Below are 144,179 nucleotides of genomic sequence, written 5' to 3' on the forward strand. Positions count from 1 at the left end.
TCCCCTAGAGGCAAAAAGCACCATCTGTGCCAACTGGAAGAAGAGCAGCCTCCTCATGAGCAGACCTCTCCAGAAACAGATCCTGTAGGCACAAGTGCTACCCACACCAGTTGGAAAAACAGACTCCACAGGCACAGGCACAACTCACACCAGTTGTAAGAACAGGCAAAACCCACATTTGTTGTAACAACAGGCACAAGCAAAACTCACACTAGGTGTAAGAACAGACTCCATAGACACAGGCACAACTCACACCAGCTGGAAAAACAGACCCCATAGGCACAAGTAAAGCCCACACCAGCCAGAAGAACTGGGCAATATGCTAGATCTAAGCACCTAAACCCCCACAAACCTCAGCTGAGAAAACCCAACTGGACCTGACAACCAGCCAATCACCAGAACCTTTGGCCATTCAGGGCAAAAGACAATAAACAGACCATAAAAGAACAAAAGACCCATCCAACAAAGGGATCATAAGAATCAACACCTGTTCCTATAATTATCCCAAACCCAGATGGATAGACAGCAGTGTGAGAACACATTCAACAAAATAAAGATCAATATAGCACCACCAGAACCTAGTGATTCTACAGCATCAAGACCTGAACATCCCAATGCATATGAAGCAGAAGAAAATGACCTTAAAAATAACTTTATAAAAATGATAGAGGCCCTTAAAGAGGAAAGGAAAATGAAAAATTCCCTTAAGGAAGTGGAGGAACAGAGAAACAAAAATTGGAAGAATGCTTAGACTTAACTGTGATGGCAAGAATGAAAACACTCCAAAGGTTTCCTTGACTTATTCTTGAATTGTGGAAGTATATGGAAGAAAAGAAGCAAAGAAAAAAGAAGCGGGAAGGGGAGAGGTGAAGGTCTTGGGCAAAAAGTTATAAGTATTTGTGCAATCTTAATTTAATGCCAGGCTTTTTTTTACATTAGGAATCACTATTTCATTACTCAGAGGAGCAGGGATTAGGCTGGCGCTGCAGCTCAGCGGCTGAGTGCTTACCTAACATTCCTTGGGCCCTGGGTTAAATCCCTAGTTCCACAAAAGAAGCCAAGCAAACAGAGTAGGAATGAATATTTATCATTTTGAATTCATTTGAAAAGACTCAGAGAGATAAGTAAGGAAATTCAAAGTTTTGTTTTATTTTGGTACTCAGGATCAAATCTAGGGCCTTGTGCTTGCTAGGCAGGCAAGCCTATCACTGAGCTACATTTCAAGCTAAAAACTATTCAAATGAACAAGTACTGGCTAAGGAAGACAGTAGCATAAAGATTGAATAATGAAGGATACTTCATAACAAACTAAGAAAGGACATCCAGCTGAGAAGCTATAGTTAAGTGATGGCTGGTGGGAGCGGCAGAGTCAACTTTCTTTAAAGATGCAGGCCTTAAGAGGCCAACCATGCTCCAGCAGATGGCCGCACACTTGTACAAATACTGGCAGTACTGAATATACTCATGAAGTCATGAAGTTGTGAAGGAATAGTGATTGTAGGATTAAGAAGGACTTGATGAAAACACATTGTAGGCACATACAGAACTACAGAAACAAAACTAAGAAATCAAACCATATTTCAATGTAAATATGTTTTATAAATAAACTTCATGTTATATTTATATAATAATCTTAGTAATTTGCTATTTAATTTCCATTTAATTTGCTATTTAATTTCAAGAATGACCACTTAATTTTTAAATTGTGGCATATTACTAGCTCTTAAGACATTCACTATTTGGAATTTGGGTATAGCACAGTGGACAGAGTAGTTGCCTTGCATGTGTTAGGACTTGTATTCCATCCCTAGCACTGAAAAATAATTTTTTAAAATTACCATTTAGTCAATAAGAATAGGTATTAGGCTTCATTTATTTCCTCCATAAAATATAGCAAATGAATTTTCAAGTGCCTTTTACATGTAACATTCTATACGTGTGTGTGTGTTTTACAAAATGGCTATAAAAGTCTTCAAGTCCTATAGAATATGTGCCTAAAAATCTAAGACACCGAGTCAGTTTAGGAAGTGCATATAGGAGGAAAAGCAAGGAATTACCAAAAATATATTGAAGAAAGAAATATGGAAGCTGTCCCAGATAGAACAAATATAAAGGTGTTACATACCTACTGAGATGTAGAACTAAACCAGATTGCAAGAATAGTGTCTTGGAACACTAGAAATAATCTGTGATGCTCAGATGCTACACCGTTTGCATGGCATGCATCCTATTAAAGGTCATCTTGATGAAAGGCAGTTGGGGAGAAATAATGATCTCATAAGAAGATACAGCTGCTAAGAACACAAATTTCCTCTCTTCAACTTTGAACATATGTGGCCACACACAGGCACCGAATGATAACACCTGAATGAAGTGTTCATGGTTTTGGAGTTGACATACGTGCTGCCCAATACACTGCAATAAATACGAGTTGAATGTATTCATCCTTGTCGGTCTTGTAAGAATAACCACTCATTTTTGATGATGTCATATTTGTTCCTTTGTTTAATTATGAAAAGATAACAAAAATGGTCTTTTCATATTTTGATGGAAACTTTTTAATCTGCAGATTATTAACACTTTCTTCCAGTATCATTGCGGAACCAAACCTTTCATAATTTCCAGTGGATATACTGTCATAGATTGATAGCAAAACCCCAGTGCTTTGATAACTTTTTCATAAATCACCTTTATTAGTAATTTTACATGCAGTCATGCCAGGGATATAAATTTAATTATTTCTTATCCAGGATCATGAAGTCTGAGTGGGCAACGAAGAACAGAGTAGAAACAAGATTTGGGGAAATGTCATTAAAACCATTACTATTATGTTAATATCAAGCTTCATGGTAGTTGTAATTCTTAATATATATTCAAGCATTTATTCAGGCTGAGCTAAAAATATTTTTGCTCTTCATATGAAAAAAGTCATAATTAGAACTATTTGGTTAGTGTCCAAGAATAATGATAAACTGTGATCCAAACATAAGACTTGTGGGGGCTGGGGAATTGACTCAGTGGGTAAAGTGCTTCCTTTTAAGTATGGGGGCCTGAGTTTGGATCTCCAGGATTTGCATAAAAGCTGAGCACATCAATGTATGCCTATAACCCTAGTTTGGGGGACCAGAGACAAGAGATCCTAGGAGGCTCACTGGTCAGCGAGTCTAGCCAAATGATGATCTTCAGGCTTAGTAAAAGGCCTGGTCTTCAAAACTTAAGGTACAGAAAGAAGTGAGAAAAAGTATCTTCAGATACATCTGTATAGGCAAGCTCACCTGCAAACATGTGCGCACACACATATAATGGTTTTAAAAAGAAATTTTTTTAAATTAAAAATTGAAAAATAAACCTGTGGATTATCTTGAAATAACATCTCCTATATTGATATTACTGAGTATACTTCCTTTAGAAATTTAGCTAGTTTGTAAGAAACTGTCCCCTGGGGTTGGGGATTTAGCTCAGTGGTAGAGCAAGCGCAAGGCCCTGGGTTTGGTTCTCAGCTCTGTTAAAAAAAAAAAAAAAAAAAAGAAAGAAAGAAAGAAAAAAAGAAACTGTCCCCTAATCACTAGCTGTGTGATCTTATACAATTAATACAACTTCTCTATAATTTTAACTTTAAAACAAAACATTGACCCTCGTGTATCTTTTATATCTAGCATTTTAAAATTGAAGAGTAAATTTATTTTATGTGAAATGTCTCTGCAGATATTTTAAACCCATACTCATTTTTTCTGGCATATGCTCTTAAAATTTTACTCAAATAAAATAAGATGAATGTAAACTGTAAGTTTGATAGCTCCTACTGCCATTTATTGCTACTATGATAAATCTTACCTTCATAAGAAATGGAATGTAAAGGTTGGAGAGATGGCTCAGCGGTAGAGAGCACTGGCTACTCTTCCAGAGGACCCAGGTTCAATTCCCAGCACCCACACGGCAGCTCTCAACTGTCTGTAACTCCAGTTCCATGGGCTCCAATGCCCTCACACAGACACACATGCAAGCAAGATACCAATGCACATAAAATAAAAAATAAATCTTAAAAATAATAAATAAACAAAATTTAAAGAAAAAATGTAATGCAAAATTTCAAAACTCAATTCAACTCAGGGAGATATAAAAGATTTCAGAAAACATTTTTTTTAGCATTCTGATCATTCACTATTTTACGTGTATGTGTGTGTTCCTGTGTGAGTGGTGTGTGTGTGTGTGTGTGTGTGTGTGTGTGTGTGTGTGTGTGTGTGTGTGTGTGTGTGTTTGGATGTGTGTATATGCATGGAGAAATCAGAGTTCCTGCTATTCTTCAAAAGTCATTCACCTTGATTATTGGGACAGGGTATCTCACTAAGATGTGTAGGTGAATGGACAATTAGCCCTGGGGATATGCCTGTTTCTGCATCCTCTGCACTGTGATTACAAACACAGACACCACTTTCAGCTTTTATGTGGTTGCTGGAGATTGAACTCAAATCCACATGCATGCATGGTAAGCATTTTTTGACTGTTCTATCTCTCCAGCCCCTCAACAAACTATTTTCTAATGAAAGGGAAATACAAAAACAACAAGAGAAATTGTGTACATTTTTAGACAATTTTATTTCCACTTGGTTTCCCTTCCAACCTTTTCACTAGAAGAAGGGAATGCTCTAATATTCTAGAAGTGTCTCACTTCACCAAAATGATTACCAAGAATTTTCACCAGCCAGTTGCGGTGGCACACATCTTTAATCCTGGTGCTAGGGAAGCAGAGGCAGATTTCTATGAATCTGTGGACAGCCTATGTATGTGAGTTCAGGCCAGCTGGGGTTATGTAGTGAAACTCTGAAAAACAAACACAAAAACAAAAACCCAATCAAACAAATCAAAACAAAGATCAACCAGTTCTCATCATCTATCCAGAGAAAAGATCAAAAGCATGCACTGCAAAGCATTGCCTTGTAATATCATTAAGTTCGTTGCCAAGCTATAGGCAACGTCGAGCTAATTCAGTGCTAACGTAGTGTTGTGCCACACCACTTGGTTACCAGGCCATAACTGTACACAGTGAAAGCCCTTGTTCCTTTAAAGGTCATTATATATAATATCCTATCCAGCATTCCTCTAGCAGCGAGTAGCTAACTTCTGCTAGGAACAAAGAAGGAGTTTGCAGAAGTTCTTACTGTGGCACTTATAGCCAGAAAAGCAGCAGAGAAAACGTCCAAAGTAGTGCCCCCTACTGTTTTTGCTCATGGCTCATTTTTCCTCACACCACAAAGGATTTCCTCGACCGGAAGTTCCCTGATAGTCACGTGCCAGAAGATGCTGAAATCGGGTACCATAACTAGCCAATGAGAATTGTCCCCTGGGAAATTAAGGCCCGCCCCCAAGCAAAGTTCTGAAGGCGGGTAATCGGCATTCTGACGAAAACTGCTGCTTGACCTGAAGTAAAACTGCTCTCCTGGCAACAGTAGTTCAGAACTAACATTTCCTCTAGGCACTGACACCCTGAAACATGGAGCAACTCTACAAGACAGTCCCTAACTTTCTCACAAAACTGTGGGTATTAGTAGACGATGCCGTCTTGGACCATGTGATTCACTGGAGCAAGGTAAAAGATGCGTGGGCGTAAGGAGAAAGATGTAGCTTCAGAAAGAGTCTGTTCTGGGTGCGGGAAAATTTCAGACAGGTTGAAGGACAGAGGCACAGGCTATTATTGCGACCCCCACAGCACTTTGGTGGATATTGAGTTTCATATGAAGATGATTAAGCCTCAGTTCACACAGCGCTGTGATTCCTGGCCAAAAACAAAAACAACAACAACAACAAAAAAACTATGCTCATTTTCTACCTTTGTTTTTCTCTTCAGAATCACTACGCATGTGCTACATGAGTAAAAAGTCACTCAGAATTGGACAGCTTCACCATAAAACTATGAGTAGCACATACTCTAGCTTTCCTACTAAAAGCACAAATTACAGAATTTGTTGGGTTTTATTATGTGGTACTTAGTATGGATGTGAGATCATACATATGTTATATGAATGCTCTATCGAGCTATACAGCTAGCCCTCACTCTTTCTTTCTTTGAAAGATAGGGTCTCAGTATGTAGCCCTGGCTGCCCTAAAACTCACTGTGTAGATCAGGTTGGGAAAAAGGAAGCTTTCCTGCCAAGTGTACCTAATCTGGGTGTTCCAGGCCTAGCTACTGTCACAGTTTCTGAGAGAATTTGTGATACACATCATTTTATCACTGGGGCATTGTTAGCCTCTCATTGCATGAGCTGGGTGAATTATGAATGTACTTTTCTTCACTGGGATTTTGATTTTTATTTAGCTTCTAATCACTCTGAATGAGGACAAAATCTTATAGAATCTGTTTAAGGCTAATTGTGGCTACTTCTCTAATGTGATAGTCACTGTGGCATCATGTCCATTTGTTTTTAAAACAGGGTCTCACTCTGTAGCCTAGGTTGGTCTTGATCCAAGATTATCTTACCTCAGCCTGCCCAGTGCTGGTAATACAGGAATGTACTATCACACTCAACTGAGGTAAAACTTTTTATTAATAAAATGTCAAACATAAATATAAAGTGGTATAATGAATTCCCAAGTACCACAACTAACTTCAAATAATGATGAACTCATAGCCACTCTTATTTCATAAACAGCTTACTCATAATTCACTTGAAGAAAATAGTGGGTGTCATCTTTAATTTTTAACTTCTTCATGAATATAGATTTTGAGAGGACTGACCAGATACCATAACAGGCTGCTCAGTCTTCTTTTAGAAATCAGATCTCAACTTCAGTTTCCTGAGACTGAGAAAGCAGTTTCTGAAGAAACAACAAACAAAGGCCAATCAGTCTCTAACACTCCCAACAGCAAGGATGTACTACATGTACCAGGCCTAAGCCAGCCCCTGCAGTCAGCACATACTAGGCCAGCCAGCCTTCACAGTCAATAAGCTAAAGGTAATAACCAAATAAGAACAAAGCCTGGGACTTGTCCAGGCCTGCCCCCAAATGGAAAACTGTAGCCCTGACCAGCCCCTAACTAGCCCTAGCCAATTAGAACTTATTAATGTGATTGCCACTTATTTAAGCCAATCATATCTGAAATGACCTAACTGCCCTAGGAACTCTCCTTAGTTATTCTTAGTTATTAAAAGGAGCCCACACATCCCTCTCAGAGTTCTCTCCATTTTGCCTTTGTGTAGGATGTATGGCCCCAGCATGCTGTAATCTTAAGATAATAAACACTCTTGCTTATTGCATATGTGAATGTTGGTCTTTTATCCGACTTCTCCAGGACCCTAACAGCTTTAAAACAAAAGAAATATTGAAGTAAATGTTTTATATTTAAAGAAATTAGATGTGGGATGTAGGTCATTGGGAAAGTACTTATCTATCATACGAAAGGCCCTGGACTCATCACCAAAACCACAAAAGTATTGATAATAATTTATTAATTAATTAAATTGGCTCAAAGAGTTTAGAGCCAATCTTTCTATCCCACTGAACCTTACCCTGGGATTTTCATAATTATGAATTTATGCAAAGTTCATGGTTGCTGTTTCCATGTCATATATAGAAGACATACTCTCAAAGCAAATGTCTTAATCCTCTAGCACTTAGACTCTTCCTAACCCATGTTCTGCATTGTTCCCTGAGCCCTGTGTGTAGAGGTTGTGTGGTTGATGTATCAGTTGGGTCTGAGTACTGGACAGACAGTTATTCTATTCATCTTAAAAACTTACGATTTTCTGTAATGCTCTCTGTTTACTGAGAAAAAAAAATTTCTGTTAGGGTCTGCGAGAAGTCCCATAAAATACCACCATTCACAAATGCAATCAACAAGAGCATTTAATGAAAAATTCCAGCATGTAGGGATCAACCATCTGACACAGTGGCCAACGGCAACCCCTAGAGAAGCCTGCAGGCTCCTTTTCAGCAGGATCAGGGGTATTCTAGCTGTGGTTAAGTGTACTTTGAGGTGATTGGGTATAGACCCTTACTGGTACAGGAATCACTTTATGACTGGCTCGTGACATCCGGTCAGCAACTGTAGTTGCAGTGTCAGGGGTCTGTTTGCTGTGTTAGGGGTCTGTTTGACTGAAAATAGCAAGAACAGTTTCTGCTTATGGCCAGGTAGGACTCTGATTGGCTAGACTGGATACTTCCTGTGGGTCTGATTGAAGCTAGATGTGGGTCAACATAGGATGGTGGAATAATATGGCACAGAAGTATTAATAAACTGGCCCCTGGAAACAAACAACTGGCCCTATGTTATAAGAAGGGGACCTTTGCTTCAGTTTCTTTGATGAGAAGTAAGAGTTAAACTTATTTGTAAGGATAAGTATTTAGAATGCAGTTACGAATTATACTGGTTTAGTAAATTGGCAATAGTAGGTTCTTCTCTAGGGTCTGCAACTTCCAACCATGGCTAACTGGTTAAATTTACTGTGCCAGATATGAATTCCTTCCTACTGAGTGGGCCTTATGTTCACTTAGATGGCTGTTGGTTACTCCCAGAATATAAGTGCCAATATTGCACTTTTCAGATGAGGCATGTGGACTACTACTACTACTACTACTACTACTACTACTACTACTACTACTACTACTTCCTTCCCTTGGCCAATTACATAGTACTTCCTGGTACTATGGAAGTTAGACTGCAGGAAGGAGATTTTCAGGTTAGATCCAGCTCAAATATTCTGAGTCGTGTGTCCTAAGTGTGTGATGTTGTCAGCAATAGGGATTTACCTTCAACCTCTGAGAAGCAACCAAGAGCAACAGCAATAACTATATTCTTTTGGTAGTCACTTGGAATTTCCCTTATCAACAACTTGAAAGCAGGTTTCCCATGCCTCACACTGGAGTTTTTGCTAGATCGTCTCTGGTTTGAGGGAATACTATCACCCCAACTGGCATAATTTTAATTAAACTGTACATATATATGTATATAATATACTTATATGAGTATACTATCTAATTTTATGTAACCACAAGATAATTTGGTTCCCCATGGCCTTTTCAAACATACTTCGTGTTATTTATCCTCCCACCATCTTTTTTGTTGTCCTTAATTTTCCCCACCAGAACCAAGTCTTCCCTCCTGTTCTCCCTTTCATAGCACCCATGTCCTACTATTCCTCTCCACAGAGCTTCCCCCTCCCTGTCTGCAAGTCCCTTTTTACTTTCTTGGTATCTGCGAATAACAAAGGTGATACAATACATCTATGGGTTAAGAATTAGGCTCCATAAATAAGTAAAAACATTCAGCATTTGTCTTTCTGGGTCTGGGTTACCTTACTCAGTATACTCCTTCAATTTCATATATAAATCTGAAAATTTCTTGAATCCATTTTTTCTTTATAGCTGAATAATGTATATATGCACCCCATCTCCATCATTCATCCATCAGGTGAAGGACATTTTAGTTGTTTCCATTTCCTAGTTATTGTGAATAAAGAGCTATGAATATGGCTGAGCAAGTATCTGCTGGAGTGAGATGTCTAGTCCTTTGGGCACATGCAGAACAGTGGTATAGCTAGGTCATAAGATAATTTTTTTCTTTAAAAAGATTTTGAAGATTCTCTACACTGATTTGAGAGTTACTGCACCAGTTTGCAGTCTCATCAATAGTAAATGAGGTGTCCCCCTTCTCTACATCCTAATTAGCATTTAATGTCAGTTGTTTTCTTGACCTTAACTGTTCTGACTAGATAAAATAAAATCTCCATTACCAATGTTTTATAAGGAAAAAAGCAAATGAGATACAGAAATCAAAATCATAAACACTCTCAAGTAGAAAATCAAAGAAGTTAAAATGTATAAGAGGTTAATTCAGCAAAAAATAATAGTATAAAAAGAAACAAAGAAAACTGCTACAATACTGTATATATCTTGTTCTTTAAATAAATAAAATGTACTTTTATATACAGTGCTACCAAAACAGAATATTTGCTTGTTTATGTATAGAATGAAAGCTCATTTTTGAATATTGAAGATGGATAAAATTTGCTTTTGATGGTGATTTTACTAAGCCATTGCACAGTGGGCCAGAAAAACATTTATGGATTTTGAAGATGATATATACTGTAAATCTTCAATTAGGATAGTGGACACTCTAGCACTGTTTTTTTTATCTATTGTATTGTATTTTTTAAATTATATGTGTGTGATATGTGAGTGTGTGTGTGTGTGTGTGTGTGTGTGTGTGTGTGTGTGTGTGTGTGTGCCATGTGAATATGAGTTCCCATGGAGGCCAGGAGAAGGTTGCAGTCCCCTAAACAGGAGTTACAGGTGGTCATGAACTGTCTGATGTGGGTGCTGAGAAACAATTTTGGGTCCTCTGCAAGAAAAGTAACTGCCCTTAACTGCTGAGCTAGTTTCTAGCCCCAAATACTGTTTTTTATAATGAATATACAAGTACAAAACAAAAGAGAACGAGAATTTTCCTACATCTTAGCAACATTGAGATTGAATAAACTTTTAATTAACAGTTTTACTGAGAAATATTGTTCATTTTACTCAAAAAATGTAATTTAAAGTTTTGTTAACTAACATGTTTGTAAAGTGGTACATTCATCACCACAATTTTAGACATTTTATCATCTCTGAATTATAAACCTCTGTCCATTCACAGTCATTCTCCAATGTGAAATCATATTTAAATGTAGGCCACCCTGTTTCAGTAACACTTTCATTCAGCTCCAAATCTCAGTAGCTTGCGTAGTGGCCTGTGAGAACATTCAGAAGGTAACTTTTCTAACAACATACCCATTTTAGTGGTGGAACCATTCTTATTAACTGTGCTGTGTGAGACTCAGAAGCAATCACTGCCTTTGGTGGAAGTCTTAACCTTGCCTGTATGCTCTCTATGTGAGATTGTGTGAATGAGAAATGTCCCCCATAGACTTGAGTATTTGAACATTTAGTTCCCAGGTGGTGTCACTGTTGGCAGCGGTTTAGGAGACTGAGCATTCCTGGAAGAAGTATGTCATTAGAGACAGGTTTTGAGGTTTCATAGTCTTACTGACTTCCAGTTCTCTCTCATTCTTTCAGAATCATGCTTGTGCTTGAGAATGGTATCTCTTTTCATCCTGCTCCATCTTCCATGCCTCCCTGCCCTGGTGGTCTCTTAAGCACTAATAAATTCTCCCTTCTGTAAATTATCTTGGCCATAGTGTTTTATCACAGTCACAGAAAAGAAACACACACACACACACACACACACACACACACACACACACACACACACACAGTGTACATACTGATAGATAGATAGATAGATAGATAGATAGATAGATAGATAGATAGATAGATAGATAGATAGATAGATAGATGGATGATAGATAGATTACAACTTGCTGATAAGACAGCACTATGGAGTACTCAATGCATACATATTCATTACATTCAGTACTCCATATTGCTACCTTATCACCTTTAATTCTAACTTTGTTACAACTCACATACAACATGAAAAGATTCCCCCAATAAGGCAAAGCAGTGTCTCTAGCCAATAAGAATCAAGGTCCCTTTGTCTTTAATGTGGGTTCAGTGAAATTAGCTCTTGCAGTTCATTTTTCTTATCTGAAAACATAAGATCAATTCCATCCATCATTTATAAGTGATAAGTCTCAGCTAGTTATTAAATTACTAGGCAAGATAGTAATGAGCCCAAAGTCCTTTAGTGTATCAGACTTAAAGATCAATAGAAGGTTTGTCTGCCAAGTTTCACTTTGATCATTTTTAGAAAACCAGAGTGTCCATCTATTATGTAGAGGATATTTAATATGGTGCTTTATGTTAGCAACCTCCTGATTAGATTCTATTTTCTCCTCTTCTATAGGAAAGAAATTAATATGGGTGTTTGTCTCTTTTGCAGTGTGTGTGTGTGTGTGTGTGTGTGTGTGTGTGTGTGTGTGTGTGTGTGTGTAATACGGGAGTATCACTGGGGCTTTCTGGCTACCTACCTAGTACCAGGTTCAGTAAAAAAGCTTGGCTCAAGGGAATGAGGTAGAGAAATAGAGCAAGGCACTTAATGTCCTCCTCTAGATTCCAGAAGCACATGCATGCATACACAGGCACATACACCTATAAACACACACACACACACACACACACACACACACACACACACACACACACAAAATATCTTGGTGGTTTGGGGGTTTATAATGAGCCATGAAACATCTAAAGAACAAAACTATTTGTAGAATTTAATTGGTAAATAATAGATGAGTAGGGTTTTTTTTCTAATTCTTAGTTGAAGTATGGAATCAAGTTTTTAAAAAAATGACATTGAAGTTAATTCATTATTTTATAATTTCATTTATGTTTAAATTTATAATTTAAGAGAATGAGCAGCATATAATAATATTATCACCTTTGCCTACTTTAAAATATTTTTTGTTGTAGTCTACTTTTTGGAAAGTAAGTAAAGTAGTTAAAGTGCCATCAATTGATAACTACTGTTATCAGTTTGTGGAATATTGTTTTGTATGTCTAAATATCTTTGGGGGGGAGCAGGGATGCTAGGGATCAAATTTAGGTAGTCTGTCATTGATCTGTATTATTATCACATATCTCTATCATTTATGAAATGATGCATTTTACACCTTTTGAAAATTTGCCTTTTTCACTTGAAATATATCATGAGGATTTCCATTCACTAAATATACTTATATAGCTTCATTTTCATCACTGTATAATACTCATTTGTGTAGATTTAGTTATCATATTAGTATTATGGTAGTTTACAATTTTCAATATAATGTACAAATACTTATGTAACTGTTCATTATTAAATCTTATCACTTATCAGTAATTATTCTCTATACAATCTGGAATTAGAATTTCTAAGCCAAAGCCTGAGTGTCTGGGGACTTTGAATCCTTACTTTTAGCAATATTAAGACAATTTAAATTCTGACAGTATGAGAACCTGTTTATCTGTACTCTTGCTAATTTGCAAACACTGAAGATTAATATTTTCTTTAGTCTTTGTCAATTTGATAGGCAAAAGATTATATCTCATTGTTGTAATTTAAATTTTAAAAACTTTTCTTGAAAACTTAATTGGTCTCTTAGTTTTCTGTTGCCGTGATAAAATATCTTGACCCAGGCAGCTTAAGGGGGGAAGTGTTTATTTCAATGCATAGTGAAAAGTCACAGTCCATTGTGGTGGAGGAAGTCACAGTGGCCAGAGCTTGAAGAAGCTAGTTTTATTGCATCCACAATGAAGAAGCAGAGAGTAAGGAGTGAATGTAACATGCTTCTCAGCACCTTCTCTCCACTTGTATAGTCCAGACTCCCTGGCTCAGGAATTGGTCCTACCTGCAGATAAGAGGGGTCTTCCCACATCAATTAGAACAGTCAATTTAATCTCCTATAGGCATGCTTAGAAGTCCATCTCCCAGGTGATTCTATATTTTGTCTAGTTGACAACTAACACTAAACATTACAATTGGCTAATTTTTTTTGTTGTTGTTTTGTTTTGTTTTTCCAGACAGGGTTTCCCTGTGTAACAGTCCTGGCTGTCCTGGAACTCGCTTTGTAGATTAGGCTGGCCTCAAACTCACAGAGATCTGCCTGCCTCTGCCTCCCAATTTCTGAGATTAAAGGCATGGATCACCATGCCCATCTAGGCTAATTCTTTGTATTACTATTTCATGCATTTTTTTGCCCAAGTCTGTGAAAATACAGTTTCCTTGTATGATCCAGACTGACTTTAACCCTCAGTCTTCCTGCTTTTTGCTTTCCAAGTGCTGGAATAACAGATATGCTCTACCATGCCTGGTTTTGCCTGTTTACATTTAATTTGTGAGATTTGGGGACACATGCTTTCATGGTCAGCCCATTACATTTTCCTTCATGGTATTTCTTTTGCTCATATTCTATATCTTTATGCTATATTATCCTCTATGATAAAGTATTGAAACCATATCCTTATTATTGCTATGAATGTACTCAACTAGTGAGCTATACTTCCAGTGTGAAGAATTTTTTAATTTGGACATTAAATTTTCACAGGTTTGGAGTTCATGAGGCATTATTTTGAATTGTTACTTGAGTGAAACCTAACTTTTTATCTTTAATGACTGTTTTGATCTTTCTTTATTACAAGGATGGTCACAGCTTTGAGATTGTGAATGAAGAAGACTTTTGCAAAGAAATACTGCCAAAATACTTCAAGCATAACAAAATATCCAGCTTTATACGACAGCTCAATATGTGTAAGTATGATTTAATTGTACAAGTACTAACATTTGTCATGCATAAATATAAGTCCAAATTGAGTGAGAGTTCTTAATATAGTGTATTTAATGTCTGCATAGCTTTTTTTATTGACTGAAGTTCTTTCTTACTTTTCTATTGATGTGATAAAACACCGTGACCAAGGCAACTTACAATAGAAAGGTCCATTTAATTTGGACCTTATAGTTCCTGGGGTGTAGAGTGCATGATCATCATGGTGAGATCATGGCAGCAGGCAAGCAAGCATGGCATTGGAGCAGAAGCTGAGAGCACACATACTGAAACACAACCACAAGGCAGAGAGAGCCAACTGGTAATGGTATGGGCCTTCAAATGCCCAAAGCCTACCCCAGTGACACACCTCTTCCAAAAAGGTCACATCTTCTAATCCTCCCCAAAGTGTTTTGCCAACTAGGGACCAAGTATTCAAATATAAGTACCAATTGTGGCCATTCTCCTTTGAACCACTGAAGTTTTCAAACATAAAAATTTCCTTTCTGGAAAGATCTGATTTAAATTTTTGAGTTCAGAATCATACAGCTGAATGGGACTAAAGATTTATCTAGTTTAATCTTACTGTGCTGGTGCTAAAGAATGGGAACTAAAGAAATTAAGTATACTTGATCCAGATTGTACAGCTAGGCAATTCATTACCTTCATTAAATATATTTTAGTTTTCCTATTCTAATCTTTAAAGTTCTGAAAATCTTGCATAGCACAAATGTGAATTATACTGTTCCTAGGCCTGGTATTTTCAACATCATTTTTTGTGTTACTAGTATGGAAAATTATAAGAACAAAAGGTATAGACAAACAATATATAATTATGAAAACAATGGTGCTTAAATTTTGTCTTTAATATTCTTAATCTATTGGTTTTTTTGTAAAAATGCAAAGTTTTATTTATATCTCCACATTTACATTAGTATTTTTAAATGACATTCTAGACAAGATTTAATTGGCTATGTTCTACAAGCAAAGATAAAATCTTGCTGTTTAGATTCTCAGTAAATCTTATGAAGAACAATTGTACATCACACATTAAAATAAAGACAGAATTGAAGCATTTTATTGACTAAAGACAAGCTTCTTTTTAGAAAGGCACGAACTATTGTTTTTTAAACATTTCCCACATTTAAAATGTGCTATCATTTTATGTAATACCATTATTAAGGTTGTTTTCATTTTAGACACTTTTAAAAAGTTATTTGTTTTTATTTCTCTCAAAATTTTCTTAATGTACATTTATTTTATAGTGAAAATTGTGTACTATTGTTATAAATATGTTTAAAATACTACCAAATTTCTTTTTGGTAGTAAAATTTTTCTGAGGGACTGACTTGATGTTTACAATTGTTATTCCCAGTCTCTCCTCACTTCATCACAATTAGGGCAAAAGCTTCCATGGCCATACTGAATCCTCTTTGTAATTAACCAATGACTTCCTCTTTGGTGCATTCACTGACCAATCACTGCCTACTTTCAAGGCCTAACTGTGAGAAGTAGTTTATGATGTGGTACTTTAAATCATCTAGGGTGACTTCATGTTTATTAACAACACACAAAATTTCACTTAAAATATTTTAAATATACCAACCACAGCTGTAGGTACAGTAAGAAATAAATATAAAGATTTCTTTATTAGCTCTCCAGTTAATGTATGTAGTTATTTTGGCCTATTGATTCTCTTTTTCTTTCAGCATTATGGCATTACTATGTAAGCAATCTTTAATTGCTTACATACTTAATACTTTAACTATAGACATGATTTATTTTCACACTTACCAAGGAAAGAAACTATTCTCTTGTCTTTTTACTTCTGTCAATTCTTGCAGCTGCTCTATCTTCATTCCCTCCAATATATAAAAAAAATCAGAAGCCAGGATCACTGATAGTGGGAACATGTAGTATTTTGCTTTCAGAGTCTGAATTACTTCATTAAATAATATTTTCCAGTTCTATTTATTTGTCTGCAAATTTTATTTTTCTTTATGGCTGAATAAAAATTCATTGTGTATGTGTCATATGTCGTGTTTTCTTTTTCCATTCATGTGTTGTTAGAAATCTAGGTTGAATTTATTTCCTTGCTGTTATGACTGGAGCGATAATAAATATAGATATGTATTTGCCCAGGAATGCTGAATTATTCACTAAATATGTTTTACTTACCTTTTAAGAAACATCCACATTAATTTCTATAGTGGCTACACAAGTTTTCATTCTTATAAACAGTGTCAGGGCTCGCCATTCTCCAACAGCGTTTGTTTTCATCTGCTTTATTAATGAGACTCACTTCAACTATGGTAGGATGGAATCTCAAAGTAGTTTTAATTTGCATTTTCCTAAGAATTAAGGATATAGAGCACTTTACAGAACATTTATTGGCCATTTGTATTTCTCCTTTGAGGACTATATCTTCAGTTCATTGGCTCAGCTACTAATTGACAGTTTTTGATTTTTAAGATATTTTTATATTTGTATAGTAACTTCCATGTATAGTTGACAAAGATTTTTATCCCATTGTGTGGGCTGTCCACATTTTAAAGCTTGATACTGTGATTCCTCCAGCTTTGTTTTCTTCAAAGTTGATTTGACTACTTGCTATACAGCTTTATTTTTTGTCTCCTCCTCGCTCTTTTCTCCTTCTTCCCAACCTCCCCTCCTTCCTTCCATTCTCCTCCTTCTTTCTTGAAAAATCAGAAGTGTCACTTTTTATTCTTAGACAATTCCATACCCATATATACTGACTTTTAAGGGGTCATTTTCATACCCATTACCATATTTCATGCTTCTCCCTCACCCATGGAAATACTACTTCTTCTCAATAAATCTTCCTCTGATTGGTTTTTATATGAATGATCCACTCGATGTAATTCAAATTTCTTGCCCAAGTATAGGTCAGAGGTTATTTACTTGAGCAAGGACAACTTACCACCAAGTGACAACACCACCAAAGAGACTGACATTACATCCCCACCCACAGTCCTTCAGTGACATGTTAGGTTTCATGAGCCCCTCTCCTCTGCATGCTGATATGGTGATGCAAGTTTTGTTCTGGTAAGCACAGCTGTAGTGAGTCTATGAGTGGAATTGCCATGTCCATTCCAGAAGATACTGTTTCTCAGCATTCCGCTTCAACCTTTGGCTCTTGCATTCTTTGTGCCTCCTCTTCAGTGATGTTACCTGAGCCATGGATCAGGTAATAATAGATAGCCCACGTACCGTAGATCATTCCGTAATCATTTAGTTTCTGCACTTTGAACAGTTATGAGTCTGTGCACTAAGTGCCTCCCATTACAAAAGAAGCCTCTATTACAAAGGCTGAGAAAAGCATTCATCTCTGGATACAAACATACATTATAAAAGGCAGTTTGATATGATCTCCGTTTAACAAAACAGCAGTAACAACTTCTCTAAGGCATAGGACCTACTCAGCCGAGGGCTCTCGATCAGATTAACAGTACCAAACATGAGGTCCCTTCTGTGGAGTGGGCCACATAGTCATAAAAATAAAAGAAATGTTGCTTACTCCCATAGTTGTCACGACACCTTTGCACTAATGGGCACATCTTGCCATGCAGAACATTACTGTAGCTCTTGTGGTCCCCAGCACCCTACATAGCACCTTCTGACACTGAGAAAACTAGCAAAAGCAGAGGAAGCTGCTATCTCAGTTACAGCTTCATTTTTCTGTGTACTGAAGCTCATATGTATGAACATTTTACTTTCCTTTTTAAAAATGATATTTATTTATTCTTTGAAAATGTCATTCATATGCACAGTGCATATTGATCATAGCCACCTTTACTGCCTATCTCCAACTCCACCCCACAAATTCATTCATGTATTTTTCCCTAGTGTATTGAATCTTATTACTGCTGCCCATATGAACATGGGTGTGGGGCCATCCAGTGGAGCATGATAAACTTACCAATGGCCAAATCCCCAAGGGACTTTCTCTTCTCAGGAGCTATCAACTGCCAGGGGTGGGACACCAAAATCCTTCCTCCATTCATGATGGATTTTTTTTTTTTCGGAGCTGAGGGCCGAACCCAGGGCCTTGCACTTGCTAGGCAAGCACTCTACCACTGAGCTAAATCTCCAACCCCTCATGATGGATTTTTAACGTACTTGATCTTCTGCAAGTCTTGTGCAGGTAACCACAGCTTCTGTGTGTCTTTTGTGCATCATCCATGTCATGTCCTAAACATTTTACAGCACTTCTGTCCATCCTCCAGCTCTTATAGCCTCTTTTCTCCCTCTTTCTTGCTGTCCTCTGAGCTTTGATATAGATGCTGATTTATGGCTCAATCTTTCTTATCACTTTGATGAGTTATGAGTCTCTAGATTAATCAATGCAAATGTGAGAAAAGAAGGAAAAGAAGGTTTTCTGATCAAATTGAGAGCAGTTTTAATCTATAGATATAAACAAAAATATTTATATCATGGCAGTTTGATAACATGACGATAGTTTTCCCATAGGGACAGTGACCTCCCCAGACATGAACTACTGATTAGGTTTATAGTACCAGGCGTGACTTCCCACCTATGGAAATGTTCTCAAATTTCCAAATTGTTTGCCCACATAATAGTCACACATAACTAGGCACATCTTGTTGACATGTCAATATTGTAGGATGCAGAGTTCAAGACTAGATTAAGATGATCCATGCCTTTTCTTTTCCAGCAGCCTGAATAGTACCTCCTGGAACTGTGAAAGTTCTGTCTGATGAGACAGAATCTTAAAGCCATTTTAATCTTCATTTCCCTGATAGCTAAGGATGTCAAATATCTTAAAAGTGTTTATTGGGCACTTTATTTTTCTTTTAAATTTTTTTAAATATTTTGAGATTATAATTCCATCATTTCCCCCTTCCCTTTCCTCCCTCCTAACTTTCCTATATACTCAGCCTTTCTTTCGTTCAAATTCATGGGCTCTTTTTTCACTAATTGTTGATATATACATATATGTATATACATACATATTCCTATATACCTAGATACAACCTGCTCAGTCTATATAATGTTATATTTATAACAGTCACATTCATAATTCACATTTTTATGAAAACATATGTATAAATATATGTGCATTCTTATATATTTCTTCAGGGTTAATGATTTGGTATTGGATAACCAAATAGGTGGTCTTCCCTAGGGATGAGTATCCCTCCTGCTCTCAACATTCCTCAGTTGCCTGTAATTCTTTGTGTAGGCTTGAAGCCTTCTGGGCTTTCTCCCGTCTACCTTAGAATGTCTATTGTTGCTAACCTTGTTTAGCTCATATTTAGGTAGTCCTGTTGCTGAGAATATGGGTGTAGTTTCTGACTTTACTAGGAAGCACAATTTTCTTTTTTTTTTTCATTTTTCTTTAATAAGAAATTTTCTACTCACTCTACATATCACTCACAGATCCCACCTCCTCCCTCCTTCCACCACTCAGCCCTCCCTGCCAAGCCACCCCACATTCCCACATGTCCCAAATTAAGGTCTCCCAGGGGGAGTCAGCCAAGACCAGCACACTGAGCCTAGCTAGGCAGGTCCAAGCCCCTTCCCACTTCACCAAAGCTGCGCAAGGCGTCACACCACAGGCACCGGATTTCCAGAAGCCTGCCCATGCACCAGGGATGGATCCCAATCTCCTTGCCTGGGTGCCCCCCAAACAGTTCGAGCCAAACAACTGTAGGAAGTACAATTTTCACAGAAAACTCTGTGTTCCTCTATCTTTTTTTTTTTAAGACAGGGTTTCTCTATATAGCTTTGCACCTTTCCTGGAACTCATTCTGTAGCCCAGGCTGGCCTCGAACTCACAGAGATCCGCCTGCCTCTGCCTCCCAAATGCTGGAATTAAAGGCGTGCGCTGCTGCCGGCCGCCGCCGCCGCCGCCACCGCCGCCGCCGCTGCCGCCACAACCACCCGGCTTTTCTGTCTTTTACAACTTTCTGCCACTTCTTCTGTAATGTTCCCTGAAACTTGGGTTCAGGAGTGTTTTATGGATATGTCGATTGGGAATGCACCTCCATAATTCTGCATTTTGATTGGTTGTGGTTTTCCATAATGATTTCTATCTGTTGTAAAGAGAAGTTTCCTTGATGAGGCATGAGGACTACACTTATCTGAGGGAATGAGGACAAATATTTAGAATGTAATTAGAGATTGTTTTGGTTTAGTAGAATGGTGGTTATAGATTTTCCTTCAAGATCCATGACTTTACTAGCCCTGGCTAGTTTGCTAGATTTCCAGTGTCAGGCATGACTTTCCTCTTGTTGAGAGGGACTTAAGTCCAATTAGAGAGCTGTTGGTTAGTGCCACGCTGTGCATGCCACTACTGTACCCATAGGGTTAATGTACCATTTTGGTCTTTATAGTTAATAGACCTCATAGCTGGATAAGACGGCTGGTTGCTTTCCTGTTTTGGAAGCTTCTGTTTCACCTTCTGGTACCATGAAAGCAAGTCCTCAGGCCTCCCTAAGGCATTCAGGAAAGTTTCAACTCAAGGGCCTCTGGGTCCAAAATGTATGGGGTTTTCAGCAATAGGGAATTATCTTCCACATATAAGGGGTAGCCAGGCTCAATAGCAATAGCCTGTAACATTTTGGGAGCCTCTTGGATAACCCTGACAAACAACTCAAAAGAAGGATCCTCCCATCTGCTGTTAGGGTTTTTGATAGATGGGTTTTGGCTCTTGGAGGGAACCTTTTCAGCCCAGAGGCTTACATGACTTTCTGAAGGTACAGAGTTGGTAGTATGATTCCTTATTACTTGTATTAAGCCATATATCTTTGCTATTATTTTACTTTCTTATTTATCTCCCTCCAACTCCCTATTTAGAGCCTGTATTTTCCCATTTCCCCAGTCAAAGCACTTGTACCTTGCTATTCCCTTTTCTCTCCCACCTCCACCCTAGCAATGGTTCCTTTTTACTTTCCTGGTCTTGAACTTACTCCAGGATCAGTGCTCTCATCTCAAGATTTGGTGCTAAAAGTCTGAGATGAGAGAGAACCAGCAATACTTAGTTTTCTTGGTCTGGGTTACCACACCCAATATGATGTTTTCTAGTTTAGTCCATTTACCTGAAAATTTTATGATGCCATTTCTTTTACAGCTGAATAATATTCCATAGCATTACAGGTAACACATTTTCATGATCCACTCATTGGTTAAAGGCCATTCAGGCTGCTTCTGTTTCTTAGCTATTGGGAATATAACATCAGCTGAGCAAATGCCTGTGGAATAGGATGTTGAGTCCTTTGGGCATATGGCACAGAGTGGTATAGCTGGATCATATGGCAGAGTAATTTTTAGCGTTGTAAGAATTCCGCACACCCATTTCCAGAGTGTCTGCACCAGTTTGCAATCCCAGCAAGAGTAAACAAGGGTTCCGTCTCCTTGAACCTGCTCCAGCATTTTTTGTTGGTTGTTTCATTGATCTTGACTATTATAACTGGGGTAAGATGAAGTCTCAAAGTTGTTCTGATTTACATTTCCAAAGTTTCTGGGAAAAAAATGAATATTTTAGATATTTCTTAGCCATTTTTCTACTTTGAGAAACAGAAACAGTATCCTTTGCCTTTACCGAAATAGAAATTATAGACTGGGAAAGGATCTCCCAGGCAAGTGATTGGAATATATGTACATATTTCCACTTCACAGGATAATTACTCTTTCTTTTCTAGAATTTTACAAGCTTTATTAGGGAGACAAATGACTCCTATTCAAATATAATTTTTCTCATTGGTATCTATGCCACAGGGTATTGAATGCTCAGGTAGATTTTAGCAGCCCTAGAACTCACTGTCACCTCATACTAGGTCGACAAATGTCTTGGGTTTATGTTGTTCTACTAAATTTCTAGGAAGGTAATATGGTTGTTTGTATAATGGAGGTTTATACTTAATTACTCCCCTGAATATAATTCTTCCAAATTAACATGCATATATTGCATTGTATGTTCTCTTTATTATTATTAAATTTTAAAAATTTATTTTACATACCAACCACAGTTTCTCCCATTTCCTTCCCTCACCTCCTTTGCACAACCCCCATCCACTCCTCAGAAAGGGTAAGGTCTTCCATGGCAGTCAACAGCACATGGCATATCAAGTTGCTGCAGGAATAAGCTCCTCCCCCCCCTGCATCAAGGCTGTGCAAGGCATCCCACTATAGGGAATAGGTTCCAAAAAGCCAGCTCATGCGCCAAGGACAGATTCTGGTTCCTCTATTAGGGGCCCTACAAACAGACCAAGCTGCACAGCTGTCACTCACATGCAGAGGACCTAGGTTGGTCGCATGCAGGCTCACCAGCTATGGGAATAGGGTCTCTGTGCTCGCACGAGCACGGGCCAGCTGTCTCTGTGGGTTTCCCCATCATGATCTTGACACCCCCAGCCCCCCCCCACCCCGTCTTGTACAACTCCTCCTCCCTCTCTTCGACAGGACTCCAGGAGCTCGGCCTGATGCTTGGCTGTGGATCTCTGCATCTGCTTCCATCAGTTACTGGATGAAGGCTCTGTGATGACAGTTAGGGTAGTCACCAATCTGATTACAGGAGAAGGCCAGTTCAGGCACCCTCTTCACTATTGCTAGGAGTCTTAGCTAGGGTCATCCTTGTGGATTCCTGGGATTTTCCCTGGCACAAGGTGCTGTGGATATCTCTCTATATAAATAAAACACTGATGGCCAGTGTCCAGGCAGGAAGTAGGTTGCCAGGCAGGAAGTAGGTGGGACAAGGAGAGAGAAGAATTCTGGGAAGTGGAAGGCTGGAGAGAGAGACTGCAGCCACCGCCAGGACAGGCAGCATGTGAAGACGCTGGTAAGCCACCAGCCATGTGGCAAGGTATAGATTTATAAAAATGGGTTAATTTAAGATATAAGAACAGTTAGCAAGAAGCCTGCCATGGCCATACAGTTTATAAGTGATATAAGCGTCTGAGTGATTATTTTATATGTGGATTGTGGGACTGCAGGGCTTGGGGAACCTGGAGAGAAGCCCTCCAGCAACCAGCAACAACAAGGTTTCACCCTAACTGCATAATGGCCCCCTCCATCAAGATATCTCTTTCATTGCTCTCCCTCTCTGTCCCTCTCCCAATTTGATCATTCTGACCCCTCATGTTTCCATCCTATATCCCCTCCCTCAACCCTCTTTGTCCCCAGTTTACCCAGGAGGTCTCTTCTATTTCCCCTCCCCAGGGCAATCTATGCATTCCTCTTAGGGTCCTCCTTGTTACCTAGCTTCTCTGGGTGTGGATTGTAGCCTGATTATCCTTTGCTTTACATCTAATATCCATTTACAAGTGAGGGCATACCATGTTTGTCTTTCTGGGTCTGTGTTACCTCACTCAGGATGATTTTTTTCTAGTTCCATCCATTTGCCTGCAAATTTCATGATGTCATTTTTTTTTACCACTGAATAATACTCCAGTGTGTAAATGTACCACATTTTCTTTATCCATTCTTCAGTTGAGGGGCATTTAGGTTATTTCTAGGTTCTGGCTACTACAAATAATGCTGCTATGAACACAGTTGAGTAAGTGTCCTTGTGGTATGACTGAGCATCCTTTGGGTATATGCCCAAGAGTGGTATTGCTGGGTATTGAGGTAGATTGATTCACAATTTTCTGACAAACTGCCGTACTGAGTTCCAAAGTGGCTGTACAAGTTTGCACTCCCACCAGCAGTGGAGGGGTATTCCCCTTACTCCACATCCTCTCCAACATAAGCTGTCATCAGTGTTGTTTATCTTAGCCATTCTGACTTGTGTAAGATGGTATCTCAGAGTCATTTTGATTTGCATTTCCTTGATCATTAAGGGTGTTGAGCAATTCCTTAAATGCCCTTTAGCCATTTGGGATTCTTCTGTTGAGAATTCTCTGTTTAGATCTGTATCCCATTTTTAATTGGATTATTTGATATTTTGATGTCTAGTTTTTTCAATTCTTTATATATTTTAGAGATTAGCCCTCTGTCAGATGTGGGGTTGGTGAAGATCTTTTCACATTCTGTAGGCTGATGTTTTGTCTTATTGACAGTGTCCTTTGCCTTACAGAAGCTTTTCTGTTTCAAGAGATCCCATTTATTAATGGTTGATCTCAGTGTCTGTGCTACTGGTGTTCTATTCAGGAATTAGTCTCTGCTGCCAATTTGTTCAAGGCTACTCCCCACTTTCTCTTCTGTCATGTTCAGTGAGACTGGATTTATGTTGAGGTTTTTGATCTACTTGGACTTAAGTTTTGTTCACTGTGATAGATATGGATCTATTTGCATTCTTCTACATGTTGACATCCAGTTATGCCAGCACCATTTGCTGAAGATGCTTTCTTTTTTCCATTTGTATAGTTTTGGTTTCTTTGTCAAAACTCAGGTTTTCATAGTTGTGTGGATTTGTATCAGGGTCTTCGATTCTATTCCATTGATTCACATGTTTGTTTTCATGACAAAACCAAGCTGTTTTTATTGCTATAGCTCTATAGTAGAGCTTGAAGTCAGGGATCGTGATGCCTCTGGAAGTTCCTTTGTTGTACAGGATTGTTTTGGCTATCCTCAGTTTTTTATTTTTCCATATGAAGTTGAGTTTTGTTCTTTCCAGGTCTGTGAAGAATTGTATTGGGATTTTGATGGGGATTGCATTGAATCTGTAGATTGCTTTTAGTTAAGATTGCCATTTTTACTATGTTAATCCTACCTATCCATGATCATAGGAGATCTTTCCATTTTCTGATATTTTCTTCAATTTCTTTCTTCAAAGACTTAAAGTTCTTGTCATACAGGTCTTTCAGTTGTTTGGTTAGAGTTACCCCAAGATACTTTATTTTATTTGTGTCAGTTGTAAAGGGTGATATTTCTCTGATTTCTTTCTCAGCCTATTTATCATTTGTGTATAGAAGGGCTACTGAATTTTTGAGTTAATTTTGTATCCTGCCATGTTACTGAAGGTGTTTATCAGCTATAAGTGTTTCCTGGTAGAGTTTTGGGGTCACTTATGTATACTATCATGTCATCTGCAAATAGTGAAAGTTTGACTTCTTCCTTTCCAATTTGTATCCCCTTGGTCTCCTTTTGTTGTCTTATTGCTCTAGCTAGAACTTTTTGAATACTATAGTGAATAGATATGAAGAGAGTGGACAGCCTTGTCTTGTTCCTGATTTTAGTGGAATCAATTTGAGTTTCTCTCCATTTAGTTTGATGTTGGCTGTTGGCTTGCTGTATGTTGCTTTTATTGTGTTTAGGTATGTTCCTTGTATCCCTGATCTCTCCAAGACCTTTATCATGAAGGGGTATTGGATTTTATGAAAGGGTTTTTCAGCATCTAATGAAAGGATCATGTGTGTTTTTTACTTTCAGTTTCTTTATATGGTGAATTACACTGACAGATTCTCATATGTTGAACCACACCTGCATCACTGATGGATCATTTTTTAAAATATGTTCTTGGAGTCTGTTTGCCAGTATTTTATTGATTATTTTTGCATCAATGTTCATGAGGGAGATTGGTCTGTAATTCTCTTTCTTTGTTGCATCTCTGTGTGGTTTGGGTATCAGGGTAACTGTAGCCTAATAAAAACAGTTTGGCAATGTTCCTTCTGTTTCTACTGTGTGGAACAATTTGAGGAGTATTGGTATTGGCTCTTCTTTTTAATTCTGGTAGAATTCTGCGCTGAAACCATCTGGCCCTGGGCTTTGGGGGGGGGCGAGGTTGGGAGACTTTTAATGACTGCTTCTGTTGTCTTTTGGCTGGTTTGAATAAATATTTGTCCAAATCTTGTTGATTTTCTCAAAGAACAAACTCTTTGTTTCATTGATTCTTTATATTGTTCTCTTTGTTTCTATTTTATTGATTTCGGCCCTCTGATTATTTCCTGTTGTCTACTCCTCCTGAGTGAGTTTGCTTGTTTGCTTCTTTTTGTTCTAGAGTTTCAGGTGTGCTCTTAAGTTGCTAGTGTGTGATTTCTCTAATGCTTTATGTGGACACAGTGCTGTGAACTTTCCTCTTAGTACTGTTACTTTAGTGTCCCATAAATTTGGGTATGTTGTGCATTAATTTTAATTGAATTCTAGGAAATTTTTAATTTCTTTATTTCTTCCTTGACCCAGTGGTAATTCAGTTGAGCATTGTTCAGTTTCCATGAGTTTGTAGGCTTTCTGTAGTTTGTGTTGTTGTTTAATTCTAAATTTAAGCCATGGTGATCCAATAAGATACAGGGGTTATTACAATTTCTTTGTATTTGTTGAGATTTGCTTTGTGGCTGAGTATGTGATCAATTTTAGAGGTTCCATGAGGTGCTGAGAAGAAGGTATATTCTTTTGTGTTTGGGTGAAATGTTCTATAGATGTCTGTTAAGTCCATTTGAGTCATAACATCTGTTAGTTCCCTTATTTCTCTGTTAAGTTTCTGTCTGGCAGACATGTCCATTGGTGAGAGTGGAGTGTTGAAGTCTCCCACCATTATTGTGTGGGGTTTGATGTGTGATTTAAAGCTTTAGTAATGTTTCTTTTACTATCACAGACTGTGGGAGGCCAGCTCCCCAGAACTGCTCCAGGGTTCTGAATAGAAGACCCCAGAGTAGCTATGGATTAAGAAAAAATTATTTTCTGTCTAGAGGCTAGACTTCTTCTATCTGAGCGTATTTATAAATAAGTTTCTATCTATCTGACTGGTAAAATAAGGTAACACATGCTTTCTGATTGTAACTTTCTCTTTTACTTCATCTTGAAAGTGGCTTCTGACTCTGTCTCCACACAACTACATATCTCCACACTGCTGCATGTATCTTTACATACAACTTTTCACATGGCTACACAGCTTTCTTTCACATACATTTCTCTTTTACAACTCTTTTCTATACAGCTTCATCTTCCTTGCCTCCACACAATTACAAATCTCCACACAGCCACAGCTAAACATCTTATTTACATAGCTCTCTCATTATACAGCACTTTACACCGTGCCTAAGCACAGCTCCTCTATGTAGCAGCAGCTTTTTTACACAGCTCTCTTCTTTTACATTATTCATTCACTCGTTACTCACTCACTCACTCACTCACAGTTTTCTCATGTTTCTTCTTTATCTCTCACTCAGTACACACACACACACACACACACACACACACACACACACACACACACACACACACTCTGCAGCACTCTTACATAACTCTACAGCTGTCTCTTTCCACACCACCTCTGCTATCTCACAGCCAAACTCTGGACAATTGTAAGTTACATTTTTAGGGTCCTACCCATACTCATAACATAAGTCATGTAGTTTCTCTTAAGCTAGTAATATCACACTGCCAATGCAAGTAGCTCTACGTTGGTGAGGGATCCCAGACAGTAAACAATTGGCTGAACCTTGAGTGGTCAGGGTATACACAGAAAGAGAACTACTGCAGGGAGCTATATCTCATTGTAAACAGTCTGGCCTTGATCTAGCAGTAAACAACACCTGGAAATTAGTCTTTGTGTATTTTCTGCAAGGGCAGCTAGTCTGTTTCGTATTTGTTCTGAAGTCCACAATTAGATGTCTGTGTAAAAGGCTGCTTTTGTGATTGAGAATCCGATGTTAGTCTGAGTAATGTAAAATATCCTAGTATTATTTCTATAAATCAATATTATACATCCTAAGCAGAAATCATCTTCCAGAACATTCACAGCTATATGTGTGCCCAATAAGTGTAAGACATACTACCAAAGGGCTGTGGAAAGAACACCACAAGTGTTATTAGAGAGGCATAGCACTGGCACCCAAGAAAGTTATGGACAGAAAACAACCAGTCATTCACAGTCAGTAACCCCAAGGATTTGCCAAGTGGGACCCACCAACAGGGAACCATACATCTGGTGGGTCAACTTGTTAAATACTAATTGTCACTACTGTACATTCCCATAGCCCCCTGCATTTTAAAAATGTGGGTGCCCTTGTATTTGGGGCATAAATGTTTAGAACTGAGACTTCATCTTGATGGATTTTTCCTGTGATGAATATGAAATGTCCTTCTCCATCTCTTTTGATTAATTTTAGTTTGAAGTCTATTTTATTAGAGATTAGGATAGCTACACCAGCTTGTTTCTTGGGTCCATTTGATTGGAAAATCTTTTCCCAATCCTTTACTCTGTGGTAATATTTGTCTTTGAAGTTGAAATATATTTCTTGTATTCAGCAGAAAGTTGGATCCTGTTTTTGTATCGATTCTGTTAGTCTGTGTCTTTTTGTAGACAAATTGAGACCATTGATAATAAGAGATATTAATGACCAGTGATTACTAATTCCTGTTTTTTTGTTGTTGTTGCTGGTGGTAGTAGTGTATGTCTGTCTCTCTGTGTGTGTGTGTGTGTGTGTGTGTGTGTGTTTCACTTCTTTGGGATTTGCTGGTATGAGATTATCTATTGACTGTGTTTTCATGGGTGCAGCTAACTTCCTTGGGTTGGAGTTTTCCTTCTAGTACTTTCTGTAGATCTGGATTTGTGAACAGGTATTGTTTAAATATTGTCTTGTCATGGAATATCTTGTTTATTCTGTCTATGGTGACTGAAAGTTTTGCTGAGTATAGTAGTCTGGGATGGCATCTCTAGTCTCTTAGTGTCTGCAAAACATCTGTCCAGGACCTTCTGGCTTTCAGGGTCTCCATTGAGAAGTCAGGTATATATAATTCTGGTACGTCTGCCTTTATATGTTAGTTGGCCTTTTTACTTTGCAGCTCTTAATATTCTTTCTTTATTCTGTATGTTTTGTGTTTTGTTTATTATGTGGCCATGGGCCTTTTTTTGGTCCAGTCTATTTGGTATTCTGTAATCCTCATGTTTTCATAGGCATAGCCTTCTTTAGATTGAGAAAGTTTTCTTCTATGATTTTGTTGAATATATTTTCTGTGCCTTTTAGCTGGAAATCTTCTCCTTCTTCTGTCCCTATTATTCTTAAGTTTTGTTTTTTCATGGTGTCCCAGATTTCCTGGATTTTTTTGTGTTAAGCATTTGTTGGATTTAACATTGCTTTGACCGATGCATCTATTTCCTCTATCATATCTTCAACACCTGAGGTTTGCTTTTCCGTCTCTTGTATTCTGTTGGGTATGCTTGCATCTGTAGTTCCTATTCATTTACCCAGATTTACCATTTTCAGAATTCCCCCAGTTTGTATTTTCTTTATTGTCTCTGTATCAATTTTCAAATCTTAAACTTTTTCTTCGCCTGTTTGATTGTTTTTTCTTGATCTTCTTGGCTTTCTTTCAAGTATTTGTTGATTTTTTCCAATTTTTTGTTTTTCTTTTCCTTCATTTCTTTAAGGGAATTTTTCATTTCCTCTTTAAAGGCTTCTATTATCTTCATAAAGTTATTTTAAGGTCATTTTCTTCTGCTTCATCTGCATTGGGATGTTCAGATCTTGCTGCTGTAGAATCACTAGGTTCTGGTGGTGCCACATTGCTCTTTATGTTGTTTAATGTGTTCTCACACTGCTGTCTATCCATCTGGGTTTGGGATAATTATAGGAACAGGTGTTGATTCTTGTGATCCCTTTGTTGGATGGGTCTTTCGTTCCTTTATTGTCTGTTTCCTTTATTGTCTTTTGCCCTGAATCGCCAAGGGTTCTGGTGATTGACTGGTTGTCAGGTCCAGTAGGGTTCTCTCAGCTGAGGTTTGTGGGGTTTTGGGTGCCTAGACCCAGCATATTGTCCAGTTCTTCTGGCTGGTGTGGGCTTTACTTGTGCCTGCTCTTCTAACTGGTGTGAGTGACACTTGTGCCTGTAGTATCTGCTGATATTGGTGGAGAAGGTTGCTCATGGGGAGGCTGCTCTTACTCCAGTTGGTGCAGGTGGTGTTTGTGCCTCTAGGGGCTCTTCATCCAATTGGTGCAGGTGGTGCTTGTGCCTCTAGGGGCTCTTCATCCAGTTGGTGCAGGTGGTGTTTGTGCCTCTAGGGGCTCTCCATCCAATTGGTGCAGGTGATGTTTGTGCCTCTAGGGGCTCTTCATCCAATTGGTGCAGGTGGTGCTTGTGCCTCTAGGGGCTGCTGACTTTGGGGGCGATGGTTGGCCAGGGGGAGCATGATGGGCTTGGTGGGTTTGGGCCACAGAGTAGGTCTTGGAGATTACAGGATCCAATGGGTGGTGGTGGTGGAGGAGGAGCTGCTTGCCTCTAGGACTGGATAATTACTCTTTATATACCTTATATCTATTTTTCTCAAGTCAACTATTGTGACTTGTATGTTAAATAATTCCAATCCACAACTAGTCAAAATACAAAGATCAACAGTTCATGGGATGTCCAGCCACAATGAATAAATCCACAACACAACATGTCAAAAGGGGGAATGGAAAGATTGTAAGAGCCAGAGGCCCAGGAAGTCTGTACAAGATTGTGTCTCCTAGAAATAATAGGGAAGCTTTACCCATGATACTTCAACCACATGGTAGCCTAAACCAGACCTGAACAGGGACAGCCCCAGTAGACATACTTAGGTGGAAAGGGGAAATCTCACAAGACTCCATCCCTAGAGATAGAAATACAGGCAAATTACAAACTACTGAGAGTAGAAGAAATAGTCTTCCCCATAATTGAGCCCCTTAATAGTTGAGCCCAATACTAAGTGGTCAACCTGGAAATCACATACACACAAGCAATAGTGAGCAGACTCAGCAAGTTTTATTTATGTGTCTGTGCATTTACATACATGTACCAACAACAGTTCAAGAAAACAAAGCAGTGAATTTGGGAGGAAAAGAAGGGGTAAATGTGAAAGGGGCTGGAGGGAGGAAAGGGAAGGGAGAAATGATCTAATTATATTTTAACTAAATTTAAAACATCAAAAAGACACCAAATTTATCTTAAATACTTTGAGAAATATAAAAATAGATTTACACAATATTTGAATATGATAGATAGTCAATTAATAACAACAGGATTACAAACAAACAAAAGGATTAGCAACAGTCCCTGGGCCACACTTTTGTGTACAACTGTCTCTCATGCACTTTCCTATATCAATGACTTTCTTAATCATATTTTCTTTACATCAGATGCTTTCCTTCCTCAAATACTTTTCCATTTCTAGTGTCTGCTCATCAGAGTTGTTTTCCTGCCATTTCCAGCATGGCTCTAGGAATGGACTTGACTGGAACAGCAGGGTAATAAAGACAAGCAGATAGACATGTGGACACAGACAGAAATGCTGGTATCAGGTTATCTGGGCTCTCAGATGGAGAAACCACAGTACCTCAGAAATTCAGCAACAGAAAAAGAAGAAGAATAGAAGGGGAAAATGTAAATAGAAATGAGCAAATAATGGTAGCACATAAGGAAGCACTACCCGAAGATACAATAAAAATAGAAAGGAAAAGAAATGCAGACAACTTAAAACAATTTCAGAACTTGAGAGGCGAAGGCAGAAAGATGCCTCCAGCCTCAAAGGCAACCCTAAAGAAAAACAAGCAAGCAAGCAATAAAGAAATGGCTCAGACATTAAGCACTGACTGCTCTTCTAGACAATTCAAGTTTGGTTCCTAGCACCCACAGGGTGGCTGACAACTGTTTCTAATTCCAGTCCTAGGGGATTCTGACTCCCTCTTCTGGTCTCCTTGGACACTGCTCACACATGGACATTAACCTACACATGGGTAAGATACTCATACACAAAAAAATAAAAATAAATAAACCTTCACAAAAAAGGAAGGAAGAAACAAGAAAAAGGAAAGAAGAGGAGAGAAGGAAAAGAAATGAAGGAAAAGAGAGTGAAAGGAAATAATACAAAGAAAGTGAGGTTGGGGAAAGAGGGAGCAGGACAGAGCAAAGCTAGCTCACACAATTGAAGTTACATTTCAAATAAGTATAAAAGTGAAGGTGGATAAAGGTACTTACCCCCAAGCCTGCTCACCTGAGTTCAACTCCTGGAACCTACATGGTGGAGAGAGAACTCCCACAAGCTGTCTTCTGACCTCCACATATATGATATAGAATGCATGAACATACATGATAAATAAATATGAAAAAATGAAGACAGTGATGAAAAGACAACTGTACAGTATACAACATCTATTTCTAAGTGATCACTTACTTGACTTCAGATGCAAAATCTGCCTATTTGTGGTCTCTAGTCTTGGCTCAAGGCACGAGTTTTCTGTATGTTCTCACTTGCATGGATGCAGACGCAGAGCCTGTCTCTATGTGGTCACCCTCCTGGGCAAACATTCAGATTCTCTCTATACAGATAGTTGCATATTCACAAATGTAGAGTCTGATATATGCAGTCACTCATATACATTCATATTTTTACTTCTATCTATCTGCATTCATTCACAAGTGCATTTATTCTTGCTATGAATTAATTTTCAAGATAGACAACACTGGTTGTCTAAATTTTGTGGGTTTTATTCTAAATAAAAAGATCTATCTGGATCTTCTATTATTTTCCATTGATTTATTGGTCTTTGTCACAGGACTATGTTGGTTTTGTTACTGCTTCTGTGTATTATTACTTAAAATTAGGTATAGCAGTACCTTCATCGTTACGCTTTTGGTAAGTGTTGTTTTCTGTATCTGAGGACTTATGGGCATTAAAATCAGCTTTAAGATCTTTTTCTACTTCCAGGAAGAATGATGTTAGAATCTTGATAGGGATTGCATTCTGTAAATCACATTTGATACAATGGCCATTTTCACAGTATTTATTCTTCTAATCCATTAGTATGAAAGGTATTTACATCTTTTAGTGTCTTCTTTCCTTTTATTTTGAGTATTTTCAAATTTTCATTATACAAGTCTTTCATTACCCTGGTTAGGTCTATTTCAGGATTGAGGTAGGGCTTTGTCACAATTGTGAATGAGATTGTTTCTCTAATTTATTCAGCATTTGTTATAGGTATGTAGCAATGCTTACTACTGATGTGTGGGTTAGTTTTGTATCTTGCCATTTTGATGAAAGTGTTTATCAGTTTAATTTTGAGTGGAATGTTTCCAATGTCTTATGTATAGAATTATAGCATTGGGTTAGTTTTTTATCTTGCCATTTGGCTGAAAGTGTTCATCTGTTCAAGTTCTGGGTGCAATATTTACTGTCTTATGCATAGAATTATATCATCTGTAAATAAGGATTTCATATTTATGTCTTCTTTCATTTGCTTCTTTTGTCTTATTGCTTTGGCTAAGAATTTCAATACTACAATAAGTAAGAGTGGAGAAAGTGTCTTGGGATCCCACACCGTCTCACCTCAAGTTAGGCCCCATTCCTTCTTACCTCCTAGCTCTCTGAGAAAGAGATCTCCTTCTCTGAGCTCTTCACCTTTGTCAATCACTAAAGTTGCCCAGATGACTGCCCCCACCCCAGAACTCTCTGTAATCATTCAAGAAGTCACATTCAAAAGACACATTTCCAACAGATTACTTCACTCAGAAAAATTATCAATCATAATTGATGAGGAATCAAAATTTTTCCATGATAAAAACAGACTCAAAGCATGTATGACCACCATAGAAGCCTCACAAAGATTATTGAAAGGAATATTTTAGAACAAAGAGAAACACTGGTAGATACTAAGCTACAAAGTAACATCAGCATGGTAAGAGTAGATGACTTTGGTACCATACATTCACCAATGGACAGGACATCCAGAAAGAAAAAAAAAAGAAAGGGAAATATAAGAGTTAAATATCAGAGACAAAATGGACCTAGCAGACATCTACAGGTTATTCCCTAACACTGAAGAACATATTCAAATTGACAAATGTGTTAAAGAGAGAAATCTCATGCTTATCTCAATAGAGGCCAAAAGGCCTTTGACAAAAATCCAACATCCTTTTCATGGCAAAAGTGCTAGAGGAAATAGAACTGGAGGGAACATTCCTCAAAATATAACAAATTCACAGCCAACATCACCTTTAAATGGAGAAAAACTTGAATCAACCTTATTAAAATCAGGAACAAAACACTGCTAACTATCTTTATTCCTATTTAAAATAGTGCTCAAAGTTCTACCTAGAGCATAAAACAAGAGAATTGAAACAAAAGGATACAAATAGGAAAAGAAGCAGTCAAATTGTCACTATTTGGAGATGATGAGATACTATAAAAGATGCCAAGGACTCTGCCAGAAAATTCCTAGAACTTACTGCACTTTCCACAAAGTTGCAGGATATAAAATCAACATATAAAGAAGCTTTTTAGTTTCACAGTGTTCCATTTGCCTATTGTTGGCATTAATTCATGGGGATTCTGATTGCAGTTTTATTGAATCTGTAAAATGCTGTTGAAAGAATGGAGTTCCATTTAGAGTACATCTTAACTTTTCTGGCACTTTAAGGAGTTAGATTTCACATTAATGTCTTTGATCTACTTCAAGTTGATTTTTGGGCAGGGTGCTAGAAATGGGTCTAATTTCATTCTGTATGTGGACATTGAGTTTTCCTAGACCATTTGTGGAAGAATCTGTCTTTCCTCCGGTGAGTATTTTTGGCATTTTTGTAGAAAACGAGGCAGTAATAATTACATGGACATGTATCTGGATCTTCAATTCTATTCCATTGGCCCAATTTCCTGCCAGCGCTATGCTGTTTTAACTACTGTACATCTGCAATATCACCTGAGAAGAAATAAGATAGTCACTCCAGCATTATCCTTTTTTTTTCTCAAGATTTCTTTGTCTAGCCAGGGACTTACACACACACACACACACACACACACACACACACACACACACACACACACACACATTATTCTTTTGAGAAATCTTTATTCAGATATTTAATATATATATATATATATATATATATATTCATTTGGTTAATTGTTGTTATTGCTTGGGATTAGATGGCCTAGTTTGTCATATCTCCATATCCTTTAGTTTTTCTTCCTTTTTCTTTTTAAAAATTGTTTATTTGCTTATTTATGTATTTCCCCCTCTTATTAAAGATATATTTTCTCATACAATGTATCTTGACTATAGTTTCCCCTCCTCCAACTCCTCCCGTACAGATGCCCTCTCTTTCTTTCTCTTATTAGAAGAGAGCATGCTTCTAAGAGGCAACAAGCAAACATGACAAAATAAAATATAATAGCATTTAAAAAACTATCATATTGCCGGGCGTTGGTGGCGCACGCCTTTAATCCCAGCACTCGGGAGGCAGAGGCAGGCGGATCTCTGTGAGTTCGAGGCCAGCCTGGGCTACCAAGTGAGCTCCAGGAAAGGCGCAAAGCTACACAGAGAAACCCTGTCTCGAAAAACCAAAAAAAAAAAAAAAAAAAAAAAAAACTATCATATTGAAGTTGGACAATGCACATAAGGAAAAGAGGCCCAAGAGAAGGCACAAGAATCAGAGAACACACATTCACACACTCAGGTGTCCAATAAAAATACTAAACTGAAAGTTATAATATATCCACAGAGGACTTGGCGCAGACCCATGCAGGCCCTGTGCTTACTGTTTCAGTCTTTGTGAGCTAATATATCCTCCATCTCCTCTGGTTCTTAAATTCTTTCAATCTTTTCCCGATGGGTTTTCTGAGCTCTGAGAAGAGGGATTTGATGGAGACATTCAATTTAGAGCTGTATGTTGCAACATAAGCTGTATTTTCTCTCTGCTTAATGCCTGGCATTTGGTCTCGTATTTTTTCCCATCTGCTGCAGGAGGAAGCTTCTCTGATGCTGGCTGAGGAAGGCACTGATCTATGAGTATAGCAGAATATTATTAGTAATCAATTTTTGTTATTTTTTTATATCAGTAGTATTTGGTTTCACCATAGGTCTCTGGGGTATCTAGTCTCTGGTTTTCTGTCACCCAAGCAGTGTAGGGTATGGGTTCCATCTCATGGAGTAGGCCTTAAGTCAAATCAGACATTGGCTTGTGCCACCATTGTCCTAGCATATTTTGCAGGTAGGACAGACTGTAGATCAAAGGTTTTGCAGCTGGGTTGGTGTTTACATTTCTCTCTTGGTACTCGGCAGAGGACCTTCCCACACCAGGCACTATAACATGAGGTGAAGGTACATAGGCACTAGGTCAACATCTCCATGATCAATGAGTTGTATTGTTGTCTTCAGCAATGGGGCCTTGCCATCAGTTTGGAGAGACCAACCTATTATTTTGGCAACAGGCCAGGTTGTTTGGGAATTTCCATGGAACCCCTTTGGCCAACAAATCAATTGGATGCAACCGAGTCTCGGTACTGGAAACTTCATCTGGTGACAAGAGATGACCAGTCAGGACTCCATCTCCCTCATTATTTGGATACTTCTAATGAATCATACTTTAATGAATTATTTAAATACTCATAACAGATCACCTTCATATATTTTAGGAAGCTTCCACCGCACTGGGTTTTCACACCACCCCACAAATGCCCCTCAAATCCAGCTGTCTCTCCCTGTATTCCCTCCCTCAACCCTATCTCCACTCACACTTCCCATATAATCCTCCCATTCCAGCCTCCCAAAGTCAGTCCACGCACAAAATCTGTTCTATTTTTGCCTCGTAGGAAGATCCCTATATTACAGCTAGTCCCTTTCTTTATACCTAACTTCTCTGGGTGTATGGATTTTAGCTCAGTTTTCATTTACTTAATGGCTAATATCCACATATAAGTGAATACATTATTTATCTTTCTGTGTCTGGATTATCTCACTCAGGATTATTTTTTCTAGTTCCATCCATTTGCCTGAAAAATTTATGATATCAATTTTTTTAGCAGCTGAATATACTCCACTGTGTAAGTGTGCCACATTTTCTTTACCCATTCTTCTATTGAGGAGCATCTAGGTTGTTTCCAGTTTCTGGCTATTATGAATAGAGTAACAATGGACATGGTTGAGCAACTGTCCTTGTAGTAAAATCAAGTGTCCTTTAAGTATATGTCCAAGAGTTGTATAACTGGATCTTGAAGTTGATTGATTTTCATCTTTCTGAGAAACTGTCATATTGATTTCCAAAGTGGCTGTACAAGTTTGTAATCCCACTAGCAATGGAGGAGTGCTCTCCTAGTTCCACATCCTCGCCAGCATGAACTGTCAATTTTATTATTGATCTTAGATATTCTGAGAAGTGTAAGATGGAATCTCAAGGTAGGTTAGATTTGCATTTCCGTGCTGGCTAAGGATGTTGAATGTTTCTTTGTTTCTCGGCCATTTGAGACTCCTCTATTGAGAATTTTCCATTTATATCTGTAACTACCTATTAACTGGATTATTTGGATTTTTGATATCTAGTTTCTTGAGTTCTTTATGTATTTTGGAAGTGGAATTGGAAAAAAATCTTTTTCCATTCTGTAGGCTGCTGTTTTGTCCTATTGACAATGTCCTTTGCTTTATGGAAGCTTTTCAGTTCATAAGGTTCCATTTATTATTTGTTAGTCTTAGTGCCTGCACCATTAGCATTCTGTTCAGGAAGTTGTATCCTGTACCAATGAGTTCAAGGCTGTTCCCCACTTTCTCTTCTATCACATTCAATGTGTCTGGTTTTATGTTGAAGTCTTTGATCCACTTGGACTTGAGTTTTGTGGAGGGTGATAGATATGGATCTATTTACCTTTTTCTACATGAAGACATCCAGTTTTACCAGCAACATTTGTTGAAGATGCTGCCTTTTTTTTCCAGTGTCTATTTTTTGTTTATTTATCAAAAAAGTGGGTGCCTGTGTATGGAATTTTGTCTAGGTCTTCAATTGAATTCCATTGATCAACAAGTCTGTTTCTGTGCAACACCATGCTGTTTTTATTACTATAGCTCTGTAGTACAACTTGAAATCTGTGATGGTGATACCTCAAGCAATCCTTTTGTTAGTCGGGATTGTTTTAGCAATCCTGTTTTAGTTTTTTTTGTTTTTGTTTCTCTGTGTGTGTGTGTGTGTGTGTGTGTGTGTGTGTGTGTGTGTGTGTGTGTGTGTAAGAGAGAGAGAGAGAGAGAGAGAGAGAGAGAGAGAGAGAGAGAGAGAGGTTCCATGTATATTTTTCTTCCTTTTTTCATACTGTTTTCTTTTTCAGTATTTTTCCAAATGATTAACATGGCACCAAAAGGAGATAAAACCCAGATCATGTAGTATTACCCCCATTTGGAAATACATGAGATATTGTGGCATCTTGGCATTTAGTCAGTGGTTGGAAAGATTAGAATCTGTTGGTTAAAGTGAGGCTTGAATATTATATATAAATATATATGTAACCCATCCTTATTTATTTAGACTCTAGAGTCACTGCCAAGTTGTGTATAAGCAATTTAAATTAAACCAGTAGATCTCAAATTCTGGAACCAGGAAGACAGCTCAGTTGGTAACGTCCTTGTACAAGTGTGAGGAAATGGGTTCAGACTCTCTTGACCAATATAAAAGCCAGGTAGATTTTGCACATCTTAAATCCCAGAACTGAGGGGTAGAGGAGAGAGAAAGGCAGATCCAAGGAATTCACTTGGCCAGCCAGTTTAGACATAACAGCAAATTCCAAGTTCAATGAGACATGCCTCAAAAAATATGGTAGATAGGAAATTGAAGAAGACATCATGGCATCAACCTCTGGTCTGTACATGCTCCTACACAGGAGACTACACCAGATCAGATGCTTGCACACACACACACACACACACACACACACACACACACACACACACACGCCACAGACACAAAGAACAACAAGAAGAGGTAGTAGTACCCAAGATTGAAGTTAAGCAACTAGAGTATATCAATTTTTCTTTTATGACCATCAAACATTTTGAACATTACTTATCTGTTCTGATCCTTCCAAATTTCTTGTTAGAATCTATTATATAACATTGTTATTGTTTAATTTTAATTTTCATTCTTTGTACTAGATGGTTTCCGAAAAGTGATTGCACTGCAGGGTGAAAAGACTAGCGAGAAGAAGTTATCTCTGGAATTTCAGCATCCACTCTTCAAAAAAGGAGGAGCCTGTCTTCTTGGAAACATTAAGCGAAAGGTAGGAAGGGGACCCCTGTCATATACATTTCTGCAGAATTTAGGGTAGCATTCAGTCCTTACTTTAAACATTTCATGATTTTTCTAAGTCTTAGCATGAAGCTGCTGGAATTGGAAACTGGTTGCTAGGTACTTTTTTGGGTTGCTGTAACCATGACCTTTATGTAATGTTTGGGTAAGCTATTTTTTTGTGCTCTATTTTATTTTTGTGTGTCATTTTAGTATGTAGATATTATAACATTTTAGAAAATAAGCACAGGGGGCTAGGATAGATTATGAAATAGTAACTTGACTGTTGAGTACTGAGCAAAGTAACTACAGATTCTATCAACATACACCCATATCTGATGACAAATCAAAGCTACATATATAGTAGTTAAAGTCTTTCACTTACAAGATGTCTGTGTATGTTATAAATTCATGTGGACTTTTATATACTAGAAGTTCTGGACCAAAAACAAACACAGAAAGAAAATTTAGAATATCAATAAGCATAGTGGTTCTCAATACGTATTTTTTAAGTCTCTAGGAGTCTTAAGACATTTTTTGCAGAACTATGGCAGATCTATATTCATAAAAAATCTATAGAAATAATTTTTCCATCTTTATTCTCTCATGATTACAGATCAATGTTCTTAGGAATGCATGTTTGATTACATAAGTATTCCAATTTTAATGTGTAATGTGCACAGTATTACAGCTTTTAAATAAATTAATAATTATATTTTGTCAATTCAAATGTTATTAATTAGGTAAACATTTCCTTACAAGAATACACACATACTGAGCCTGTTTGCTCTCTACTTATTATTTTTCTTTGTTTCACTAGAAATGTTCACCTCCACATTAATTTTCTACATATTTTTATATGGAGAAAGTATAAATTTTGTGACTATATAAACTCTAGGAACCACAAATGAGAGGATATAGAGAACATTCGTCTTTCTGAAATTAGTTTCTTTCATTTTATTCTTATTTTTTTTTCTGAGACAGGGTCTTACTATGTAGTCCTGGCCGTCCTGGAACTTTCTCTGTAGACCAGGCTGACCTCAGACTCACAGTGATCCACCTGCCTCTGCCTCCCAAGTGCTAGGAATAAAGGCATGCAGCACCACTGCCTGACTTATTTTATTCTTTAAATATGATTGTTTCTAGTTGCATACCTTTTTCTACAAACAACAAAACTCCACTCGTCTTTACAGTTGAAAAGCACTTCCATCATGCATATGTGCAACAGTTTCTTTATCCATATTCTGTGGTTGCACACCTAGGTTGGTTCCATAACTTAGCTATTATGAATAGGGATGAAAATAACATTTGTGAACAGGTATCTCTGTGATATGTTGACTTTAGATAAATCACAATGATTTTTCACTTAATGTTCATTTTTTGGATTTTAAAATTTTATTTTATACATTTTAAATTAAAATGGAAGTACATTTCTTACATATATCCCTTTCCTCCTTCCAGACCCTTCCAAGTTCCCTCTCTCTAATGTCTTCTTCCATGGTCCTCTGCCCTCTGCCCCCTCTCAAATTGATGACCTTTTATTTATTGTTATACACATGTGCATATGTATGCACAAATATATTACTACAACATTCTGAATCCATTTTGTTGTTTCAGTGTATGATTTCAGTACTAACCACTTCGTATGAGATAACCAATTAGGTGCCTCATTGCTGGGAGAAGTAATTTTGTCTCTCACGGTAGTTGCTAGGTACCTATAGTTCTTTGTCTAGGGGTGAGGCCCATGTAGAAGGAGGAACTTTCACAGGGCCTCACCCCTAGACAAAGAACTATAGGTACCTAGCAACTACCGTGAGAGACAAATCCTCCTTCTACATTGGCATGTCTATTACCATTGTTCTTGTCTTTTATATGGAGCTGTTTTGGAGTTTTGTTTTGTTTTGTTGTTGTTTGTTAGTTGTTTATTTGGAGAGACTATTTCACAGAAGACTTCCTAATATTCTGGCCTTTAAAAAAATCTTCCTGCAACCTCTTCTGTGATGTTCCCTGAACTATAGATGCAGTAGCTGTGATGTAAAGGTATACTTTGGGGCTGCTTTTCCCACAACCCATTGATCTCTGCATTGTGTCCATTTTCTGTGATGCTTTCTATTTTCTGTAGAGAAAAGCTCCTTTGATGAGGGGTAATAGTTGTGGATATAAGGATAAGATTTAAAGTGTAATAAGGATTTATGCTGGTCTTGCAAAGTGCAAGTAGTAGATTCTTTTCTAAAGTCCATGTCCTAGAAAGTTGGTTAGATTTCTAGTACCAGGCATGACTTCCCTCTTGTTGAACAGAACTTAAGTCCAATTAGGCAACTGTTGGTTATCACTCATTCAAAAGCCTCCTTCATTTCCATCTAGCTTCTATGGTGCCAAAAATACTATGCATCTGAGTTAGGTCAGGCAAGGGGAACTCGTAAATGAAGAGTTCATGGCCACAGGTCTAGAAAAAGCCCATCAGTTTGCAGATGGCAGATGTTTAGGGGAAGTAGAGGAAGAGAAGATGAGACTTATCCAGGAAATGTAGATTTCACACAAAGAGGGTTGGTTCAACAGAGTCCATGGGTTTGAGCTAGGTACCTTTCTGTCTTTTGGTTATTTGGGCCAGAGGTCTGTAAATCTTTTATTTGTCTTCTCAAAGAATCAGCTCTTGGATTTATTGATTCTTTGTTTTGTTTTCTTTGTATCTATTTCATTAATCTTTCCTCTAATTTTTGTTTTTATTATTTCTTGTCATTGCCTGAATTTGAATTTGGCTGTCCTTGCTTTTCCAAATTTTTGAGTTGCATCATTAGGTCAATTATTTGTGCTTTTTCTAATTTTTTTAATATAGTCACTTAGAGATATAAATTTCCCTCATATGACTTCTTTTAATGTGTCCTGAATGTAGTCTGAGTTGACACCTGTGTTTTTTTGTTTGTTTGTTTTTGTTTTTTCAGAACTTGGATTACATTGTTTCAATATTTGTGGCTTTCAAAGTTTCCATTGAGAAATCAACTGTTACTCTGATGGATTCTCTTTGTGGGTGATGCGTCGCTTTTCTCTTGATGCTTTCTGTGCCTTCTTTTTGTCCTGTATATTCACTGTTTTAGTTATTCTATATAGCCAGGCAGTGGTGGCGCATGCCCTTAATCCCAGCACTCCACTCAGGAGGCAGAGACAGGCAGATCTTTGTGAGTTCGAGGCCAGCCTGGTCTCCAAAGCGAGTTCCAGGAAAGGCACAAAGCTACACAGAGAGAGAAACCCTGTCTTGAAAAAAACAAAGAAATATATATATATATATATATATATATATATATATATATATATATATATATATATATATATATATAAAACCAATGGCAGAAGGTTTTTCTCTGTTCCATTTGCTTAGAAAAAAAATCCCATCCTTTCACCTTAAGAACTGTCATTTATAGCCGGGCAGTGGTGGCGCACGCCCTTAATCCCAGCACTTGGGAGGCAGAGGCAGGCGGATCTCTGTGAGTTTGAGGCCAGCCTGGTCTCCAAAGCGAGTTCCAGGAAAGGCGCAAAGCTACACAGAGAAACCTTGTCTCAAAAAAAAAAAAGAAGAAGAACTGTCATTTGTTTGGAGGCAGGCAACAAATGAATAAATCTTGCTTTTAACCTAATCTTTTTGTCTTTATTTTTTGCCTAGGGAATTAATATCCTTCATAATCAGAGTTATTGTTGAAAGATGTATGTTAATTCCTGATGTTTTATTGTTTTGTGGTTTGGGGCTTGTCTTATTCCCCTACCTAACTGTTACACAAGTGTAGTTTATTTTTCCTCTGGCCCTTATGGATGTCTTCCTTTTTATTCCAAAGGACTCCTTCAGTTATCCTCCATAGAGCTGGCTTAGTGGTCATGAATGCCTTTAGCCTGTTGTTGTCATGAAAATATTTTCTTTCCCTTAAATTCTTAAAAATAGTTTTATTGCATTAATATTTTGGGGATGGTAGATGTCTTTCAGAACTTGAAAAATCATCACCTGGTTTTTAGATTTTTTTCCCTTTGTTACTGCTACTCTCACAAGCCTGCTTTTGTAGGTGATGTCTCTTGTGTTCCTTTCAATATACTTTTTTTGGTCTCTCTAGTTAGTGATTTAGCTGAAGGGAAGTTCTTTCATGTTTATTTTCTATTTGTGTTCTAAATGCTTCCTATATCTAGCTTGGCATCTCTTTTCATAACTCTGGGAATTTTTCAGCAATGATATTACTGAAAACATTTACTATACCAACGATTCTCAGATTTGGTATTATCATAGTATGATGTATATTCTGAATGTATCAGTCATACTTTTGGATGAATTCATCTGAGGCCATTTTGAAACATTCTGATTCCCCCATCTTAACTTCAAGCACAAGTACTATATCCTGCTCTTGAAACATTCTACTGTTGTCGTTCTACAGACATCTTCATTTCATTTGTATTTTTTCTTTTCCAGTATTTCAGTTTGGTTTTTCTTCTTTCATACATTATATTTACTTTATTGTTTCCTTGAACTATTTGAGTTCTTATAATTCCTTCAGTTTATTTGTCTTCCTTAATTTCTTTGAACATATTATAATCATCTTTTTGAGTCACCTAATTAAAATTTCATGTAACTAATTCTTACTAGAGCCTAATAAGCAGGTACAAGTCCCTCCCTCTACCTCAAGGCTATTCGAGGTGTTCCACCATAGGTAGTGGGCTCCAAAATGCCAGCTCTTGCATCAGGGTTTGATCTGATCTCACTGACAGGGGGCCCTCAAACAGATCAAGCTACACAACTGTCTTGCTTATGCAGAGGGTCTAGTCCAGGCCCATGGAAGCCCCCCAGCTATTTGTTCCACTAATTTGGTTTGGTTGTCTCTGTGGGTTTCCCCATCATGATCTTGATGCCCCTTGCCCATAGAATCACTCTTCTCTCTCTTCGACTGGACTCCTGGAGCTTGACCTGAGAATGAGTAATTTTTGGAGGACTAATATTGCTTTGGTTTTTCAAATTATGGCTTTCCATTTTGGGTCTTGTATATCTGAAGTTTAGCTGTTGGTTGAATTTTATTTATTTTTAAATTTCATTATGACTAACTAATTAATTTCAAATCACCCTTACTATTTCAAGGGAACTCTTCAGTCTTTACAAGTGGAACTATGTTGTTATAGGGTTGAGGTATTGTTTTCACCTGCAAGACTGCTAATGAGGACATCAAATTTGATGCTTAGTATTCCCCTGAAGTTACAGTATTGTCTGAAAAAAAACCACTATCAAAGGATAAGTTCTCAATAGCAGTCCAGTATTAGCCCAATAAAAAAGTTATTCGTTCCTATAGGCAACAATCGTTTTAAGAACTAAAGGGGCATAGATATTAGTGTGTATATCAATATATTAGGTGCTTTTGATATGAGTGGAAAGAAAAAAATTAAACAAATAGCAACAGTAACAGCAACAGCAAGAATTCAGGGTAAAAGTAGTAGTGTTTGATATTAGCTTGACTGAGGAAAAAGTGGAGGAGAAAAAAATCTGTACAAAAGGGACAAGAAGTAGGAGAAAGGAGGAGGGAACAGTCTTACTAAAGTTTAATTGAAGAAGGAGAGAACCTTGCCAGCCTATGTTCTTTGGGAAAGGAAAGTATAAAAAAGAAGACTAGGGAAGGAAGGATGAGGAGAGAGAACGAATATGAATGAAGATAAATATGGGATAGAGGGTCTGAATGCATTCTATCTAGCCTGTTTGTTACTTGCCTCCCAGAAGTCTGACTTCACTAGCCATCTTGTTATAGCTTCTATGCTTTCTTCCTGGAGCTCAGGTTATTCTGGTCAGTGGGGAGTGTTTCACAGGTGGAGGCTCAGATACTGGTCACATTTCTGAGCAGTTGCTAGGTATCAGGTTACTAATGTTGGTCTCATCTCTGAGGGGAGGTTGCTTCTATTATCTGGTGAGCTGCTTAGGACCTATACCATTCACCATCAAACTTTGGCTCCAGTTTAGTTTCTGCCTTTCTGATTTCTGACTCAAAGACTTTTCCCTATAGTCTGGCAGAATTCTCTTAGACCAAATTCAGTATGTAGCCATGTGTCATTTACTCTGAGCTTCCTCGGGGGAGGGAGGTTACAATTCACATAAGGTCACAGTGGCCATGGCACTACCTCCACAGAGGTCTTTTTTAAATAGCGTTAAGCAGCTGTTCTGGGCTGAGACTGCTTCTAACACTCCAATAACCATTTGACACTGCACAGACCCATTTGGAGGCACTGGTATGCTTTAGCACCACTACTTACCTCTCAGACCCATGAACCCCGCACACTGTGTGTCCCAGTTCCACAAGACCTGTTTCTCTGTACTGCAAACACAGGTGTTCCTTTGATACTAAATTTTGAGGGGAAAAAATGTACACAAGGAGAATTGTGTTCAGCAAAATTATCCTTCAGAAGTGCAAAAGAAATAAATCTTTCAGAGAGAGAGTGAATAGATTTGTTATCATTGGACCTACCTTATAGAAACAATTAAAGCATGTTCCAGGACCATGGATGACACCCAAAATAGCCACATCATCAAAAAACCTCACCATATTATATCCTCCATAGCCATAGAGATCAATTTTAAGTTTTTATATGGTAGACATTAACATAACCCATATAAAGAAAATATTTTGGTACTCCTCCCCAAAATGAAGTGGTCATAAGAAAAATGGACTGTTAAAGTAGAGCAAATTTTCTTTTTCTTATGCTAAGTTGAAACAGCTTTCATTTCAGTCATGGTGGTTTTGGAATGACAGTTTCTATTCTAAGGGGTAGAAAAAATGAGAAACAATGCTTCACAGAGGTATTTTTCATTCCCACTGAAAAGGGAGTCATGTTCAGACATTGCTGATTCTACTGAACACTTAATCTTCTTGGTCTAATTAAGAATAATTTTAAGACGTATGACCTGAGGAGTATTTAATTTGAGATTAAAACTTCTGCATGGGGAACAGTGATTCTCACATCTCATTAGTTAGTGAAAGTAATAACATATAAAAAGAGAAACCATATTTTTATTTTAATTTGTTTTTCATCACAGAATCAAAAGGGAGAACTGGCTCATTGCTAATATAATTGCTCCTTCTTCTTAGTCCTGATCAAATACATTTTAGCTGCACTACTCCCTCACAGTTTACTACATACTGCTTTCCATGGCCATCGCTTTTAAATCTAAGTATCCACTTCCTCTCCGGTCTGTTAATTATACAGCAGTGTTTCACAGATCAGCATATTCTTCCGACACATTTACAGCAGGTAAAACATGATGGCAGTTTCTAGTCACAATTTTGACGTTTTCCTTTGAGGGACCAGGAGCCTCTAGTTACTATTCGTAGTAGTAGTATGATATAAAGCTTCAATTTATAATAATTGATAATGTTTTATAGGGAACAGGAGCCTCTAGTTCCTATTCATAGTAGTAGTATGATATAAAGCTTCAATTTATAATAATTGATAATGTTTTATTCTGTTAAACTTTTATTTTTAAGGCTTCTCTCATCTGTATTAAAAAGTTTTAATAAGCTTTTATTATGCCCATACTCTGAGATTCTGAATGAATGAAACTTTTAAAAGTTCTGTTGACTATGGTGATAATGCATTTGGACCTTTGGAAACAATACATAGTCAAATCATTAAAGCTGTTCCAAGCACCACCTGCAAAATTAATTTTCACATTATTATAGGCGTTATTATACATTAAGTTGTCTAAGCATAGTATGGTGTTTCATTTAATAAGAAATATATTTTAATATGCTCACAATTCAGCAGGCCAGCAATGAATCTATAGTCTACTGTGGATTATTTCTGAGAGTTAACCATATTATAAATTAAACTGCTCCCTGATTATTCTCATAATCACTCCCAACAGGAAAATGAGATGTATATATGACAGAATGTTTCTAAATTAATATAGTGTGTCAAAGTTACATATAATGATGTATACTGTATTTGGTTATGTTACAGTACTTACTATAAACTGTATTTTGCTGTCCCTGTAAGGTATTGTCATTTCATTAGGGATAGAAATTCTGCCATATTCAACTAGAGTTTTCACTTTTCTTTTCTCTTTTCTTTTTTTTCTTATTGGTGGAGGGGGTGAGGCATTTTCAGCTTCAAACTTATGATCTCCCTTCACCGTTCTTCAGCCTCCAGAGTGCTGGCATTATAGATGTGTGCCAATATAATTATGATATATATATGCATGTGTACATAAATGTATGTAGTGTGTGTGTAATATATAGTACATACATATGTATATATATATATTCTCTGTGTATAATATATAATATATATATATATATATATTCTGGGTTTATTGAAAGTCAGAAACTATAATATTTTCATTTCTTATCTAATTTTTATATGTGTGGGTATTTTGCCTGCATGTCTATCTACCATGAACATGTAGTTCTTGCAGAGGCCAGAAGAGGGTGTCATATCCCCTGAGACTTGGGTCCTCCAGATGAGCAGCTAGCACTATGAACTGCTGAGCCATCTCTCTAGCCTCCTAATCTTCCAGGAGCTTTCAAGTTAGTGGAAGCATAATAATGTATATAATAACTATAATATGAAGTGTGCATGGTGTAGTACTATAATCAAGGTACATTTACAAAATTGGACGTACTTTTTCCCATTAGTCATGCTTTTTTTTCTTTCTCATTAGTGCTCATAATGGATTGTTAATGATTTGCCAAATTTTAACCAGCCTCACGGTACTGTTCCCACTTTAGGTATCAACAATAAAAAATGAAGATACCAGCCTCTACTCTAATGAGTTTCAGAAAATTCTGACTGAGATGCAAGAGATTAGAAACATACAGAGCAACATGGATGCCAGATATGCACAAATGAAACAGTGGGTATTAATCTGTTCTCTAGCACCTGTTTCCAGGGTTTCAAATGTGATTACTGCAGAGTGGTGAAACTCTACTCTTACTTTACGTGAAATATTTTAGTGTGATGTCTTTTAAGTTAAAACATAACACTGAATCAAATTATTTAATTCTTGAATTGCTATTAATGAGTCAGTAGCTCAACTATAACTGAGATTTCCTAGCATAGCACTGCACAAATCAGAAGTAAAATTACCAGGATATAAGACAACAACAGAAATATGAGTACTAAGCTAGATGGAAAATTCCATTTTAACTGAAAAAGAAAACTATAAAAGGTTGGTAAATGCATACACTCTGTATTTAAATACTCTGACATACATGCCTAATGTATTTTTCTGATTCTTGCTTTAGGCTTTTTTTAAAGTTTGGCCTATAAAATAAATTATTTAAAATATTCTTCAGTGTTTTATAAGGAATCAGAGTCCATAAAACACCATGGAATGTCTCTGACAGTAAGACTTTTACCCAGGCAATAATACTACAAGGCACATTTTAACTAGCTAGATATTTGCACAGTAATACCTTTGTGGAAATATTGTAATCCATTATTTACATTAGAGGATATGTGTGGGCATGTTTTAGCAAATATTCATCAGCATTCAAACTAAAATTGAATTTTTCTGAAAATCTTTCTGTGACATGCAAATGAACCTTTAATTTCATGAGTCTATCTTTTGTATTTGTCTTAGTAAATTAAGCTTTTCATATACAGCAACAGAGAAAGGAGAGAAGGAGTGGAGAAGATAGAAGCATTTTTCATCAACATTGAAAAGAAACCAAGATTTTCATTGAAATTGAACATGAGCCAGTCCAAGTTAATTTTGGATGTCAGTCTGTTGTTGAATGTTAACCACTGTATATGTATACATCATATGGGTGATACTGTTCCAGTGAGTTCTGGCTGGTTTTATATGCAAACAAGTGAAAACACTACTCCTAAATAGTGAACAAAGGAGCCTTCTGAGGTTCCTTCTAAGCAAATATTTGTGATACTTTCCCATTGTAAAGTTTTCATTATCTTATATAATATTTAGAACTAATTCCTGGAAGAATTTAGATGCCCACAATAAAAAAATGAAGCTGTCAGAACTATATGCTGAACTCAAGAACAAAAATAACTAGTTCTTAAAAGCTGTCACTGGACCCCTTCATCTGCTCCTCTTACTTGAGATTATAATTTAATTACATGTCTCCTTTCCCTTTCCTCTTTCCAAACTCTCCCATATATTCATCCTCACTCTTTTTATTCTTTTTTATTAATTGTTATTACATGCATATATGTATATGCATCTACATAGATTCCTAAATATAACCTATTTAGTCTGTATAATGCTGATCACATTTGGACAGTCATGTTAGTGAGACTTTATGGGAGTAGTCTCTGATGTTACTAGGAGACACAATCTCACAGAAAGCTCCCAGATCCACTGGCTTTTCCCAGTCAGAATGTCAAAGATCAATAGAACAACCTACAACAAATGCTGGGAGGTGATGTGGGGAAAAGGGAACCCTCATTCACTGTTGATGGGAATACAAACTGCTGATACCACTATGGAAATCAGTGTGGAGAATTCTCAAAAATTTAAAAGTAAATCTACCATATAACCCAACTATACCACTCCATGGCATGTGCCCAAAGGACTTGACATCATATTTTACAGATACTTGCTAGGCCATGTTCATTGCAGCTCTATTCACAATAGCTAAGGAATGGACACAACCTAAATTCCTTAAAACCAACTAATGGAATGAAAATATAATACATATATACTATGGAATACTATTCGCTGTAAAGAAAAAATAAAATTATGAGCTTTTCAGGTAAATGAGTGGAACAAGAAAAGATCCCATTGAATGAGGTAACCCAGACCCAGAAAGACAAACTTCACTTGTTCTCTCATATTGGAGGCTCCTGGCTCTAAATCTTCAGATGTGGGTATGTAGCCTGTAATAACTACAGAAATCAGGAAAGTAAAACAGAACCATATCCAGCATGGGGGTGGGGAGTGGGGAGGAATATAGGGGAAATCGTAGAGTACAAGTGATCTGATCAGGGAAATGGGAAAGGAGGTTGCTCCTTAGTGGGATATGGGGAGGTAAATTCAGAAGAAAGACGGATGTGGCTAAAAAAACAACAAATATATCTGAAAAAAAAACATAAGGAATAATACTATTAACTTTTTACAACAAAAATTACCCCTATAATACACAGAATTCCGTGTGTTGTTTTAATGAACTTTTTTCATCTGTGCTGATGGTGCTCCCTCTGAGAGCTAAAGAGCACCAAACCCCAATACCAGACATGAGAAGCCCCCTTTTGAGATGTTGACCAAAGCTGTGGAAGAGACTCCCAAAATATGCAGCCTGTTGCTGTTGCTCTTGGTTACCCCCTAAAGGTGTGAAGTAAATCCCTGTTGCTGAAGATACCATGCGCTGCAAAAACAGGACCCAGAGACCTCTGAACTGTAGCTGACCTGAATACCCCTTCCCTGAGGACTAGCTTACCTGGTACAAGAAGGTGCCATACAAACTTCCAAAGGAGGGAGGCAATCAACAACCCTACCCAACAGTGGTGCCTATGAACCATATCAATGACCAAAATGGCAGGATAATCTTAAGGATGCAGTGGTGGCATGTATACTTTAGTGGTAACCAACATCTTTCTATTTGGACTTAATGGCCCATTCAACAAGGATATCATGCTGGGTATCAGAAACCTAGCTAACTCCTTAGAGCCAGTGAAATCATGGTTGTTGGAGGAGAACCCACAACAACTAATTTACTAAACCAGTGTATTCCCTACCAATCATCTATAAACATTTGCCCTTTATACACACAGATCAGTGTAGTCTCCACTCCTCATCAAGGAAACTTATCGTTGCAACAGATGGAGGCCACTACAGAAAACTACAATCAATCAAAATGCAGAGTTGTGGTGCCCAGCCCCCATGGATACATCTACAAAACACTACCATACCTAAGGCTCAGGAAACGTAGACGAGAGGACAGAAAGACTGTAAGAATAAGAAGATCAGGGAATGCACTGTGAGATTGTGTCTCCTAGTAACAGCAGACGCTATACTCAGAAAGTCTCACCAACATGACCACTCAAACATGAGCTGAACAAGGATGACACTAGTGGGCATGCCAAAGTTGATGGGGAAAAGCCCAGCAGAACTCAACCCTGCACAAAGAGCTGTAACTAACTGAGAAATCTTAGCAGCAAGAGAGGTAGTTCTCCCCATTAGAAGAACACACCAGTTGGCTATCCAGTGCCAAGTGATCAGCCTTGAAAACATACATACAAGTAACGTTTTGTGGACTCAACAGGTTATATTTGGAAATACATATATATATATATACAACAACAATTAATGAAAAGAAAGAGGCCATGAATTTGAAAAAGCAGGGAGAGATATATGGGAGATTTTGGAGGGAGTAAAGGGAAGAGAGAAAAGTTGTACTTAAATTACAATCTCAAAAATAAACAAAATAGAGTTAACTCTAGAATTTGGGATTGAAGGGAAAAAATCACAAAGCATAGATCTTGTCTGTTTATAGACTTGCCAAAGGCATCTTGATGTTTAACCATGTGGACAGATGATCATAAACTACTTTGTTCTGTCATAAATTGTCCTTAATATATTTTATTCTATTCTAAATATATTTTAGATTCACTACTCTTTCTCAGTATATATACACATATGTTTTCACAAATCACTGATATATAAGGAAAGAGAATAAGGATATTATTGTTTGAATCTCTAATAAGAGTAAGATTTTTAAGTATTAAAATCCAAGTTAACATGAGATTCTGTATGCAGAAAATCAAGACGTGAATTTACCTTAAGATTTTAGGAAGCCAATTTTATTTTACTGCTATAGAAGCAGAACCTAATTCTCTGTCTAAAGCAACAAGGCTTTCTTAAAAATATTGTTCTGCTCTTAGTAACTCCTGAAAAAGAGAATTAGTTAAAAGGATAAGATTTTGTATTTTATCAAGATAATGGATTTTTTTGTCTCTTGATTTTGCCAGTCATTTTGGTTATTTAAAAAATTAAGTCTTAATGAGTCAAGGTTTATTTGAGTGTCTTCATATTAGTCTGTTAAATGCCTACTTTATAAGAAGTTATTTTCTAAGGCAACCTTTGTACTTTTATTGCCCTCTACAAAGAGCTGTGTGTCTGAACGTTATCTAAATGCCATGTACATGTTGACAGAGCTAAAAGCATATAAATATATATATGCAAAGCAACCAACAAGTGCTATCTTTAAAACAATATACATTTATGTCAGAACTTTCAACATATAAATACCAAAAAGTCTTTTTTAAATTTATGCTACCTATAATCACTCATATTGAAATGAACATACTGCCATTTGAGTAGTCCTCCTATTTAAAACCTGACCCTCATCTATTTGATTTGGCTAATAAAGAATGTTTGTTGCCAGTTCCTGGCATTAGAAGGAGCCTTTGTACTCTCTGGGCCACAGGTTCTGTGTGCTGTTCTGAGGAAATGTGCCCAGATTTCACTTCAATAATGCTGATCCCTTCTTAATCACAGCTGATTTCTCAGTCCCAAATTACCAGAATCAATTGTGTCAGCAAAGCAAAGGTTTCACATCCAAAGATTTCTCGTCCAAAAAAAAAAAAAAATCACAGGAATGGCCATGAATGTGTCTTTTCTTCTTTCTGAAACTTCACAGGCCAGACCTCCCTCCCCTGCATTACTGTCAGTGTTATCATTTAAGTAACAACAATAGGTCATTAAGCTCCAAATATTAAATGATGTTTCCAGCCCAGAGCTCCCAAATCTTTCACAATCCTCCCCCAAACAACCCAATCGGGCCTGTTACAGCAGTACTCCACAGCTGCAACAATCTGTATTAATTAGTCAGGGTTCTCTAAAGGTACAGAACTAATATATTAAAAGGAGGTATTTACTAAACTGGTTTACAAGATGCAGTCTGGGTTGTACAACAATGGCTATCTCACATTGGAGAAATGGAAACTTCAGTAGTTGACGAGGCTGAATGCCGAAGCATTTCCAATCTGGTGCTGGAGTCCTGGAGGATTACTGAAGAGCTGCTGATCATCAGTCTATGTTGGAATCCCCACCCTGCAAATGGTACTAAGTATGGTATTCTTTGCTTAACCCAATAGGAGTGAAATGATAGTCTTTACACATGAAAGTAAGGGATCAGAAAGAAGTTAAAGACAATGAATCAATTCTGGTATCCGATTCCACTCACTAATCCTGCTAACACTTTCCAGGTTTTGTGTTCATGTTTCTAATTGTAACATTACTGTTATCTTTGAACAAAGATAATTAGACATGTTCAAACATTGTGCATTTCAAGCAGTGCCTCTCTAATAATTGAAAAGTATCAGAGGGAGCATATCCATAAGCACATATATTCAACATTGTTTAGAATGCGGCTTATTCTTAAAACCCAAAACTCAATGAAAATTTGTGTATAAAAACAAGTTCAGTATTAGAAATGCAAGTTGATGGCATGTGTCTCTTATATTATTTAATAGAAGTCTAAATGTGATAGTTTTGTATAAAGCTAACTTGGAGATTTGTTTGTTCTCATATACTTCTATAAGATCTTTTCCTCCTCCAGTGATAGAAGTTAATTAAGAAGAAATTTATTGTTCTTTTTTTCTGCAGTCTATAGAGGTATTAAGGTAGGATTGTGAGAAATCTGAGTATGACATCTGAAATTCAATTGATCTCTGAAATTCAAAATATCAAGTTAATCTGAGCTTTAAAAAATAAAAAATGTATGGGTTTGGGCATACAACTTAGTGGTAAAATGATTTCTTAGCATGTGCAATGCTCTAGGTTATTATCAACATCAGTGAAAACTCATTGCTCTAAAATCTGTGTGAACTTATTAACTAGTAAAGGCAACGATTTTAAACAAAAAGGCAGTAATATTCCACTAGGATGATAATGGGTATTATTTTGGGAAGAACATAATGGATACTGTTAGTTGAGGTAATTCAATGTATTTTTGAATATTTTATCTTCAAATTTTTAAGGAACACTAATATCTTCATTTAAGTAATCTATTTATGTTTCAGGGACTATTCAGACCTATGTCTTGAAATCACAAACCTAAGGAAAAAGTACTGTGAGCAACAGCAGCTGTTAACACAGGTATAAGTTGTTTTTTTTTTAAAGGAGACTTTGTTTTTATTTTCTTGGAAATATTGTTATTTGATGGCACTTTGTGCATAAATAGAAAGCACAATATAAAGTCATGTGAAAACCAAATGATTTTGCAAAGTTATATTTGTACTTTCTAGAACCTCTCACAACCTTTCTGTTTTACTATTGACTTCACTAAATATTGAGAATGGCGTCATAGTTAAAATAGTCTGTTATTTTCAGATACTCCAGTGTATCTTGGATTTGATAAGTGGAAACCATACAGGCCTAAAAAAGAGGAAAAGGTGAGTATTCTACAGAGGCCCCTTTATTCTCTTGTCTATTTCTGAACAAGTCAGAATGCATGGATTAAGTATTGCCAGCAAAGAAAAAATTACCTGCTAAGAAAAGCAAGACATATCATTACCCGCAGTAAATCCATTGTCCTAGTCAGAGTTTCATTGCTGTGAAGAAACACCATGACCACAGAAACTCTTATAACGGAAAACATTTGACTGGGACTAGCTTACAGTTTCAAAGACAGTCCATTTTCATCATGGTGATACATGACAGCATGCATAGTGCTAGAGAAGGTGTAGCTGAAGGTTTTTCTGTGCTCGCCCGCGACCAAGGACCCCACACTCAGAAGCATATATTAATTAATTAATAAAACTGTTTGGCTATTAGTTTAGGCTTTTTACTGACTAGCTCTTACATTTAACCCATAATTTTTATTTATGTTTAGCTACAAGAAGGAGCTGAGAGTCTTACATCTTGATCTGCAGGCAGCAGAAGGAAAAACTATTTGCCACACTGTACATAACCTGAGCATATAAGACCTCAAAGCCCACCTCAACAGTGACATACTTCCTCCAACAAGACCACACCTACTCCCACAAAGCCACACCTCCTAATAGTGCCACTCCCTATGGCCAAGCACTCAAACACATGAGTCTGTGGGGGCCATTCCTAGTCAAAACACCATTCCCACTATGAAAATAAAATACCTGTTAACTATCAAACATTCACTCAATCCTTCTTCCTTAAGAACCAATTGTTTTAGGAAGTAAATGTGGGAACTAATATATTAGTTATTGTATTGTGAATATGAGTAGAAATAAAAACAAGCAAGAAGTCACACTGGGACTTGTGGTTAGTATTAGGTTGCTGTGCAGGAAATAAAAGAATGGAACATGTACAGAAGGGGGAATGATAGAAGAAAAAAGAGTGAAAATGGAGGATGTGGGAGTTTTGGTTAAAGATGAAGTGAAAAAAAAAAGAATATAAATATGCACTCAAATAATGTCTCATTTCCCAGGAGGTTGAGCCCTTGAGACCATGTGAACCAAGTTAGTCTATATTCTTTGGGAGAGGCAAAAGAAGGATGCAATTGTATAAAGAAATGAGTGGGTGAGAGGAATATAATATATGAAGAGTGGTAGGCCAAGCTGGCCTGCTATATTGCCCTGAATATTATTAAAGAAGGAAAAGTGAGGGCTGAGTAAAGATCTACCTCAAAGATGGAAGTCTCAGCTTACGCTCTCACCTCACTGGAAGGCTGACAGTGGGCCTGAAGTCTCTAATTGAAGATTTATAATTGAATCTTATTATACTGTTGTGGTGTATGGTAACTGTTTTATAGTTACATATAAAGAATATTTCCTTTTTCCTGATTATATTCAGTTAAGGATTTCAGTATAGAATCATATATTCATAATTTATTTGAAGGATTTTAATCCTTACTAAGATGGATCCATTAATAAATATATCCAGACATCGTTATGGTAAATACTTACTTTGAACATAGTAAAATGTCCCAGGATTATCTGTCTTTTGCCTTCCCCAGTTCTAGGATCAGGTATAATTCAAGAAACTTTTACTCTGTACCTTATTTAGTTTCAGATTACAAGATGTACTAAAAGATTTAGACATTTTGGGAGGTGGCTAATAAACAGAGATACAATTCCAAATGACCATTGACTCTTTCAAGTGACTTAAATGTAAAGTGCCCTTTACCTTTGATACTAAGACCTATAGCACTAATTTCTAATGGGAATCATTATGTCAAAGGATGACTAAAACTTAGTTTCTATTCAACACAGCTGGTTGACCACTGCAACATTAATATACCTTAAGACATTAAATTTGTGGATCTCATTGCAGGTCATTATCATTTATACCTGGAGCTTCAGATTCTGAATGGGATCATCAGTATTTGCATATTCCAGATGACAAGAAGAAAGAAGCTGTAAGATTTTGAAGTAAAATGGTGGTGGTGGATGGCTTAAAAACAAACATTTGTTGTCAGTAAATTTTCTAATTCTAGTTCCTGTTATTTTTTATATAATTGTTAAATAATTTGAATGGGAATTGCATCAATTATGATCCAAGAAATAGTAGATACATTCAAGGAGCATAGCCAACTCTCATTTTCTCTAAACTTTTTATTTAGATGGAGATAGTAAAAGATGGTTACGAACTTGTTGAAGACAAATGTAAAAGTCTCCTTGATAGAGTTTTACCAATTTTGAAAAAATCCAAAAACTTAATTTCATCTGTAGACCAGCCAAGTGGAGATGATGGGTAAGCAGATTTGTGGGCAATATATTGGTAATGAAACATTATACTGGTGATACATTAGCAATATATTATTCATTTGTATATATTTATTATATAGTATTACTTGAATTCATTTAAATGCTTACTCCCCTTCATAAACAACAAAAATACAAAGCAGTTTTACCTGGATTTTATTATTGCAGAACAGCACAATCATAACAGAATATATATATACATACATATACATATACATATGCATATAATATACATGTATTTATTTGAAATTCATGTAAAAAATTTTTTCATTTATAAAAAAGAAATGTTAAAAGGCTTAAGACAAAGCTCATTGGTAAAGTAATTCTCACCACATGGAATTCCCTAGGTTAAATGACTTAGCACTACAAAAAATAAATCAAAGCATATTACAAATTTAATAAATGTAATAAGCATTTTTTTAAAAAAGGGGGGGCAACAAAGTTGAGATTTTTCAGGAACTATGGAGATGGTTTAGGACTAGGGAGATGGTTCAGTGGGTAAGTGCAAGTCTAAAGACCTGGGTTTGGATCCCTAGCACCCACATAAAAGCTGGGCATAGAGACCAAATTCTTTTTTTTTTTCTTTTTTTTTTTTGGTTTTTCGAGAAAGGGTTTCCCTGTGTAGCTTTGTGCCTTTTCCTGGAACTAACTCGGTAACCCAGGCTGGCCTTGAACTCACAGAGATCCGCCTGGCTCTGTCTCCCGAGTGCTGGGATTACAGGCGTGCGCCACCACCGCCCGGCAAATTCTTTTGTTTATTATTACTTTTTTTTTTTTCATTTTGAGACAGGGTTTCTCTGTGTAGCTTCTGATTCTGTCCTGGAACTCACTTTGTAACCCAGGCTGGCCTTGAACTCACAGAGATTCACCTGCCTTTGCCTCCCAAGTGCTGGGATTAAAGGCGTGCGCCACCACTGTCTGGCGAGACCAAATTCTATAACCGTAGCATTGAAAGAAAGAAATGGCTAGATCTTGCAAGCTCCCTGACCACTTAGTATTAGTCTAAATAGTGAGCTCCATGTTGAATGGAGAGACTCTACCCCCAAAAAGCAAGGCAGAGGTGTAGCTGGAGATTTTTCTCTTCAGGTCCCGCTAAACCCCGGCAGTCTGACAACCCACTTATAAAATAAACACACAGACACTTATATTATTTAAACTGTTTGGCCTAATGGCTCAGGCTTCTTGTTAACTGTTCTTATCTCTTAACCCATTTCTATAAATCTGTACCTTGCCACGTGGCTCGTGGCTTACTGGCATCTTCACATGCTGCTTGTCTCAGCCTTCCACTTCCCAGAATTCTCTTCTCTGCTTGTTCCGCCTATACTTCCTGACTGACCACTGGCCAATCAGCATTTTATTTATATAGAGTGATATCCACAGCACAGAGGAAAATAAACACATCCTATTTAGACCTCTACCCACTACAATCATATCCTTAGGTAAGCATACATGCGTATACATGCATATACCACATACTCACTGAATTGTTTTTAATTTGTATACATGCTAAAATTTTAAATATAATTACATAATTCCTCCCATCACCATCCCTCCCTTTAGCCCCTCCCACATTCCCACTCTCACTCTCAATTTATAGCCATATATATATATATATATGAAAATGTATATATGAGAAAATGAATATATATATATATATATATATATATATATCCATTAATATATAAATACAACCCTCTGAGTCAGTTTAGTGTTGTTTGTATGGTTTGTATGTATAGGTTTCAAGTCTGACAACTTAGTATTGTATAATCAATTCATGGACTCATCCTGGGGAAAACTAATCTTCCCACTGTCAAAAGCCATTAGGTGGCTGTTGTTCTTGTCAAAGTTGAGCCTGTGAAATTTCCTCCTTCTTTGTTAGCAAATCTATTGCTGATGATCTTATTCAGGTCTTGTTTAGGTAATCATATTGTTGATGTATAATGAGTATAGCTTCACTGTCATTTCTAGGAGACACAGTCTCGCAGAACTTTTCCTGGTCCACTGGCTCCTACTATCTTTCTGCCTTTCTTTCCCAATGTCCTTTGAACAGGTGAAGACTCTGTTTTGTAAATGTACCCATTGGGGCTGGACACCCCACACTCAGTTGTTCTTTGCATGTTGATGCTTTGTGAGTTCTTTGTAATGGTCTTCTTCTGTTGCAAAGGGAAGTTTCTTTGATGAGGGGTGAGCACTATACATATTCTGGATATTACATATTCAGTATATAGTTAGGAATTATGCTGTCTCAGTAAACTGGTGCTTATGAGGCTCTTCTTTATGATTCATGACTTCTCTAGCCTGGTAGTTGGCTAAGTTTCCAGTTCCAGGCAGGATTTCTTTACTGTTGAGCAGGCATTAAGTCCAATCAGACTCCTTTTGGTTACCACCAAAATGTGCATGCCACTATGACTTGGAGCATTTTTTGTTACATGTATACTTTTCTATGAGTTCTTTGTTAAAGTATCAGATTTTTAAACCAACATTTAATTGGATTATTTGTGAGGTTATGTGTATGCAATTCTTAAGACTGTTTTATTGATGGGAAACATTAAATTTTGTTTAAACATTTAAAACATGAAATGCTTAGACATTTGTTTAGACTTTTTGTCTGTTGGTTGATTTTTGAGACAACCATGTAGACTTGACTGTCCTGGAATTCACTATGTATATCAGGCTGTCCTAGAACTCATAGAAATCTACCTGCTTCTTCCTTTCAAGTATTTGGATTAGAGGCATGCTCCACCATACTAGTCTTGTTTAGACATTTAAAGATGCCTATTTAGCCAGGCGGTAGTGGTGCACGCCTTTAATCCCAGCACTCGGGAGGCAGAGGCAGGCAGATCTCTGTGAGTTTGGGGCCAGCCTGGTCTCCAAAGTGAGTTGCAGGAAAGGTGCAAAGCTACACAGAGAAGTCCTGCCAAAAAAAAAACCCAAAAAAATGCCTATTTAGATAAATGGAAGACCAGATGGAGTTTTACAAGTCTGGTACAGGAAGAAAAGAGTTTTATAAAAGAATGTCTAGCAAGGAGACTAGGGAAGGAGAAGCCTTCTAGTGAACATTTGGAGGCAGATATTTATAAACTACCTTAAGGCAATATCAAAAGAAAACCCAAGGGGTAGAATATTTTAGTGAGGGTGAAATATTTGAGGCAAAGGTCATTATAGCTGTGAGCATGGGAATCCTAGACCTAGGAATACAAAGGATATTAGCAAGCTGCTAAGTCACCTGCGTCTAACAAATGTGTTTAAAGGGAAAAATAATGAGAAGGTCATATTTTTATAGGAAGAATTTAGAACAATAGTCCTTGAATTAAATTTTTGTACAGAGATTATTTATTTATAGACATACATAGACACAGATAGATAGATACATAGATAGATACGTAGATACATACATAGGTAGGTAGATAAATCATCTTAAAGCCAACAGTATGAAAGCCTTCTGGATAGTGAATGTCATGTGTGCCAAATAAACAGGGATAAATATTCCTAACAGTAGGCACATCTCAAAATCAAAGTATACTAAAAAGCACTACTAAAGAAAGAAGTAAATGTATCTCAAACTTTATGGCCTCTAGAGGGCAATTAGAAAGTTCTCAAATATCTATAACTGTACAAATCCGCCTGAAAGTTGAATTGATAATTTATCTTCTTTGGTTCAATGTGTGGGTGTTCAAATATTTGAGAACTTTCTACTTGTCAATTCAGAAAAAAAATAAGGAAAATATGGTTACTAATACAATTTGATTATCCCATATGAGAATTTTTATAAAATTTATATGTATGGACATTTACCTGCATGTGTGTCTGCTCACCAGTTGTGTGCCTGGTGCCCGTAGATAACACAAGAAGGCCTTGGATTGCCTAGAAGTGGAGTTACAGACCATTGTGAACCAACATATCAGTGCTGGGAATTGAACCAGCTCTTCTGGAAGAAGAGGTTAACAGCCAGTGCTGTTAAGCAGTGATTCATCCCTCCATCCACTGATTATTACTAGAAAGAAATCACTAATCCTATGATGAAATTAACCTCTGTATAGTGATACACTCATCAGTGGCAATTTTAACTTGTAGTGTAGCTTTTGTATCTTTTCCTTGATATAAGCTTAAATATAATTTATTATATAATCATCAAAGAACTATTTTCACCTTCATATTTCCTCTTTTAAATGACATGAAAATAGTCCCCATATTTTTCCTCAATTAAAATTGAGGTGACACAGTTTAGTACTAGAATTTATTTATAAATAATATTCTATTGTCTGTAATACATTTTACTTATCTACTGACTGGTTAATTGAAACATATTAAATGTAAGTTATATGTGTGTATATGCTATATTATAAAATTTCTACATTTAAATTTTATATTTCAGCTATTTATAGTGCAGTTACTTGGCTGTTCATTGGCCATCATAATTCTTTATGAGAGTATTTTCATTACCCCAATATGATTTTTCATTCCCATTTATAAGACCTACTTTCTGTCTCTAAAATTTAAATTTGATTATTCTGGACACTTCATATCAATAATATCATACAAGTAATCTTTTGTGTTTGGTTTATTTCTCTTAGCATGTTTGTAAGGCTCATTTATGTTTCATTGATGATTAATAGTTTAATTTTTATTGCCAAATAATCATTTGATCTGTCAGTATGTTTGAGCATTGTATCATATGTTACATAAATGAAATTAAAGGAGAGCATATTGGCACTATATAAATTCTTTGATCTGAGTATTGAAAATCTCCTTATACAATGTAAATAGATATACTATAGCCCATGTGATTTGAACTCTTGAAACATGTTGAGTTAATATTTTTCTGCATTATTTTTCAGAAAAGACCCTAACATGCCAGTTCCGGATATACCTATGAATGAAGAGTCACTGACCATTCAGTTGGATTTGACCATACCATTTTTCCAAGAACAAATAACTGAAGAATGCTTTGTACAGGACCCAAAGGATTTTTCTTTGGAATTAGAGCTTTCTCCTCTGGATTCAATTTTGATTGCAGAACAATCAGACACTCTGTGTAACAGTATAATGAACAGGTATTTGGTGTCTTCCATCTTTAATTTAGATGTACATATACATGGTTTTGAAAAATTGTTTAATAGTATGCTGAGAGAAGCAAGATGTGATTAAAGCAACATTTCCCTTGGGTACCTCAATTCCTGACATTATCATTGCTTCTCATGTATTACAGATACACTCTGACGATGCATTTAGTGTTTCTCCTCTAGAATGAAAATGAGAACCCAACACTGTTATTGTAAAATACTCAATTCTATACCCAATATTAGCTCTGAAATCAGAGTGAAACTTCCTGCATGGAACAGAACTGTAAGAAAAAAGGAGAAATGTCTTCATTTCCTGAAACTTGAAGGTTGTGTATGCTTCAGCAAAAATACTACTCGATTGGAGCCACAAAGGCACTATTGTCAGCACATCTCTGTCCTGAGGATGTCTGCCTGAGTTTCACCTTCATCAGCAGTGCTTACAATTGTCTGTTTGCATGTGTTATCATTTTACTTTTGCATTATTCCTCATTACTGGCTCACATTTATTGCCCAAACTTCAGTGCAGACTCTTAGACATGTGCATAAAATAACAACTCTAGACAATAAAATAATCTATCTTTTAGGACACTGAGTCTCAACAGAACCATAGCTAACCATGACAACAACAGTATCTATTGGGATGATTATTTTGAGTTGTTTTAACATTGATGGACTTGGCCATCAGAGCTGCGTCCAAGATCTACTAGATTAAGAAAGATATAGGGCACCGAGTGGTGGTGGCACACATCTTTAATCCCAGCACTCGGGAGGCAGAGCCAGGCAGATCTCTGTGAGTTTGAGGCCAGCCTGGGCTACCAAGTGAGTTCCAGGAAAGGCGCAAAGCTACACAGAGAAACCCTGTCTCGAAAAAAAAAGAAAGAAAGAAAGAAAGAAAGAAAGAAAGAAAGAAAGAAAGAAAGAAAGAAAGAAAGAAAGAAAGAAAGAAAGAAAGAAAGGAGGGAGGGAGGGAGGGAGGGAGGGAGGGAGGGAGGGAGGGAGGGAGGGAGGGAGGGAGGGAGGGAGAAAGAGAGAGAGAGAGAAAGAAAGAAAGAAAGAAAGAAAGAAAGAAAGAAAGAAAGAAAGAAAGAAAGAAAGAAAGAAAGAAAGAAAGAAAGAAAGAAAGAAAGAAAGAAAGAAAGAAAGAAAGAAAGAAAGAAAGAGAAAAAGAAAGAAAGAAAGATATAGGGCAATCCATGCATGTCGGTAATCAGATTGGTGAATACCCTAATTGTTGTCATAGAGCCTTCATCTTGTAACTGAGGGAAGCAGATACAGAGATCCATAGCTAAGCACTGGGACAAGCTCCTGGAGTCCAGTTGAAGAGAGGGAGGAGGGATTATATCAGGGGTGGGGGGTGTCAAAATCGTGATGGGAGAAACCCACAGAGACAGCTGACCCAAGCTGACTAAAGCTAGAGTAAGCTCATGGACTCTGGATCGACAGCTAGGGAGACCTTCTGGATGTGGGTGACAGTTGTGTGGCTTGGGCAGTTTGTGGGGCCCCTGACAGTGGGACCAGATTTATCCCTAGAGCATGAACTAGCCTTTTTGGACCCTACTCCTTATGGAGGGATACCTTACTCAGCCTTGATGCAGGGAGGAGAGGCTTGGTCCTGCCTAAACTTGATATGCCAGGCTTTGTTGATTCTCCATGGGAGGCCTTACCCTCTCTGAGGAGTGGATGTGGGTTGGGGGAGGGAGAGATGAAGAGGACTGGGAGGTGGGGAGTGAGGAGAAACTGTGATTGGTATGTAGAGTGGAAAAAAAACTTTTAAATAAAGAAAGAAAGATATAGGGAGAACCAAAGGATTCCTATGATATCAGCCTACAAGAATTTAATAGCTTCTTGAAATCAAGTTGAGTAGAAATACTGGTGATAATACTTGATAGTAATGCAAATGTTTCTCAGAACTCTTAGTTTTCCTAATTAATGACAAAATGAAGTCAAAAGCCTCAGAGCTCCTGACAGAAAGTTAAAAAAAAATGTGTAATACTTCTGCTTCCCAGCTGATGTGCATGTCCCACTCACTCAAGTCCGTGATTCTTTTTTGTTGTTTTGTTTTTGTTTTTGTTTTTGTTTTTGTGAGACAGGGTTTCTCTGTGTAACAGCTCTGGCTGGTCTCGAACTCACTCTGTAGACCAGGCTGTCCTCAAACTCAGAGATCACTTGCCAGTACCTACTGAGTGCTGGGATTAAAGGTGTGTGCCACCACCACCCGGCAGGTGACTCATCTTTTGATGAGATTTAGACTAGGTGTTCTTCATTGAGAGGAATCAAGTCATTTCTAAACCGAAATTTGAATATATACAATCTCATAAGTGTAAAGATCTCTTGGTCATTTTTCGTCAGCTAGTTACATTGTTGTGGTCCCTCAGATCTTACTCTTCTGAGACAGCAATTTGTCATCTTTATTTTGTACCAGACATGTAAAAACTATTGTCCTGTGGCTATTGACATCTTTCTCAGGTTGAAAAGTACTTCCTATTTACGAAGAGACTAATGTGGTCTTTTTCTCCCATCCTTTTCTGGAGTTCATCGGGTTGAAAACTCTGGAACTTTACTGAGAAGTGGGCTGAAATCTTACAGCAATAGGCTTTATACTCTGCAAGTGAGATATCTGTAACTGAAAAGTGCAATATTAGTTTATGGTTTCTTAGCTGAGAACCCAGCATAATCTTTTCAACTTACTGTCCTCTGGATTTCTCAAAGATTATTTCTTAGAAGTAAGAATATCATGGTTCGCATCCACCTTTACTCCCTATCTCTATGTTTCTCGTTGAAGGAATAAAATGCATCATACTGAAGGAAACTTGGTAGAGCTAAATTCATTATTATCTAGGAAGGCAGTGAATTATGACTTTGATCATTTCAGTGAGGTAAGCTCATCAACTCAAATTTGTGACTTTCTTGCATTTATATTTATTGCTCAAAAAGTAGAATGATATATGAGAATTAGCACCAATAACATCAGGCCTGGGACTCAAGAATACTTGTGCTTTTACCTTGGTTTTTCTAATTTAGTATATTTCATATTTGCCTAGTTTTTTGAAATCATTATGTCTCTCTTCCTTATAGCAACATCAGAATTTGTCTTTACATGAAGTTTTCCTTTCTCCAGCAACTTAAAACATTAAACATTAAAGTATTCCATGATATGATGTTTTGTTTTTAGTGATTTTATGTATTCAAAGTTCTCCTTCTTTTCACAGTGTAATTCAGTGCTATACAAAGTCCCCCTTTCCATGATAGCTAGATGTTTATATGTTTATTTATAATGTCAGTACATTTAGAGGATTTTCCTTGTAATTTCTTTTCAGTCAGCCTGTTATGAACTTCCTGTTTTGATGGCAAACAAATCTAAAAATTTACTCAATATGGATATTGTGGTAGAAACCAATGTAAGATCCATATCTCATCTCTTTATTCCTTTATATACATCATGTGTTTGTAATTTACTGGTGAATATTGCCATAGTAGATTTAGCAGAAATTTTTTTCAGTTAAGTGAATGATATAAGATGGCTTATATTTATAATCGTTCATTGACCGATTCACATTTTTTCTCAAGTGCCTTAGTACTGATTAATAACAAAGGTTATTCAACATAATGTGTTTTTAAGATTTTAATACTTTGGGGGTACTTATAACATTAAAAACACATTTATTCAAATACAAATTCTTTGTTCACACATTTACAAAGTAAGTACTGATAATAAATAATTGGCAAGCTTTATACAGTATCACAAATACTTATAGTACATACACATATAGTACCAACTAATTGGGATGCTGTTGCAGGAGAATCTCTTGAGTCCAGGAGTTCAAGGCCAGCTTAGACAATAAGAATTTATCTCAAAATTTTTTTGACATATGTTTCTAAATGAATTACTGTTTTCCTTGGCTATTGCTTTCTTTATAAATTACACAAAGAAGACTTATTATATTCCAAACTATAGGGTCATAATTGGAACTATTTGTTCAATTTAATGGGCTTTTATGCTATAGATACCCTGAAATAACATACTTTTCTTGTGAATTTGCCTCAAGTGTCAAAGGGAAGTATAAGAGTAAAGCAATATATTTGCTAATATTCTTTTCACAAGCTATCATAGTAGCAGGCTTCCATAAGGTATTTTCATACACATTTCTCTTTGTTTGAGTCTCCCTGCCACACTCCCCTTCTATTTCTCTCCATCTCTTTTTCTCTGCTGTACCCTATATGCCTCTCGTATTCCTCTTCTACTTTGCTCTGTTGTTTTCTCCATCCTGATCCCTTAAAGCCACTTCTTTGTCATTCTAATGTACCCCTTACTAGTTTCTTCACCTTTACCGTTATTTACTTCTACTGTGATACATATATTTAACAGTTAGAGACTAGTATCCACATATGAGAAAGATCACGTGGTATTTGGTTTTCTGGGCTTTGGTTACTTTGATTAACAGAATGTTTTCCAGTTACGTGTGTTGTCCTATAAATTTAATTATTCTTTATGACAAAGATAAATTGCTAAGAGATATGTCAACCATGGGGGAGGGCAACTGAGTTAGTATGACTGACTTAGCATTAGTATCACCACATTACTCATATTTTACCCATTTTTTTAAAAAGTTGCTATAGAATACCACCCCCTTTCTCTTATGCCATGACTTTATAATTATGTGTGAAAATATTCACAAAGGGAAAATCTGCATTTTAGTCTCTGACATGGCCAAATATCTGAATATTGAATGTACTACTGTATTATTATTGGACAGTTACCCAAATTTTATCAAGGAAATCTTCAATTTTGACTAGAATTAATTGGGTTATGAAATTCCCATAGTTATTACTAGAAATTAAAATAGAAATAGAAAAGAATAAGACAGCCAGTTTTTGAAAATGTCTTTATTAAAATCTTTCTTGGCCAGGGGTGGTGATGCACACCTTTAATCCCAACGCTTGGGAGGTAGAGACAGAAGCATCTCTGTGAGTTCTAGGCCAGCCTGATCTACAGAGTGAGTTCCAGGACAGGCAGGACTACATAGAGAGACCTTTTCTGAAAACAAACAAACAAAAATCTTCCTTGCTGAGTGAGACTGGGTACATGGAAGGAGTTAGAGGGGTGGAAGCTGGGAGGGACTGGAGGGAGGTAAATGATGCCATTATATATTAATTAAAAGGTATAAAATAAAATAAATTTTAAAAATCTTTCTCACTTGCCTACAATTCCTCCTAGACAACTGTCTTTAAAAGTCTATTTACAGGTCATTCTCTTAGCTTAGTAAGATCATATGGTTGTTGCTTTTTTAAGACAAAAACAAATCCCTATTCTCTCAGAATGATTCCTCCAATTAGGGAAGCTGTATAGGGGGAAATCATTATTTTTCCCTGCTGATCAGCAATGGGTCTAGAACTTGAGGGAATTCATTCTTGTTATATTGTTTAGACAGGAATGATTGGAAAGAAGTATTGTTTCCTTTTTGCCAGGCATAGCAGGCATATTTGGTGATCTCATTATTCACATTCAAACATGCATGTTTGAAAACAGTGCCTACTGTGTTCGTTTCTGTCTGGTCCAATAAATATCGGTAGATATTAGTTCAAGTTAAATGGAAAATAGACTTCCATGGTACAGTTGGCTCTGGATGTACTGTGAATTAGTTTTGTTCTTCTGTCTAAACAGCAGTTAAAACTATACTTTTAGAAAACAAGATAAATGGAAATGTACCTTTCTTAACTTTGTTAATCTCTCAAGAAATATGCTTCTTTCGGTACAGAGAATTGAAATTGTGGCCTCATATTTGCAAAACACACTATATAGTTACAGCCTCAAGGGAAAGATTTGATCTCAGTTATTTAACTTTATCACTGAAAATGACGTATTGATAAGGACTTTAGTATTTTCTCTTTGTACCCAGAGTGTAAGTCTAATGGAAAACAAAGGAGAAAGAAGTCTGCTTGAAGCCAGTGGGGAAAAAGGTATAAAAGAAAATTTGTAGAATGATCAGAAAATGTATACCCAAGACCCAAGCTCACAACTATCCATATGACTTTCAGCAAATGATTTAACATTTGAAAGTCCTAGTCAATGCTTGTGTGAACTATTTTTCTTATTTCATAAGCTATTTTAAATAAGATTATACATATGAAAGAGCCCTGGTAATGACTCTATAAACTTCAGGGACCATATATATGTGACTGATTTTAAGACAAAAACCATGACCAACTATTAAAAGGTTGTGGTATAATTTTGTGTTCCTCACATGACATTGAAAGTTCTTTTTCAGAAAATAAATCCTTTATTGTTCAGTAAGCTTAGTCATTCACAGTCAGCCTTCTATTTTATGATTAGTGTAGTCTGCCAAGTTTATGTCTAGTGGTACCTCCTTAATTCCAAACACATATTTGGATATAACTAGATCTCTTTTCCAATAAAAAATGAATCACCTATAAGTATAGTAGGAAAAGCTGATAGTAACTTTTAAGAATAAATTTTTTCTTGGCTAATATAACCAATTTGAAGAGTGTAACTCAGGAGAGTAGACAGATAAGACTTAATATCTACCACGAAGCATTTAACAGTGTTAAAACTTTGAATTATACTTTGTTTTCCTCCTACATCACATGTAACAAAACACTGTCTTTCCACAGACAAACATGTGAAACAACGCATGGAAAAACCCCAGCTTTTACTATTAGATGGTACACCAATATGTGATTTTGGAGAAAATCTTCAAGATTCTAATGACCTCCTTTTGGATAATCTAAAGAAGCCATCAAATGTCCTATCAGCCTTATGTGATCATGATTATGTAGCCTTCAATATTTCTACTACACAAGAAGATACTGCAAATACTACTGAAAATATTGTTCCCCAGTTATCTGCAAAAGCCAGTGAGGAAGCCAGTGCATTCTCATTTCGCTTTCTCAATCCTGTTACTAATAGTTTTTGAAGAGCATGTTAAACTTAATCTTCTATTAGAATTTATTTTGAGTTTCAGTGAATCTCACTTTCTGCTGGGAGATAGATATTCCATGGGTGTTGGGTAGTGTATCGGTTTTCATCTTGTAGCTTCTGTAACTTAAAAATATGTTAAAATTACTATCTCCCAGTATCAAGACAAGCTTTGACAACTAAGATAAAATTCAAACCACAGAAAGATAAGGAATATATTTAAATTTTGAAATAACAAAAATTTAGTTTTTTATTTTAAACAAATAATATTCTAACACCTTATTTGTGACTACAACAGATATTAGTATTATTACATTTTTCTAATTAGCAAATTAATGTAGCTAACTTTTGCTTATAGTAAAGAAACAGTTATTCCAAAGTTTACTGAAACAAATCTCATGTTTAAAAGCAAGATTTTGAGTTAATTAAAATGATACAGTTAATGTTACTCCTAGATTTTACAGGTAAAGTTATTCTATAGCTATCCACTTTGTAATAGTCTTACACAATGTTTAATTCCTAAAGAAAGTTAAAATTTAAGCAGAAAATGGTATTTTTCTATATAATGGCCATCGACATAGACAGTTGAAGTCACCTAAAACCTTGGACAAGAAATCCGAGAATCAAACTTTAGCAAAGTTTTTACTTAAAGCATACAGAAACCCCAAAACAAATGACTTATTAGAAATTGAAGTAAAAAAAATTCATAGCCAGCCATTTCTCAATTCTATCTCTCATTTCCAAATGCATCTTTAGCTTTATCAGTATTCTTTGACTCATATGTAATTATTTGATAGAATGTCATGTTTCAAAAATAGTATGGTTTTCCATAACCCTGGAGTAGTTTTCATACAAACTATTCCAACAGTGGCATTCACACATGCCTAAGCATTGAACATCATAGCACTTAGAGTCCAGGATTATGTTTACTTGAGGAAGCACCGAAGAACGTGTTGAAGACTTTCTGTTAGTACACTGAATATAAAACATCAAGTTTTTAAGGGCTTCAGTCTGTGACACTTTCCTACCAGTTGAGTCCACCTGCTAAACTCACAACAATGAAGTCAGCTTTACAAGGAAGGGAAAAGAGCTCATTGTTTTCAGTCTCTAATTTTAAAAAGTGTGTGTTTGTTTAAATAAACCAGTTTGTTTAATTTTGAAAAGTCTTAAGGAAAGTCCCGATCTCATGTAGCTATGGCTGAGCTTTTGATATGCAGGGGTGAAACAACATATTTCAAAAATTGAAAAATATCTTGTCACTGTAATGTTCTGTAAGTCAATAAAGAGCCAAGCATACTTTCACAGTATCGTTTTCTTTGGTGTACACCAGCACCAGTGACAAAAGGATTGAAACTCCTAGGATGCATGTATGTGTAGTTAGGAGAATGTATCACACACATACATAAATTTGTGTTATTTTCACTTTAAAGAAACTCGTGATTTTGACTTAATAATTCTTATCTTCTGGAGCAACTTTATCAGCACCATCCCCACCATGCACAATATATCCATTCCAACTCCATTTTTATCATATTTTGAAATTAGCTTATAAACAAATGAAATTCCATAAGGCTTTTTTAAGTTTTATTTTATTTTATTTTATAATTTGATTTAATTTTACATATCAGCCCCAGATTCTCCTGTCTTCCTTCCTCCCGCCTCCCCCCCCCCCGGCCCTCCTCCGCAGCCCACCCACCATTCCCATCTCCTCCAGGGCAAGGACTCCCCTGGGGATTCAGCTCAACCTGGTAGGCTCAGTTCAGGCAGGTCCAGTCCCCTCCTCCCAGGCTGAACAAAGTGTCCCTACATAGGCCCCGGGTTCCATAAGGCTTTTTAGTGCATCCTGAGTATTGGTTTAGCTACTCACTACTCCTTTCCCCCATAATAACTGGGACCCCATCTCTGTTTAATTCTTTAACCCCTAATATTTCTCCCTCTTCCTATATTTTACATATTGGATATCCTACAGTTCCTTCAATTAATTGTCTTTAGCTATATCATGATATAGTAAGCTTCCAAATGAATTTTCATACCCCCTCCTTTTGATATTAGTTTTTCCCCCTTTGTTCTTCCTAATTCCCTTCATGCTCCAGCGCCCCTGCTGGGTTAAGCCTTTCCACATAGAGAAATCTACCTCTCTGTTTTTCTTACCTACAGTCTACTGTCACCTCTCCCTTAACACACCTCCCCATAATTGCCTCATTCTAGTTTCTTGCTGTCCACTTATTCACCAAGTTAAATATATAACACAAAAGGTTGGAAGCTAGGATCCACATATGAAAGGGACTATATGGTGTTTTTTTCTGGTCCTGCATTTAGTCTCTCAGTGTAGTTTTCCAGTTTCATCCATTAACCTGAAAATTTCATGATTTTATCTTTGTTTTATCACTACATTGTGTATATGTGCCACATTTTTCTTATTCATTAGTTAAATGATAGACATCTGAACTAATTCCATTTTTGAGTTTTTGTAAAAAAGCTGCAATGAACATGGATGTACATATATATCTGTAGTGGAGGGGATATAAAATACATTGGCTACATGCCCAGGAGTGGCGTCACTTGGTCATATGGTGGTACTATTTCTAGTTTTTTGAGAAACCTACATACTGGTTTTCAAAGTGGCTTCACTAGTTGGCACTCTCACTAACCATGTGTAAGGGTTTGCCTTCCCACATGCATGCCAGTACTTGCTGCCATTTGTATTCCTAACAATGGCAATTCTGACCAGGGTAAAATGGAATCTCAAAGTAGTTTTTCTTTGTTTACATTTATTCATTTAATCAATTAAGTTTTAGCATTTTAGACCCAAGTTCTGTATTTACATAATTTCTACCAACTTCTCTACTCTCCAAATCCTCCCATGCCCACTCTACTCCCTCTCAAATATATGACCTTGTTTTCTTTAATTATTATATATATTATTATTTCACATATATTATTTCAGATATATGTGTGTATGTACGTATATATGTACGTACGTACATATGTACATATGTACATATGTATGTATGTATGTATATCCTACTGAGTTTATTTAGTATTTACAATATGTGTTTAAGAATGACCACTTGGTGACTTGGTGTTGCCTAACCTATCAAGGAACCCAAGAAAATTAATTCTCCCTCTCTCAGCGGTCATTAGTTACATATAGATCTTCATCTATGGGTCTTGTGAAATTTCCCCCATCCACATTGGAGTGTCAAACTAGTGTCATTGTGCAGGCCTCATTTAGGAAGCCATATTGTTAAGATTCCTTGGGTTCTGCTTCCCTTTCATAAAAACAAAACAAAACACTGACAGTAGATATCCTTGTCCTCTGGTTCTTACAATCTTCCCACTCCCTTCTCTGTAACCTAGATGTGAGAACTAAATTGTTGGTGCATCAATGGGGGATGAATAGCCCACAGTCAGTTATTCTATGCTCTGTACCATTATGGATTTCAATAATGGTCTCTGTCTGCCTAAAAAAGGAGCGTATCTTTTTCTCTAAAAAATGAGGGGTAAGAATTACATTTATCTGTGAGTATAAGGATAGGTATTTAGAAACGGTTAGAAATTAGACTGGTTTAGGAAGCTGACAGCAGTCGATTCACCTCTGGGGACCATGAACACACCAGCCATGGTTAGTTGGCTAGGTTGGCAATAGCATGGCTACCCACTACAAGCCATGAATTCCCAACTGTTGGGAATCCTAGGAGCTATAAATGCCACTATTGTACCCTTGGGTATAACTTGCACTGTGGGTCATTGGTTTATAGGCTTTATAGTTGGGTAGGACTATTTACTACTTTTCTAACATGGCAACTTGCATAGCCCTTTCTGGTACTGTACCTAGTGCTAATGGAGGAGTTTCCAGATCAGTTCTAGCTCCATTCTTACAAGTCCTCTATCTGAAGTGCGTGGTGTTTTTAACAATAGGGACTTAATTTCAAGTTTTAGAAGGCAACCAAGGGTAAGAGCAATAGCCTATAGTATTTGGGGAGGCTCTTGAACTCCTCTAATGACTACTCTCTCTGAGGTTTTTGTTTGGATAGTCTGTGGAACTTGGGGGGAGCAGTATCACTTCCAGTGGTATGATGTCATTAAGTACATTTGTGTATGTGTACATACACCTATATCACACACACATACACACACACACATATTTTAAGAAAACAAAATAATGCTTCCCTATGGCTTTTTCAAATGTCTTTAGTGCTCTTTGTCCATCCTTATTCCTTCTTTCCTGTATTCCCCTCCTCAGATACACCTCAGATACACCTCCCCACCACACGCTTTTCTTGTTTCCCAATTCAGAGAACCTATGTCTATGTTCCCCCTGTTTAGAACCCTTTCCACCATCTCCTATGGTTCCTTTTTACTCTGTGTTTTCTGTGGTTACTCCATGTTATATACTCAGATCTATAAATTTAGAACTATAGCTCACAAATAAGAGAGATCATGTGGCAGTTCTTTTTCTGGGTTAACCTCACTCAATATGGTCATTTCTAGTTACACACATTTACCAGCAAATTTCATGAGTTCATTTTTATTTACAGCTTAATACTATTGTATAGTGTATATGTACCACATTTTCATTATCCATTTTTCAGTTGAAGACCATTTAGGTTGTTTCCTTCTCCCTAAATGTGAATAGAGCAGCAATGAACATGCCTGAGCAAGTATCTGTAGAGTAGGATGTCAAATCCTGTAGGCATATGTCAAGGAGTGGTATACCTAGGTCATATGGTAGATTTATTTTTAGCTTTTTTGGGGATTCTCCACACTGATTTCCATAGTGGCTGCACCAGTTAATAGTCGTATTAATGGTGGATGAGAGTTCCCATTTCCTCACATCCTCTCCAAAATTTGTTTTTGGTTACTTTCATGACCTTATATATTCTGACTGTTATGTAGCTAAGGACATTTAGCACCTTTTAAACTGTTCAGTAGTCTTTGCTATCTCTCTTCAGTTAAGTATTACAACTTTTAGTAGGGCTGTTTCCTTGATTCTTAGGTTTTGAGGGTGGAGATATATATATTCTAGACACTACATATATATGTTCTAGACACTAATCCTTTTTCAGATGTGTGGTTAAGGAAGGAAGAAATGTTCTTATGGAAAAGCAATTCAATTACACAAAGAGCCAAAACTTCCTACAAATGAAAAATATATGTATCTTAAACCACATAATTATATATATATATATATATGCATTAACATTGTTTTTATTTTTAATTTTCCAAATAAAATACATTGTTTTACTCTCTTCTTATTCATCTCCCTCACTCACTATTGTCACTTATCACCAAGGCCACTGTCTTCCTGATATTCTCCTCCCTCAAATAGTTCCTCAATCTATTTTTATGTCACATTTTATTCTGATATTCATTTTTCCTCACTGTCTCCTTACTTAAGACATGATAGATAGATAGATAGATAGATAGATAGATAGATAGATAGATAGATAGATACACAGATAGATACACAGATAGACAGATAGATAATCAGAAAAACAGACACAAAGAGAGAGAAAGATTGCATATGTTATAGAAAATGCAGTTTTGTCTTTTCTGAGTCTACATTTAATTAAGGTACTGAACTACAAATACAACTATTTGCTTTCAGATGCTATTATTTATTTTTGTTTATCATTGCATAAAATTTCACTGTACATGATACTTTTTGCATACTTTTATTTGTTCATGGACATCTAGATTCAATCTGTAGCTTAAGTATTATGAATACTGTAGCAATAAATATGAATGTACAAGATTACAATGTTTATCAAGTCTTTAAAAAGTGTTCTTCACTTAAAGAAATGTTCAGCAATCTAAGTCATGAGGGAAGTGCAAATCAAAACTGCTTTGAGATTTCATTTTACACCCATCAGAATGGTTAATGTCAATAAAACAGGTGGCAGGTCATAGTGGCAAGGATGTGGAGTAAGGTTGCTGTTGGAAATGCAAACTTAGACAGCCACTATGGAAATTGGTATGGTGGTTCCTTGGGAAGATGAGAATAAATCTACCTTAAGATCCAGCTATAGCCGGGCAGTAGTGGTGCACGCCTTTAATCCCAGCACTCTGGAGTCAGAGCCAGGTGGATCTCTGTGAGTTTGAGGCCAGCCTGGGTTACCAAGTGAGTTCCAGGAAAGGCGCAAAACTACACAGAGAAACCATGTCTTGAAAAACCAAAAAAAAAAAAAAATCCAGCTACAACACTCTTCACTCTTGGGCATATACACAAAGGATATGTCATCCAATCACAGAGACACTTACTCAAACATGTTCATTGATGCTCTATTTATAATATCCAGAAACTGGAAACAACCCAGATGTCCCTCAACAGAAGGATGGATAAAGAAAGTGTGGTACATTTACAAAGTTAAGTATTACTCAGCTGTGAAAAAAAAATGAAATTCACAGATAATTGAATGAAACATATTATCCTGAGAGAGGTATTACAGATCTAAAAAGACAAATATGTTTTTACTTATATGTGGATATTAGCTTTTAACTCTATGATCTGCAATCTGAAGAACCACAGAGGTTATGTGTAGAGTAAGGGACCAGGGATTACAGATAGATCTCCCTAGGAAAGGGAAATATCATAGAGAGCTATGAATGGTGGGTGGATGGGTGGAGGGGGGAGGGGAAGGGAGAATGGGACCAAAAGAGAACATAAGCTAAGACAGCTAAAACTAAGTGCTATTTGAGGGGTAATAGGGAAACATGATACAGTTGAAGCATCCTAAAATATATACATATGTTAAGGTGATTTAAATAAAATTACCAAATAATGGCAGAATCTGAGCCCCAGCTGGCCATCTCTTGTCACCAAATGAAGCTTCCAGTACCAGGATTGGGTTACATCTAATTAGGTTCTTGGCCAAAGGGGTCCCATAAGAATCCTTAAACGACCCAGGCTGTTGCCAAGACTGTGTGTTGCCCTCTACAAACTGATGACAAGACCCTGTTGCTGAAGATAACACCTACAAAACTCATTAAACATGGAAAAGTTAGCCGGGCGGTGGTGGTGCACGCCTTTAATCCCATCACTCAGGAGGCAGAGGCAGGCGGATCTCTGTGAGTTTGAGGCCAGCCTGGTCTCCAAAGCGAGTTCCAAGAAAGGTGCAAAGCTACACAGAGAAACCCTGTCTCGAAAAACCAAAAAAAAAAAAACATGGAAAAGTTAAATTGGTACCTACATAGAGCCTTCACCCATACATTCTAGACTTTAGTAAGGAAGACACTCTGTACACTATCAAAAGAGAAACATAAACACTAACCCAGTCACCAAAAAAAAAATGTGTTCTTGAAGATGCATTTATTTATTTACATCTCAAAACTCACACTTGGAAGGATTATAACAACTTAAAAAGTAGTTCAGTGGAAATATTAACTAAAAGACTTTGATAAAATTGTTTCTTTCATTGGCTTCCAAAGCAGAGACAGGCAACAGCTAGATTTTAGTTGTTATATGAGTCATATATATTAGAAAACCATCTGCTATAAGATTTTACCTCCTCACATGGCTCAACAGCCAGCCAGTTTTGCCACAGATGTCTTGGATTTTAGAGTTGTTTGTTCATGCTTCATTCTCATGAGTACCAGCCAAAACACCTCAGCAACAAAGGAGTAGTAATGAGTTTAAGACTACCATTTTTTATCTTGGTAATTATGCAGGCTAGTTTTATGTCAACTTGACAAAAGCCAGAGTTATCTGAAGGGAGGGAACCTCAATTGAGAAAATGCCTCCGTAACATTTAACCCATTGTGGTGGTGTACCATCCCCAGGCTGGTGGTCCTGAGTTCTATAAGAAAGCAGGCTGAGAAAGCCATGGGGTGCAAGTCAGCACCCCTCTGTGGCCTCTGCATCAGCCCCTGCCTCCAGGATCCTGCCCTATTTGAGTTCCTTCCCTGACTTTCCTCAGTGATGGAGTGCTACCTGGAAGTAGAAGCTAAAACAAACCCTTTCCTCCTCATATTGCTCATGGCCATGGTGTTTCATCACAGCAATAGAAACCCTGAGACAGTAACTAAATCATCAGGAACAAAAGTGCTGATGACTTCTAAACCTCAGGCACTCTGATGACCCTATTAAGTCTTTGTTGGTTATTAATTTGCTTTCTTCACTTGCCCTTTCTAAACCCCAGTTTTCTTCCTCTTGGGTTACTTTCCTCTTGGGTTACTTCATTTTTTTCATGCAATTATGGCTTTACTATTTTGTCAACAAGACCATTTTTCCACTTTAGTCAGCATATTATCTGGGTGTGCTTGAATTTCCCAACAATCCTGTCATGAGTTTCACTGCCATATCTTACTAGAATACAATTATTAACAAAAAAAAATGAATTAAATACTCTGAAGTGCAGGAAACCACAAGACCATGATTTGTGAAGTTAAGGCTAATAGAACTAAGGTTTTACATATAAAACAGAAGAAGAGATTGGGGGAAATAGAAAAGTATCTTTTTGTTGTTGTTGTTGTTGTTTTGTTTTGTTTTATTTTATTTTTTTTTTGGTAGAATTGTCAGTCACTTTTTATTGTCCATGAGAGAAAGATGGCAATGGAAAGCGCAGTGGCAGCAACCATCGGTACTCATGTTATGGCAGGTCTGATGGTGTGTGAAAAGTGGAGAGATTACGATATCCTTTGTATGGTATCTGACTTGTTAGGGTGCACATGCTTACCTTGAACACATTCTCTTTATGATTTACTTTTAGTTATCTTCTAGCATTTGTATTTTTAAAGTATAAAACTGTAATGAACAGTCTTGTACACAGGTCTATGCAATTATATATGCAGATCAAATATATTCATTGACTAAATCCCTAGTAGAACTATAAAGTACAGAATATATATGTATTTTTACTTTGATAGGTAATTTTTTTCTTTCATTTTTTTTAATTTTACAATACCATTCAGTTCTACATAACAGCCACAGATTCCCTTGTTCTCCCCCTTCCTGCCCCCCTCCCCTTTCCCCCAGCCCACCCCCCATTCCCACCACCTCCAGATTGGGCTGGAGAGATGGCTCAGCCATTAAAGGCTAGGCTCACAACCAAAAATACTAGAAAAGTATCTTGCCGTCAATATGTAAAGCTTGGAAATTGGGCCAAACACAATTTTCTGTTAAGATTTCTGTGGGCTTAAGCTGCTAAATAAACATATATTTTACCTGAATTCCTTTTCATTTTTCCTTCCTCCTCTTACTCCCACCCTATCTCCCTTCTTCCTTTCCTCTATTCTTTTTGTCATTTTATTTGTTTCTGATGGGATCTTGGCTCATTACCCAAATTTAATTAACTTTCCTCTATAGCTGAGACCTAAAGCTCATGATCTTCCTGCCTCAGCTTCTCAACTGGCAAGATTACAGGCATGAAGTACTTTGTCAGACCCACATTTCTCTTCTAATAGCAGAATTGATGATCTCCCTCCTTCGTACTTCTGGATTACTTAGTATATATTACATAACAATTAATACTTATGGGCCAAGAAGTCTGGTTCATTTTATATGTTTATTCTGGATTCTGGGTTTCCCCTTAGTAGGGATATGTTGTATTCATATTTGTGTAGAGTACATTTTTTAGTCAGCAGTTTTAGAAAGTTGAAAAGATTTGGATGAAAAACTGTAGGGCCATTTGTATCAGTAAAGTGCATGTGGTACAAGCATGAGGACCCAAGCTTTATCCACAGAATCCATGAAAAAAAAAGCTGGTTGTGACGGTGTAGACTTGTAACTCCAGCCCTAGGCCAGCCCGTCCTTCCTACTACTCAGTGAGTTCCAGGTTAATGAAAGACCCTGTCTCAAAATGACAAGAGTAAAACATGGGGGATAGCATTTGAACAAAGACAGTAGATGTTGACTTTTGGCCTTCACATGCGTGTGCACATGTATATGTATACTCTCATACCTGTGCACCCATACAGGCATGAACCCACTTCCCTACATACACACAGAAAATTTGTGGTGTCTTATTCCTTAGAATGTATATCCTATAAACATTAAAATGACAATTCAAAATCCTAATTAAATACTACAAAAAAGTAAATTAAGTACAAAATATAAAGATGGTCACCCAGTCATTCATTTAATAAATTATTGAGCTGTCAGCAAAGCACCATTCTTAACACTTAGGACATATCAAAACATGTATTAAATCACCCCATCATAGCAAATACAGTCTATCACCCAATAAAAATCAGATGCAAACTATGGGGCTGAGGATGTAGTTTGGTGGTAGAGCATGTTTCAGCATTCTCATGGTCCTGGGTTCAAGCTCTAGCACCAAATATTAAAAGGGAAGTAAATTATATTTCCCACTCCTACCTGATCTTCTACAAGAATTCTGAGATATTTCAGTTGATATTTAAGTTCTTAGACTGCAAATCTGGGTTAGGAGGAGTAATTGTTAGTGAACTTGAGAAAACATAAAACATTATCAAAATATTATTTGGGATAAATTTAAGTCTAAATTTGAGATAGTTAGGACCATGAGAAGAAATTGTCTAGTTATGAGCTGCACATAACCTCAATGAGAAATTTGACTATAAGGCTGAAGAAGAGAGATCAACACAATGAGCCACCTGAAAGATGTGAGCAAAGGTGAGGGAAGACTATATATTTTCAGAACAAAACGTAATACAGCAGAGTGTATTTACATAAAAACTGGAATAAATTTAGAATACTCATATTGGTCACATTCATAAAGACATCTTGTGTCATTTTGACGTCCCTTGGCATTGTCAGCTTTTTCCAATTCCCCTTTTCTCCCAAACAAGTGAGATGTAAGAACTAGATGTTTGCTTAAGAGTTCTCAACATCTGTAGTCAGCCCAGAAGTGTAATTCTATTTGTACTTTCTAGTCTTTAAAGCCAAGAGATAGTCTGGGTATATATGAAAGATAATGACTTTGGAAGTGGCTATGGGATATATTAGGAGATTTTAATTATCTTCCATTTAAATAACTCTGGACAGTGTGTGTGACATGAAAGAACATGAATGTGGAATCACACAGAACCAAGCAAGATTCCTGGTTCTACTTACATGTGATTTTCAGCTGACTGCAGAGTTTCAGTTTGTTTCTTTCCTTTCTTGCCTCCCACTTCCTTTCTTCCTCCCTTACTTTCTTTTTTCTTTCTTTCTTCTTCCTTTCTTGTCATCTACATCTTTCTCCTTCCATTGTGCAACCCATTGACTTTTTAATAGTTGATATTTCCACTTTGAGTTCTTTTAAGACTTTTTATGTGGCTTTTTGCAATTTTTATGCTCTTATTTTTGACATCATAATATCATTCTTTCCTTCTTTCCTTCATTTAACCCTTTCCACATCCTTTGTAATCCCTTTCAAGTTTATTGACTCTTTTACTTTAATTATTATTGTATGTATATAAACACAAAAATACATAAATAAAACCTGCTTAGGTCTTTTGCCTATATGCATATATTTTAGGGCTAACCACTTAGTATTAAAAAGCTACTAGGTGACTCAACCTCTGGAAGACTAATTCTCCCTCTCTCACCACTTGATAATTGCTCTTCCTTTTTGTGTAGGACATCATTAGATTTCTCCTTTCTACATTATCATGTTGGTTGATGCTCTTTTTTCAAATCTTATTTAGGCAGCCATGTCCTTGAGATATCAGGAATATAGCTTTCTTGCCATTTCTAGAAGACACTACCTTCATGCAGATTTCCTTATCCTCTGGCTCTCACAATCTTTCTGCACACTGCCTCCACCCCATTCCATAATAGTCCCTGAACCTTAGGTGCAAAAATTCTATGTAGTTGTATGAATTGGGGCTGAGCACACCAGTACCATATGTTCTCTGCATTTTGACCAGCTGTGGTTTTCTACAATGATCTCTGTCTGTTGCAAAGAGACCCCTGTTAAGTGGGCCTTAAGTCCAATTAGACAGCTCTTTGTTACTGCCAATACATGAGCATCACTATCGCACCTCTAGGGATATATTGTTATGTGGGTCATTATTGCGGTTCATTAACATCACAACTGATTAAGACTATTGATTACATCCCTTCCTTAACCGCTTCCAGTAATATGAAAGCAAATCCTGAAGGAGGAAGTTTTGGGGTCATATCTATCTCCATTCGTTTGAATCCTGTATGCAAAGTACATACTATCTACAATAATAAGAAATTACTATTGGAATAGTGATACCTGCTTGCTTCCTTGTCACTGTTTTTGTCCATTCTTTTACTCTACAGTAATGTTGATCATTAAAGCTAAGAAATGTTTCTTGTAGACAAGAAACAAGTAGATTTTGTTTCTTGATCCATTTATCCAACCATGACTTTTGGTTGAAGAACTGAGGCTCTTAGTATTTATCATTATTGAAAGTTGGACATTGATTCTAGTCATTATATTACTGATTTTTGGTGTTGTTATTTGTGCCTCAGTGGTACTTTGTGGTTTTGTAATTATAGTTTTACATCTCATTTCACAGTCTCCTAGATATGCTCATTACTCTATTCAGCCTGAAATATTGCTTCCTATATTTACTTTATATTTAGTGTGTTGGGTATAAAATATTTAAGGCTGTTTATATTGTGGAAAGTTTTTCTCCTTCAACTATGGTAGATAATTTTTCTGGGTATATTAGTCTGTGTTGGCCCTCATGTTCTTTTAAGGCTTGGAATGTATTGTTCCAGCCTCTTCCAGCTTTTAGATTTTTCCATTGAGAATCAGCTATTTGAACAGATTTTCCTTTATATGTAACTTATTTTTTCCTCTTGCATTTTTCAATACTCTTTTATTCTGTACACTTAATTTTTTAACTATGGCATACTATGCGGATTTTTATTTCTAATCTTATCTACTTGGTGCTCTATGCTTCTTTGTAGCTGTGTGGGTATATTATTCCATAATATGGGGAAGTTGTTTTTACTATGTTGAAGATCTAGTCTATGCCACTGACTTGGAATTATTCTTCCTCATCTATGTGAATAATTCTTGGTAGAGGGAACCATTAGGGGGATAAGGAGAAACCTGGTGCTAGGGAAATCCCCAGGAATCCACAAGGGTGATATCAACTAAGACTCCTAGCAATAATGGAGAGGGTGCCTGAACTTACCTTCTCCTATAATCAGATTAGTGACTGCCCTAGTTGTCATCATAGAACCTACATCCAGTAACTAATGGAAGCAGATACAGTGATCCACAACCAAGCACTCGGCTGAGCTCCTAGACTTCAGTAGAAGAGAGGGAGGAGGGATCACAGGAGCAAGTGAGGTCAAGATCATAATGAGGAAAATCACAGAGATAGCTGAACCAAGCTGATGGGAGCTCATGGACTCTGGCCTGTCAGCTGGGGAACATGCATGGGACCGAACTAGACCCTCTGAATGTGGGCAACAGTTATGTGGCTAGATCTGTTTGGGGAGCCCTGGAAATAAGACCAGGATTTATCATGGGTGCATGAAATGGCTTTTGGAACACATTCTCTAGGATAGGATACCTTGCTCAGCCTTAACACGGGGGAAGGGGGGAGGGCGGTGGAGAGTTGGTCTTGTCTCAACTTAGTATGCCACACTTTGTTGATTCCCCAAGGGAAGCCTTACCCTCTCTGAGGAGTGGATTGAGAGGTGGGATTGGGGGAGGTGGGGAGGGCAGCAGAAGAGGAGGAGGGAGAACTGGAATTAGTATGTAAAATTTATATGAAGTATTTGTGTATATAAGTATTTCTGTATGTAACAATAATAACTAAAGAAGTTATGAACTTGGGAGGGAGTAGAAAGTGAAGCATGATTCTAATTAGTCTTAACAATAAAAACCCCCAGAGTCAGATGGGTAATGATTGAAAGGTCATGAGAGTGAAAGCTGAAAGGACAAAGAAGCAGAGCAGCAACCAGTAGAAGCTTCTTAACTCTACAAATCCTCAGACCAAATAGGGGCCCGAGATCCTGTCTCCACCTCCTAGTGCTGGGATTAGAGGCATACAGACCCATAACAAAGGAAGATATTGAAACAATAAAAAGCTTTCTGACTAAAAACAAGGTCCAGGATTAGATAGATTGTACAAGATTTTCAAAGAAGAACTACAACCAATCCTTTTTTTTTTTTTTTTTTTTTTTTTTTTTTTTTTTTTTTTTGGTTTTTTCGAGACAGGGTTTCTCTGTGTAGTTTTGGAGCCTTTCCTGGAACTCACTTGGTAGCCGAGGCTGGCCTCGAACTCACAGAGATCCGCCTGGCTCTGCCTCCCGAGTGCTGGGATTAAAGGTGTGTGCCACCAATGCCTGGCTAAATGTGTAGCCCAGGCTGGCCTCGAACTCGTGATCCTCCTGCCTCTGCCTCCTTCAGCAAATCCTACCGGCGTGCGCCGCCGCCGCCGCCGCCGCCGCCGCCACCACCACCACCACCACCACCACCGGCCCAATCCTTCTTAAACTATTTTTTTATTTTTTTTTTATTTTTTTAAGATTTATTTATTATGTATACAGTGTTTTGTCTCCATGTAGACTTGCAGGCTAGAAGAAGGCACCAGATCTCATTACAGATGGTTGTGAGCCACCATGTGGATGCTGGGAATTGAACTCAGGACCTTTGGAAGAGCAGCCAGTGCTCTTAACCTCTGAGCCATCTCTCCAGCCCCTTCTTAAACTATTTTTTAAAAAGAAGAAAAGGAAGGATAAAAACTGAAGAATCACTCCCAATCTTGTTCTATGAAGCCAGTAGTGTGCCAATACCCAAACCACACAAAGACAATACAAGAACAACAAAAGCTACAAAATAATATCCCTGAGGAATCTAGAACCAAAATCCATCAACAAACACTAGCAAAACAAATGCAAACACATATCAAGGAGATAATCACCACAATCATGTTGGCCTTATCCTAGAAATGCAGGGTTGGATCAACTTAATAAGTCAACTACTATACCCAGCAAAATTGTCAATCACCATAGATGGAGAAAACAAGGTATTTCATGACAAAGTCAAATTTAAACAATATCTATCTACAAACACAGCCCTACAGAAGGTAATAGAAGGAAAACAACAATTCCAGGAAGATAGCTACAGCCACAAAGACACAGGCAATAGATAATCTCACACCAGCAAAACCCAAAGATGGAAAACACACCCAGACAGGTGCTCACATGCACATGCATGAGCATACACACACACACACACACACATACACAAACACACACACACACACACACACACACACACACACACACACACACACCACTACCAACAACAACAGCAAAATAACAGGAATTAACAATCATTGGTCATTAATACCTCTCAATGGATTCAATTTCCAATAAAATGACACAGGCTAATGAATTGGATAAGAAAACAAGTTCCATCATTCTGCTGCATACAAGAAACACACCTCAACATCAATGAGAGACATTACCTTGGAGCAAAGGGTTGGCAAAGGTTTTTCAATCAAATGTATCTAAGAAACAAGCTGGTCTAGCTATCCTAATAGCTAACAAAATAGACTTCTAACCAAAATTAATCAAAAGAGATGGAGAAGGGCATTTCAAAGGAAAAATGCACCAAGATCAGATATCTCAACTCTGAGCATCTATGCCACAAATGTAAGGGCACACACATTTGTAAAAGTAACATTACTAAAGCTTAAACTACACATTGAACCCCATACAATAGTAGTGGGAAACTTTAACACCACATCCCCACCAATGGACAGGTCATCCAGACACAAACTAAACAGAAATAAAGGAACTATCAGACATGATTCAAATGGACATAACATGTCTACAGAACATTTCACTCAAACACAAAAGAATACACTTTCTTCTCAGCACCTCATGGAACCTTCCCCAAAAGTGATCATATACTCAGCCACAAAGCAAGTCTCAACATATCCAAAGAAATTGAAATAACACCTTGTATGTTATTAGACCACCAAGGATTAAAGCTGGATTTCAACAACAACAGAAACTACAGAAAGCCTAAAAACTCAGAGATACTAAATAACTCTCTGCTGAGTTACCACTGGGTCACGGAAGGAATAAAGAAAGAAGATAAAGACTTCCTAGAATTTAATGAAAATGAATGCAAAACATACTCAAACTTATGGGACATAATGAAAGTGGTGCTAAGAGGAAAGTTCATAGCATGAAGGGCCTTCATGAAGAATTTGGAGAGATCTCATACTAGTGACTTAACAGCACATCTGAAAGTGATAGAATAAAAAGAAGCAGACACACCTAAGAGGAATAAACAGCAGGAAATAATCAAATTAAGGGCTGAAATCAATAAAATAGAAACAAAGAGGATAATACAAAGAATCAATGAAACAAAGTTTGTTCTTTGAGCAAATCAATGAAATAGATAAACCCTTGTCCAAACTAGCCAAGAGGCAGAGAGACAATATCCAAATCAACAAATTAGAAACTAAAAGGGGGGCATAACAACAGACACTGAGGAAATTCAGAGAATCGTTAGGTCAGACTTCAAAAACCTGTACTCCACAAACTTGGAAACGGAAAATTTTCTTGATAGATACTATTTACCTAAGTTAAGTAAAGATCAGATAAACAATGTAAATAGACCAATAACCCTAAGGAAATAGAAGCAGTTATTAAAAGTCTCCCAACCAAAAAAAAGCCAAGGGTCAGACAGATTTAGTGCAGAATTCTATCAGACTTTCAAAGTAGCACTAAGACCAATACTCCTCAAACTATTCCACAAAATAGAAACAGAAGGAACTTGCCAAATTCTTTCTATGAGGCCATAGTCACCCAAATAACCACACAAAGATCCAACAAATAATCACAGACCAATTTCACTCATGAACATTGATGCAAAAGTACTCAATAAAATACTTGGTAAACTGGGAGCGAGCGATCAAGCCAGCCATCAAGCACATCTGTGGGGTGACCGGCAGGGCTGGTGCAGTGCTGGCGGGTAGCGAGCGGCTCGGCCTGCGCGGCGGGCAAGGACAGCGAGCAAACTATATAATGGCAATTGAAAGAAAGACGTCTAACGTTTAGTGGCTGCATCTGTCTTCTATCTTCTCACCCTTAAAAGAAGAGTAAATGGAATGTTTCAGAAGGAAGCTCCATAAAAAGTGTTGCAAATGGCTTCAGAGTCTACCAATGGGAAACAAGTTAGGAGTCACGTGACAAAGGGGCGTCTTCTGTCAGCGCGTGTGATGGCGAAGACTCCTTCATCTTTGAAGCCAACGAAGCATGGAAAGACTTCCACAGTTCTCTCCTCCAGTTCTATGAGAATGGGGAGCTCTGTGATGTCACACTGAAGGTTGGCTCAAAGGTGATCTCTTGTCACAAACTGGTGCTAGCTTGTGTGATTCCCTACTTCAGAGCCATGTTTCTTTCTGAAATGGTTGAAGCCAAGCAGGTGCTGATTGCGATTTGAGACTTTGATGGTGATGCTGTGGAAGACTTGGTGAAATTCGTCTACTCTTCACGGCTCATGTTGACAGTAGACAATGTCCAGCCTCTCCTGTATGCAGCATATATCCTGCAGGTTGAACTGGTGGCCGGGGCTTGCTGTGAATACATGAAGTTACATTTTCATCCCTCCAGTTGCCTGGCAGTAGGAGCCTTTGCGGAGAGTCACAACCGAATAGACCTGATGGACATGGCGGACCAGTATGCCTGCGAGCACTTTACTGAAGCGGTGGAGTGTGAAGACTTCGTAAGTGTGTCACCCCCAGCACCTCCACAAGCTTCTGTCCTCCAGTGATCTCAACATCGACAGTGAAAAGCTGGTCTACAGTACTGCTATCAACTGGCTTCTTGCCAATCCCCAGCATCATTCTAAATGGCTGGATGAGACACGTGCACAAGTCGTCTGCCATTATTGCCGGTTGATTTTCTTATGGGTATTGTGGCAAAAGAACAGATTGTCAAGCAAAACCTAAAAATGTAGAGATCTACTGGATGAAGTAAGCAACTATCACCTTCATTTGAGCAGCAAACTGGTCCCTGACTTTGAGTACACGGTCCGCACTACCCCAAGGAAGCATATGGCTGGTGTGCTGTTCTATGTAGGTGGTCAAGGTGGATCTGGTGACCCCTTTTGTAGTATTGAATGCTATTCTGTCAACAAAAACAGTTGGTTCTTTAGACCAGAAATGACTAGCTGAAGGCAGCATGTGGGTGTGATCTCTGAAAGGTAAAGTGTATGCAGTGGGTGGACATGATGGGAATGAGCATTTAGGTAGCATGGAGATGTTTGATCCTCTCACTAATAAATGGATGATGAAGGTGTCAATGAACACCAAGAGGAGAGGAATTGCTTTGGCCTCCTTAGGGGGCCCAATATATGCAATTGGAGGATTAGATGATAATACTTGCTTTAGTGATGTGGAGAGATACGACATCGAATCTGACCAGTGGAGTACAGTGGCACCAATGAACACTCCCCGTGGAGGTGTTGGCTCTGTGGCTTTAGTGAACCATGTTTACGCAGTGGGTGGCAATGATGGAGTGGCCTCCTTATCCATTGTGGAGAGGTACCATCCACATCTGGACAAGTGGATAGAGGTCAAGGAAATAGGTCAGCGCAGAGCAGGCAATGGTGTTAGTGAACTTCACAGCTGCTTATATGTTGTTAGTGGTTTTGATGATAACTCCCCTCTGAGTTCAGTTGAACGGTACGACCCCCGAAGCAACAAGTGGGATTATGTGGTAGCAGTCACGACTCCCCGGGGAGGAGTAGGCATCGCTACCGTGATGGGCAAAATCTTTGCAGTTGGCGGTCACAATGGCAATGCATACCTAAACACAGTGGAGGCATTTGATCCAGTGCTGAATAAGTGGATCTGGTCGGACCTGTGTCCCACTGCCAAGCCAGTGCTGGTGTAGCCGTGTGTGACTGTTTAACTAGCCAGATCTGTAGGTCACGGGTCCACTAATGTGGTGGAGTGTATGTGACGTGAATCCCAGCAGCAACTGTGCAACCACACGGGATGCTCGGGAAGACAGCCAGCATTTGATACGGCCCCCTCTGATTTGAACGTCAGCTGTTGTGGTGTGGGTACACCTTGTGGACTGATGGCTGGAGAATGGTAGTCACAGAGTTGGGTTTCCTGCTCTAGCAAATAATGAAGCCGTCTATCTTTGAACCCATTCTTGTTCTGAAAGACGTTTCATGTAGTGCCAAACCTTAAAATAGCTGTTTATTTTGATGAATAAAATTTAATTTATTGAGTTTTATCTATTCTTTCTCCTGAAGATACTAGCTTCAGTCAGCAGATTTTTCCCTGAGGAGTGAAGAATCTGCTCATTAACATAAGGACTTGAGGCTCATTCGATATGGCGCTGATGAATTGATGTTTTGCTTTTTGTCTCTAGACGGTGACTTTCAGTTCTTGAGTGTTTACCAAGTAGGAAAATGTGTGTTTCTGAGGCATTCTTGAAACCATATTAGTGTCTGTAAGAAGCCCTTTGTTTCTGTTTGGAGTTTTAGAACTACAGAATGCAACCATGCTAGGCCCTCACCAAGTGTACTGGCTGTTCTTTGGGCTGTTGTTTTCCATTTTTCCCATCTCATGCAACTTGTGCACCTGAGAATGTCTTAGTAAAAACTTTAGACTAGTGTAGTCCAGTGCCCAGTGGGGAGACTTGGAAAAGAAATGTGTGACACACGTCACCACCTAGGGAAGAAAACCTCAAGGGTCCTTTCACCTTGGTCTCTGGTTTAATCCTTGGGTTTTGGACCCAGGATCCATTTTCTTCTTATTCTGTTATTTGTCACTGTCTTGATTTTCTAATTGTACAAAGCTGCATTTATTTATTATCAGGAGATGAATGCATTTTTAGAAAAGCCCTTTATGTAGTATAGTTTGATGATTAGTTCAAGTTTGAAATTAATTAATAAAATATGTTATTGGTAAAAACAGAAAAAAATTACTGGCAAACTGAATCCAAGAACACATAAAAAAGGTCATTCACCAAGACCAAGTAGGCTTGATCCCAGAAATGTAGAGATGGTTCAACATATGAAAATCTGTCAATGTAATACACCATATAAACAAACTAAAAGAAAAAAAACACATGATCATCTTGTTAGATGCTGAAAAAGCCTTTGACAAAATCCAACACCCTTTCATGATAAAAATCTTGGAGAAATCAGGGATACAAGGGATATACATAAAAATAGTGAAAGCAATATACAGCAAGCCAACAGCCACCATCAAATTAAATGGAGAGAAACTCAAAGCAGTTCTACTAAAATCAGGAACAAGGCAAGGTTGTCTGTCCACTCTCTCCATACCTGTTCAATATAGTACTTGAAGTTCTAGCTAAAGCAATAAGACAACAAAAAGAAATCAGGGGATACAAATTGGAAAGGAAGAAGTCAAAGTGTCATCATTCACAGGTGATATGATAGTATACATAAGCAAACCCAAAAAACTCTACCAGGAAACTCCTACAGCTCATAAACACCTTTAGTCAAGTGGCTGAATATAATATTAACTCAAAAAAATCAGTAGCCCTTTTATATACAAATAACGAATGGGTTGAGAAAGAAAACAGAGAATCAACAACCTTTACAATAACCTCAAAAAAAGATAAAATATCTTGGTGGAATTCTAACCAAGCAAATGAAAGACCTGTATGACAAGAACTTCAAGTCTTTAGAGAAAGGAATTGAAGAATGTATCAGAATATGGAAAGATGGTCCATGTTCATGAATCAGCAGAATTAATGTAGTAGTAAAAATGGCCATCCTACCCAAAAGCAATCTACAGATTCAATGCAATCCCCATTCAAATCTCAACACAATTCTTTGCAGGCCTTACAAGAACAATACTCAACTTCATATGAAAAAAACCAAAACTCCAGATAGCTAAAACAATCCTGTACAATGAAAGAACTTCTAAAGGCATCACTATCCCTGATTTTAAGCTATACTACAGAGCTACAGTGATAAAACCCCATGGTATTAGCATAAAAGCAGACAGGTAGTTCAATGTAATCAAAAGGAAGACCCAGATGTAAATCCACACACCTATGGATATCTGATTTTCAACAAAGAAATCGAAATGATAAAATGGAAAAAAGAAAGCAACTTCAACAAATGCAACAAATGGTGCTGGCATAACTGAATGTTGGCATGTAGAAGAATGTAAATTGATCCATATTTATCACCCTGTCCAAAACCAAGCCCAAATGCACTCAGAGACCTCAACATAAGTCCAGGTACATTGAACCTAATAGAAGAGAAAGTGGGAAGTAGTCTTGAATGCATTGGTACAGGAGACAACTCTCTGAACAGAACAGCAATAACACATGCACTAAGATTGACAATTAATAAATGGGACCTCATGAAATTAAAAAGTTTCTGTAAGGCAAAAGACACTGTCAATAAGGCAAAACAGCAGCCTACAGAATGGGAAAAGATCTTCTTCAACCCCACATCTGACAGAGGGCTGATTTCCAAAACATATAAAGAACTCAAGAAACTAGATATCAACAAACCAAATAATCCAATTAAAAATGGGGTACAGATCTAAACAGAGAATTCTCAACAGAAGAATCTCAAATGGCCGAAAGACGTTTAAGGAATTATTCAACATCCTTAGTCATCAGGGAAATGCGAATCAAAATGACTCTGAGATACCATCTTACACCTGTCAGAATGGCTAAAATCAAAAACACTGATGACAGCTTATGTTGGAGAGGATGTGGAGCAAGAGAAATATGTCTCTATTGCTGGTGGGAGTACAAAGTTGTACAATCACTTTGGAAGTCAGTGTGGCAGTTTCTCAGAAAATTGGGATCAACCTGCCACAAGACAAAGTTATATCTCTCTTGGGCACACACCCAAAACATGCTCAATAATGCCACAAAGACACTTACTTCCTCTACTATGCTCATAGTAGCTTTGTTTGTAATAGCCAGAACCTAGAAAAAATCTAGATGTCCCCCAACCAAATTATGGATAAAGAAAATGTGGTACATCTACACAATGGGTTACTACTCAGCAGAGAAACAATGACATGGTGAAATTTGCAGGCAAATGGATGGAATTAGATAAAATCATCCTGAGTGATGTAACCCAGACCCAGAAAGACAAACATGGTATGTACTCACTCATAAGTGGATAATAATTGTAAAATAAAGGATAACTATGCTACAATCCACAGACCTAGAGAGACTAGGTAACAAGGAGGGTTCATAGGGAGATACCCAGATCTCCCTGGAAAAAGGAAATGAAGATTTCATGAATGGACTGAAGGTGGGTGGATATAGGAATATGAGCGATCAGTTTGGAAGTGGCACAGAGAGGAAGAGTACTGAGGGGTACTGCTGGAGGGGGAGCATTTTGGGTGGGCTGGAAGCCTGGTCGGGAATTTCCCAGGAGTCTACAGGGAGGACCCCAGCTTAGACTCCTAGCGGTAGTGGGTAAGTAACCTGAACTTACTTCCCAATTAGTGCCTGGCCCAATTATCATCAGAGAGGTGTCATCCAGCAACTAATGGAGGCAGATTCAGATACTCACAGCCAAACATTAGGCTCAGGAATCCTGGTGAGGAAGAGGAGGAGAAAGAAGTGTAGGAGCCAGAAAGGTCAAGAACAGCATAAGAAAACCCACAGAATCAACCAACCTGGGTTCACAGGGGCTCACAGAGACTTAACAACCAAGGAACCTGCATGGGTCTGACTTAAGCACTCTGCATATATATTCCAATTGTGTAGCTTGGTGCTCTTGTGGGACTCCTAACAGTGGGAACAGGTGCTGTCTCTGACTCTTTTATTGGCTTTTGGGACTCTACTCCTCATACTGGGTTGTCTTGCCCAGTCTGAATAAATGGGGAGGTGCTTAGTCTTACTGCAGCTTGATATGACATGTTTTGTTCATACTCATGGGAGATCTGCCCTTTCCTGGATGGAGATGGAGAAGGGGATTGGGGGGTGAGAGCAGGAAGAATGGGGGGAGAAAACTAGGAGGGGAGGATGGGAGAGACTGCAGCTGGAGTGTAAAATAGATGAGTAAAAAAGAAAAACAGGAAAAAATTTAAATCTAAAAACTTGTATGTATGTATACACATATACATGTATATTATGTACATATTTTTAAGGAAATATAAAATTTTTCCCTATGACTTTCAACCATCCTTAGTGTCTTTATCCCTCCTACTTCCCTGTCCATTAGCATCAGCATTGGCCTCACCAGCTCTCCCCAGATAAAGCTATCCCCCATTTTCCCATGTCTCCTTTCATAGCACCTGTGTCTTACTACTCTCTTATCTAAATCACCTTTCCCAACCCCAAACCATGCTATTTGTAGGAAAATGAATACAACTTGAAATCATGTTAAGCAAAAGAAGTCATATTCTGGTAAACATAAGTCATGTGATCTCTGAATATTAGTCTTGAAAAAATACATATTTATTTCTGTTGCTCACCCACAATATGTGAGTTATTACAACATATGCATCATTTTCCCTGGAAGCACTAGAGTTGAAAATGAAATGAAAAAGTAAATTCTCTGGATTAAAGTACTTTTCATATCCCTCCTGTCTCCTACTCAAATACCCCATTCTTTCTGACTTAGCTCAATTACTACCCTGTGATTTTGAAGAAAAAGGATACAGTCCTTGAGATCAGGCCAAATTTGAGAGAACAACCCCCTTTTGCTCATTATATTTGATTGTGTGTATGTTTCATGGTGCATCTCTACATAAATTTCCTCTACCAGCAAAGGATATCCAAGAGCTTATTTTTAGAATGGAAATTTATTTAATTCAGAATGTAAAGTGACAAATGAGAGAGTCAGTATATATCAAGTACAAGTACCACAAAGAAAAGAGAAGCAATGTAATAGAATAGATGAAACATATGAAGATACAGGAGTAAGTACATTAATATTCATCTTAGTACAGTGTCTGGATGAGTAAAAAAATGAAAAAGTACTAGCTGTAATTGCTACAGCTGTCATATGAATAATGTGGTTTGATTTTTTTTAATTTAGAATATACAATTATCAAGTCTCATGTTCATGTTGCAATTGAGAAAGCTAATTAATATTCAGATGGATTTGGCTTTTTCAAGATCTGGAAATCAAGTGGTATAGATCCTAGCCATCTTCATAATTATTGACTTCCCACCTATTTTTTTTATGATCAACAGACTGATGAATTCATTACATGGCTGGAAATCCTATATGTTCCCTAGAAAATTTCTTTATCTTCAGATCCAAAACCACCTAAAAAGATTTAGGATGCACACAAAAGAAACACAATTACAAGCAGACAAGTTGATGTAAGCTTGTAAGTCCAGCATTGGAGCTGAAATATGACTATCATGAGTTAGAGTCATGCAGAGATTGGTGACAGTCCAATGCGCCTCCTGTTTATGACATTGAAAGTTATAGCGGAGAAGTTTGCGCATGTGTGTGCACATATGTGTGATGGTAGAACTGGTAGAGTAATGACTGTAAATTAGAAAGAAGTTTCTTTGAAAGTCAGAATTCCCTAAGTGAAGACTGAATGAGAAGAAAACCTTAAAATCCTAGTGAGGTAGACTGAATGAAATAGCATGAAGTTCAACCAGCCAAGGAGATTATTTCTGGATGAACACAAGCTTGAAAGAATTCCATATAACAAGGTCTCCTCCTATCCTTTGCACATCATCTATATGCAACTATCCCTTAGCAAGCACATCTCTCCATGGACTCTCATTCTTCTTCTCTGTACAAGTCTCTATCCATGACCTCTTACATCTAGCAAAAAAAAAAAAAAAAAAAAGGAAAACAAATATGAGACATAACACACAGTGAAAAATTAATTTCTGTTTTTGGAATTGCTTACATTTTCAAAGTTAGTTGATTGAAGATCATGATAAACCTGTAATTAGCCTATGAATGAAATTACTGTCACTCTAGGGTCTGTGAAAAGGGGCGACAATATTTAGAGCAACTACATTTAGTTAGGGAGCATCTCTTCATTGTCTTGTAGTAATGTGAAATAAATTAAAATTTTCAACCTAATACAGCATACCCCTATTAAGTCTATCAAACTACAAATAGGGCTTGTCATTCTCTTAAATGAAACATAGATGCCTTTACAAATGCATCATGAGGAGTATTAATTAAAATGAATCATTGTTGCCATCAGAGATAGGGCTACCAACAAAAGTCAGTCAACAAACTTTCCCACTATGAGATATGGAACACCCTTCCATAACAACTGTGCCCCTAGGCTTAACAATTAATAAAAATTTTCTGTGTAACTGGATTTATGTTGAGGTCATAAATCCAGTTACACGGAACTTGATAGAAGAGAAAGTAGGAAGTTGTCTGGAATGCATTGGCACAGGAGACCACTTCCTAAATATAACACCAGTAGAACAGACACTGAGAGTGACAATTAATAGATGGGACCTCCTGAAACTGAGAAGCTTTTGTAGAGCAAAGGACACAGTCAATAAAACAAAATAATAGCCTACAGAATGGGAAAAGATCTTCACCAATCCCACATCTGACAGAGGGCTGATCTCCAAAATATATAAAGAACTCAAAAAGCTAAACTTCAAAATACAGAACAATCCAATTAAAAAATGGGGTACAGAGCTTAACAGAGAATTCTCAACAAAAGAATCTCAAATGGCTGAAAGGCTTTTAAGGAATTGCTCAACATCCTTAGTCATCAGGGAAATGCAAATCAAAACAACTCTGAGACACCATCTTACACCTGTCAGAATGGCTAAGATCAAAAACACTGAAAACAGTTATGTCAGAGAGGATGTGGAACAAGGGGAACACTCCTCCACTGTTGGTGGGAATGCAAACTTGTACAGCCATTCTGGAAATCAGTATGGTGGTTTCTCAGAAAATTGGGAACAAGTCTTCCTCAAGACCCAGTTATACCACTCTTGGGCATATACCCAAGAAATACTCAATCTTACCACAAAGACACATGCTCAACTATTTTCATGTCAGCATTATTCATAATTGTCAGAACCTGGAAATAACCTAGATGTGCCTCAACTGAAGAATGCATGAAGAAAATGTGGCACATATACACAATGGAGTACTACTCAGCAGTAAAAAAAAAATGATATCAAGAAATTTGCAGTCAAATGGATGGAACTAGAAAATATCCTGAATGAGGTAACCCAGACTTAGAAGGACAAATATAGTATGTACTCACTCATAAGTGGATACCAGATGTGAGGGAAGGGATGGCCATACTGCAACCCACAACTCCAGAGAGGCTAGCTAACAGAGAAAGACCCTAGGAGGAACACATGAATGACCCTGCAAAGGAGAAGTGGATGAGATCTACATGAGCAGACTGGGTTTGGTGGGGGCGGGGGGTGGCAGAGGGTGAGGAGTGGGAGACGTGAACATAAGAAAATGGGAGGGTCAAGCTGGAACAGGAACAGAGTGGGAGGGCAGGGAGGAAGATACCATGATAGATGAGGACATCATAGGAATAGGAAGAGGCAGGGTTATGGGGATGCTCTCAGGAATCCACAAGGATGACCCCACCTTGGTCTGCTGGCAGTGTTCCAGAGGTGCCTGGACTGATCTACTCTGGTGACCGGCCTAGCAAATAACCTAGCTGTCATCATAGAGCCTTTGACCAGTGACTGATGGAGGCAAATGCAGAGATCCATGTCCAGGCACCAGGCTGAGCTCCAGGAATCCAATTGATGAGAGAGAAGAGGGACATCGAGATCATGATGGGAGGACATGCAGAGATGACCGGCCACGCTAGAGGAAGCCCATGAACTGTGGACTGGTGGCTGTGGAGCCCCCATGGGACTGGACTAGGCCCTCTGGATATGGAAGATGGTTGTTTGGCTCGAACTGTTTGGGGGGCACCCAGGCAGGGGGATCGGGATCTGTCCCTGGTATATGGGCAGGCTTCTGGAAATCCAGTGCCTATGGTGTGATGCCTTGCACAGCCTTGGTGCAGTGGGAAGGGCCTTGGACCTGCCTAGGCTCAGTGTGCTGGGCACTGCTGACTCCCCATAGGAGGAGACCTTGATTGGGAGGATGTGGGGATGCAGGGTGGCTTGGGAGAGAGGGCTAGGGGTAGGAGGAGGAAGGAGGGGGAATCTGTGGATGGTATGCGAAGTGAGTAGAAAATTTCTTAATAAATAAAAATGAAAAAAAAAAAGAAAAAAGTGTTCTGTATGGAAAGCCTCCTAACACACTAAACTCATACTGTGAAGTGTTCAGATGTCCCACCTCCCACATTGTTCATTTATATTGAGGAGTGTGGGTTAATAGTATAACTGATGAAGATTACATATGCAAAAACAGTTTATTTATCTTCCCTGGATCTTCCAGAAAGGAAAACATCACTGCACTGGAATAAGAAGGCTCAAAAGTCTGGCACATGAAAGACTAGAGAATAATACTGGCCTCAGAGAAAGTTCAGTCCCAGCAGAATGAGGAACTCTTTCAAATCTCCAACCTTAGGCAGGGCGAAAGGCAAGATCCCCATGTGATTATTCTGAAATACGGAAAGAGGGGGTGTATATAGTAAGACTAGCATTTTGGAAAAAAATATAGAGAAGTAAAGCAGAAACTGGCAGCCACCCGAATTACCAATCTCTTCAGCAGCAGGAGGATGGAAGAAAGAAAAGAAGTATCTTCACATAGGATGGAGATCTGGTTGGCCCTGCTGCTCCTGGGCCACCTAAGAGTGCTCACCTACGGTAAGGTAGCACACTCATGCCTGACTACCACTTTTACCTCCAGCAGAGGGTGTGGGTGTTGATGTTGAGTGTTTACTGAGAAAAGCTTGTTCTTGGTGGTCAGTCACAGTTACATGCAGTTCTGCAAGCTTTCTGAACTTTGGGCAGAAGGGAGGGAATCATTGAAATCGGGTAAAAGTTCCAAAAGCTGCCTTGGGTAGAAATTGAAAAGGTTCTTCTCTTAGAATGTATCTGCATGATTTTCCAGTATTTCAGGGATGTCAGAAGACTTCAAAGTCACCCAAACCTCCTATATTCTTCTTCTTTTCCCTTGAAATTCTACAATAATAACTAACTTCTCATTTCCAATCTTTGATTCTTGCTACAATAAACTTCCCCCAATGAATAAATGTTTAATAAGTAAGTGAGACCTTAGAAGTAACCTATAGCCAGGGATGGTAGGGCACACATTTCATCCTAGCACTTGGAAGGCAGAGGCACTCTGGTTGATCTTCATGGGTTCAAGGACACGTTCGTCTTTATAGAAAGCTTCAGGAGGTCTTAGGCTACATGGTAAGGCTCAATTTTTAAATAAATAAATAAAAGCAACATGCACCATCAATTAGAATTACTTACAAGTGCTTAGCATTTGCTCTTCACACACTTTCAGAGCACAGACATTTACTGATCTCCACCAGACTCTGATCAGGAGCATTTCCATATATTACTTGTGTTGTGCTAAATCCACTTCTCTGTTGTTTCTGTCCAAGGGCTTCTCACTATCAAACCAGAACACACATCCTTCATTTTTCCATGTCAGCACTTAAAATGTCTGAAGAAAGGAAGAAACTATATCCCTTTAGCTCTCCTCTTCTCCAAGCTAAACATCTCTAGCTTCTTCAACTAAAGGACTTGCTGCTGAAATAGCTCACTTCTTTCTAGACACAGTAACCCAGTTGTAGGGGCTGATGTGGGGACCTAATTCAGAGACACAGCCCAGCAGTGTCTATGCTAGCTCAGGGGAGCATTCTCTGAATCTTCCTCCACACTCATTTATTATTATTATTATTATTATTATTATTATTATTATTATTATTATTTTATTATTTTACATTTTTTAAATGCTGAATACCATTTATTGAAGGAGGGAGGAGGTCTTAAATACAGGCTTACAACACAATGGGAGAACCCCAGAGGGCAGAAGTTTGCTACCGATGTTTTACAATCTTGCATCTAAGCTGTTAACACCCATTAAGCAGGATACACAGACAAGGATCTTCCCTTAAACATTCAGGAGGGTGGAACCCAGCAGGGAATTAGCATAGGGAGGATATCAAGGTCAAGGTCAGCAAGCAAAGCAACAGTTACCCAAAACAGGGGCCAGGACCCTACAGGTCCCCCTTTCACTAAAAAATGAGCTTCTGACTTAGGTTACATGGGATGTCAGCAGGTCACCTTACCCGTCATGGAGACGCCTGCCCAGGCCACACACTCATTTATAACTCAAGGAAATGAAATGCCTTTTAGGGAACTAAGTGCAAGGAAGAACTAAGTAAGACTCAGGATAGGGGAACCGGACTCAGCTGAACTTCTGCTTCGTTCATCTTCCTAGAGGGCAAGACCAAATCAATCATAATGTCAAGTATCTAACAATACTGAATTATGCTTATTTGCTATTTTTTCAACCAGCTCTAGAGATTACTCAGGTTCATTTCTTTTCCAGACCAAGCATAGATGAAATCTATTCCCACATCAGGATATAATTTTCTAATATTTTTGGTAATAACTAAAAGAAATGAAAAAGGAAAGAATGAAAAACGAAGAATAAGGACAAAAAATCAGCTAGGCTTACTTGCAAAGTACAAGTTTCAAACCTAATAGCCAATGGTTTGGTTAAATAGGAATCTGCATCCAGGTTTTTTGGTTCACCTTTAGATTCTCCTATTGATTATCTTCCAGAAAAGAACTTGAATTTGTGTCCCAACCTTTTCTCTTGAGTGAGGAAAAAAGATCGTAGAGCAGAGGGCTGATTCAAGCATGTATCTACACAAAATAAACTACTTCAGTTTCAACTATTCACCCTTCTTCTTCCTACATCTCATTTGAAAGTAGTGAAAGAAGAATTGTGGATGGGTAAAAGATCATAGAATCCCTAAAGGCTAGTACTACCCTAAATCTCCACTTACTACTTGGGAGAAAACATTGGTCCTTCAGTTTACTTAGATTCACCGCCTAGCAAGACAGTGACATAAAAGGACCTGAAAGCACTATAGCTAAAGAGTGTTAAGGACTTAATCCCCCAAACTCCCTTGAATTGATGAGAAACCTATCAGAATATGCCAGGGATGATGAAAGTATGCTTGAGGAAAAGGGTTTCTTACAAAGCTATTGAGCCTGTCATTCACACCCTCACTCAAGTGAACATGTCATCTGTGTTTGCTCATTTTACTTTGTTCCCTGTCTTTAGGCCATCCCATCCTAAAAGCACCAGACAGTGTGACAGGGACCTGGAAAGGGGACGTGACATTTCAGTGCATCTATGTTCCCATGAGAGGCTACAGTCAAGTTTTGGTGAAATGGCTGGTACAACATGGCTCTGACCCAGTCACCATCTTCCTACGTGACTCCTCGGGTGACCATATCCAGCAGGCAAAATACAGAGACCGCCTGAAAGTGAGCCACAAAGTTCCAGGGGATGTGTCTCTCCAACTGAATGCCCTACACATGGATGACAGTAGTCACTACACATGTGAGGTCACCTGGCAGACCCCCGATGGAAACAAAGTGACGAGAGATAAGATTATTGAGCTCCGTGTCCAGAAATGTAAGTCATTGTAAAGAAGAGAAATGCATTGGTAAAAAAGACATAATAGAGTACTGTAATCCTAGACACCTCTGAGGAATTAAGAGTCTTTGGTTTATATGTTCTTAGGTTCTCTCTAATTCTATGTGCTAGTCACAGGATGCTTGAGGTCATTACCCCATTTGAGAACTTAATTGTGATGGGAAATACAAATGCATTACTTTTAAAAATCTCTCCTTCTGCCATGCCTTCTCTCCTATATTTACAAAAGTCTTTCTGAGAGAGGTAGTTCCCCACTAGCTGTACTTCCCAGTTTACCACAAAACTTTGCAAACTGAAATCAGCATGGTCCTCTCCATAACAAAAGCACAAACTTTATCCACTCACATCCAACCATATACAATTCTCTGCGGCAGGACAACCCACTGCCATTCCTTTCTCCTCATTTAATCACTTTTACACCATTTCTCAGAGGGATTCTTTCTAAATTATTTGCTGGTTCTTCTATTCACTACTTTAAGTAAAGTTCTCCAAGTTTATATTACTGCTGTTCTATACCTAGAGTAGAGGACTTTATTCACTTCACTACGCTTGAATATTTTCATTTCTAATCTTACAGTATACAGGTTGTCTCTCTTAACTCTTTGAATATTTCTTTTCCAGTACAGATACTTTTTGGTTGGATGTAATACCATGGGAATGTAATGTTTTTTCCTATGTGTGTTTTAGAGGTTGTAACCAGAAAATCATTGCCTCTACTCATATCTTGAAGTGTTGTTGTGGTTTTTTTTAATGTTGGCTTCTAATAGATTCAGAGTTCCCAATTTTACATTGGCGTCTTTCATCCACTTCAGTAGATTTTTCCACAGGGTAGTTAACAAACTCAGGTTTCCAGCTCAGTGATACGCACTTTTCCCAGCACTGTTTATTGAAAAGGCTATTGTTTCTCGCATGGGATTTTGTCCATTTAAAAGTAATTAGTTGGTTTCAGACATATTAGTTTATTTCTGGGATGTCTACTCTGTTTTACTGACCTATATGTCTTTGTATAGCCATATTGATCTGGTTTTGGTAATTAGACTTCTGTGATATGTCCCCAAATCAGATATTGTAATGATTCCAGCATTCTATGAGAACTATGTATCCAAATACTTTAGTCATTTGAAAATTACATTTGTCTAATTATTCTTAAGTTGTGAGTATAATTTATTTATTTGAAATACTAGAGCATTTTAAATGATTATCATTATTATTAATATTATTATTTACTTCCTGACTGCATTTTCCCCTCCCTTGTCTTCTTCCAGTCCCTCCCCCACTTCCCCACCTTGCCCCCCTCAATCCATTCCTCCCCTGTTTCTATTCAGAAAAGGGCATCCCTTCAAGGATATCAAACAAGCATGGCATATCAAGTTACAGTAAGACTAGGCACTTCCCCTTGTATTAAGTCTGGGCAAGGAAATCCACTATGAGAAATAGGTCACAAAGCCAGCAAAAGAGTTGAAGATAGCCCCAACCCCACTGTTAGGAGTCCCACAAGAGGACAAAGCTACACAACTATCACATATATGCAGAAGGTCTAGGCCAGTCCCATGCAGGCAACCTGGTTGTATGATCAGTCCCTGTAAACCCCTATGAGCACCAGGTGAGTTGATCCTGTGGCTTTTCTTGTGGTGCCCATGACCCCTCTCACTCCTACAGCCCTCTTCCACAGAACTGCCTGAGCTCTGCATGTGTTTGTCTATGGGTTTCTGCATCTGTTTCCATCAGTTGCTGGGTGAAGCCTCTCTGATGACCATTGGGCTAGGCACCACTCTATGAGTATAGCAATATAGCATTAGGAATCATTTCATTGACTTTATTTTCCAGTCATATTTGGTTTTATCCTAGATATCTGGGCTATTCACCTCAGAGTCCTGGCACTCTAGGCAGTGTCAGGGGTGGGCTGCCTCTTATGGCATGGGTCTCAGACTGGACCAATCATTGGTTGTCCACTCTCACAAATTCTGCACCACATTTAACCCAGAACATCTTGTAGGCAGGACAAACTGTAGGTTGAAGGTTGTGTGGGTGGTTAGTCTTATGAAATACATTATTCACAAGTATTTCCCTCCATTCTTCATGTTGTCTTTAACGGTTTTGGAGATGTAGTTATAGGCGAGTGCTTTGCCTTCATGTATGCCCATGTGCCATATGCATGTATGGTGCCTGTAGACGTCAGAGGGATCAGATGCTCTAGAATTGGAGTTATAGATGTTAGTAGGTCATCATGTGGGTGCAGAAAACCAAACCCAGGTCCTCTGCAAGAGTAGCCATTGCTCTTAACTGTTAAGCCACCTCTCCAACCCAACATGTTGTCTCTTTACTTTAATGACAGTAATCTTGAAGACCCCAAATTATTTAGTTTTGTTGAAGTCTAGTCTATTTATTTTTTATTAAGTTTTTTTTATTTATTTTACATCCCAACTACAAATTCCCTTCCCTCATCTCCTCTTGTTCCTTCACACAAGCTCTTTTCTACCCACCTCCCATCCATTCCTCAGAAAGGATAAGGCCTCCCATGGGAGTCAACAAAGCATGGCATATCCAGTTGGGGCAGCACCAAGCTCCTCCCCCCTGGATCAAGGCTGAGCGAGGCAGCACACCATAAGGAATAGGTTCCAAAAAACCCAGCTCAGGTGCCAGGGACAGATTCTGGTCCCACAGCTAGGGGCCCCACAAACAAACCAAGCTACACAACTGTCACCCACATGCAGAGGACCTAGGTCAGTCCCACCCAGCTCCCTAGTCCTTGAGCTCCCACAGGCTTGGGTCAGCTGTTTCTGTGGGTTTCCCCATCATGATCCTGATCCCCCTTGCTCATATAATCCCATCTCCCCCTCTTCCACTGGACTCCTGCAGCTAGACATAGTGCTTGTATGTGGATCTCTGCATCTGCTTCCATCAGTTAATGGATGAAGTTTCTATGATGACAATTAGGGTAGTCACCAATATGATTACATGAAAAGACCAATTCAGGTACCCTAACCACTATTACTAAGAGTCTTAGCATGGGTCATTTTTCTGGATTCCTGAGAGTTTCCCAGGCATCAGGTTTCTCCCTAACCCCATAATGGCCCCCTCTATCAAGATATCTTCTTGATAATTCCCCTCTCTGTCCCTCCCCGAACTCAACATTCACACTTCCTCATGCTCCCATCCCCAATCCCTGCCCTTTATCCCCCTCACCCACAGTTTACCCAGGAGATCTCTTCTATTTTCCCTTCCCAGAGTGATCTATGCATCCCTCTTAGGGTACTCCTTGTTACCTAGCTTCTCTGGGACTGTGGATTATAGCCTGGTTATCCTTTGCCTTACATCTAATATCCACTTATGAGTGAGTACATACAGTGTTTGTCTCTCTGGGTCTGAGTCAACTCACTCAGGATGATTTTTCCTAGCTCCATCCATTTGCCTGCAAATTTCATGATGTCATTGCTTTTTTTTTAACCACTGTGTAATACCCCATGTGTAAATGTACCACATTATCTTTATCCACACTTTGATTGAGGGGCATTTAGGTTATTTCCAGGTTCTGGCTATTATGAATAATGCTGCTATGAACATAGTTGAGCAAGCATCCTTGAGGTGTGATTGAACATCCTTCTGCTATATGCCCAGGATTGGTATAGCTGGGTCTTGAGGTAGATTGATTCTCAATTTTCTGTGTAACCGCCATATTGATTTCCAAAGTGACTGTATGAGATTGCAATCCCACCAGCAGTGGGGGAGTATTCCTCTTATTCCACATCCTCTTCAACATAAGCTGCCATTAGTGTCTTTGATCTTAGCCATTCTGACAGATGTTAAGAGGGTATCTCAGAGTTATTTTGATTTGCATTTCCCTCATGATTAAGGATGTTGAGCAATTCCTTAAGTGTATCTCAGCCATTTGAAATTCTTCTGTTGAGAAGTCTGTTTAAATCTGCACCCTATTTTTAATTAGATTATTTGGTATTTTGATATGTAGCTTCTTGAGTTCTTAATATATTTTGGATATCAGCCTTCTGTCAGATGTGAAGTTGGTGAAGTCATTTTCCCATTCTGTAGGCTGCCATTTTGTCTTATTGACAGTGTCCTTTGCCTTACAGAAGCTTTTCAGTTTCAGGAAGTCCCATTAATTAGTTGTTGAACTCAGTGTCTGTGCTACCAGTATTATATTCAGGATGTAGCCTTCTGTGCTACTGCCCATTTTCTCTTCTATCAGGCTCAGTGTAACTGGATTTATGTTGAGGTCTCTGATCCACTTGGACTTGATTCTTTGAGAAAATCCACAAGATAGATAAGATCGTATCCAAACTGACCAAAAGGCAGAGAAAGAATATCCAAATCATCAAAATCAGAAACTAAAAGGGGGACATAACAGACACCAAAGAAATCCAGGGAATCATTAGGTTATCCTTCAAAACCCTGTACTCCACAAAATTAGAAAATCTAAAAGAAATGGACCATTTTCTGGATAGGTACCACATACCAGGATTAATCCAAGGCCAAATAAACAATTTAAATAGACCTATAACCCCTAAGGAAATAGAAGCAGGTGTTAAGGAACATTGCCAAATTCTTTGTACTAGGCTACAGTTACCCTGATACCCAAATCACGTGAGATAAAACAAAGAAAGGGAAATACAGACCAACCTCCCTCATGAAAACTGATGCAAAAATACTCAATAAAATACTGTCAAAACGAATCCAAGAACACATCAACAACATCATTCACTATGATTAAGTAGGCTTCATCCCAGAGATGCAGGGATGGTTCAACATACGAAAATCTTTCAGTGTAATTCACCATATAAACAAAAAGAAAAAAACCATATAATCATCTCATAAGATGCAGAAAAAGCCTTTGAAAAAAACCAACACCCCTTCATGATAAAGGTCTTCGAGAGATCAGGAATACAAGGAACATACATAAACATAAAGCAATATGCAGCAAGCAAACAGCCACCATCAAATTAAATGGAGAGAAACTCAAAGCGATTCCACTAAAATCAGGAACAAGACAAGGCTGTCCACTCTCCCCTTATCTATTCAATATATTACTCCAAGTTCTAGCTGGAGCAATAAGATGACAAAAGGAGACCAAAGGAATACAAATTGGAAAAGGAGTCAAACTTTCACTATTTGCAGATGATATAATTGTATATATAAGTGACCCCTAAATTTCTACCAGGGAACTCCCACAGCTGATAAACACCTTCAGTAACGTGGGGAGATACAGGATGAACTAAAAAAAAAAAACAGGATGAATCATGAATTTTAAAATTTCTTATTAATAAAAACAAACACAGGGCCAAGTATTGGGGTGAACACTGGAAGATTAGAGAGACAGAGGAAGCCACAGCTAACCTCACCTGGCCAACTTCTCAGCTGATCTTGTTTCCTCAGACTGGATGTCTCTGAGTCCTCATTCAGAATGAATCTCAGCTGAACTGCTTCTCGAAAGCCTGAATGCTTAACCTGCCAAATGCTTCTAGTTTCTGGTCCCCACGTCTTATATACCTTTCGGCTTTCTACCATCACTCCCTGGTATTAAAGGCTGGATTTCTGGGATTAAAGGAGTGAGTCACCATGCTTGGCTGTATCCTTGAACAGATGGATTTCTGCCTCTGGAATGCTAGGATTAAAGGTGTGAGTGCCACCATTTTCTAGCCTTTGTATCCAGTGGATGTTCTGTCTCTGAACCCACATAAGTTTATTAGGGTGCACAATATTTTGGGGAACATAATACTACCACAATACTAGTCATCCTATATACAAATGATAAATGGGCTGAGAAAGAAATCAGAGAAACAACACCCTTTACACTAGCCTATTTTTTATCTTAATACTTGTGTTTTTGTAGCATGTCCCGCTACACCTAGCTTTCCTTGACTTGCGTAAGGTCTGGTAGAACTGAATAGTGAAGCCACTTTGGCTTGACTTTTCCTCCTTAGAGCTGTTTAACCAGCAGTCCAATAATTTTTTACTTGTTTACATTCCATAATTTGAAGTTTCCTGGTTCATCTTTAGAAGTTAGCATTTCCTTTTTAAAATTTATTTATTTATTATTTTATGGATATGAGTGTTTCAAAAGATTATTGTGCATGACACCAGAGCAAAGGCATGACTGCAGGAACAGTTAGAGCTCACATCTTGATCTGAAAACAGGAGGCTGAGCAAGAGAAACCTGGGAAGGGCACAAATCTTTTGAAACGTCAAAGCTGATCCCTAGTGACACATTTCCTCCAATAAGGCCACATCTCCTAATCCTTCCCAAACTGTGGCACCAACTAGGGACCATAGTTTCAAATATATGAACCTATAGGGGCCATTTTCATTCAAACAAGCATAATATGTACGTACAAAGTACTTGCCTGGTGCCTGTGGAGATCAGAAGAGCACATTGATTCCCTGGAACTTGGGCTCTATATAGTAATGAGTGGCTATGTCAGGGCTGGGAACCATAGCCAGGTCCTCAGCAAGAGCAAAAAGAACTCTTAACCACTATACCAACACTCCAGGCCCTACTTCTAATTTTATTTAATTCAGCTGGAGAAGATGCATATTATTTTGGATATTTTTATAATTTACTGAGAATAGTTTATGTACAAATTATCATCTGTTTCAAATAATGTTCCATATGTACTTGATAATAGTATCTACTCTGCTATTATTACATGAATATGTTATATATGTCACTGTTGGTTAACATTGTTGTTCAATCCTTGAAGCTCCTTAATTACCTCTGTTCTAGTTATTATATACATCTTTTTTTTTTTTTTTTTGGTTTTCCGAGACAGGGTTTCTCTTGTGTAGCTTTGTGCCTTTCCTGGATCTCACTTGGTAGCCCAGGCTGGCCTCGAACTCACAGAGATCCGCCTGCCTCTGCCTCCCGAGTGCTGGGATTAAAGGCGTGCGCCACCACCGCCCGGCCTATATACATCATTTAAAGTGGGGTATTGAATGCAAATTATTATTGGAAAAGTGAACATTTCTCTAACCGATTCTAATAATTTTTTCTTCATGAATTTTTGGGGCTTTATTATTATCATTATAAGTTTATAAATGAGTTTTATCCTTCACAAAAGTAATTTTATGATTACAAGTTGTTCTTCTTTGTCCAGAGTAAAATATTTTTTCTCAAATGTAATTGTCATATATCAGTATAGTCATTCTAACTATATCTTGGCTAATGGCTGCATGGTACATCTTTTGACATTCTTTTACTTTAAAACCTTTTTTTTCCTTTGAGTAAGCAAGCATATCATATACTTAGATGTGATACTCTCTGACTCTCTGCCTTTCTATCTGAACATTTCTACTTATATTTAATCTAATTATTGATAAAAGATTTACATCCAATTTTCTATTTATAGTCTTTATCCTTTATACTTCTTTCTATATTCATCCATTGCTTCTACCTTTGATGCTCAATTGATAATTTCTAGTGCATTGTATACTTCAATTATTCTTTAGTTTGTTGTGTTGGGTAGTTTTATGTCAATTTCATAGAAGCTAGAGTCATTTTGGATGAGAAAACCTCATCTGAGAAAATGTCCCCACTAGACTGGCCTTTGAGCAAGCCTGTGGTATATTTTCTTGGCCAATGATTGATGAGAGAGGGCCCAATTCACCACAGGCAGTGCTGGGTTGGTGATCCTGGGTGCTATAAGAAAGCAGGCTGAGTGAGCCATGGGGAGAAATCCAATAAGCAACATTCCTCCATGGCTCCTGCTTCTGAAGTTCCTGCCTCTAGGTTCCTACCATGAGTCCCTGCCATAACTTCTCTAAGTGACAGAGCATGACCTGAGGTTTGTAAGCTGAAATAAATTCTTTTTTACTCATGTTGCTTTCAGTCATGGTGTTTTATCACAACCATAGAATCTTAACTAAGGCATTTACTAAGTGTTTTCATTATTTCTGTCTGTAGGATACCATCAATTCCTAATTTATTGGATTTATTCCAATTTAATTTCATAGTATACAAAATGCTGTTGGTGTACAGCTCAATTTCTTATCATTTAATTCCACCATTACTGCAAATTATATCTTAGTATATTATAATGATATGAGCATTGATTTAGAATTATTGTTTTGCAGGGATAAAGAGATGGCTCAGCTGTTAAAGGCTAGGCTCACAACCAAAAATACTATTGTTTTGTAAATTTTTTTGTTTTTAAGTCAGGTTGGAAAAGTATGTTTACACTCGATATTCACCTATACAGTAACCTCTATGGGTGCTTTTTTATTTCTTAATATTAGTTTTGGATATGCTCCACTGTCCCTTTATTTTAGTTTGAAGAGTGCCTTTTGACATTTCTTATGGGTCCTATCAAATAGAGAACCTCACTGTCATTATTTACCTGGGAAATGTCTTGGTTTCTCCTTGCCTTTCATTTGGGGGTTGTTTATGTTTTAGATGGGAGTTCTCTATGCTGCCCAAACTAAACTTATACTTGTAGTTGGAACTACAAGCACATGCTCACTCTTGTTACTTGTTTTTTTTTTATTTATTTATTTGATTGTGTGTTTGCTCAGGACTTTTGTTGGTGACTTTTAAAAACTAATTGTTGGCATGAGATAGCCAATGGGGTTCACTATATGATTAGCTTAGAAGTCAGCTAATAACTGGGTAGAGATCTTCCTAACTGTCAGGGGAAATGAATCATGTATTATTGACCAGAGAACTATGGTGCTTGTTTAGCAATGACATCAATATGCATCCAGTTTACAATTATGGCACATTATTTATTTTAGGTTAATGTGAAACCTCAAGGGCTTACCATAAGCATGAACTTATGCCTTTCTTATATTTTTTCTGAATATACACAAGACTTTAAGAAAGGATATGTCTTCCTTGACTCTGGGGAGTTGTCAAACTTTTCACACTTCCTGGAGATATCTAATTTGTGAGCATTTCCTTTTAAAATTATTGGTTACTCTCTTCTTTCCCCAAACTGTGTGACAAATTTCCTCCTAGCTGTGGAGAGAGACTTTTAGTACAGATGCTAACTAAAACAAGTATTTGAAGTCACATTTTTCAAGAAATCATTAGATAGATCAAATAAAGGTAATGTTTCTTGAAAGGAATGAGATGATTTCTCTTGCACCTGGAATAGGGTATTAATTTTTATTAACTCTGAGTTAAGTTGAAATGCCAAAGAGCTTCATGTTATTACTAAAACTGGGCCGTATTTCTTCCATAAACACTGTAAGTTCTTATGAACGAATTTCTGAAATTATGGGGAAAATGACAATATCAAAATATTTCAGCTATGCCTTTATTTCTGTGAGGGGGTAAATTTTTAGTAGACATTACTTGACCATTTTCATTGAAGTCAACAACTAACACCTTCTTTGTTATACTTCTGAAATTTTTCTCATGAACAAATCATTATATTTCAGTTAAAATTTAGTAATTATTAAAATGCATTTCCTCAACGAAGTTTTGAGACCCCCTAAACTCTAGATACAGATTCACTGAAAGTCTGTTAAACTTGAATTATGAACTTTACCTTAGAATGGTGTGTGAGGAATAATGAACATGCAATAGAAGTTGCCAGTATCATGAGGGAAGGCTTAAGAGTTCCGACCTATTTCCTAATTTTACTAGTATCTTCAATTGTTTATCTAAGGGTATCAGATTTCTAAACCAGGCTCCTTTTATCCTTGCAGACTCCTCTAAACCACGTATAATCAATACTGAAGCACCTACAACTACACAGTCCTCTTTGGAAGGTAAGTTTTACTAGTGCTTTGTTACAGAATTCTTAAAAAAGGTTTGCAAACCAATGATATGCAATTCCATTAAATTTGGGCAAAGAGATTACTGTATTACTCAGAGATGCCATATGAATGAATACAAAAGAAACGTGCCAAAGGGTAGTGGAGAATGTGAATCATGAATATACAATTTTCTTTGTGAAAAGAAGCAAGAAGAATGCATTATGTTATATATTTCCTAACCTGATTTACTATGTGACTTTGAGACTAATTCTTTGTATATCTTGCTTCCACTGGCAACCCCATATTAAAAAAAAACAGATATTTCACGTCATAGTACAATATAGACCAATGATATGGTTTGTTGCATGATATTTGGTTGCGTTGTGAATCCCTTAGACTGTGTTAATAAAATCAACCTTGGATCAGGGAGCAAAGCCAGTGACTAGTTGACAAGAATTAGCCATAGAGAGTACAGAGGACTCAGGAAGACAAAGAGAGAGAGAGAGGAAGGAGTAGGGAGGGACATAGAGAGTCATGGTCTTCTTTAGGTAGGGACAAATGGAGAGATGATCTTTTACTGGGTCTCCAAGCAAAAGGAAGGTCAGCTAGTTGCTTCTCAGCCCTCTGAGCTAACAGGTTTTCATCTGACTCCCAAGTCTTTATTGGTCGATAGAATAATAGACACTTAGTTAAAAACTGTATTTGGTAGCAGCAACAGAGCCAATGCAGGCAGGATCAGAAATCCCGCCAAGGCACTCATGCTCTGAACACAGGAGTGCTGACTATGTGGCAGCACAATTGCAGAAAGTAGTTACATTATCAGTGGATTCAGGTGTAGCCACTGAGCCAACAGAAAAACAACAATGACTAGACACCCTGGAAGCCCAGAAGAGATCTCTAGCAAAAACATCAATCCTTTTCTGTCGACCCTGATGCTCACCTCTCTTCAGTGAAAGAGAGATCTCTGACCTGGATTCTCTGTTCTCACAGCAACAAGTACAGTGAAATCAAACTTTGACTGGACCACTAAGGGGAATGGAAAACTTAAAGAGTCTGTTGCTGGCCCAGTGAATGGAAAACATGATGGGACCACTGCTGGCCCAGAGAATGAAAACCATGAGAAGGCCATTGCTGACCCAGGTAGGAGTAACATTAGGAATTCTATCATTCTTGTTTGACTCTGAACTTTGTGACTCCTTGTAAGTTCTCTATGCAGAATTCAACTCCACACTTAAGGAAGAGTCCAGAAGCTAAACTGGGTAGGTAAGATAGAAAGGGGAAGATAAAGATACAAAAATAAAAAAGTCAGATTGTGATTAAAGAAAGTGGTAAATGTGTTCTTAGTTTGTTTTCTATTGCTATAGCAACATACTTCTCAAACACTGAAAAAAAAAAGTAGGATTAAGACCATGAACTCAGCCTTCTATCCTAAGGAGACAGGAAACAGAATAGCTGAAGATCCAAGCTGTCCTCCACTACTTGAATTCTTGACAAAAGCTTTTGTAGCAGTTCACACCTAATTTTTATTCCCCAAATGTCTCACAGATCCCCAAATCAGGATCTCAGGGATTAAAATCTCAAAGAAAAAAATACTCTGTATTATTTCATCACAAGCTTCTAGTCAGCTAATATGCACTAATATGCCAAAATTGATTCTTAAAATAATGAGCTTTATTTACATTAATTTTTAGCTGCTACTCTTAAACAAAAAGATTCTTATTTTTACTTGTGCTTCTATAGACCATCAATCAAAACTCTGCAGATTATTTCATGGTCGTGCAAGCAGTTTTTAATTCCAGATAAACCACAGAACATGTATACTCCAGGTACTCATCAAGTATCTGTTTTGATTATTCAGTGTGAAATAGTTCGATAACTATTACTCATTGTGTCACACTCTGGCGTTGTATCATTGAAGGCATATGATACTGAGGATTGAACCAGTGGTCTCAAACATGCTAGATAAATGCTCTAATAAGAAATAAAATAAAAAGCACAGCAGAAATCATCATGAACAGATAAGATCAGGCAGAAGATGAATTTCAAGGGTGAGTGACAAGGTAAAGAAAATAATACATAAGGGAATACATACAGAAAACATTAACGAACACAACTAAAATGTTTGAGAAGTCATGGATACATTCAGGAGACTAAACCTAATAGTCCATATGTAGAAGAAGGAGCAGAGATCAAGTCAAAATGATTAGACAATATATTCAATGAAATTATAGCCAAGAATTTTCCAAACCAAGAGAAAGAATTATACATCCAAATAAAGTACTAACTAAAACTTTTACTGGGAAAATGGCAACTCAGAAGCAGAAGCATGAATGTCCTCATAACACCAGATCTCTTATCAGCAACAATAAAGTCCAGGAAAACAAAGAATGACATATTTTAAGCTTTGAAAATAATCATTGTCAACTGAGATTGGTATCATCAGCAAATGTATATCTTAGAATTGATTGAGAATATGAGCCACAGAAACCCGAAATGGGTGACAGGGCAGTCCCTATATGAACAGGCTGAGAAGGCAAGATGCCCTAGAGCACATTGTATAATGTTCAGGCTGTGAAAAAATGAAGCCTGAATTGTGTTGGATATCTCAAGATGCTGATGATGCTAGAGTCATGAAACATCTACCAAGAAGAACTGCAGATAGGGAGTGGTAGCAGCCCAAGAAAGAAATGCCTGTTGCAGGCAGCAAAGCAGCAGTACAGAGTCATATAGCCCCTGTGTCACCAGAAAGGAGGCTACATGATTTGATGTCTGCCCTGCTAGATTTTAGACTCTCTTCATTCCATTATTTACTTACTAACCCCCCATTTCTGCCTTTTGGAATGGTAATGTGTATTCTGTGCCATTTTTATGTTGGAAATATGTGATCTGCTTTTTGATGTTACAGGAGGCTATAGATAAGACATTTATTTGGATCTCAGAAGAGACATTGGAATTTTAAATAGTTTTGAGACTGTCACAGATTGTGAGGACTTTTAAAGTTTGACTAAGTGCATTTTGTATTATGATGTGATCATAAACCTCTCAGGGTCACAGAGTGGAATGTATTGGCTTGAATGTCAACGTCTCCTGTAGGTTCACTGAGTTTTTGGTCCCCAGTTGGTGGTACTATTTAGCATGGCATGGCCCTCATCAAGAAAGTACATCACTGGGGTTGCCATTTGAGCGTTTATAGCCTCACCCCAGTTCCAGATTCTTTTCTCTGCATTGTGTTTGATGTTGCAGAATGTGATTGAGCTCTCAGCTTCCCACTTCTGCTGCCAAGCCCATGCTTGCTGCCGTGCCTCCCTGCCATGACAGACACTTATTCATCTGGAACCATAAATTCCTTGTTCTTCAAGCTGCCTTTGGTTGTGGTGTTTTCTCACAGCAGCAGAAAAGGAACTAGTACAATAAGGCATATGTGTTTAGAGACTAATCTATTTCTTACAGTTTTCCAAGTTCTTTATAATTTTTATACTGTTTTCTAATAATCCTAATTTCATTGAAGTCTAACAAAGCCCTTTTCATCTTTAATTTCACTAATTTGAGGCTTCTTTCTCTTTCTTTTGATTATTTTAGCTATGGAGTTTTTTCATCTTATCTATTTAAATAACAAACTATTTGGTTAATATCATGTATTATTCTTTCAATGTGTGTTTTATTTATTTCAATCCCTAATCTTTATTATGACTTGTTATGTACTGGGTTTGGGATTGACCTCTTTTCTCCCTAGATCCTTGAAGTGTGTATTAGATATTTTTCTATGATGAAACACCATGACCCACATAACTTACAGAAGGAAGGGTATACTGAGATTACAGATTTAAAGAGCTACAGTCCTTGATGGTGGATTAAAGCAGGTAGCAGGCATCAGGCAGTTGAATGCACATAAGTCCAACCACTAACAAGAAGCCAAGAGAACAAACTGGAGGTAGCACATGGCTTTTGAAACCTCAAAGTGCACACCCACTAACATACTTCCTCCACCCTCATAATACTCCTCAAACAGCAACCCACTAGGGACCAAGTATTCTAAATCTCAACACTCATGGGGGACACCTCACTCAATCTACCACATTCTACTCCCTAGCTTTAATGCCCACATCATAAAGCAAAATTCATTTAGTTCAACTTCCAGATTCCCCATAGTCTTTCACAGTCAGAATAATATTTAAAAAACAAAGTCTCTTCAGATTAAATTGATCCTTATGATTACATTGAGCCCATCAGGAGCATTACAATCAAGGCAATTTCTTAGTTGTAACACACTGTAAAAAAAGTAATTATATCTAACATACAATAGCACATAATATTCATTCCCATTCTAAAAGTAACAAATGGGGCATAGTAAGGAAATACTAGACCGATGGAAGATGGAAATCCAGAAGGACAAATTCCAACATCCAATACCTCCATAGCTCCATGTCTGATGTCAGAGGGCTTGTATGGCTCTAACCCTCTGATTTTGCTGCCCACAACACCATTCCCTGTCAGGCTGTTTGCACTCTCTTTCTACAGTGGCCGTTCAGGGCCAATTGACCTCTCAGAACATTCATGGGTGAACTTTCTTGCCATACTTTGTCTGACCTAGAGGTTATTTGAAACCACGGGGGAAGAATTCAGGACCCACTAAATTTTGCATCCTTCATTCCTCCAAAGTCAATTCCATGTGGACAGCAGCACTGCCAAGTATGATTATCAACATAACCTGATTAGCTCTATAGATACAGAGAAGGCATTTTATAAAGTTCAACACAGCTTCTTAATAAAGGTTCAGAAGAAAGGAGGAATCTAAGGGACATACCTCAATACAATTAAATGCTACCTATGAAAAGTCTGAAGCCAACACTATACTAAGTTGAAAAACTTAGAGCATTCTAAAATATGAAATGAGATAAAGGTGTGTATCACCTTCAGTTTTATTAAATACAGTGTTCATAATAAAGTTTCAGGATACATAATGCCCATATAAAATCAATATTTTCACATATACAACAATGAACTTGCTGAACACAAAATGAGAAAAAATATCCCATTCACACTTCTGGGCATATACCAAGACTTTATATCCTACCATGGACATATTTGCACATCCATGTTTACTGCTGTTCTGTTCACAACAGGAAATAAACCCAGCCTAAATAGCCACCAACAGATGAATGGACAAGGAAAACACATTATATATGACAAAGGAATTTTTTTAATCATAAAGAAAAACATGAAATGTCAAGAAAATGTATGGAACTGGAAAATATGTTAACTTGAGTAACCTAGGTTCAATAACATAAATGTTAAATGTTTTTTCTTATATGTCAATTCGAGATCCTAATATTTATGCATGTGTATTTTTGTAAGAATGAGTAAGGGATAAGCCATGAAACTAAAAAAGGCTAATGAGAAGGAAAACGCAATATTGTGTGTGTGTGTGTGTGTGTGTGTGTGTGTGTGTGTTTGGTATAACGTACATGTGTGTGCACATGCTTGCCTGTGTCTGCTCATGTGGAGACCAGAGCTCTTCTTTAGATGCTTCTTCTATTGTTCTCTACCTTATTTTTTATAATTTATTTATTTGTATTTTATGGATATAGATGTTTTGCTCACATGTATGTGTGTATGAGGGTGTCAGACCCTCTGGAACAGGAGTTACAGACAGTTGTCAGCTGCCATGTGGGTGCTGGGAATTGAACCCAGGTCCTCTGGAAGAGCAGCCAGTGCTCTTAACTGCTGAGCCATCTCTCCAGCCCACCCCCTTATTTTTTTGAGACAGAGTCTCTCACTCTCCTAGAGCTCACTACCTTGGCTAGACTAGCTGGCCCACTAGAACAGAGAATTCACTTGTCTCTGTCCCTGAACACTGTGGCTACTGATTCTCGTGGATATGTCTGATTTTTATGTGGGTAATGGGATGTGAACTCTGGTTTTGCTTATACACAAAATATGTTAACCACTAACCCATCTGCCTAACCATCCCTCCAAAACAAACAAACAAACAGAACTAGTTTTAAGGAAGGAGGTGAGGAGGGAAGTACAACACATGTGACATGAAACGGTCACCACTGGGACAGGCTACAAGTGGCAAGAAGGCAGGATGCAGTGGTGGAGAGAAAAATCAATCCAAACAAAGTATGATGAATATGTTATTCTGAGTGCTGATTATCATGAAATGAAAGTAAATAAAAGAAGGGCAATGAATATCACTCAAATGTGTCATTGAAGTTAGGAGGAAACTAAAGTCCAGCAACACTTAATGGTTTCACTAGCTCCACTATATTAACTTTTCTGTGACTGATATAAAAATGTACCTCAAATTTTCTATATTAAAATGAGATAAAGATGTTACCTCATACTCATGTTTATTAAAAGTCTGACATAATTATTAGTGTAGTAAATTCAGGTGCCAGTAGTGTTACGTCCTTCTAGAAGCTTTGTAAAAGAATCCACTCCCTGATACTTCCCACTCTGTAGAAGCTACTACATTCCTTAGCTCATGACTTCTTTCACCTAGTTCATCTATAAATTGGAAATGTAATACATTCAGATCTCCCTCTGACTCTTACCTTCTCTCATATCTCCTACCTTCACCATTAAATGCTGTTGTATACCTAGAGTAGCGGACTTTATTCACCTCAGTAAGCTTGAATATTTTTATATCTAATCTTACAGTATACAGTATGTCTCTCTCTTCACTCTTTGAATATTTCTTTTCCAGTAGAAAAGAAATATTTTTTAGTTGGATGTAATACCATGGGAATGTAATGTTTTTTTCTCGGTGTGTTTTAGAGGTTGTAACCAGAAAATCATTGCCTCTACTCATGTCTTGAAGTGTTGTTGTATTTTTTTAATGTTGGCTTCTAAAAGATTTGGAGTTCCCAATCTTACATTGGTGTCTTTCATCCACTTCAGTAGATTTTTCCACAGGGTAGTTAACAAACTCAGGTTTCCAGCTTAGTGATACCCACTTTTCCCAGCACTGTTTATTGAAAAGGCTATGGTTTCTCTCATGGGATTTTGTCCATTTAAAAGTAATTAGTTGGTTTCAGACATATTAGTTTATTTCTGGGATGTCTACTCTGTTTTACTGACCTATGTGTCTTTGTATAGCCATATTGATCTGGTTTTGGTAATTAGACTTCTGTGATATGTCCCCAAATCAGATATTGTAATGACTTGAGCATTCAATGAGAACTATGTATCCTAATAATTTAGTCATTTGAAAATTACATTTGTCTAATTATTCTTGAGTTGTGAGTATAATTTATTTATTTGAAATACTAGAGCATTTTAAATGATTATCATTATTATTAATATTATTATTTATATCCTGACTGCATTTTCCCCTCCCTTGTCTTCTTCCAGTCCCTCCCCCACTTCCCCACCTTGCCCCCCTCAATCCATTCCTCCCCTGTTTCTATTCAGAAAAGGGCATCCCTTCAAGGATATTAAAAAAGCATGGCATATCAAGTTGCAGTAAGACTAGGCACTTCCCCTTGTATTAAGTCTGGGCAAGGAAATCCACTATGAGAAATAGGTCACAAAGCCAGCAAAAGAGTTGAAGACAGCCCCAACCCCACTGTTAGGAGTCCCACAAGAGGACAAAGCTACACAACTATCACATATATGCAGAAGGTCTAGGCCAGTCCCATGCAGGCAACCTGGTTGTATGTTCAGTCCCTGTAAGCCCCTATGAGCACCAGGTGAGTTGATCCTGTGGCTTTTCTTGTGGTGTCCTTGACCCCTCTTACTCCTACAGCCCTCTTCCACAGAACTGCCTGAGCTCTGCCTGATGTTTGTCTGTGGGTTTATGCATCTGTTTCCATCAGTTGCTGGGTGAAGCCTCTCTGATGACCATTGGGCTAGGCACCAATCTATGAGTATAGCAATATAGCATTAGGAATTATTTCATTGACTTTATTTTCCAGTCATGTTTGGTTTTATCCTAGATATCTGGGCTATTCCCCTCAGAGTCCTGGCACTCTAGGCAGTGTCAGGGGTGGACTCCCTCTTATGGCATGGGTCTCAGACTGGACCAATCATTGGTCTCACAATTTCTGCACCACATTTAACCCAGAACATCTTGTAGGCAGGACAAACTGTAGGTTGAAGGTTGTGTGGGTGGTTAGTCTTACGAAATACATTATTCACAAGTATTTCCCTCCATTCTTCATGTTGTCTTTAACGGTTTTGGAGATGTAGTTATAGGCTAGTGCTTTGCCTTCATGTATGCCCATGTGCCATATGCATGTATGGTGCCTGTAGACGTCAGAGGGATCAGATGCTCTAGAATTGAAGTTATAGATGTTAATAGGTCATCATGTGGGTGCAGAAAACCAAACCCAGGTCCTCTGCAAGAGTAGCCATTGCTCTTAACTGTTAAGCCATCTCTCCAAACCAACAAGTTGTCTCTTTACTTTAATGACAGTAATCTTGAAGACCCCAATTTTTTTAGTTTTGTTGAAGTCTAGTCTATTTATTTTTTATTAAGTTTTTTTTATTTATTTTACATCCCAACTACAAATTCCCTTCCCTCCTCTCCTCTTGTTCCTTCACACAAGCTCTTTTCTACCCACCTCCCATCCATTCCTCAGAAAGGATAAGGCCTCCCATGGGAGTCAGCAAAGCATGGCATATCCAGTTGGGGCAGCACCAAGCTCCTCCCCCCTGGATCAAGGCTGAGCGAGGCAGCACACCATAAGGAATAGGTTCCAAAAAACCCAGCTCAGGTGCCAGGGACAGATTCTGGTCCCACAGCTAGGGGCCCCACAAACAAACCAAGCTACACAACTGTCACCCACATGCAGAGGACCTAGGTCAGTCCCACCCAGCTCCCTAGTCCTTGAGCTCCCACGGGCTTGGGTCAGCTGTCTCTGTGGGTTTCCCCATCATGATCCTTACCCCCCTTGCTCATATAATCCCATCTCCCCCTCTTCCACTGGACTCCTGCAGCTAGACATAGTGCTTGTATGTGGATCTCTGCATCTGCTTCCATGAGTAACTGGATGAAGCTTCTATGATGACAATTAGGGTAGTCACCAATCTGATTACATGAAAAGGCCAATTCAGGTACCCTACCCACTATTACTAAGAGTCTTAGCTTGGGTCATCCTTCTGGATTCTTGAGAGTTTCCCTGGCACCAGGTTTCTCCCTAACCCCACGATGGCCCCCTCTATCAAGATATCTTCTCCATGACTCCCCCTCTTTGTCCCTCCCCCAACTCAACAATCCCAATTCCTCATGCTCCCATGCCCAATCCCTGCCCTTTATCCCCCTCACCCACAGTTTACCCAGGAGATCTCTTCTATTTTCCCTTCCCAGAGTGATCTATGCATCCCTCTTAGGGTACTCCTTGTTACCTAGCTTCTCTGGGACTGTGGATTATAGCCTGGTTATTCTTTGCCTTACATCTAATATCCACTTATGAGTGAGTACATACAGTGTTTGTCTCTCTGGGTCTGAGTCAACTCACTCAGGATGATTTTTCCTAGCTCCATCCATTTGCCTGCAAATTTCATGATGTCATTGCTTTTTTTTAACCACTGTGTAATACCTCATGTGTAAATGTACCACATTATCTTTATCCACTTTTTGACTGAGGGACATCTAGGTTATTTCCAGGTTCTGGCTATTATGAATAATGCTGCTATGAGCATAGTTGAGCAAGTATCCTTGTGGTATGATTGAACATCCTTCTGCTATATGCCCAGGATTGGTATAGCTGGGTCTTGAGGTAGATGGATTCTCAATTTTCTGTGTAACCGCCATATTGATTTCCAAAGTGACTGTATGAGATTGCAATCCCACCAGCAGTGGGGGAGTGTTCCTCTTATTCCACATCCTCTTCAACATAAGCTGCCATTAGTGTCTTTGATCTTAGCCATTCTGACAGATGTTAAGAGGGTATCTCAGAATTATTTTGATTTGCATTTCCCTCATGATTAAGGATGTTGAGCAATTCCTTAAGTGTATCTCAGCTATTTGAAATTCTTCTGTTGAGAAGTCTGTTTAAATCTGCACCCTATTTTTAATTAGATTATTTGGTATTTTGATATATATCTTCCTGAGTTCTTTATATATTTTGGAAATCAGCCTTCTGTCAGATGTGAAGTTGGTGAAGTCATTTTCCCATTCTGTAGGCTGCCATTTTGTCTTATTGACAGTGTCCTTTGCCTTACAGAAGCTTTTCAGTTTCAGGAAGTCCCATTAATTAGTTGTTGAACTCAGTGTCTGTGCTACCAGTATTATATTTAGGAAGTAGTTTTCTGTGCTACTGCCCATTTTCTCTTCTATCAGGCTCAGTGTAACTGGATTTATGTTGAGGTCTCTGATCCACTTGGACTTGATTCTTTGAGAAAATCCACAAGATAGATAAGACCTTATCCAAACTGACCAAAAGGCAGAGAAAGAATATCCAAATCAACAAAATCAGAAACTAAAAGGGGGACATAACAGACACCAAAGAAATCCAGGGAATCATTAGGTCATCCTTCAAAACCCTGTACTCCACAAAATTAAAAAATCTAAAAGAAATGGACAGTTTTCTCGATAGGTACCACATACCAGGATTAATCCAAGACCAGATAAACATTTTTAATAAACCTATAAACCCTAAGGTAATAGAAGCAGTTGTTAAGGAACTTTGCCAAACTCTTTTTATTAGGCTACAGTTACCCTGATACCCAAATTATGTGAGATACAACAAAGACAGAGAAATACAGACCAACCTCTCTCATGAACACTGATGCAAAAATACTCAATAAAATACTGTCAAACTGAATCCAAGAACACATCAACAATAGCATTCACTATGATTAAGTAGGCTTCATCCCAGAGATTCAGGGATGGTTCAACATACGAAAATCTTTCAGTGTATAAACAAAAAGAAAAAAAAACATATAATCATCTGATTAGATGCAGAAAGGCCTTTGAAAAAATCCAACACCCCTTCATGTTAAAGGTCTTTGAGAGATCAGGACTACAAGGAATATACTTAAACATAAAGCAATATGCAGCAAGCAAACAGCCACCATCAAATTAAATGGAGAGAAAGTCAAAGCGATTCCACTAAAATCAGGAACAAGACAAGGCTGTCCACTCTCCCCTTATCTATTCAATATAGTACTCCAAGTTCTAGCTAGGGCAATAAGATGACAAAAGGAGACCAAAGGAATACAAATTGGAAAAGGAGTCAAACTTTCACTATTTGCAGATGATATGATAGTATACATAAGTGACCCCTAAATTTCTACCAGGGAACTCCCACAGCTGATAAACACCTTCAGTAACGTGGGGAGATATAGGATGAACTCAAAAAAAAAACAGGATGTAGCATGAATTTTAAAATTTCTTATTAATAAAAACAAACCCAGCGCCCAGTATTGGGGTGAACACTGGAAGATTAGAGAGACAGAGGAAGCCACAGCTAACCTCACCTGGCGAACTTCTCAGCTGATCTTGTTTCCTCAGACTGGATGTCTCTGAGTCCTCATTCAGAATGATTCTCAGCTGAACTGCTTCTCGAAAGCCTGAATGCTTAACCAGCCAAATGCTTCTAGTTTCTGGTCCTCATGTGTTATATACCTTTTGGCTTTCTACCATCACTCCCTGGGATTAAAGGCGTAAGTCACCGTGCTTGGCTATATCCTTGAACAGATGGATTTCTGCCTCTGGAATGCTAGGATTAAAGGTGTGAGTGCCACCATTTTCTAGCCTTTGTATCCAATGGCTGTTCTGTCAATGACCCCACATAAATTTATTAGGGTGAACAATATTTTGGGGAACACAAATACTACCACAACACTGGCCATCCTATATACAAATGATAAATGGGCTGAGAAAGAAATCAGAGAAACAACACCCTTTACACTAGCCTATTTTTTATCTGAATACTTGTATTTTTTGGCATGTTCTGCTAGACCTATCATTCTTTGACTTGCCTAAGGTCTGGTAGAACTGAATAGTGAAGCCACTTTGGCTTGACTTTTCCTCCTTAGAGCTGTTTAACCAGCAGTCCAATAATTTTTTACTTGTTTACATTCCATAATTTGAAGTTTCCTGGTTCATCTTTAGAAGTTAACATTTCCTTTTTAAAATGTATTTATTTATTATTTTATGGATATGAGTGCTTCAAAAGGTTATTGTGCATGACACCAGAGCAAAGGCATGACTGCAGGAACAGTTAGAGCTCACATCTTGATCTGAAAACAGGAGGCTGAGCAAGAGAAACCTGGGAAGGGCACAAATCTTTTGAAACGTCAAAGCTGATCCCTAGTGACACATTTCCTCCAATAAGGCCACATCTCCTAATCCTTCCCAAACTGTGGCACCAACTAGGGACCATAGTTTCAAATATATGAACCTATAGGGGCCATTTTCATTCAAACCAGCATAATATGTATGTATAAAGTACTTGCCTGGTGCCTGTGGAGATCAGAAGAGCACATTGATTCCCTGGAACTTGGGCTCTATATAGTAATGAGTGGCTATGTCAGGGCTGGGAACCATAGCCAGGTCCTCTGCAAGAGCAAAAAGAACTCTTAACCACTATGCCAACACTCCAGGCCCTACTTCTAATTTTATTTAATTCAGCTGGAGAAGATGCATATTATTACGGATGTTTTTATAATTTACTGAGAATAGTTTATGTAAAATTTATCATCTGTTTCAAATAATGTTCCATGTGTACTTGATAATAATATCTACTCTGCTATTATTACATGAATATGTTATATATGTCACTGTTGGTTAACATTGTTGTTCAATCCTTGAAGCTCCTTAATTACCTCTGTTGTAGTTACTATATACATCATTTAAAGTGGGGTATTTAAATGAAAATTATTATTGTCAAATAGTACATTTCTCTCCCCAATTCCAATAATTTTTTCTTCATGAATTTTTGGGGCTTTATTATTATCATTATAAGTGTATAAATGAGTTTTATCCTTCACAAAAGTAATTTTATGATTACAAGTTGTTCTTCCTTGTCCCGAGTAAAATATTTTTTCTCAAATATAATTGCCATATATCAGTATAGTCATTCTACCTATATCTTGGCTAATGGCTGCATGGTACATCTTTTGACATTCTTTTCCTTTAAAACCTTTTTTCCTTTGAGTAAGCAAGCATATCATATAGTTAGATGTGATACTCTCTGACTCTCTGCCTTTCTATCTGAACATTTCTACTTATATTTAATCTAATTATTGATAAAAGATTTACATCCAATTTTCTATTTATAGTCTTTATCCTTTATACTTCTTTCTATATTCATCCATTGCTTCTACCTTTGATGCTCAATTGATAATTTCTAGTGCATTGTATACTTCAATTATTGTTTAGTTTGTTGTGTTGGGTAGTTTTATGTCAATTTCATAGAAGCTAGAGTCATTTTGGATGAGAAAACCTCATCTGAGAAAATGTCCCCACTAGACTGGCCTTTGAGCAAGCCTGTGGTATATTTTCTTGGCCAATGATTGATGAGAGAGGGCCCAATTCACCACAGGCAGTGCTGGGTTGGTGATCCTGGGTGCTATAAGAAAGCAGGCTGAGTGAGCCATGGGGAGAAATCCAATAAGCAACATTCCTCCATGGCTCCTGCTTCTGAAGTTCCTGCCTCTAGGTTCCTACCATGAGTCCCTGCCATAACTTCTCTAAGTGACAGAGCATGACCTGAGGTTTGTAAGCTGAAATAAATTCTTTTTTACTCATGTTGCTTTCAGTCATGGTGTTTTATCACAACCATAGAATCTTAACTAAGGCATTTACTAAGTGTTTTCATTATTTCTGTCTGTAGGATACCATCAATTCCTAATTTATTGGATTTATTCCAGTTTAATTTCATAGTATACAAAATGCTGTTGGTGTACAGCTCAATTTCTTATCATTTAATTCCACCATTACTGCAAATTATATCTTAGTATATTATAATGATATGAGCATTGATTTAGAATTATTGTTTTGCAGGGATAAAGAGATGGCTCAGCTGTTAAAGGCTAGGCTCACAACCAAAAATACTATTGTTTTGTAAATTTTTTTGTTTTTAAGTCAGGTTGGAAAAGTATGTTTACACTCGATATTCACCTATACAGTAACCTCTATGGGTGCTTTTTTATTTCTTAATATTAGTTTTGGATATGCTCCACTGTCCCTTTATTTTAGTTTGAAGAGTGCCTTTTGACATTTCTTATGGGTCCTATCTACTAGAGAACCTCAGAGTCATTATTCACTTGGGAAATGTCTTAGTTTCTCCTTACCTATCATTTGGGGGTTGTTTATGTTTTAGATGGGAGTTCTCTATGCTGCCCAAACTAAACTTATACTTGTAGTTGGAACTACAAGCACATGCTCATTCTTGTTATTTGTTTTTTTTTATTTATTTAATTATTTGTTTGCTCAGGACTTTTGTTGGTGACTTTTGAAAACTAATTGTTAGCATGAGATAGCCAGTGTATTTACTATATGATTAGCTTAGAAGTCAGCTAATAACCGGGTAGAGATCTTCCTAACTGTCAGGGGAAATGAATCATGTATTATTGACCAGAGAACTATGTTGCTTGTTTAGCAATGACATCAATATGCATCCAGTTTACAATTATGGAACAATATTTATTTTAGGTTAATATGAAACCTCAAGGGCTTACCATAAGCATGAACTTATGCCTTTCTTATATTTTTTTCTGAATATACACAAGACTTTAAGAAAGGATATGGCATCCTTGACTCTGAGGAGTTGTCAAACTTTTCACACTTCCTGGAGATATCTAATTTGTGAGCATTTCCTTTTAAAATTATTGGTTACTCTCTTCTTTCCCCAAATTGTGTGACAAATTTCCTCCTAGCTGTGGAGAGAGACTTTTAGTACAGATGCTAAATAAAACAAGTATTTGAAGTCACATTTTTCAAGAAATCATTAGATAGGTCAAATAAAGGTAATATTTCTTGAAAGGAATGAGATGATTTCTCTTGCACCTGGAATAAGGTATTAATTTTTATTAACTCTAAGTTGAAATGCCAAAGAGCTTCATGTTATTACTAAAACTGGGCTGTTTTTCTTCCATAAACACTGTAAGTTCCTATGAACCAATTTCTGAAATTCTGGGAGAAATTATAATATCAAAATATTTCAGCTATGCCTTTATTTCTGTGAGGGGGTAAATTTTTAGTAGACATTACTTGACCATTTTCATTGAAGTCAACGACTAACACCTTCTTTGTTATACTTCTGAAATCTTTCTCAGGAACAAATCATTATATTTCAGTTAAAAGTTAGTGATTATTAATACACATTTCCTCAACCAGGTTTTGAGACCCCCTAAACTCTAGATACAGATTCATTGAAAGTCTTTGAACCTTGAATTATGAACTGTACCTTAGAATGGTGTGTGAGGAATAATGAACATGCAATAGAAGTTGCCAGCATCATGAGGGAAGGCTTAAGAGTTCCGACCTATGTCCTAATTTTACTAGTATCTTCAATTGTTTATCTAAGGGTATCAGATTCCTAAACCAGGTTCCTTTTATCCTTGCAGACTCCTCTAATCCACGTATAATCAATACTGAAGCACCTACAACCATGCAGTCCGCTTTGGAAGGTAAGTTTTACTAGTGCTTTGTTACAGAATTCTTAAAAAATGTTTGCAAACCAAGGATATGCAATTCCATTAACTTTGGGCAAAGAGACCACTGTATTTCTCAGAGATTTCATGGCAGTATATGAATGAATACAAAAGAAACGTGCCAAAGGGTAGTGGAGAATGTGAATCATGAGTATACAATTTTCTTTGTGAAAAGAAGCAAGAAGAATGCATTATGTTACATATTTCCTAACCTGATTTACTATGTGACTTTGAGACTACTTCTTCTTTGTATATCTTGTTTCCACTGGCAACCCCATATAAAAAAATAAACAAACAGATATTTCACGTCATAGTACAATATAGACCAATGATATAGCTTGTTGCAGGATATTTGGTTGTGTTGTGAATCCCCTAGACTGTGTTAATAAAATCAACCTTGGATCAGGGAGCAAAGCCAGTTACTAGTTGACAACAATTAGGCATAGAGAGTACAGAGGTCCCAAGAAGACAGAGAGAGAGATGCAGAGGAAGGAGTAGGGAGAGACTTAGAGATTCATGGTCTTTTTTAGTTAGGGACAAATGGGGAGATGTTCTCTTACTGGGTCTCCAAGCAAAAGGAAGGTCAGCTGGTTGCTTCTCAGCCCTCTGAGCTAACAGGTTTTCTCAAAATGTTTGAGAAGTCATGGATACATTCAAGAGACAAAACCTAATAGTCCATATGTAGAGGAAGGAGCAGAGATCAAGTCAAAATGCTTGACTCCCAAATCTGACTCCCAAATCTTTATTGGTAGACAGAATAATAGACACTTAGTTAAAAACTGTATTTGGTAGCAGTAACAGAGCCAATGCAGGCAGGATCAGAAATCCGGCCAAGGCACTCATGCTCTGAACACAGGAGTGCTGACTATGTGGCAGCACAATTGCAGAAAGTAGTTACATTATCAGTGGATTCAGGTGTAGCCACTGAGCCAACAGAAAAACAACAATGACTAGACACCCTGGAAGCCCAGAAGAGATCTCCAGCAAAAACATCAATCCTTTTCTGTCGTCCCTGATGCTCACCTCTCTTCAGTGAAAGAGAGATCTCTGACCTGGATTCTCTGTTCTCACAGCAACAACTACAGTGAAATCAAACTTTGACTGGACCACTAAGGGGAATGGAAAACTTAAAGAGTCTGTTGCTGGCCCAGTGAATGGAAAACATGATGGGACCACTGCTGGCCCAGAGAATGAAAACCATGAGAAGGCCATTGCTGACCCAGGTAGGAGTAACATTAGGAATTCTATCATTCTTGTTTGACTCTGAACTTTGTGACTCCTTGTAAGTTCTCTATGCAGAATTCAACTCCACACTTAAGGAAGAGTCCAGAAGCTAAACTGGGTAGGTAAGATAGAAAGGGGAAGATAAAGATACAAAAATAAAAAAGTCAGATTGTGATTAAAGAAAGTGGTAAATGTGTTCTTAGTTTGTTTTCTATTGCTATAGCAACATACTTCTCAAACACTGAAAAAAAAAAGTAGGATTAAGACCATGAACTCAGCCTTCTATCCTAAGGAGACAGGAAACAGAATAGCTGAAGATCCAAGCAGTCCTCCACTACTTGAATTCTTGACAAAAGCTTTTGTAGCAGTTCACACCTAATTTTTATTCCCCAAATGTCTCACAGATCCCTGAATCAGGATCTCAGGGATTAAAATCTCAAAGAAAAAAATACTCTGTATTATTTCATCACAAGCTTCTAGTCAGCTAATATGCACTAATATGCCAAAATTGATTCTTAAAATAATGAGCTTTATTTACATTAATTTTTAGCTGCTACTCTTAAACAAAAAGATTCTTATTTTTACTTGTGCTTCTATAGACCATCAATCAAAACTCTGCAGATTATTTCATGGTCGTGCAAGCAGTTTTTAATTCCAGATAAACCACAGAACATGTATACTCCAGGTACCCATGAAGTATCTGTTTTGATTATTCAGTGTGAAATAGTTCGATAACTATTACTCATTGTGTCACACTCTGGCGTTGTATCATTGAAGGCATATGATACTGAGGATTGAACCAGTGGTCTCAAACATGCTAGATAAATGCTCTAATAAGAAATAAAATAAAAAGCACAGCAGAAATCATCATGAACAAATAAGATCAGGCAGAAGAATGAATTTCAAGGGTGAGTGACAAGGTAAAGAAAATAATACATAAGGAAATACATACAGAAAACATTAACGAACACAACTAAAATGTTTGAGAAGTCATGGATACATTCAGGAGACTAAACCTAATAGTCCATATGTAGAAAAAGGAGCAGAGATCAAGTCAAAATGATTAGACAATATATTCAATGAAATTATAGCCAAGAATTTTCCAAACCAAGAGAAAGAATTATACATCCAAATAAAGTACTAACTAAAACTTTACTGGGAAAATGCCAACTCAGAAGCAGAAGCATGAATGTCCTCATAGCACCAGATCTCTTATCAGCAACAATAAAGTCCAGGAAAACAAAGAATGACATATTTTAAGCTTTGAAAATAATCATTGTCAACTGAGATTGGTATCATCAGCAAATGTATATCTTAGAATTGATTGAGAATAGGAGCCACAGAAACCCAAAATGGGTGACAGGGCAGTCCCTATATGAACAGGCTGAGAAGGCAAGATGCCCTAGAGCACATTGTATAATGTTCAGGCTGTGAAAAATGAAGCCTGAATTGTGTTGGATATCTCAAGATGCTGATGATGCTAGAGTCATGAAACATCTACCAAGAAGAACTGCAGATAGGGAGTGGTAGCAGCCCAAGAAAGAAATGCCTGTTGCAGGCAGCAAAGCAGGAGTGCAGAGTCATATAGCCCCTGTGTCACCAGAAAGGAGGCTACATGATTTGATGTCTGCCCTGCTAGATTTTAGACTCTCTTCATTCCATTATTTACTTACTAACCCCCCATTTCTGCCTTTTGGAATGGTAATGTGTATTCTGTGCCATTTTTATGTTGGAAATATGTGATCTGCTTTTTGATGTTACAGGAGGCTATAGATAAGACATTTATTTGGATCTCAGAAGAGACATTGGACTTTTAAATAGTTTTGAGACTGTCACAGATTGTGAGGACTTTTAAAGTTTGACTAAGTGCATTTTGTATTATGATGTGATCATAAACCTCTCAGGGTCACAGAGTGGAATGTAATGGATTGAATGTCAACGTCCCCTATAGGTTCACTGAGTTTTTGGTCTCCAGTTGGTGGTACTATTTAGCATGGCATGGCCCTCATGAAGAAAGTACATCACTGGGGTTGCCCTTTGAGCATTTATAGCCTCACCCCAGTTCCAGATTCTTTTCTCTGCATTGTGTTTGATGTTGAAGAATGTGATTGAGCTCTCAGCTTCCCACTTCTGCTGCCAAGCCCATGCTTGCTGCCGTGCCTCCCTGCCATGACAGACTCTTATTCATCTGGAACCATAAATTCTTTGTTCTTTAAGCTGCCTTTGGTTGTGGTGTTTTCTCACAGCAGCAGAAAAGGAACTAGTACAATAAGGCATATGTGTTTAGAAACTAATCTATTTCTTACAGTTTTCCAAGTTCTTTATAATTTTTATAGTGTTTTCTAATAATCCTAATTTCATTGAAGTCTAACAAAGCCCTTTTCATCTTTAATTTCACTAATTTGAGGCTTCTTTCTCTTTCTTTTGATTATTTTAGCTATGGAGTTTTTTCATCTTGATCTATTGAAATAACCAACTATTTGTTTAATATCATGTATTATTCTTTCAATGTGTGTTTTATTTATTTCAATCCCTAATCTTTATTATGACTTGTTATGTACTGGGTTTGGGAATGACCTCTTTTCTCCCTAGATCCTTGAAGTGTGTATTCGCTATTTTTCTATTCTATGATGAGACACCATGACCAACGTAACTTACAGAAGGAAGGGTATACTGAGATTACAGATTTAAAGAGCTACAGTCCTTGATGGTGGATGAAAGCAGGTGGCAGGCATCAGACAGTTGAACGCACATAAGTCCAACCACTAACAAAAAGCCAAGAGAACAAACTGGAGGTAGCACATGGCTTTTGAAACCTCAAAGTGCACCCCCACCAACATACTTCCTCTACTCTAATAATACTCCTCAAACAGCAACCAACTAGGGACCAAGTATTCTAAATCTCAACACTCATGGGGGACACCTCACTCAATCTACCACGTTCTACTCCCTAGCCTTAATGCCCACATCATCAAGCAAAATTCATTTAGTTCAACTTCCAGATTCCCCATAGTCTTGCACAGTCAGAATAATATTTAAAATCCAAAGTCTCTTCAGATTAAATTGATCCTTATGATTACATTGAGCCCATCAGGAGCATTACAATCAAGGCAATTTCTTAGTTGTAACACACTGTAAAAAAAGTAATTATATCTAACATACAATAGCACATAATATTCATTCCCATTCTAAAAGTAACAAATGGGGCATAGTAAGGAAATACTAGACCGATGGAAGATGGAAATCCAGAAGGACAAATTCCAACATCCAATACCTCCATAGCTCCATGTCTGATGTCAGAGGGCTTGTATGGCTCTACCCCTCTGATTTTGCTGCCCACAACACCATTCCCTGTCAGGCTGTTTGCACTCCCTTTGTACAGTGACCATTCAGGGCTTCTTGACTATAGGGGACTATGGGGGTGCAGCCCCTCGATAGTCCCCTCCCAGTTTCTGGGGAGAAACTACAACCGCCTGATAATTAATCTTTGATGAAAAGAAATGAATCTATGTATACAAAACTCCTTAGTTCATACACTTTATTATTCTGTGATAGTTCTCTCTCTACACAGCTTCTATTCTGCTCTCATGTCTAGCTCCTTTCTTGCCTGATTTCTCTATATATTTATCTACTCTCCCCTCTAGGTTCTATCTTAATTCCTTCATTCAGTTCTGTCCCTTCTAGGTTCTCATCTATCTAGTTCTTTCCCCTATCAGCTCCTCTCCCATCTCCTTCTCTCTCATCTGGGTCTTCCTCATCTTGTTCTTCCCCATCTGGCTCTTCCTCATCTTCCATCTTGTTCCTCTCGTCCTCTCTTCTAGCCCTTCAATCTAGTTCTTGCCCATCTCAGTTTGTTCCTCTCAAGTTCTTACCAATTTAGTTCATCCATTCTCTTTTCTCTTCTCCGTCCTGTGCCCTGGAAGTCCCGGTATATAAAGGGAGGGTCCGAGATAAATTGTGTAAAGCTATTGCTTAATGTCCACCTCTCCTAGGCAGTGTCTCCTTGTGGAATTTATCTTAAGTCAGGAGACTTGCATGTGGGCTGCTATCATTGTTAGTCCTCAGAAGTTGGGCTCCCACCTGGGTGGTATTTCTTGTAGTCCTTGAAAGTGGCTAAGGGAGATATCTGATTCCAGAGAAAGCCTTTCCCGCGGCTGTTCTCCAAATACCTGGAATGTGTATGCCCAGAGAGTGATCAGTCCACACTGTTAACCCTTCCTAGGGAAAAGTCAGTTGGGAAAACTATGAAGGCACACATGAATTTCATAGCAGAATACAGCAGATATATAACAAGCCAAGTAACACCAAAATCACTTTGGGATTTGGCTTCCTCTGGAGGAATTCCCTGATTCCTCCAGGTAGTGACTTTGCCATAACCAGCTGAGTTCTTATGATATATTCTTGTGGGGTGCAGCACTTGACCTCTCAGAACCTTCATGGATGAACTTTCTTGCCACACTTTGACCTAGAGGTTATTTGAAACCACGGGGGAAGAATTCAGGACCCACTAAATTTTGCATCCTTCATTCCTCCAAAGTCAATTCCATGTGGACAGCAGCACTGCCAAGTATAATTATCAACATAACCTGATTAGCTCTATAGATACAGAGAAGGCATTTTATAAAGTTCAACACAGCTTCTTAATAAAGGTTCAGAAGAAAGGGGGAATCTAAGGGACATACCTCAATACAATTAAATGCTACCTATGAAAAGTCTGAAGCCAACACTATACTAAGTTGAAAAACTTAGAGCATTCTAAAATATGAAATGAGATAAAGGTGTGTATCACCTTCAGTTTTATTAAATACAGTGTTCATAATAAAGTTTCAGGATACATAATGCCCATATAAAATCAATATTTTCACATATACAACAATGAACTTGCTGAACACAAAATGAGAAAAAATATCCCATTCACACTTCTGGGCATATACCAAGACTTTATATCCTACCATGGACATATTTGCACATCCATGTTACTGCTGTTCTGTTCACAACAGGAAATAAAACCAGCCTAAATAGCCACCAACAGATGAATGGACAAGGAAAACACATTATATATGACAAAGGAATTTTTTTAATCATAAAGAAAAACATGAAATGTCAAGAAAATGTATGGAACTGGAAAATATGTTAACTGGAGTAACCTAGGTTCAATAACATAAATGTTAAATGTTTTTTCTTATATGTCAATTCGAGATCCTAATATTTATGCATGTGTATTTTTGTAAGAATGAGTAAGGGATAAGCCATGAAACTAAAAAGAGGCTAATGAGAAGGAAAACGCAATATTGTGTGTGTGTGTGTGTGTGTGTGTGTGTGTGTGTGTGTGTGTGTTTGGTATAACGTACATGTGTGTGCACATGCTTGCCTGTGTCTGCTCATGTGGAGACTAGAGCTCTTCTTTAGATGCTTCTTCTATTGTTCTCTACCTTATTTTTTTATAATTTATTTATTTGTATTTTATGGATATAGATGTTTTGCTCACATGTATGTGTGTATGAGGGTGTCAGACCCTCTGGAACAGGAGTTACAGACAGTTGTCAGCTGCCATGTGGGTGCTGGGAATTGAACCCAGGTCCTCTGGAAGAGCAGCCAGTGCTCTTAACTGCTGAGCCATCTCTCCAGCCCACCCCCTTATTTTTTTGAGACAGAGTCTCTCACTCTCCTAGAGCTCACTACCTTGGCTAGACTAGCTGGCCCACTAGAACAGAGAATTCACTTGTCTCTGTCCCTGAACACTGTGGCTACTGATTCTCGTGGATATGTCTGATTTTTATGTGGGTAATGGGATGTGAACTCTGGTTTTGCTTATACACAAAATATGTTAACCACTAACCCATCTGCCTAACCATCCCTCCAAAACAAACAAACAAACAGAACTAGTTTTAAGGAAGGAGGTGAGGAGGGAAGTACAACACATGTGACATGAAACGGTCACCACTGGGACAGGCTACAAGTGGCAAGAAGGCAGGATGCAGTGGTGGAGAGAAAAATCGATCCAAACAAAGTATGATGAATATGTTATTCTGAGTGCTGATTATCATGAAATGAAAGTAAATAAAAGAAGGGCATTGAATATCACTCAAATGTGTCATTGAAGTTATGAGAACACTAAAGACCAGCAACAGTTAATAATTTGACTAGCTTCACCATATTAACTTTTCTGTGACTGATATAAAAATGTACCTCAAATTTTCTATATTAAAATTACATAAATATGTTACCTCCTACTTACGTTTATCAAAAGTCTGACATAATTATTAGTGTAGTAAAATCAGGTGACAATAGTGTTACAGTCCTTCTGGAAGCTTTGTGAAAGAATCCATTACCTGATACTTCCCACTCTGTAGAAGCTACTACATTCCTTAGCTCATGACTTCTTTCATCTATTTCATCTATAAATTGGAAATGTAATACGTTCAGATCTCTCTCTGACTCTTACCTTCTCTCATATCTCCTACCTTCACCATTAAATCAGTCCCTAGGATTATATTGAGCCCATCAGTAACATTAATGATAATTTCCCTATTTTAGCTGCAGATAACTATCAGCCTTAATTATGCCTTTAACCTTTATTCTTCTTTGGATTACATATAATTCTAGGAATCTGAATGCAAACATCTTTGGAGGAAGGCCAATTATCTGGCCTATATGGCCACACAATAAGTAAATAAGACTTCAGACTGGAATCTTTGTACACTATATTCCTTCAACCATATTAGTGCCTGCATTAGTTACTTAACCTCATTTCTGCAATGAAACACCTGACAAAGGCAACTTAAGAAAAGAAGGCTTTCTTCGGGCTCACAGCTCAAGGGGATGGTCTAGCATGACAAGGAAGTCATGGCTGATAATCACACCAGATCTACAACCAGAAAGCAGAGAATGCTCTTGTTTATTCTATCCATGATGCCAACCCATAGAAGAATGATGCCCACAGTTAAGGCAATGCCCAGAGGCTTGTCTCCTAGAAGCATCTAGATCTTTTCAAGTTGACAGTATTAACTCTCAAAGTACCCTAGATGTCTGAGTGGAAATTGTTTTGAGAAAAAAAGAAGCAGGGAACTTGAGCAAAGAATACTATAGTGAAGAGAGTCTTTATGGCTTAACATAACTTGCCAGAATCTCATGAATATAGCATTTCTGAAAAGCTGATGAGTCACAACACCACTTTCTTTTTCTTAAGGCAAAATGAAAGCCTCCTATCTTGGCCCCATGGAAAGAATGGAAATCTGGCTGTGGCCAAAAAAGCAATCAACCAGTGGGACTTAGAGAATTGGTTTTGACATTGTATCTCTGACATTTATCAAGATTTTCTGAAGAATGTGGGATTTTGTTTGTCTCTCTGGCTAGCTCAGAATGGCAAGATGCTCTAGGCTGATACTTAGAGTTTCTGATTTGATCTTTTTTCCCAAGGCTGATTTTTGTTTGTCTGCTTTTTAAAAATTTAGCAAACTTTTTACTGAAGCATAGTATATGAATAATGTATAGGTAAATTAATATTTAAAAATTTTAAAAAATGGCATGCTTCACAACCACATTACCTGTTGTCTAATCCCCACCAAATGATTTATTTTCCTAATCACTATTGCCATGTATTATTTTAAGCTATTTTATACTCTTATAAAGGAATAAAATAATGTATTTTTGTAGCTGGTTTCTTTTACTCAGTATGTTTGTCAGAGTCAGTGGTGGTTTCATATGAATATATACATGTATGGTATATGCAAATATATTTCCATTTCTAGATAATTGGTTAGTAAGTATATATGTGTATATGTGTGTGTGTGTTTAACAACGAATTTATTTATTTTATTCTTGAATGTTAACTAAAAAACTTCCCATTTGGATCATTACTAATAATTCTTGGATAAGCAATGTTGCATTATTGACAAATGTAGCACTGGCCATCCAGGAGCCAGGTATATATAACAGACTGACCCCAGACTCACAAAGATCTGCCTGCCTCTGCCTCCCAAATGCCAGGATTAAAAGTACACAACATCATTCCCACCCAATCTTGTCTTTTTAAAGGAATGTTATATAAACATTCAACACTTTTATTATAACTTCTTGATTCTGGAGAATTTTATACATGTATAAAATGAAATACAATCATACCCACCTCTCATTTCTCTCTTCCAGCTCCAACCATATACTCTGCAAACTGACCCCTGCTAACTTCATGTCTTCATTGTAGATAACCCACTAAATCTGATCAGTACCACCTAGATGTGCATGAGTTTGGGTCCATCCACTGGAATATGGGAAAGCCCTCGGTGGGAACATACTGAAAAGAGAATGAGTCTCCTCCTCCAGAAGCTATCTTCAGTAAGGAGTAGGGCCTGAAGAACACATGTACTATCTATGCGGATGTTGGCTTGATCTTACATCAGTCTTCGCAGATAACCCTAGGTTCTATACTACTATAAATTCATGAATGCAATAGCCCTGTCATGCTCAGAAAACAATACTTCCCAGCATGTTTCCTCATTGTCTGGCTCTTAATCTCTTTCATGATGTTCTTTGAGCACACCCCCATGTGTGTAGGTGTGTGTGTGTGATAAAAATGTGCTGTTTAGAAATGAGCACTTGGGCTGGAGAGATGGCTCAATGTTAAGAGCACTGGCTGCTCTTCCAGAGGTCCCAGATTCAATTCCCAGCATCTACATGGCAGCTCCACAACTGTCTGTTACTCCAGTTCCAGGGCATCTGACACCATCACACAGATATGAGTGCAGGCAAAACACCAATGCACAGAAAATAAAACTAGAAATGAGCACTTAGTCTCTTCTCGGCACTTTCACCAGTTATGCATCTCTGCATTGTTTGCTATCAAATGCAAAATAAGCTTCTTAGTCCAATACTGAGAGAAGCCTAAGTTTATGGGTGTAATGTTCAGGTAGCAAATGGAATATTTACAAAAATTTAAAAAGCAAGTTCTACTCTAGAGCCCATGATACACCTCCCCACCCCACCCCAGACATGGACTTTTGACCAGGATTACAGTGCCAGGCATGATATTCCCTCCTGTGGAGCAGTCCTCAGTTCCAATCAGAAACCTCTTAGTTATCCTTCACTGGTCTTGCTACTATCACACCACAGGCACATCTTGCCTGATATGTTTTGTTATGCACAAGGTCCAACAATAGGTAAGGCCTTTGACTGACCTCTTCTTTAACCAAATACCACTTAGTCTTATTTTGTCTTTTAGGAAGGGGCCTGCCAATTGCCATCATCTTCATCATGTCACTTGGCTGTGCAGTGGTTATCACCATAGCTTATATCATGTTCCGCCGCAGGAAATTCCAACAAGGTGAGTGATAAGTAGGGACGGTTGGCTTCTGTTCATTCATTCTTTCTAACGGTATATTTATCTACATTCTATGTGAGGTAGTATGCCTAACATTCCAACGATCTTGAAGACTAGTTTTAGAGTAATGGTAGAAATAAAAAGGGACAGATATTCATTGTCTTTGCAAATAATGATGTAAGACTCATGACACAGCATATAAAAATCCAGGGTACCCAGCCAAGTACAGCTATCTTTGTAATGAATCATCTTATAAGAATGGCAGAGAAGCTGCCCTCAAGTTGCTTGCAATTTATGTGAGGATTTCAAAGTTGAAGCATAGAATTTATCAATAGCATACCTTGCAGGCAGATTAATGATTCAAAATGTAGAGAAGGTGATATTGAACAAATAGTGGAGAAGAGAGTCAGAGCTGGAATAATAATCAACAAAGCCTTTCAAAAGGTATAACTGGAACTAGGTCATACTGAATCTTCATTTGAAGGGACAGTACTCCAGGAATGTGAAAACAAGTCAGCAGAAGTATAAAGGCCTAAACTTCAAATGCATGTGGATCATCACAAAGGGAAATTCATTTAGTTAAGCGATAGTGAAATAGAGGGGAGAATCAAGGTTCCTTTCTAATCATAACAGGTTTTGAATTCCAGCCTAAAGAATTTCTTTACTAGGCCTTGCCATGGCCCTAAGATTAACCCAGTTGTTTTGATCAGGGAAATAGTATGATGAAGACAGCATTGTCAGAGCTATTTAATGAGTATGGAAAACCCAAAGTTGAGGGCCATTGAATTGTTTGTTTCTAAGAAAAAGTTATAATTCAGTACCCCTGCACTAGTCATTTTGCCTAGAATTATCTTGTCTACTTTTCTGTAGCATCTTCCACTCATAAACACCTTTTCAGCTGTGGATCACTTTAATCAAATAGAAGTGCGCCTTGTCTATCTCCTTTCCCAGGGTCTCAAGTAGAACCTATGATGTTGGCCAGTTACCATGACTGTGATCCATCAGGATGATCTGAGGAGTGGAAATTCCACAAATGGCTAAAATTACTAGCTCCATTTGAAGGAAACCATTCACCATAGTGCTGTGGGATGTTCTGTATGTCCTGTGGGAGCCCATTCTTGGGTTCCTCGTGGCTTTACCCAGCAGGTCCACATAGAGGATGATTAGGACCATGGGCTGAGTGCAGGTGTCTGAGATGGTCTGCACTTGGCTGTGCTGTGGGATGGTCTGTATGTCAAGTTGCTCTGATTGGTCAATAAATAAAACACTGATTGGCACATGGCTAGGCAGGAAGTATAGGCAGGACTAACAGAGAGGAGAAATAAAAGAACAGAAAGACAGAAGGAGTCACTGCCGGCCGCCACCCTGACAAGCAGCATGAAAAGATGCCGGTAAACCACGAGCCATGTGGCAGGCTATAGATTTGTGGAAATGGATTAATTTAAGCTATAAGAACAGTTAGCAAGAAGCCTACCACGGCCATACAGTTTGTAAGCAGTATAAGTCTCTGTGTTTACTTGGTTGTGTCTGAGCGGCTGTGGGACTGGCGGGTGAGAGAGATTTGTCCTGACTGTGGGCAAGGCAGGAAAATTCTAGCTACACCATAGTCTTATTAAGGTTAAGAGAGTAACTACATATTATTTGCCTCTTAAAATATCCCCAAATATTTCATAGTTCCTCGTAGCTCAAGGGAATAAGACCCTCTATGATGTGGGTCTAGCCCTATTTTCTTCCCATCCAGTAGTCACTTTTACTTATACTTATTTCTGGTCACTGAATTCAAACAAGCACAAACATGCTTACACAATGTGTCTTTGTGTTTTATTTTTTTACCCTTCTTAGTTTGCCTTCCCAGAATTCCTGCTTTCTGTTTCTCTTTAAGAGAGACAGCTTCAGAGTAGTAATTCAATTTAGTCTGTAGCTAGTGAGCATAGTTTGTATTCCAGATACTGCGTATATAAATAAAAAAACGGACTTGGAAGTACAGAAGCTCCCAGTCCAGTCCAGTTGGGGGAAATAAAGCATGGAAATGTGAGTCTCTACAAAACAGAACTCCCATATTTTGCATTGTTATCTTTCTTATAATTTAATACATGAATTTCCAGTTGCTACCCTGAACTAGCATAAGCACCTAGAGGGAAGAGAGCTGTATCAAGAAATACCCATCTTTGTGCCAATTTAATCCTCTGCAATAGAGAACAGTTCTCCTCCACAGACACTAGGAGGCAATGACTATCTAGTTGGGTCCCTTTTAGTTTTAGAGTTTTCAGTAATTACATATTTCATTAATTAAATGAAATACCAACTTTTCCAATATATGATATAAATCACACACACACACACACACACACACACACACACACACACACACACACACACACACACACGGTGAAAGAGGTTATGTAACAACTGAGCCCTTGAGTAATATCAACATCAGCACACTTGAAAATGAATTGGGTTATGGTCTCTGACATGGAACCAAATTCAGTGCATTTTTCCTGGGCTGTAGCTGGGCAATCAAGTTCCCCACAGAATTTTCTGAGACTCTTTGATGAGAATCCTAAATGAAGAACAGTCTGGCGTGTTCTCCCTTTAACCCCACTAGGCAATATCTTCAGCCTGATGTTCTAAGTCAGAAATGGCAAAGAGGATGTGTACCTTCCACTTCTCTGACAAATCTATGTCCCTGGATATCAACTCATAACAATATCTCTCAATATTAGAAAGCTGGTACCTTGAATTCTCTTCTGTTTCCTTCCCCCATTTTTGGACTGGTACTGTGGTTTCATGCTTGACCCTTGTCTACTCTACATATAAATTTCTAACCTACTTCTTCCTTACTTTCTAGAGCACGTCTATGAAGTGACCAGGTAAGATAACCTCTCCTTTTCTAATTTATTAACCATTCCATGCCCTAAATTCTGTTGATCATTGGCAAAAAACCTGGAGACTAGTCCTAAAAGAGTCCTTCAGGGTCAGAAAATACTTTATCCCCTCAGATGAATGTTCTCATGTTGTATCCTGTATCCATGAATGCACAAGATGATTTAGGTATACCAACTTTCTGTCCTCACAATCTCTATCTGACATGATCCTAGGAGTCAGTGGATAAGAACTTGGGAGGCAGGATGCTAGAAAGCAGGATCTGAGCCCAAAGCTTTCTCTTGAGTAATTGGATCTTGGTCCATAGGGTGTGTGCCAGGGAGACAAGCAACTCTGAAGAAACCACAAGGGTGACTACCTTCTCAAGTGGACACTTCAGTGATGAACCAGATTCTCATGCTCTGATCAATGACTATTCTGATGAGCCTTGCCTGGGCCAAGAGTACCAAATAATCACCCAGATCAACAATGATTATTCATACCTGTTTCACACAGCTCCCAGAAACTATGAAGTTCTTGCTACTGAAGACAACAACATCTGCTAAAATGCCCCTCTAAGTCAAGGTCTACTGACTTACTCAGTTCTTGCCCTTAGCATAGCTTTCTTACTTGCTTCCTTTCTTCCTACACAACCTAAAGTATCAACTCTGCCAATGTTGAGGCCACTGGGAAGGAAATCTTGGTTTGGCTAAGAATTTACCATATGCACCTCAAGAAAGCTAGCTTCTGGATTTGGCCCTGGACCCTTCTATGTTCTGCCTGGGGCCTCTACAACTCCTCTGCAAACACCAGAAAAATTCCCACAGCACTAGAGGTTCTTCTTTATGCCTTAAGGCATCACCAGAAAAATCAGACGAGGCTCAGTCCTACCAACTCAGGCAACCATCTGTGTCCATGATTACATCCCTTTCTCTAGAGCCAGAGGACTTTTGATTAATCTTGCCAAATCACAGGCCAAGGTACAGATCTGTTCCTACACTGAGAATCTAATGCCCTTGTATTCTTTTTGATGTTAATAAATATTTAATCATGACAGCAACTTCAGTTGTGTTTGTCTTCTCTCGAGACACAATAAAACCTACATAAAATGAGACAAAATAAGATGGTAAGCACCCCTAGAAATATAGATCATACACTTTTCTGCTCTGTGTGTATATGTTTTAAAGAAAGTGTGTGTGTGTGTGTGTGTGTGTGTGTGTGTGTGTGTGTGTGGTGTGTGTGTGTGTGTGTGTGTTTTACAAGAAATTTAACCTGAGTTAACCAAGTCCTCTACCACTGAGCTATATTCTTGTACTCTTTTTACTTTTTATTTATATGAGCTCTCATTAACTTGCCCAGGGTTGCCTTTATTTCCCTCTCTAGGCTTTGAATTTGCCAGCTGCCTAAGACTTCCACGTAGCTGGAATTAGAGGGCTGCTGAGCTATACCTTTGCCTTTTGTTACTGCCAGTTGTTTCTTGGTTACCTGGTCTTTCACCTCCGAACTCATGCCATTTCCCTTCTCACACCATGGATAGTCCTATCTAAAGCAAATCAATCTTTTTTTTAAACAGTATTCTACATAACATCCATCCCCAACTCCATCTTTCTTTCAGCTCTGCTTGATGACTCTTTTCAGGGCAACAGGAAGTTTGGCAAGAAGCCCCACTTCTTTGTCACAGAACTATGGATGTAGATATGAAGTAGTTCCCTTCTTTTCAAAGCATGTGTGTAGTACCAGTAAAATCTTTAGGTTAGTTACAATATTCATTGGTCATCTTCTCTAACTCCTGAACTCTTCTAACAATGTGGAAAGGGTAAAGAGTAACAGATTCTTTTTTGTTTGTTTGTTTGTTTGTTTGTTTGTTTGTTTTTTAGAAAGAGAAGGGAAGGGAGAGGAGGGGAGGGGAAGAGAGGGGGAGAGGAAGGTGTACCTTTGACTCAAACTCCCTTGTAAAGAAATTGTTTGGGGCCAAGTTTGCACTGTTTCCTTCCCACCATGTATTTCATGCCCAATCGACTTCCTTGCTATTCATGAGAATTACTACATTGCCTATGTTTTCTGCATAAGCACGGGATCAGATCAGGTTTCAACAAGAGCTGCTCCCACTTTGAGATGATTACAAAAGTCAAAATAGTGCACAAAAAGAACAAGTAAGAGTCCTCCCCATTTCACCCCCACTGAAGCTACCAAGTCAATGATTAAAACCTCAGCATTTTCCTCTTTGCTGAATGCTAGCTACACATAATTGGTGAGAAGGACAACTTCTTCTTCTGCATTTCACTTACAAGCCTCCAAAACAGGGGCCCCACCCAGTAGAAACCTCAGCTTCCTCCATGAAACAGCTCTGAGTCCAGCCCCCCAAGCCTTTGAAAACACTCATTTATCTTATTCTGCTCAAACAAGAACCATTGGGCTTCAGGAGAGAATTTTTATTGAAATTGCCCTAGTAAAATTAATAACAAATTCAGGGAAGCCCCTACACAGGAACCACCAGGGATGTCTCCTAGTCTTTCATCTGAAAAAAGCTTAAAGATTACTGATCTGAGCATTCACATATCACAAATTGGGAAATGAGAGCCAGAGAGAAACGATGACTTGTCCAGAGTGACATGCATCAAGCCAAGGGCAGGACAGAGACTGAAATTGAGACCTATGGATTTTTTAGCAGTGTGCATACATTGCTGTAGACATCTTCTGAAGATGCTCTTTGCCCCTAAACTAAGATGTTTTTCCATGTGGGATAAACCAGTGAGTCATTCCTATATAGAATGGGCAGCCTTTAGGCTCTTCTAAGCAAAAGTGGGGTGACAAGACAGGTCTTTTCATTTAGGTGGCTGGCTGGTAAGTGGAAAGTTAGAGTGAAAGTAGGTATCTCCAGAACAGAGGGAAAGTATGGGATTTCTCTAGAGAAGATTGCCAATATATCATGAAATGTAAATATATATATATGTATATATACATATATATATGTATGTATAAAATAATGAAATGTTAGACTCTGGAGATAGATATTAGAAATCCATTTCTATAGTTCTGTATTAGAAGTTCACTCAGGGCAGCATTAGATTATTAAAGGCTCAGAAAATTCTGTTAAAAAGTTCCATGTAAGCAAATAATTCCAAAATTTATTTGCCCTCTGAGCCTATTTTTTCCTTATCCTATTTCTCCAGCCCTAAGTCCTATTTCTCAGAAAAAAATCCCATTTGGTTACTACTTGTATACACTATAACATTTGAATACCCACAGCTTGATTTTTTTTTCCCACAAAACCCTGGGTGATATTTGACCCACATACCCAAAGGCAATGGACAAGTAGGACATCAATTAATTGGTTAACTTTTATTAAATAAATTAAAATGTTGGACAATGGTAGGAAAGACAGCAATCAAGTAAATATAATATGCTCTAGACTCTTACAATGTAATGGGGAATTCAAGAATATACCCGGCAACAATTCACTGACAATTTATGAGGATATATTGGGTGGCAGGAAATGTAAAAGCACATACCTATATCTAGTCAAGGAGTAAAGAAAAAATCTAGGTGGACTTTCAAAACTGCCCAGAGAGATTGGAATTTGGCATGGTCTGAAAGTACATGGAAGAATTGGGTGTGCAAAGAGAAACGAGAAGAGTGGTTTAAGAAGGAGAAAAGCAAAGAGAAAAAGATAAACTGTAGGTAAGGTCAAGATGTGCTCCAAGGGCAAGAAAGTGGATTTCTATGTCCTACTTTCTTATAAAAGTCATGATACTTGCATGAAAATTCTGGTGTTCAGGATGCAAGAAGAGCAATGTAAAAGAAGACATTAATAATAAATCAAATAGCACTTCTTCCTGGTATCACTTATGTATTTTCAATACCATGGTGCATTCCATGGAATTCTCACAAGGTAAGTAGATAGATATATCCCAGATTTTTGGGCCCCAGAGCTGCATCATTCTTACCCCTATGTCCCCTGACAAAATGTTATAGTTCCCTCAAAAACCATAGAGTAACATGAGAGAGCTTGGTGTTTCATAAACATTCATATATAGCCAGCAGGCTAGCTGTTCTTCTGTCCTGGGCCTGGAGCTGACAGGCATGAGCCACACTTGGGGTATTTGACAAACTGACACTCTACCACACAGAGTGTCCAACTCAGCTTGTCAAATACACGGAGCGTGACACTGCAGAAGGCCAGATCAGGAACTTCCACTGGGCATCCTCGAAGATGTGCACCTGGAAAGAGAAGGAATGTGGTCATAAAGTTATCCCCTAAGCCCCAGGCAAATGGCAGAGGCTGACATGTCCAGCTGAAACACCAAAAGAGGGAAGTGAGCAAAATAGGCCTAAGACTCCATCCCAAAACTGGGATCCTGAGTGTTTGTCTGGAGGCTGCAGTGGCCCAAGCCACGGTTAACTCTTCTATTCAGCTGAAACAGGATAGTTTGGTCGCCATCCTGCCTCCCTGATTTGAAAGGCCTCAAAGACAATATCCTTGTTCCTTCCACCTATTGACTTCCTTCATACTGTGTTTTCAGCATCCCAGTTATGTACCTAGACTTTGACTTTTAAAAATGGGCTTGAATTCTAGCTCTGCCATTAACTAGCTGGACAGCTTAGATAAATGATTTTATGTCCCTGACATCTAGTTTTTTTATAGCCACAAGAATGTGTATAAAGTCATTGTGACAATATGTAATAAAGCATATAAAGCCATTAACTTAGTACTTGTTATGTAGCAAATGCTCATGAACTGTGGTGATAGCCACTTATGATAGTACATGCCTGAATATCACCATTCATAGACAGAGGCAGGAAAACTTCAGGTTTGAGGCCAACCTGGACTGTGTAATATGACCCTATCTCAAACAAACAAACAAAAGGCCTGGGGATAAAACTCATTGGCAGAGCATTTGACTAACATGTACAAAACTCTGTATTCAATCCCCTGTACAGAAAGAAAGTGACTAAAATGTGTTTTTAAAATTTAAATAAATGAAATAAATATTAACATGAACTAAATGATTGACAATATGTTTAACAGAAATGAAACAGTAATTTCTTGTGGCCTTGGCCAGCTTTCTCATAAATAGTAAAGAACAAATCCTAGTAAAATTCCCTTATAACTCATCTGGTTTTACCAACTCAAGATTATCAATAAGATGATATGTAGAACTGGATGGTATTGTAAAATAAAATAAAAGGAAAAAAAGATTATCAATAACAAAATGAAGTTTGGGGAAAGACTTGCTATAGGTCATACAATAAGTTGTGTCCCTCAGCTTTCCTCACCATCACGATTTCCTGTCTTTTTCTTATAGCCCCCTACAAAAGAGCAGCAAAGAGCGAAGAAGCGCGGTGGATTTTGCAGGGCAGCATTAGGCTCTTTGAACTCACAGCCACTGGGGCAGTAGGGAAGCTGCCAGGAGACCCACTCCTGTAACTTGTTTGAGATTGTCTTTTGCATCACATGATTCCTGTTATTCAGAATGCCAGCTTACCAGTGTCGAATTTTGTCCTGTCCAGATCTAAATGTAGGTTTGAAAAAAAATAGATGGTCTGTATTAAGCACTGGCACAAAAAGTGGCAAACATCCCAAGATTACTAGGAAAGGAGAACTTCCCTGTATGGTATTTCAGTAAGAATATGCTGTTTTTTCTAGTCTTAGCTGAATGTAAGAGGTTAACAATCACTCCAATTTGATGACTTAAAAGCTAAAGATCAAACTGTCTTTTCTGCTCCCTAACTTTTCTCACTGTCTCCCAATCCTGCCTATATCTCCCAGAAGTGTGGCTTTCTGGCAAAGCAGCTGTCATGCCACATGTGGTACAGAGGAAAGAATCAGACAAAATAGATACTGATCCTAGCCAATCATAGCTGGGATAAGTCTTTCTTAGGCTTCAACTTGTCTTCTCTAGAGATGGAGACAGAAGTCTAACATGTCAAGGTGGTTGAAAATTGTCTAATGAGATTTGTATAGCTTCTTCTAAAGGTGCTTAAAGAGACCTTGCTTCGGACTCCAAGGAGAGTTTGAGTTTACAAGGGCAGAGAAAAGAGTAATGGACTGGTGGTGGAGGTGTTATTTCCTGTCATCCTCTCCACTGCCTGTGACCTGCTGTAAGAAGAGTTGGACACTCCAGAGGTACCCATAGCCTCCTGAATGCCCTATCTGATCCCATTTACCCCAGGAAGCCTGAAAAAGAGGTATGAGAGGGG

General features: G+C 37.9%; 2 protein-coding genes, 1 long non-coding RNA gene and 1 pseudogene across 5 annotated transcripts in view; 3 read left to right on the forward strand and 1 right to left on the reverse strand.

Moving 5' to 3' along the window:
* The first annotated feature begins 5,390 nt into the window (after positions 1–5,390).
* On the forward strand, positions 5,391–68,840 carry LOC102912776 (heat shock factor protein 3-like). Its single transcript, XM_006981219.4, has 12 exons — positions 5,391–5,587; positions 14,116–14,224; positions 39,026–39,150; positions 47,894–48,018; positions 54,150–54,225; positions 54,460–54,521; positions 56,380–56,464; positions 56,669–56,799; positions 61,649–61,864; positions 64,656–64,749; positions 67,771–67,831; positions 68,504–68,840. Exons 1-12 carry the CDS (start codon positions 5,492–5,494, stop codon positions 68,803–68,805), a joined length of 1,482 nt encoding a protein of 493 aa, XP_006981281.1. The 5' UTR covers positions 5,391–5,491; the 3' UTR covers positions 68,806–68,840.
* Positions 68,841–85,868: 17,028 nt separating this feature from the next.
* LOC102924862 (kelch-like protein 8 pseudogene) lies at positions 85,869–88,665 on the forward strand (annotated as a pseudogene).
* Positions 88,666–96,259: 7,594 nt separating this feature from the next.
* Positions 96,260–139,038, forward strand: Vsig4 (V-set and immunoglobulin domain containing 4). Its single transcript, XM_076562656.1, has 9 exons — positions 96,260–96,435; positions 98,882–99,238; positions 108,917–108,979; positions 109,958–110,107; positions 124,490–124,552; positions 125,650–125,799; positions 135,018–135,119; positions 137,965–137,986; positions 138,307–139,038. The coding sequence occupies exons 1-9, from the start codon at positions 96,348–96,350 to the stop codon at positions 138,542–138,544; spliced, it is 1,233 nt and encodes a 410-aa protein (XP_076418771.1). The 5' UTR covers positions 96,260–96,347; the 3' UTR covers positions 138,545–139,038.
* A 2,263-nt stretch (positions 139,039–141,301) lies between these two features.
* Positions 141,302–144,179, reverse strand: part of LOC121825680 (uncharacterized) — a 4,359-nt gene continuing 1,481 nt past the window's right edge. For 2 of the 3 annotated variants that reach the window (XR_013048245.1, XR_013048246.1), the window contains exon 2: positions 141,302–144,179. This exon is cut by the window's right edge. This is a non-coding gene — a long non-coding RNA (uncharacterized LOC121825680). The other variant, XR_013048247.1, reaches the window with a different exon arrangement.

The sequence above is a fragment of the Peromyscus maniculatus genome, chromosome X (assembly GCF_049852395.1).
Source record: "Peromyscus maniculatus bairdii isolate BWxNUB_F1_BW_parent chromosome X, HU_Pman_BW_mat_3.1, whole genome shotgun sequence".
NCBI classification, from domain to species: domain Eukaryota; kingdom Metazoa; phylum Chordata; class Mammalia; order Rodentia; family Cricetidae; genus Peromyscus; species Peromyscus maniculatus.

Coding starts and splice junctions, on each gene's coding strand:
- LOC102912776 (XM_006981219.4), top strand. CDS start 5,492: ATGGAGCAACTCTACAAGACAGTCCCTAACTTTCTCACAAAACTGTGG. Junction 56,465..56,668: donor ATGACAAGAAGAAAGAAGCT/GTAAGATTTTGA, acceptor CTTTTTATTTAG/ATGGAGATAGTAAAAGATGG. Junction 61,865..64,655: donor TGTAACAGTATAATGAACAG/GTATTTGGTGTC, acceptor TTCTCGTTGAAG/GAATAAAATGCATCATACTG.
- Vsig4 (XM_076562656.1), top strand. CDS start 96,348: ATGGAAGAAAGAAAAGAAGTATCTTCACATAGGATGGAGATCTGGTTG. Junction 108,980..109,957: donor TACACAGTCCTCTTTGGAAG/GTAAGTTTTACT, acceptor CTGTTCTCACAG/CAACAAGTACAGTGAAATCA. Junction 135,120..137,964: donor CCGCAGGAAATTCCAACAAG/GTGAGTGATAAG, acceptor CTTACTTTCTAG/AGCACGTCTATGAAGTGACC.